Source organism: Nomascus leucogenys, chromosome 3, assembly GCF_006542625.1.
Source record: "Nomascus leucogenys isolate Asia chromosome 3, Asia_NLE_v1, whole genome shotgun sequence".
Lineage (NCBI taxonomy): Eukaryota > Metazoa > Chordata > Mammalia > Primates > Hylobatidae > Nomascus > Nomascus leucogenys.
In genome coordinates, this window is record NC_044383.1 from 70,072,633 (window position 1) to 70,216,811 (window position 144,179).

The following is a 144,179-nucleotide window of genomic DNA, read 5'->3' on the forward strand; positions in this document are numbered from 1 at the left end:
GTCTTCTGGGGTCAAAAACATTGGCATCACTAGTGACCTTGTTAGAATTTTAAAAACTCACTTTATTCCATATCTTCTGGGAAAAAAAAAAAGCTTCACGACAGGATCTCCAGTTTATTGTACATATTTAAATTTGAGAGGTACCGTCTAACTCAACATGTCTTTTTTTTTTTTTTTTTTTTTTTTTTTGGGACGGAGTTTTGCTCTTGTTGCCCAGGCTGGAGTGCAATGGTGCGATCTCGGCTCACCACAACCTCCGCCTCCCGGGTTCAAGCGATTCTCCTGCCTCAGCCCCGCAAGAAGCTGGGATTACAGGCACACACCACCACGCCCACCTAATTTTGTATTTTTAGTAGAGATGAGGTTTCTCCATGTTAGTCAGGCTGGTCTCGAACTCCCAACCTCAGGTGATCCGCCCACCTCGGTCTCCCAAAGTGCTGGGATTACAGGCGTGAGCCACTGCTCCCGGCCTTCAACATGTCTTTTTTTGTCTGAAAAATATACACAACTCATTATGATGTAAATATAGCACTCAAAAATGTATACGTTTGTGTCCTCAATTATATTCTTTATCATCCAGAAAGGTATTATATATGCACTGGTGTTGTGGATCTTATGCCATTCTCTGCCCTCAGAGTAAGAGAATACATTAGAGAATATTTCTGTGTTAAAAATTATTGGATAATTTCAGTTATTCTTATAAGTCAGAACCAATTCTCTTTACTCTCTCATTTCACCTTAAGTGAAATAATAAATTCTGCCCATGGCCACTTGGTAAATATATGTGTGTCTCTGTGCTTGTGTTTTTCAGGAGACATTGACATTTAGGGATGTGGCCATAGAATTCTCTCTGGAGGAGGGGGAATGCCTGAACCCTGCTCAGCGGAATTTATATATGAATGTGATGTTAGAGAACTACAAAAACCTGGTCTTCTTGGGTGAGAATAACTTTAATACATAATTCTTAATATGCCCTAAACGTTTTATGTCTCTTTTTTTGTAGAATTTTTTTTTTGGTAATTTATACTTTGTATAAATGAGTTTCTGATCCCAGTTTTCAAGAAAATCTTGATGATTTGTCTGTGTAGAAAAGAATTTCTTTAACGTGTTTCATCTTGACCTGAACTTTCCACATTCCTGAGCTGATCTGCATCCTTCACTCTAGATTAGTGGTAATTCCAGAAATTTGGTGGCATAAAATATTGCCCGTATCTTAAAATCTGTTTTCCACCATCAATTTTTGATTCGTGAGTACCAGGTAGTAAAATTAAGGACCTACAAATTTAAAATATTTTCTAAATAGTTAGAGATGTGTCTCATTAATTAGTATTTTAGGATTAATTTTCTAAAATATTCTATTACATCCTTTTTACTGAGCACAGTACTAGGTTGGTAACCAGAGAATATAAGCAAGGTTTATGCTATTTACTTTTAATAAAGCAGGGATTGCTGTCTCTAAGCAAGACCCAATCACCAGTCTGGAGCAAGAAAAAGAGCCCTGGAATATGAAGAGACGTGAGATGGTGGATGAATCCCCGGGTAGGTGAGAGTGAACACAACAGATGACACAGATGAGAGGTACAAAGGTTAAAAAAAAAAAAAAAAAAACCAGTCCTTACAATGTGATTTGGGAAGCTGTGTTGCAAAGCATATAGTTTCTGAGAAGACTGAATATTTTCTTAAAATTTTCTCTCACTAAAGGGCATCTTCTGTCTTATGCTTTTAAATTCTCTAAGAATTTTCCTTTTCCTTAGGTGAACACACAAATATTTGCATAATTTTGAAAAACACTTTTTTTTTTTGAGACAAGAGTTTTGCTTTGGTTGCCCAGGCTGGATTGCAGTGGCGTGGTCTCGACTCACTGCAACCTGTGCCTCTTGGGTTCGACGATTTTCCTGCCTCAGTCTCCTGGGTAGCTGAGATTACAGGCGCCTGCCACCACACCCGGCTAATTGTTTTGTGTTTTTAGTAGAGACGGGGTTTTACCATGTTGGCCAGGCTGGTCTGGTACTCCTGTCCTCAAGTGATATGCGCACCTTGGCCTCCCAAAGTGCTGGGATTACAAGTGTGAGTCACTGCGCCTGGCTGAAAAACTCTATGTTACATTATTTTTTAGTTCTCTTTTTGCATTCTGTCTGAAATATGTGAGAGTAGTGGTTTCTGTTCCATTAGGGGTTTCTTGTTAATTTTTCTGCATAGTCCATCCTGTTTTTATTACTATAGTCTTAAAATATAGTTTGAAATTATAAATTATGATGTCCTGTCCCTCTGCTTTGTTCTTTTTTTTCTCAAGAATGCTTTGGCTATTTGAAGTTTATTGTAGTTTCTTGTAAATTTTAGAATTGTATTTTCTATTGTGAAAAAAATGCCACTGGAATTTTATTAGGAAGTTTATTGAATGTGTAGATTACTTTAGATAATATAGCACTTTAACAATATTTATTCTTTCAATCCATAGACATGAAATTTTGTGTTGTTGCTGAGACAGAGTCTTGCTCTGTCACCCAGGCTGGAGTGCAATGGTGCAATCTCAGCTCACTGCAACCTCCACTTTCCTAGTTCAAGTGATTCTCCTGCCTCAGCCTCCCTAATAGCTGGCATCACAGGCATGTGCCACCACACCCAGCTAATTTTTTTATTTTTAGTAGAGATGGGGTTTCATCATGTTGTCTAGGCTGGTCTTGATCTCCTGACCTTGTGATCCACCTGCCTTGGTCTCCCAAAGTGCTGGGATTACAGGTGTGAGCCACCACGCCCAGTGACATAAAATATTTTTAAATTTATTTTTGTCTTCTCTAATTTCTTTCATTGATATCTTATATATTTCATTGTAAAGATTTTTTTACCTTGGCCAGCCGCAGTGGCTCACACCTGTAATCCCAGCACTTTGGGAGGCCAGGGAGGGTGGATCACCTGAGGTCAGGAGTTCGAGACCAGCCTGACCAACATGGAGAAACCCCGTCTCTACTAAAAATACAAAAGTGGCTGGCCATATTACAGGCATAGATTACATGCCTGTAATCCCAGCTACTCGGGAGGCTAAGGCAGGAGAATCGCTTCAACCCAGGAGGCAGAGGTTGTGGTGAGCCAGGTTGGCACCATTGCTCTCCAGCCTGGGCAACATGAGCAAAACTCCATCTCAATAAAACAAAAAGATTTTTTACCTTCTTGGTTAAATTGGTTTTCAGAAATTTATTATTTTAATACTATTATAAATAAGATTGTTTTCTTTATTGCATCAGTTTAAGTGTATGGAACCATAACTTGTATGTTAATTTTATATTTTGCTAATTTACTGACTGTATTTATTAGTTTAGACAATTTTTTTGTTGTCGTTCAAGACAGTCTCACTGTGTCACCCAGGCTGGAGTGCAATGGCGTGATCTTAGCTTACTGCAGCCTCCACCTACTGGGTTCAAATGATTCTCCTCCCTCAGCCTCTCAAGTAGCTGGGACTACAGGTGCCCACCACCACACCTGGCTAATTTTTTTTTTTGTAGTTTTAGTAGAGACAGGGTTTCACTATGTTGGCCAGGCTGTTCTTGAAGTCCTGACCTTGTGATTTGCCCCCCTCAGCCCCCAAAAGTGCTGGGATTACAGGTATGAGCCACCACACCTGGCTTTTTAGACAAATTTTAATGTACTGTTTATGGTTTTTTATATAATAAGATCATGCGATCCACAAAAAGCAACTTTTTACTTATTTCTCTTCAATTCCATTGGCTTTTTAAAAATGTTTTTGACTAATCCTTGTGCCATACACTTCCAGTGCTACATTAAAATAGAAGCATTGACAATGGGCACAATATAGTTTTATATTGATATCTGTGAATTTGAAGGAGCAAACAACTCCTTAAGCTTTTATAAACTGGTTTCAGGAGGTAAAAATCTTTTTCTGTTGTGTCCCTAGGGTGATGGGATGCCCTCTGGGTTTGTAGTGAAAAGGGGTTGTAGCTTGGTCATAAGACTGCTCAGTCTGTGCTAGCATCCACCCTTAGATGGTTTGTTACAAAGGGCTTGGGTAATTGTAATTTCCATTTTATTTTTGGACAGATTGAATATTCTTTAAGACTTTGATCTGTAGGGCAGACACGAGGGCAGTGTCTGCAGTTGGCTCCATATATAATGGCCCTTATATCAGGATGTGAATGGGTTTCCCTTTCACTGAGTACCAGAGAGGATTTCCTCAGGTCACTGTGTGGGTTTCTAGTTAAGCAAAACTGATCATGAACTGTGGCTCAGAGAGCTGGAACTGAGTCATTAAACTACTTCAGGGACTACAGTAAAAACCAAGGTCTATAGGCCTGTCTACATGGCTGCAAATGGGTGTCTTCCTCCAGGTCTCTGGAAGGGCAGGACCTCTCTTAGACTGTAATTGGGAGGAGTTTGGGATGGTTACAGAGTTAACTTCAGAATTCTCTGTTGGACCAAGTTGGGTGGGCCATTGCTTGGTCTCTAGCCAAAACCAGGGGTCCTGTAGTTTCCCACATGAATAAGTGCCTGTCCTCTGAAAAAAACACTCCTCAATCTTGGGCTTCAGCAGAGTTTCACAACTCCCTCCCTGGGTCTCAAAGCTCTTCTAAAGGCACTTACTTGGGAGATGGGATCTTGTTTATCATCCGGGCTGGTCTTGAAATCCTGGCCTGCAGCAATTCTCCAACCTCAATGTACCATGTAGCAGTCATTACAGATGTGAGCCATGTTGCCTGGCTGTCTCATAAAGGCATTTTTTTTTGTCAGGGATGACTGAAAAACTTTTTTGCTGTGGTGAGGATAATCAAATAGAGCACCTTTTATTTTTTCATGTCACTGATGTTAATGTTTCTATACATTTTTACTTTCTATTTTCCATTTCACACTTGTCTGTAATTTTAGATTCAGACATTTAGGACAATGTGCTAGAATTTACATGTTATGCCTGAAATAAATCAGATAATTGATAGGCACTCCATATTACTAGAATGGTTACTTAAATTTAAGTTTGCTGCAGGTAAAAAGGAATTATAGGATTTTCACCCACTTTCTTCAGCATATATCTAAATGATAATTTACTTGTAAATATTTGTTTTACATATCAGAGGCTCTAACCCTATTTTGAAAAACATAAGTTTTAATTTAGCAATGTAATGTTGTTCTTTGCTTCTGAAGTTGGATTACAGCAGTTTCATTTTGTGTAAGAATAGAATATATTTAAAACATAAAAATTATCACATTTCTTTTACATGCTTATTAAAAGTTCCTCATTAGTATATTCTATTTATAATTATGCTGCATATTCTGTGAAATTTTACTGCCACATAGTGCATGCCAATTATTCGAAATACCTGCCTTCCATGAGTACACAAATATTGTAGTTATCCAGACAATTCTTTTTTAAAGGTATATTAACGTTGCATATCAGATTTTATGAGTAAACATGTCTCTTACTGTTGTGCAGTTTTCATATTAGTGTTTTTTCAGTGTAGGTTTCTTCACATCAGCTTATTGTGTTTTTTAGTTTTTCTTATATATTATAATTTTAGCCAATTGGCAATTCTATTTGTATACTTTAAGTCAATGTGATGTTTAATTAAGAGATAAATCAGCCATACATCTATCACAATTGGATTATATATGTATGTGTGTTTATCTATAAATATGACCCCTATATTGGTTATGGCTTCTCTTGTATATATTCTTTCTTAGCTGATTTTCAGTGGGTATTTTACCTTGTCTAAGTGAGGAGTCATGGAAATATTTTCATTATGTCTTATTTTCTCCATGTGCCTAATGATGAATATATATTTCCTTTGTGTGAGAGAAACACTTTTTGTGATTTGAAGGTAATTTTTGAGAAGATTTGTAATTTAGTATTTTTTCCATTTTTCCTTTAGAAAAAGTAATTGTTGTAAAAACACATAACAGGCCTGGCTCAGTGGCTCACGCCTGTAATCCCAGCACTTTGGGAGGCTGAGACAGGCGGATCACTTGAGATCAGGAGCTCCAGACCAGCCTGGCCAACATGGTGAAACCCTGTCTCTACTAAAAATACAAAATTTAGCTGGACATGGTGGCCTACGCCTGTAATTCGGGCTACACAGGAGACTGAGGCAGGAGAGTCGCTTAAACCCAGGAGGCAGAGGTTGCAGTGAGCTGAGATCACGCCACTGCCCTCCAGCCTGGGTGACAGAGCGAGATTCTGTCTCAAAAAAACGAGAAGAAAAAACAGTAAAAACATATTAAAATTCAGCATCTTAAGTCTATTTAAGTGCACATTTCAGGGCCAGACATGGTGGTGGCTCACACCTGTAATCCCTGGATTTTGGGAGGCCAAGACAGGAGTATCATTTGAGCTGAAAAGTTTAAGACTAGCCTGGGCAACATTTGGAGATTCCCTCTCTACAAAAATTTTTAAAAATATCCAGGCATGGTAGTGTGCACCTGTGGTCCCAGCTATTTGGGAGATTGAGGGGAGGATTACTTGAGTCTGGGAGTTTGAGGCTGAAGTGAGGCATAATTGTGCCACTGCACTTCAGCTTGAGTGACAGAGTGAGACGCTGTCTCAAAAAGAAGCTGTACATTTCAGTCATGTTAAATATATTCACATTGTTATGCAAAAGACTTCTAGAAATTTTACATCTTGTGAAACTAAAACTCAGTACCCATTTAACTAACAAGAACCCATTTTGCCCTCTCCCCAGCCCTTGACAAACACCGTTCCACTTTGTTTTTATGAGTGTGACTACTTAAGATATCTCATATACATAGTGGAATCATATAGTTTTTATCATTTTGTTATGGGCTTATTTCACATGACTTAATATTTTCAAAGTTTATCTTAAAATGTGACAAGATTTCTTTGATTATATTTGATTTAATTACGATAATATTTGATAATCTGATTTCTGTGATATTTCATTGGATGTATATGTTACATTTTTGATGTGTTTGTAAATTAAGAGACACTTGGGTTGCTTCTGCCTTTTGGCTTTTGTGAATACTGGTACAATAAACATGGATGTTCAAATTTGTCTTCTAGGCCCTGTGCTGCATATTTTGGAAATATATTCATAAGTGGGATTGCTGTATTTGATGATAATTCCATTTTTCATTCAGAAGCATTTATAACATTTTAAAATAATGGTTGCATCTTGTTTTCTACCAACAGTCAACATAGTTTTATTTTCATTGCATCATCAACAGATTTGGTGTTTTAAAAAAAGGTATAGTGGCCATTGTAATGAGTGTGAGGCAATTTTGTTTTTTCATTTTATTTATTTATTTATTTATTTATTGTGATGAAGTCTTACTGTTATCACCCAGGCTGGAGTACAATGGCGCAATGGCTCACTGCAACCTCCGCCTCCTGGATTCCAGCAATTCTCCTGCCTCAGCCTCCCGAGTAGCTGAGATTACAGGCACCTGCCATCATGCCTGGATGGTTTTTGTATTTTTAGTAGAAACGGGGTTTTCACCATGTTGGTCAGGCTGGTCTTGAACTCCTGACTTCAGGTGATCCTACCTGACTCGGCCTCCCAAAGTGCTGGGATTACACTCGTGAGGCGAGCGCCTGGCCTCATTTTTATTTTTATGTGTTTCTCTGCAGATCATTAATTCTGCTTTTCTTTTCAAATGTTTTTTTCCCATTTGGGTATATTTTTTGATGAAAATTATTTTTTCATTTCTTTCTTTTTTTTTTTTTTTTTTTTTGAGTTGGAGTCTCACTCTGTTTCCCAGACTGGAGTGCAATTATGTGATCTTGGCTCACTGCAAACTCTGCCTACTGGGTTTAAGTGATTCTCCTGCCTCAGCCTCCTGAGTAGCTGGGATTATAGGTGCCTACCACCATGCCTGGCTGATTTTTGTATTTTTAGTAGAGAGAGGGTTTCACCATCTTGGTCAGGCTAGTCTTGAACTCCTGACCTCGTAATTCACCCACCTCGGCCTCTCAAAGTGCTGGGATTACCTGCGTGAGCCACCGCACCTGGCCTTACTTTTTCATTTCTAAATAAAGTTATTCAACTTTATTGTTCAGTTTTAACAGTTGTTCATATATTCTGAATATTAACTACTTTCACTTGCGATTTGCATATATTTTCACCCACTTCCTAGATGACATTTTCAGTCTATTGATTTTTTTTTTAATGTGCAGAAATTCTGAAGTATAGTGTAGTTAAATATTTCTGTTCTTTCCTTTGTTGCATATGCATTTAATGTCGTATCTTAGGAAATGGTGCCAAGACCCATGTCAAGTTTTTTTTTCTAAGAGATTCACTAGTTTTTTGTTTTTTGTTTGTTTGTTTGTTTTTTCTTTCTATGTCTAAGCATTTTATTTGAAATATTTTTTGGCCAGGCGCAGTGGCTCATGCCTATAATCTCAGCACTTTGGGAGACGGAGGCGGGTGAATCACTTGTGGTCAGGAGTTGAACACCAGCCTGGCCAACATGGTGAAACCCCGTCTCTACTAAAAATACAAAAATTAGCCGGGTGTGCTGGTGCACACCTGTAGTCCTAGCTACTCGGGAGGCTGAGGCAGGAGAATTGTTTGAACCTGGAAGGTGGAAGTTGGCAGTGAGCCGAGATCATGCCACTACACTCTAGCCTTGGTGACAGAATGAGACTCCATCTCAAAAAAAATAAATAGGCCGGGCGCGGTGGCATATACCTGTAATCCCAGCATGTTGGGAGGCCAAGGCGGGAGGGTCACGTGAGGGTCAGGAGGTCGAGACCAGCATGGCCAACATATAGTGAAACCCCATCTCTACTAAAAAATACAAAACTTAGCTGGACATTGTGGCATGTGCCCGTAGTCCCACCTACTTGGGAAGCTGAAGCAGAAGAATCACTTGAATCTGGGAGGCAGAGATTTCAGTGAGCTGAGGTCGCACCACTGCACTCCAGCCTGGGCAATAAAGCGAGACTCCGTCACTCCAAAAATAAATAAATAAATAAAATAAAATCAGGCCGGGCACGGTGGCTCACGCCTGTAATCCCAGCACTTTGGGAGGCCAAGGCGGGTGGATCACGAGGTCAGAAGTTCGAGACCAGCCCGACCAACATGGTGAGACCCCGTCTCTACTAAAAATACAAAGATTAGCTGGGTGTGGTGGCAGGCGCTTGTAATCCCAGCTACTCAGGAGGCTGAGTCATGAGAATCACTTGAACCTGGGAGGCAGATGTTGTAGTGAGCCAAGATCACACCACTGCACTCCAGCCTGGGGGATAGAGCAAGACTCTGTCTCAAAAATAAAATAAAATAAAATAAAATATTTTTTGTATATGGTTCAAGGAAATGATTCAACTTTATCAGTGTTGTTATCCAGTTTATGGCATTATTTTTTTGAAAAGATTCTCTCTTCTCTGTTGTGTGCTTATGGCAACTTTGTGGAAGATCATGTAATCATATACAGAAGGCTTCATTTCTGGGCTCTCCACTCTGTTCTTTTATCTGTTTATCTGCCTTTGTGTCACTACCATACTGTTTTTGTTATTTTAGCTTATTTATTTATTTATTATGTTTTGAGATGGAGTCTAGCTCTGTTGCCAGGCTGGAGTGCAGTGGTGCGATCTCAGCTCACTGCATCTCTGCCTCCCGGGTTCAAGCGATTATCCTGCCTCAGGCTACTAAGTGGCTGGGATTACAGGCAGGCGCTGCCACACCCAGCTAATTTTTGTATTCTTAGTAGAGACGGGATTTCACCATGTTGGCCAGGATAGTCTCGATCCCCTGACATCGTGATCCACCCACCTCAGCCTCCCAAAGTGCTGGGCTTACAGGCATGAGCCACCGTACCTGGCCTATTTTAGCTTTTAATGTGTTTTAAAATTTGGAAGTATAATGCCTCTTTGAAGGCTGGTTATAGTTCATAATCAAATTTTTAAATTTTAGACGAGTTTTTTTTTTTGTTTTTGTTTTGTTTTTTTTTTTGTTTTTTGAGACAGAATTTCACTCTTGTTGCCCAGGCTGGAGTGCAATGGTGCAATCTCAGCTCACTGCAACCTCCGCCTCCCGGGTTCAAGCAATTGTCCTGCCTCAGCCTCCCGAGTAGCTGGGATTACAGGCATGCGCCACCACACCCAGCTAATTTTGTGTGCTTAGTAGAGACGGGGTTTCTCCATGTTGGTCAGGCTGATCTTGAACTCCCGACCTCAGGTGATCTGCCTGCCTTGGCCTCCCAAAATGCTGGGATTGCAGGTGTAAGCCACCATGCCCAGCCACAGATAAGATTTCTATAATGAAACTGTACTATTGGGATTTTTAAAGAGCTTATATTGAATTTGTTTCTCACTGTAATTTGTATTGACATCTTAACAAAATTAATTTTATTGACCATTGAACAAAAATATGTTGAAGAGTGTCTTCTATTTTTATTTTATTTTTTTTAGAGACAGGGTTTTCCTATGTTGTCCATGCTAGTTTTGAACCTCTGAGCTCAAGCAATCTTCCTGCCCAGACTTCCTAAATGCTAGTATTGGAGGCATGAGCCACCACACTCAACCCATGTGTTTTATTTTTAGATATTCTTGGATTTGCCAGTTTTACTTTTTAATTTCTAGTTTTATTCAGTTTTGGTCAGAAAACAAAGTGTTTGATTTTGGTCTTCTTATTTATTGTCGTTTTGAGACAGGATCATATTTGTCACCCATGTTGGAGTACATTGACATAAATTTGACTCACTGCAACTTCAGCCTCCTTGACTCAAGTGATCTTTCCACCGCAGCCTCCTATGTAGCCAAGACTACAGACATGCACTACCATGCCTCACTAATTTTTTGGGTTATTTGTAGTAATGGGTCTCACTAGACAGGGTCTCACTGTGTTACTCAGGCTGGTGTCAATCTTCTGATCCCAAGTGATCCTCCCACCTTCATCTTCCAAATTATTGGGACTGTAGGTACCAACCACACATCCATCCAGTATTTAATAAGACTTGTTGACGTGTCCTAACAGAATACATCAGGTGCAAATAAGAACATTGTGTTGTTTCTTGCTTTTAACTGAAAAGTTTTGTACCTATCTGTTAAGGCTAGTTGGTCTGTGGTATGGTTTGGATGTCTATGTGCTGCAAACCTCATGCTGCAATGTAATCCTCAAGGTTAGATGTGAAACCTCGTGGGAGGTGTTTGGGTCATGGGGACAAATTCTTCATGAATGCCTTCATGCAATCCTGGTCATGAGAAAGTTTTCACTCCAATAATTCAAATGAGAGCTGGTTCATTTAAAGAAACTGACTCCTTCACCTCACGCTTGCCGTCTCTTACCATGTGATATGTCCAGTTACTCTTTGTCTTCCATCATGATTGTAAATTTCCTGAGACCCTCACCAGAAGCAGATGCTGTTACACCCTTTTTGTACAGTCTGCTGAGCTGTGAGCCAAATAAACCTTCTTTCTTTATAAGTTATGCACTCAGGTATTCCTCTTTATGCAAAATAGTTAATACAGTCTATAATGTCTGTTTTCTGTTTTCTTATTGATCTTTTATCTGAAATTTCTATTTATTATTGTAAATGATGTCTTGATCTCTAAAATTATGTTGCTATGTATTTCTTGCTTCACCTTTGCCAAAATTTGCTTTGTATATTTTGGAAACCTCATGTTATATATACAGACACATATACATATAAATAGGTATGATAGTTATAGATTCCTGGTAAATTGACCCATTTGACCATTATATAATACCGTGTTTGTCCTATGCTAGTACTTGACTTAAAACATATCCAATATAATTATTACCACCTCACCCAATTGTGGCTACTATTTGCATGGAATATAGACTTTTTTCCATTCTGTTACTTTCAACCTATTTGACTCAATGCTAAAATGAGTCTCTTATAGACAGCAAATTGTATGCTTTTTAACTTAAGTCACTAAGCCATCTTATTTTTTTCTTTTTGTAAATTTATTTATTTTTGAGATAAAGTCTCACTCTGTCAACCAGGCTGGTTTGCAGTGGCATGATCATGACTCACTGTAGCCTCAACCTCCCAAACTCGGATGATCTCATTTCAGCTTCTTGAGTAGCTGGGTTGCAAATATTTGCCATCCCAAGCCCAGATAGTTTTTTGTACCTTTTTCTGTAGATATAGTTTTTTGCCCTGTTGTCTAGGTTGGTCTCAAACTCCTGAGTTAAAGTGATCAGATTCCTCAGCGTCCAAAAGTTCTGAGATTACATTTTTTAAATAAGTAGTTTAATTAATTTATATTTTAAATGACTGCTTAAAGATACAAAATTACTATTACCAGTTTCATTTTTGTTGTTTTCTTAAATTTAATGTAATTTAATTTTATTTCAGGATACATGTGCAGGATGTGCAGGTTTGTTACATAAGTAAACGTGTGCCGTGGTGGTTTGCTGCATCTATTAACCCCTGACCTCGGTGATAAGCCCTGCATGCATTAGCTATTTATCCTGATCCTCTCCCTCCCCTGCAACAGGCCCCAGTGTGTGTTGTTTCCCTCCATGTGTCCATGTGTTCTTATTGTTTAGCTTCCACTTATAAGTGAGAACATGTAGTGTTTGGTTTTCTGTTCCTGTGTTAGTCTGCTGAAAATAATGGCTTCCAGCTCCATCTCTGTCTTTGCAAAGAACATAATCTTGTTCCTTTTTATGGCTGCATAGTAGTCTATGGTGCATATGTACCACATTTTCTTTATCCAGTCTGTCATAGATGGGCATTTGGGTTGATGCCATGTCTTTGCTATTGTGAATTGTGCTGCAATGAAGATACACATCCATGTATCTTTATAGTAGAATGATTTATATTCCTTTGGTATATACCCAGTATAATGGGATCGTTGGGTCCAACAGTATATCTGGTTCTAGGTCTTTGAGGAATCGCCATACTGGCTTTCATGATGGTTGAACTAATTTACATTCCCACCAAAAGTGTAAAAGCATTTCTGTTTCTCCATAGCCTCACCAACATCTGTTGTTTCTCGGCTTTTTACTAATCACCATTTTGACTGACATGCAATGGTACTTCATTGTAATTTTGATTTGCATTTCTTTAATGATCACTGATGTTGAGCTTTTTTTCATGTTTGTTGGCCACATAAATGTCTTCTTTTGAGACGTTGTTTCTTCTTGTTCTTTGCTCACTTTTTAATGAGATTGTTTGTTTTATTCTTGTAAATTTGTTTAAGTTCTTTGTAGACTCTGGATATTAACCTTTGTCAGATGGATAGATTGCAAAAATGTTCTCCCATTCAGTAGATTGTCTGTTCACTCTGATGATAATTTATTTTGCTGTGCAGAAGCTCTATAATTAGATACAATTTGTCAATGTTTGCTTTTGTTGCAATTGCTTTTGATGCTTCCATCGTGAAATCTTTGCCCATGCCTATGTCCTGAATGGTATTGCCTAAATTTTATTTTAGGGTTCTTGTAGTTTTGGGTTTCAAATTTAAGTCTTCAATTCATCTTGAGTTAATTTTTGTATAAGTATAAGAAAGGGGGTCCAGTTTCAATTTTCTGCCTATGGCTAGCTAGTTCTCCCAGCACCATTTTTTTTTTTTTTTTTTGAGACGGAGTCTCGCTCTGTGGCCCAGGCTGGAGTGCAGTGGCGCAATCTCGGCTCACTGCAAGCTCCGCCTCCCGGGTTCACACCATTCTCCCACCTCAGCCTCCCGAGTAGCTGGGACTACAGCCGCCCGCCACCACGCCTGGCTAATTTTTTGTATTTTTAGTAGAGACGGGGTTTCACCATTTTAGCCAGGATGGTCTCGATCTCCTGACCTCGTGATCCGCCTGCCTTGGCCTCCCAAAGTGCTGGGATTACAGGCGTGAGCCACCGCGCCCAGCCCCTCCCAGCACCATTTATTAAAAGGGAATCCTTTTCTCATTTCTTGTTTTTGTCAGGTTTTTCAAAGATCAGATGGTTGTAGATATGCAGTCTTAGATTTCTGAGTTCTCTATTCTGTTCCATTGGTCTGTGTGTCTGTTTTTATAACAGTACCAGGCAGCTTTGGTTACTATAGCCTTGTAGTATAGTTTGAAGTTGGATATCATGATGCCTCCAGTTTTGTTCTTTTTGCTTAGGATTCTCTTGGCTATATGGGGTCTTTTGGGGTTTCATATGAATTTTAAAATAGTTTTTTTTCTAATTCTGTGAAGAATATCAGTAGTAGTTTAGTCAGAATAGCATGGAATCTATAAATTACTTTGAGCAGTATGGCCATTTTTACAGTATTGATTCTTTCTGTCTTTTTCATTTGTTTGTGTCCTCTCTGATTTTCTTGTGCAGCAGTTTGTAGTTCTCCTTGAAGAGGTCTATCACTTCCCTTGTTAGCTGTATTCCTTGGTACTTTATTCTCTTTGTAGCAGTTGTGAATGGGAGTTTATTCATGATTTGGCTCTCTGCTTGTTTATGGTTGGTGTATTGGAATGCTTGTGATTTTTGCACATTGATTTTGTATCCTGAGACTTTGCTGAAGTTGCTTATTAGATGAAGAAGCTACGACAATGGGGCTTTCTAGATCTATTATCATGTTGTCTGCAAACATGTCGTCTGCAAGCTTCTGCAGACAGAAGTTTGACTTCCGAATTGAATACTGCTTATTTATTTCTCTTGCCTGATTTCCCTGGCTGGAACTTCCAATACTATATTAAATAGGAGTGATGAGAGGGCATCCTTGTCTAGTGCTAGTTTTCAAGGGGAATGCTTCCAGTTTTTGCCCTTTTAGTATGATATTGGCTGTGGATTTGTCATAGATCTTACTATTTTGATGTATGTTCCATGAATACCTAGTTTATTGAGAGTTTTTAACATGAAGCGATGTTGAATTTGATCGAAGGCCATTTCTGCATCTATTGAGATAATCATGTGGTTTTTGTCTTTAAATCTGTTTATGTGATGAATTATATTTATCGATTTTTGTATGTTGAACTAGTCTTGCATCCCAGGAATAAAGCTGACTTGATTGTGGTGGATAAGCTTTTTAATGTGTTGCTGGATTCAGTTTGCAAGTATTTTATTGAGAATTTTTATATTAATGTTTATCAGGGATATTGGCTTGAAGGTTTTTTTTTTATTGTTATATCTCTGCCAGGTCTTGATATCAGGATGATGCTGGCCTCATAGAATGAGTTAAGGAGAGGCCCCTCCTTTTCTATCATTTGGAATAGTTTCAGAAGAAATGCTACTCTTTGTACCTCTTGTAGAATTTAGCTATAAATTCATCTGGTCCTGGACTTTTTATGGTTGGTAGGCTATTTGTTACTGCCTCAATTTCAGAACTTGTTATTGGTCTATTCAGGGATTCAACTTCTTCCTGTTCAGACTTGAAAGGATGGATGTGTCCAGGAATTTATCCATTTCTTCTAGATTTTCCAGTTTTTGTGCACAGAGGTGTTTATAGTATTTTCTGAAAGTTGTTTTTATTTCTATGGGGTCAGTGGTGATATCCCCTTTATCATTTTTTATTGTCTATTTCATTCATCTCTATCGCTAGTGTCTATTTTATTAATTTTGTCAAAAAAAAACAGCTCCTGGATTCATTGATTTTTTTTTTTTTTGAAGGGTTTTTTGTGTCTCTGTGTCCTTCACTTCCAGTCTGAATCTGGTTATTTCTTGTCTTCTGCTAGCTTTAAGGTTTGTTTGCTCTTGGTTTTCTCGTTCTTTTAGTTGTGATGTTAGGGTGTCCATTTGAGATCTTTCTGGCTTTTTCATTTGGGTATTTAGTGCTATAAATTTCCCCATGAAATTGTTTGTTTGTTTGTTTGTTTGAGACAGAGTGTTACACTGTCACACTGGGGTGCAGTGGCATGTTATGATTTCAGTTCTTTTGAATTTGCTGAGAAGTGTTTTACTTCCACTTACGTTATCAATTTTTTTTCTTTTCTTTTTTTTTTTTTTGAGACCGAGTCTTGCTCTGTCATCCAGGCTGGAGTACAATGGCACAATCTCGGCTCACTGTAACCTCCACCTCCCAGGTTCAAGCGATTCTCCTGTCTAAGCCTCCTGAGTAGCTGGGATTACAGGCACACGCTGCCACGCCTGGCTAATTTTTTGTATTTTTAGTAGAGACGGGGTTTCTCTGTGTTCCCCAGGCTGGATTTGAACTCCTGAGCTCAGGGAATCCACCCACCTCGGCCTCCCAAAGTGCTAGGGTTAGAAGCGTGAGCCACCATGCCCGGCCATGTGATCAATTTTAGAGTAAGTGCCATGTGGAACATAGAAGAATGTGTATTGTGTTTGGCTGGAGAGTTCTGTAGATACCTGTCAGGTCCACTTGACCCACAGCTGAGTTCAAGCCTTGTTACTTTTCTGTCTCAATGATCTGTCTAATATTAACAGTGGGGCATTAAAGACTCTCACTATTATTATGTGGAAGTCTAAGTCTCTTTATAGTTCTCTAAGAATGTGTTTTATGAATCTGGGTGCTCCTTGAATTGATCTCTTTACCATTATGTAATGCACTTCTTTGTCTTTTTTGATCTTTGTTGGTTTAAAGTTTGTTTTGTCAGAAACTATGATTGCAGGCCGGGCTCGGGGGCTCATGCCTGTAATCCCAGCACTTTGGGAGGCCAAGGTGGACAGATCACGAGGTCAGGAGATCAAGACCATCCTAGCTAACACAGTGAAACCTTGTCTCTACTAAAAATAAAATTAGCTGGGTGTGGTGGCAGGCGCCTGTAGTCCCAGCTACTTGGGAGGCTGAGGCGGGAGAATGGCATGAACCCAGGAGGTGGAGCTTGCAGTGAGCTGAGATTGCGCCACTGCACTCCAACCTAGGTGACAGAGCGAGACTCCATCTCAAAAAAAAGATTACAACCCCTGCTTTTTTTTTCCTGCTTTTATTTGCTTTGTAATTTTCCTCCATTCCTTTACTTTGAGCCTACGTTTGTCTTTTCATGTGAAATGGGTCTCTTTAATACAGCACACAAATGGGTTGTGACTCTTTATCCAGCTTGCCCTTCTGTGTCTTTCAATTGAGGCATTCAGCCTATTACATTTAAGGCTAATATTGTTATGTTTGATTTTGATTCTATCCAAGTGGTGCTAGCTGCTTATTTTGCAGAGTCATTGATGTAGTTGTTTTATAGCATCATTCGTCTTTGTACTTCACTGTGTTTTTGCAGTGGCTGGTAATAGCTTTTTTCTTCCCATATTTAATGCTTCTTTAATAGCTGTATCTAGCAAGGCAGGCCTGGTGGTCATGTATTCCTTCAGCATTTGCTTCTCCAAAAAGAATTTTATTTTTCTCCAGTTACAAAGACTTAGTAATGTTATTTTATTGTTTTATTTGATTCTTGTATCTTTGTTCCTCATTTTCTCTTTTTCTGTCTTTGTGTCTTTTTTATACTTATCTTGATATGCTTTTACTTCTTATTTTGTTTTGTGTATCTATGCAGATATATTCTTGGTGGTATATTGGGAATTACATAACACCTCTAAAAGATAAAACAGTGTATTTTAATCTGGTAAAAAAGGAACTTCAGCTGGATTCATAAATTTTTTCTCATTATATCTGCCCTCAAATTTGTCATTGTGTTGCTAATCATATATTTTATGTTGTATATCATTAACAAATGTTTATAATGATTTCTGTTCTTTTACCTTTCAAATTTTAGAGAATAATTAAAAATGTTTTTTGTGCTGTTATTATAATGCTAAGAAATTCCATTTTTGTGTATGTGCATTTTTCCCTAGAAAATAATGTATTTTATATGATAAAATTATTATTTATAAAATTATTTTGTTTATATTATTTTCAGTAGAAGCAACTGCTTTCAGCATCTTTTATGTTTAGGGCATATGAAGTGCCAATATGTTTTTTCAGAATTTGGTTATTTTTGAAGGTTTTTTTCTTTTTATTTGGCAGGACTGGTATTATTCTCACTTGATAGCTATTTTTTTTTTAGGACTTTGACTATATCACAGTTTCCATCTGGCCTGCAAAGGTTTTGTTGATGGTTCACTGACTATCTTATAAGACTATGCTTGTAAATGACATGCCATTTTTATCTTGCAGCTCCATTCTCTTCTTGTCTGTGGTTTTTGAAATTGTGCTTATATATGTGTTTGTTATAAATATCTTTGTGTGTATCATAATTGTTCGTTGAGCTTCTTCATTTTGACAATATTTTCTCTTTCAGAATTTTTGAGTTATATTTTCTTTTGATATTTTTTAACTTTACAATGTCTGTTTTTTGGATATTTTAAATATTTTTTTCTTATCCTCAGTTTTTTCTGGTTTTCTATAGTTCTCCATGTTCCTATTTTACTCATTGAGTATTCAATTTATTTTTAATTTTTAAAATTAATATATACATCTTTTTTATGGTTTCTTTCTGAAAATTTTATAATATTTTTGATAGAACCATTTTGCCCTATTTTGTATTCATTGTAATCTTTGATTAAAATTTGGACATTAAATAAAGCTACCTGACACAGTTTTTATCATGTAGTTTTCTCCTGGCATAGTCTGAAAACAATTATCTTGGTTAGAGATCCTGGTAGACTCTCAAACATGTTCTTAGAATGTATCTTGTCTAAAATTTTGTGTTTACTTTTTAAAGGAGTTTATTTCTGCTTCATCTTAATCAGTAACCATTTGCTCTATCTGTTTTCTGTCTGCTGTACTGCAGTCTCTCTGCTGCTGTAACAATTACCTTTGGTCTCAAGACCCAAACTGTAACTCCAAAATATACCACCATTTTTTTCAGCACTTTATGTTATGGGAGACCAGTTTCCGGAAAGGCCCCTAAAAGCAAGTAATATAGATGTATGTGCCCTTATTTTACTTGTTTATTAAAAAAGAAACCCAAAGTTAGCAATTTGAAAGGCACTGTGTTATATTGTTGAGTAGGAAGAACTGTGTTGGGCAAAGGTAACGGACTTTTCTTTTTCTTCTGTTTCTTTGCATTCCTGTGTACTCATCTGTGTACTCACCTGGGGAACTTTACATGCTTATTTATAAGTTTTCCTCATGTATTTTGGTCAGTATGTTTTTATTACATTTATATGTCTATGAAGGATTTAGGGCCTGTGGTATTTTATTATGGCATCTTGCTTATGTAGTTTGTATAATATAGGTTAGATTTGTAAAGTATGTTTATCTAAGTCTAGTAAGTTGAATAATTTGTTGTTTTTATTTCTTTCAGCTATGTGTTCTTATTTTACGAGAGACCTTTGGCCAGAGCAAGACATAAAAGATTCTTTTCAACAAGTGATACTGAGAAGATACAGAAAATGTGAACATGAGAATTTACAGTTAAGAAAAGGCTCCACAAGTGTGGATGAGTGTAAGGTGCACAAAGAAGGTTATAATAAACTAAACCAGTGTTTGACAACTACCCAGAGCAAAATATTTCAATGTGATAAGTATATAAAAGTCTTTCATAAAATTTTAAATTCAAATAGACAGAAGACAAGACATACTGGAGAGAAACCTTTCAAATGTAAAAAATGTGATGAATCATTTTGCATGCTTTTACACCTAAGTCAACATAAAAGAATTCATATTAGAGAGAATTCTTACCAATGTGAAGAATGTGACAAAGTCTTTAAGCGGTTCTCAACCCTTACTAGACACAAGAGAATGCATACTGGAGAGAAACCCTTCAAATGTGAAGAATGTGGCAAAGCTTTTAAGCACTCCTCAACACTTACTACACATAAGATAATTCATACTAGAGAGAAGCCCTTCAAATGTGAAGAATGTGGTAAAGCTTTTAACCACCCTTCAGCCCTTACTACACATAAGTTTATTCATGCTAAAGAAAAACCCTACAAATGTGAAGAATGTGACAAAGCTTTTAATCGATTCTCATACCTTACTAAACATAAGATAATTCATTCTGGAGACAAATCTTACAAATGTGAAGAATGTGGCAAAGGCTTTAAGTGGTCCTCAACCCTTACAAAACATAAAAGAATTAATACTGGAGAGAAACCCTACAAATGTGAAGAATGTGGCAAAGCTTTAATGTGTCTTCACACCTTACTACACATAAGATAATTCATACTGGAGAGAAACCTTACAAATGTGAAGAATGTGGCAAAGCTTTTAACCAATCCTCAAACCTTACCAAACATAAGATAATTCATACTGGAGAGAAACTCTACAAATGTGAAGAATGTGGCAAAGCTTTTAACCGATCTTCAAACCTTACTACACATAAGAGAATTCACACTGGATAGAAACCCTACAAATGTGAAGAATGTGGCAAAGCTTTTAACCGATCCTCAAACCTTACTAAACATAACACAATTCATACTGGAGAGAAATCTTACAAATGTGAAGAATGTGGTAAAGTGTTTAACCAATCCTCAACTCTTACTAAACATAGGAAAATTCAGTAGGGCGTGGTGGCTCACGCCTGTAATCCCAACACTTTGAGAGGACTAGGTGAGCAGACTGTGAGGTCAGGGGTTCGAGACCAGCCTGGCCAACATGGTAAAACCCCGTCTCTACTAAAAATACAAAAATTTGCTGGGTGTGGTGGCAGGCGTCTGTAATCCCAGCTACTCGGGAGGCAGAGGCAGGAGAATTGTTTGAACCCAGGAGGCAGAGGTTGCAGTGAGCTGAGATCTTGCCATTCTACTCCAGCCTGGGCCACAAGGCGCAAGACTCCATCTCAAAAAAAAAAAAAAAAAGGAAAATTCATACTGGAAAGAAACCCTACAACTTTGAAGAATGTGCCAGTGCTTTCTACCACTCCTTGAACCTTATTAAAGAAAATAATTCATACCGGAGAGAAGTTCTACAAATGTGAAGAATATGGCAAAGCCTTTAACCAGTCTTCAACTCTAAGCATTAAAAAAATTCATACTGTACAGAAACCCTACGAGGGTGAAAAACATGGCAAAGCCTTTAACAAGCCCTCAATTCTTAACAGACATAAGATAATTTATACTGGAAAGAAACTACAAACCAGAAAGATGTGGCAATGCTTTTGACAACACCTCAAACTTTTCTAACCATAAAAGAAATTATACTGGTGAGAAATCTTAGAAATCTGAAGAATGAGACAAAGCCTTTAAATGGTTGTCACACTTGATTGTAGGTAAGATAATTCATACTGGAGAAAACACCTACATGTGTGAACAATGTGGCAAAACTTAACCAATGCTCACACCTTATTGCACAGGAAAGCATTTGTACTTGAGATAAATTATAGAAATAGAAAGACTGAAAAGGCCATTAATATATGTTCATATCTCAACACCAGAGAGTTCATACTTAATAAAAGCATTGTAAGTACAATTACTGTCAAAAGATCTTTCAGAAAATACAAGCTTTTGACCAGGTGTGGTGGCTCAGGCCTGTAATCCCAGCACTTTGGTAGGCCAAGGCAGCTGGATCATGAGGTCAGGAGTTTGAGACCAGCCTATCCAAGATGGTGAAACCCCATCTCTACTAAAAATACAACAATTGGTCGCGGTGGTGGTGCCTGTAATCCCAGCTACTCAAGAGGCTGAGGCAGGAGAATCACTTGAACTTGGGGAGGGAGAGGTTGCAGTGAGCTGAGATTGCACTCTAGCCTGGGCCACAGAGCAAGACTCCATCTAAAAAGTAAAAAAAAGAAAATACGAACTTTTACAGTGAAGAATATTTATTTTGAAGATGAACGTTACAAATATAAAGCGGGTGGTAGTGCCTTTACTTGTATCACAGATCTTATTGTAGCCAATTTTTGTAGAGGAAAAACTCTGAAGCACTTTCACACTTTGTTCAATAACAGGGAATTTATATTGAAGAAAAATCATGCAAATATAGTAAAATTGGAAAAACACTTTTTCAAAAACTACAGCTTAGAAAAAAGAGTTCATACTAGAATATATTTTTGCAGATGCAGTAAAAGTTAAAAAAATTTAATCCATAAGTAAGTCTGTGTAGATATCAGAATTTATGGTAGAAATACATAAGGCACTGACACATCAGATATACTAAATCAGAGGGCTGAGTATAGAAAATAAAACTAAAGTTGGTAGAAAAAATTATTTGTATATAACTTTAAGAGGATCAGAAGTTTTTTGCAGTTGTAATTACATTCAAAGTATACTTTATTTCTTGAAAAATATTACAGGTTTTTTGAAAAGCGAATAATGATGTCATTCAACTCTGAAATTCCTGCTGTTTCTTCATTCCTATTGGATTCACATGTGAAAGCACGGGATCAATTATTGCTGTATCAAAGATAGGAGAGATTCTTTCTTTGTTTTGTTCTGTTTTTTTGAGACGAAGTTTTGCTCTTTCGCCCAGGCTGGAGCGCAGTGGCGTGATCTCAGCTCACTGCAACCTTCAACTTCCAGTTTCAAGCGATTCTCCTGCCTCAGCCTCCTGATTAGCTGGGATTACAAGTGCATATCACCACTCCCAGCTAATTTTTATATTTCTAGTAGAGACAGGATTTCATCGTGTTGGCCAGGCTGGTCTCGAACTCCTGATCTTGTGATCCGCCCACCTTGGCCTCCCAAGATGCTGGGATTACACAGGCATGAGCCACTGCTCCTGGCAGGAGATTCTTTTTTTATTCAGTGGGCATTATTTGTGATCTTTTCTATTGAAAAGTAAAGACATTAGAATGTAAGATGCATAATGAAAATATAAGTGTAGAGGCTCTTTGGGGTTAACTTACAATATTGAGTGGTGCATGAGGTTGGTGTTCAGATTAATATTCTGTATTATGAAACGAAAACATTTAATTTCATTTAAAATTAAATTTAGTTGTATATTATCATACTAATTGTACTTTTATATAATAAGATGCAGTACATTTTTAAAATATTAGATTGTGTGAACTTAATAGTTTAACTTAACATTTTTAACATGTTAAATACTATTGTGCATTCAATGAAGCATTATTATACCACGAACTTTACCCTCTTCCACCTTACTCAAGGGTATAGGTAAAAGACGGTAACGATATACTATTTAGTAACATAGTGGATTAACATCTCTAGTAATTTTTTTTGCCAGTGGCTTTAAACTGCAAATAAGTTAAAGAATATTGTTTCTGTAGGTTAAATTTTTGTTTTTAATCATTTAAATTTATTTTAATTTTGGTGGGTACATAATATGTGTATATATTTATGCACTTATATGGCATGTTTTAGTACAGGAATACAATATATAATAATAGCATCAGGGTTAAGTGAGGCATCCTTCACCCATAGCATTTCTCCTTTGTTTTACAAACAATCCAATCCTACACTTTTTAAAAATTTTTTGTTGTTGTTGTTCTTGTTGTTGAGACGGAGTCTCGCTCTGTTGCCCAGGCTGGAGTGCGCAATCTCGGCTCACTGCAAGCTCCGCTTCCCGGGTTCACGCCATTCTCCTGCCTCAGCCTCCCAAGCAGCTAGGACTACAGGCGCCTGCCACCATACCCGGCTATTTTTTGTATTTTTAGTAGAGATGGGGTTTCACCATGTTAGCCAGGATGGTCTCAATCTCCTGACCTCATGATCTGCCTGCCTTGACCTCCTAAAGTGCTGGGATTAGAGGCGTGAGCCACCGCGCCCGGCCACTTTTTAAAAATTTTAAATGTACAATTAAATTGTTATTTACTATAGGGTTATTTTTATGGTCATAATACAAATTATGAGTATAAATAAAATTCATTTCTAAACTCTTAATATTTTTTCCAAATTGTTATATATTTTTCTTTGAACATGTGGCCTGTCTGCCAGCAAACACGCAGACTTTTTGACTCACAAGAGTTAAATATATATTAGTCTAAAGACAAACTTTAGGTGTAAGAAAATAATGGAATAAGTGTGCGTGTGTGTGAGTATGAGTTTGTACCTATTTTCAGAAGAAAAGAACAATATGGGAATAAAAATAATTTTAATAAGGTGGCTGCTATAAAACTAAAAACCTAAAAAATACTGAAAGCAAATGTATACTTTGTGCTTTGTATTGAATTTATTACTGTACAATCCATGACTTACAGTTCTGAACCTTTTCACGCAAATTCTCTGTATATACTTGCCTGGTACTCATGCTAGACCCATACTTTTTTTGTTTCTTACATATTTTTTTGTTTTATCGTTTAGGAAGTATTCATTATATGAGCTGGTCTGTGATTATAAGAATTTTTATGAAATTTAGTGCACACAAAATAATTTTTAGATGTAATTCCAAAAGTAGTGTATTAAGTTACATTTTATTTAGTGAGAGCACTCCATTTTGTTCTAAGGGGAGAACAATATATGTTTTCTTTTCTTTAGTGATTGTTCCTTTCACTTTTTATAATTGACATAAGTATATTTATTTATTGAGTCAATTTGTTCAGGTAAGTACTGGGAGGCTTCATAAGTCATGAGGATGTTTTTATATATAAATGTAGCAAACATACATTACAGTTCTTACTGTGTAATCGATGCTCCGTAATAATTCATAAATATTCCTGCTGGAGTTAGTTTGTAATTTCAAGTCAGAAATGAAAAATATCAATGGTGAAGAAATAAGATTGATTCTTCATATGGAGTGGACATTTTTTCCAGACTATAAAACTGAATCTTGCTGAATTTAAAGAGAAATTCTGGCTGAGGCAGATAGATCACCTGAGGTCAGGAGTTTCAGAACAGCCTGGTGAAACCTGGTCTCTACTAATAAACTACAAAAATTAGCTGAGTGTGGTGGCATCCACCTGTAGCCCAGCTACTCAGGAGGCTGAGGCAGGAAAATTGCTTGAACCCGGGAGGCGAAGGTTGTGGTGAGCCGAGATTGTGCCATTGCACTACAGCCTGGGTGACAGAGCGAGACTCTGTCTCAAAAAAAAAAAATTCTGCTGCTTTTATTTTCTACTTCCCTTCAGATTTGTTTCTCTTATGTATTTTCCAACTATGTATGCATCACAGCCCTTCTTCTGAGTTATAACTACAGTTTTCTCACTGTTCTCTTTACGCTATTTCATTTCACATGGTACTTTGTAGATTTTGATGAGAAAATTCTATTTTTAGTGCACTTAAAAATGGATTTTAACTGGTGAGTTTGCTTATCAATATACCATTCAGATTAGTTAATTAAGATAAAAGCCAGGTGTGGTGGCTCACGCCTCTAATCCCAGCACTTTGGGGGGCTGAGGCAAGTGGATCACTTGAGCTCAGGAGTTTGAGACCAGCCTGACCAACATGGTGAAACCCCATGTCTACTACAAATACAAAATTAGCCACATGTTGTGGCGCATGCCTGTAATCCCAGCTACTCGGGAGGCTGACGCAGGAGAATCGCTTGAACCCAGGAGGCAGAGGTTGCAGTGAGCCGAAATTGCGCCATTGCACTCTAGCCTGGACGAGCAAAACTCCGTCTCAAAAAAAAAAAAAAAAGATAAAAGGCGCACACTGTCCACAGATAAGAAGGTTAAATTAGCATTGCATTTCTTTGTTTTTAAAAGAAAAACCTTATTAGATTCTTATACAAAGTGTGGCAAATATAGAACTTGCTTGAAAATATGGAAATTAAATTTTTAAGAGAGTTAATAGTAAACGAATTTAATGTTCTTTTTTAATTTTTATTTTTTTATTTTTTTGAGACGGAGTCTCGCTCTGTCTCCCAGGCTGGAGTGCAGTGGTGTGATTTGGGCTCACTGCAAGCTCTGCCTCCCAAGTTCACGCCATTCTGCCACCTCAGCCTCCCGAGTAGCTGGTACTACAGGTGCCCACCACCGCACCCATCTAATTTTTTTGTGTTTTTAGTAGAGACGGGGTTTCACCATGTTAGCCAGGATGATCTCAATCGCCTGACCTCGTGATCCGCCCGCCTGGACTTCCCGAAGTGCTGGGATTACAGGCATGAGCCACCGTGCCTGGCCACGAATTTAATTTTCTATGATATAATTACAGCACAACTTACATTTCCGTGCACAATCTCTTATTTTTAAGTGTGGTGGTAAAGATTGCAAAATAATGAAATGATCTCTGAATTTAAAATTTAGAAAAATATGTCTTTTCTATATTATTTTACAATTTGGAGAAATTTCATTTTTTATAATTTTTCTTTTAGTGGGAGAAGTTTAGTCTACAGTTTTTATTTTTAGACCAAGCTGTAGCCAACTCCTGGGTCATTTTCTCTGAAAAACATTTGGAGATCATGACAACTTTTGGATTAAAACATTCTGTTATTTTGCATGCAAACTAGTTTACTGTGTTTACAGACTGGCCAGTCATGGGACCATAAGCAACACCTGCCCCTTTAGTGTCTTTCATACCATTACCATCAGCACCAGAAACTCCAGGTGCCCCAAGCTTAAAGTAAAAATCCTAAAGTACATTGGCTTCTCCCATGCAATGTGCTGGGTCCAGAACATGCTGTTAAATATCAGAGTTCCTATAGTTATGACTGACAAATGACAATAATAGCCCCAAAATACATATTTTTCATACTGTAGCCAAGATTATCACAAAGATACAGACAGTATTTGACACATTCTTATTCTTCTATAACGTTTTAAAAATATTTTGACAGATAAAATGTGTACTTTTTCTGTAGAACATATTTTGAACATGCTGTTAAATATCAGAGTTCCTATGATTATGACTAAAAAATTAAATGACAATAGTCCCCAAACTATGTATTTTCATACTATTTAGCCAAAATAATCACAGACACAGTATTTGACACATTGTTATTCTTTTATAATGTTTTAAAAATATTTTAACTTGACAAAATGTGTACTTTTTCTGTAGAACATATTTTGAAGTATATGTACGTTGTTAAGTTACTATTTTTAGGTAATTAATACCTCACATAGTTAACATTTTTTTGTGGTGAGACCACGTGACATTGTTTTATCATTTTTCAAAAATCCAAATACATTATTATGAACTATAGTCACCATGTTGTGCGATAAATCTCTTGAACTTTATTTGACTATAATTACGTATTATTTGACAGACTTTTTCCAACCTTCCATTTCTTCTAAATACCTTGGCATCTGATGGTCACCATTTTACTCTATATGTCAATGGGATTAAGTTTTTTGGAATCCATGTGTAGATGAAGTCATGAGATATTAATCTTTCTGTGCCTGGCCTATCCCAACTAATATAATGTCCTCCAACTTAATCCATGTGATTTAAAATAATATAATTTTATTCTTTTTTTTTTTTTTAAGGCCAGGTGTGGTGGCTCACACCTGTAATCCCAGCACTGTGGGAAGCCAGGGCAGGTGCATTGCTTGAGCCTAGGAGTTTGATACCAGCCTGGTCAACATGGAAAAACCCCATCTCTACCAAAAAAAAAAAAAAAAATCTCAGCTGGGCATGGGCATGGTAGTGTATGCCTGTAATCCCAGCTACTCCAGAGGCTGAGGCATGAGAATCCCTTGAGCCAGGGATGCAGAGGTTGCAGTGAACTGAGATCGTGCCACTGCACTCCAGCCTGGGTAACAGAGTGAGACTCGATCTCAAGAGAAAAGGAATTTTCTTATTTAAAAAATAATATTCCGTTGTGTGTATCTACCACATTGTCTTCATTTACTCATTAGATGTTAATCTGTTTAGTCTGTATTTTGGCTATGGTGAAAAGTGCTGCAAATAGAATTGCAAATGTTTCTTCATTCTGATTATATTTGTTTTGGATATATATCCAGTAGTGCAGTTGCCATTATGACATGGTAGTTAAAGTTTTTTGAGAAATCTTTATTTTGTTTTTCATAATGGCTGTCTTCATTTACATTCCAAACCAACAGTGCACAAGCCTTCCCTTTTCTTCACATCTTTACCAACACTTTTTAATAAGAGTCATTCTAAGTCTTTGCTATTGTGAATAGTGCTGCAATAAACATACGTGTGCAAGTGTCTTTATAGCAGCATGATTTATAGTCCTTTGGGTATATACCCAGTAATGGGATGGCTGGGTCAAATGGTATTTCTAGTTCTAGATCCCTGAGGAATTGCCACACTGACTTCCACAATGGTTGAACTAGTTTACAGTCCCACCAACAGTGTAGAAGTGTTCCTATTTCTCCACATCCTCTCCAGCACCTGTTGTTTCCTCATTTTTTTTAATGATGGCCATTCTTACTGGTGTGAGATGGTATCTCATTGTGGTTTTGATTTGCATTTCTCTGATGGCCAGTGATGATGAACATTTCTTCATGTGTGTTTTGGCTGCATAAATGTCTTCTTTTGGGAAGTGTCTGTTCATGTCCTTTGCCCACTTTTTGATGGGGTTGTTTTTTTCTTGTAAATTTGTTAAAGACTTGGAACCAACCCAAATGTCCAACAATGATAGACTGGATTAAGAAAATGTGGCACATATACACCATGGAATACTATGCAGCCATAAAAAATGATGAGTTCATGTCCTTTGTAGGGACATGGATGAAACTGGAAAACATCATTCTCAGTAAACTATTGCAAGGACAAAAATCCAAACACCGCATGTTCTCACTCATAGGTGGGAATTGAACAATGAGAACACGTGGACACAGGAAGGGGAACATCACACTCTGGGGATTGTTGTGGGGTGGGGGGAGGGGGGAGGGACAGCATTAGGAGATATACCTAATGCTAAATGATGAGTTAATGGGTGCAGCACACCAACATGGCACATGGATACATATGTAACAAACTTTCACATTGTGCACATGTACCCCAAAACTTAAAGTATAATAATAATTTTTTGAAAACCAAAAAAAATAAAAAAGAGTCATTCTAACAGGAATGAGTTGATATCTCCTAGTTTTGTTTTTTCTTTTTTGGCTTGCCTTTTTGTGATAATTGACATTGAGCATTTTTAAATCAGTTAGCCATTATGTATGTATTTTCTTGAAAAATACTTATTTCAGCTACTTATTTTTAATACTTATTTTTGTTGTATTGTCATTTGAGTTTTTTATATATTTTTGGTATTAACCCCTTGTCACATGTATAATTTGCAAATATTTTCTCTTTTTAATTGTCACATTCTGTTCATTGTATCAGATTCTGTGCAGCAGCTTTTTAATTTGAATTGATCTGACTGACTTGTTCTTCCTTTTGTGTCCTGGGATATTTAGGTTAAATCGAATAACTTGCTGCCCAGACCAATGTTATGGGGCTTTCACTCTATTTTTTGGTAGTAGTAGTTTAAGAGTTTTAGGCCTTACATTTAAGTGGCTAATTTATTTTGAGTTTATTTTTACATATGGTGTGAGATGAGGGTCTCACTTGTTTTTCTCTGCATGTGGATATAAAGTTTTCTGAACATCATTTATTGAAGATACTATTATTTCCCTTAAAAAAAAGTCACCTGTATTTAAAATCAGTTAGCTGTAAATACACAGATATATTTCTGCTCTTTTTTTCTTCTGCTCCATTGGCCTATATCTCTGTTTTTATTCAAGTGCCATACTGTTTTGGTTACCATAGTTTTGTAGTGTATTTCAAAGTCAAGGGTGATACCTTAACTTCTTCTGTCTTGATTGCTTTGGCTATTCAGGGTGTTTTGTGGTGCCATATGAATTTTAGATATCCTTTTTAAAAATTTCATTTTGAGATAGTTACTAATGTATAGAAATGCTATGACTTTTTGATGATGCTTTTGTATTTTGAAAGTTTAATAAATTTTGTTTGTTTTTTGTTGTTTTTGTTGTTTCAAATGGAGTCTCAGTCTATTGCCCAGGCTGGAGTGCAGTGGTGCATTTTACTTTGCAAGCTTTTACACCATCTCACTGGAGTCAGTTTGTTGTTTTTGTTGCTTGTCTTTGGGATACTGTAGCAGGATTGATGAGAAATCAGAGAGACCGATGGGGTTGAGGAGGATATTTATTATTTAAGTGCACTGGCCCTGTCAGATTAACATCCAAAGGACTGAGCTGTGAACAAAGAGTTAAGTTACCTTTAAAGCATTTTGTAGGGCAGCAGGGGGAGATCTGTGCAGGGGAAGCATATTACAGAAGCGAGAAACAAAGACAGTTATTCAATTAACTGAGACATGCATTACATAATTTTTTACTTTCCAAGGAAAAACATGTTTTACAACTTGAGTTTATCTATCTAGTGACCTTGCAGCTGCACAGCTAGAGAAACAGGGTCTTCAAAATGCCTGGGAAAGGAGGAGAGAGAAGGCTTGCTAGCCACAGAAAAACAGGCAATTAATTTTTAAAGGACTCCAGCTCTTTCTCTTTCTCAGGGGGAATTAGGTTTTCTTACATACAACTGAGTTTCTGCTTACATATTCTTTAATTTCATTTAGTTTCTGTTCCATTTCCCCCCTTTGGTGCTTTTTATAACAAAGTTGTTAATAGAATACATCACTATTTGCCACCTCTTCATGGAGCTGAGCTTTTTCTTCTACTGGCAGCAGCTGATATTTGGTTAATGCCATCTACTGCTTGGTAGTGTGTCGGGTTATTATTGCCTCCATAGTTGACTGAATATTGCTAATAAGCAGGGGATAATAGGCAAGGGAGGATGAGGAAGATGTCAAGAATAAGCAAGAACTCACCAATGAGGGTTTTGAATCTTCTGAAGTTTGAGAACCATCCTCCAAAAAAGGAATCCAGGGACCACCTGGACCATGTCTGAACTGGAACGTGGGCCAACTTGCACATTCTAGCTGTGATTTCCATGACAGCTCAGCCATTACTATCAATTTTTAGACAACAGTTGGTTAAATTAAATTTTCCACATACTCCCCCTTCTGAGGCTAAGAGGTAATCTAAAGCCAATCTATTTTGATATATAGCACTTCTTATTTGTGTTGCTTGTATTGCCAATAAATCTAGTGCCTTTGATGTTTCATTGATTATAATTTCAAGGACTGCCTGCAACCTTATGGTGCAGTTGAGCATATAGATTGGGGTGCAGTATCTCCATGACCTGTCCTGCCCCCAGGTAGCTGGCCTATAATATTTAATGATTCAGGAGGTCATTACCTTTTTAGTTTCCTATGTCTACATCCTTTTTGATATTTGTGTCTATTTTTATGATTATGCTTCTTCTAGTTCTTTTATTTTCGTCATAAACTGGATATCCTAAGAGTTCCCATTGCTTTAGAGGAATTAGAAAGAAGGATGGCTTGATTGTTCTTAACACACATGTCCCTGTCCATTTAGCTGACAGTTGCTGATATGACTGTGCTCCACAGATCCAATATAGGCCAGAGGGTGCCTTTCAAGCATTTGGAACCTCTAGCTGATGCCAAGTGTGGCTTAGAGTAGACAATCGAGGGAAAGGGTTTGGATCTGGTAAGTAGGAGTCGTTCTCATCGTTTCTCCATGGAGTTTTGTTTTTAGTCTCATCATAATACTGTTGCCCTAGGCAGGTTGTTTCTCCTACTGCCTCTGTGAAAGCCTTTCCCCATCAGGTGATACAGTACTTTCCAATTATGGAGGTTTTTAACAACCAAACACTGGCTGAGGCTGTTGGTTCACTGGCAGGGTTAAGCAAAATGAAGTTATCCTGTGGCATTAATTTCTTTGCCTTCCATGGCCACTGGTCCCTGATATTAGTTCCTCCACATACATAGAATGAGGAAATTCCTAAGCTGCCAGCTGTGTTTTTAGCTAGTTAAGCAAATAAGTTTTCAGTTGATGGGGGAAGCTCAGGCACTGTCTGATGAAAATGCTTATAGATTGACTTATGGACCCAGAATCGTAGGGTTGAACGCATTTGAGTCCTTCTAGTCTTTCTGACAATTAGTAATGGAACTCCAAGGCCTGCTCCTTGTCTATCAACTCGTAATAGTGCTGTCTGTCCTGTAGACCAAAAAGGTAGCTCTGGCTTTAAGATAGTAAAATTTAAAGGATTGGATGTCTTTGTCTTATAATCTGGTTTTTGGGATTATGAACATAAGTGGCATGGCAAGCATCAAAGTACGAGGAAATAGGACATTTATAGGAAGGAGTGGCTTTTTTGGTTCAAGCTATAAGCTCTCCTTTTTATTTTTTCTCTGATTTAGTATGTACTTTAAACCAGAATTCATAGGGTAAGAGCGTGAGGTCATAACACACATATAGCTGATTGTTTCTTGGGTCACAGACTAAATAGGTGGTCTGGTTGTAGGTGCAGGTTCCTAACTTGGTTTCTGTACATTTATAGTAGGTATCGTCCAGTAGAGTTGTAACTATGGTATTCCTTACCCAGGCAGTGTCTACACTGTGTGGACATTTATTTTAGAGATTTCTCCCCTTTTAGTATAGGCAGAAATGGTAAGAGCACCAGTGCATGTAATAGAAACATGCTTACACTACACATGGGCACAGCAAACCTTCCTCTGGGCATAGACATTTGAAGCATTTGCAGTAATAACAACAGAACAATCAGTATCGACAGAATTATAACTAGGCTTATTAATTGTATCTACGTTTAGTTATCTGAAGATGGTCCTCTTAGCTTCAGCTGTGCGTAGACTAGTCAACTTTTGGGATGTGACTACAGTAGAGTTTGCAGGATCGTCAAGCTTCAGCCATGCGTAGACTGACCAGCCTCCGGTGTGGTCAGGGCAGGGCAGTTGTCCTTCTTACTGGTGGGTGGGTTTTGCTGTAGGACTATTCAGGTGGAGTAATCTGGGTCTTGTTGGCTAATCCACTGGTCATCATCAGGAGTCACTGCTGCGGCTGGTTTCAGCTGACTATGGTGAATCCAAGGTGTGACACCTGCGACTTTAACAGCAGTGGGAGTAGACATGATTACAATATGGGGCCCGTCCTCTATGGGTCTCAGAGTGGTTAGATTCCATTTTTTTAACCTAAACAAAGTCCTGAGGTTTGAAAGGTTGTACTGGGTCCGTTAGATTTATAGGCATTTTTTTTTACACCTAGCCATGCATCTTTTGCATGGCCATATTTAAACCCTGCATTTGCCTTCTCAAAGTTAGTTTTCCTAGTTTATAGAGATTACCTTGAATCTGACTTATGATGGGGGGTGGCCAGCTGAACAAAATCTTATAGGGCTAGTACCCAGTTTGTTTGGTGGGGGTGCACCTGACTCAGGGGAACCATGGGCAAGACCTGATCCTACCTTTGATGAGTTTCTTGACAAAATTTCCTCGCTGTTTGAGTGTCTGGTTTATGCACTCCACTTTACCTGAGCTCTGCGTCCTGTAGGCTGTATGCAATTTCCATTTTATTTTTAATAGTCAAGTTAAGTCCTGAACTATTTCAGCCACAAGTGTTTGTCTATTGTCTGATCTTAGAGGCAGTCCAAATCTGGGAATAATGTCTTTTAACAACACTTTGGTCACCTCTAGTGCCTTCTCTGTCTGGGTGAGGAAGGACTTGACTTATCCTGAAAAGGTGCAAAGGAACACCAACATGTACTGATAGCCCTCCCTCTCAGGGCAGTTAGGTGAAGTCCATAAGCAGTTTTTCACAGGGCATGGCTCCTGTTTCCTGAACTCCTGGGGGCCGAGTAGGTCCTTGTTTTGGATTATTCCAGGCACAGGATAGACATTGTTCACAAACAGCATGGGTGATGGCAGAGAGCCATGGCACATAGAAATATCAACCTATCAAAGTCTCTAGGGCCATTCTTCTAATGTGTGTTCCTTGATGGATCTGCTTCACAAACCTTGGGCTACTGTTTCTGGGGTGGCTAGCCTCCCATCAGAGAATAGCCACCATGCATCTTTAATATATTTTCCTGTTTTCTGACCAAACCAAGCGTTTTCATTTGGAGCGTAGCTTGGGATCTCCGGGAGGGGAATCTCCGGGAGGAGAGGCATAGCTAAGGCTTCGTCTTTAGAAAATGGAGTTGTCATTGCAGCCTGCTTTGCCTCTTTGTCTGCCTTTGTATTTTTTTCTTTAGCCTTTAGTGTTCTTGCTTTTTGGTGCCCCTTGCAGTGCATCACTGCCACCTCTTTTGGGGCCCATACATTTAAGAGCTGTAGAATTTCTTCCTTGTATTTCATTTCTTTACTTCCAGCAGTTAAAAGTGTTTTTTCTTTGTAAATAGCATCATGAACATGCAAAGTGACAGAAGCATATTTGGAATCTGTGTAAATATTTGTCTTTTGGTCTTTTGCTAGCCAGAGAGCTCTTGTCAGAGCTATCAGCTCGGCTTTCTAAGCGGAGTTTTCTGTAGGCAAAGACTGCACCTCTATTACTGAGTCCAAGGTCACCACTGCATACCAAGCTCAGTGAACTCCTTTTAGTATGAAACTGCTTCCATCAGTAAAATATTCAATGTCTGGGTCCCCAAGAGGCCAATCTGTTAAATCTCTCTGGCTTGAGAACACTTTATCTACCATGTCCACACAGCAAAGAAGGGGGCCCCCCTGGCACTGACTCGATGAGGAGCAAGGTAGCCGGGTTTAGGATATTCACAGCCTCTAAAGTCAATTTATTAGTGTTTTTGCACCAATAGGGCAGTGGCAGCTAGTGCTTTAAAACAAGGAGGCCATCCATGTGCCATAGAATCTAATTGCCTGGGTAAGTATGTCATTGGGTGATGCCATGACCTTATGGCTTGAGTTAGAACGCCTATGGCCTCCCTTTCACTTGTGGACATATAAGAAGAAAAGCTTAGTTAGATCTGGCAGTCCTAAAGCTGGGGCCTGAGTTAAGGCTTCTTTGATTTCTTTAAAAGCCTTCTCTTGGTTGGCCCCCTAGAGGAGGGTCTTTTTCTTTCCTCCCCTTTGTGGCTTCATATAATGGCTTAGCGATGAGCAAGAAATTTAGGATCTAAATGCTGCAGAACCTTGCTGCCCTTAGGAACGCTATTATTTGATGCAGGGTGGTTGGAGTAGGAAGTGCACAAACAGCCTGCTTTTGTTCACTACTAAGGCATTTTTCCTCTTGGCTTACATAAAAGCTTAAATACTGGGCACTTTCAGAGGAGATTTGAGCTTTTTTTCGTGACACTTTATATTCTGCCTTCCACAGCAGGTGCAGGGGGTCTGGGTTTTTCCTGGGTGCAGTAGACCTTGGCCAGTGGTTTTTTATACCATGGCCTTGACCATTTTCTTTATTCTTTTGACCTTCATCCTTCCAGTGTCCTTTCCTTTTGCACTGTGAACATTAAGAGTGGTAGTTTCATTCACACACTTTCACACACCTCCCCTGCCCCAAGACCCCTCATTGGATGAAATGAGCCTCTCTCTTGTCCTGGGTGAGCTACTTAGGCTCCCACATTCACACACATACACCACTCATACCCCAGGACTCCTCATCAGATGAAACAAGCCTCCTCTCATGTCCCAGGTAGGTTCACACGCACCCACACATTCCCAATTCCTGTCTCCAGATCCAGCGAACCACTTTCACTTTGTTAGTGGGGACATGAGGTTCATCCAAATTGGCAGGCCACTCCTGCCACCCCCAGCCACTCTGGGTTGGATTAGTGGCCAGTCCCCAGGAGGTGATCAAGCTCCTCTTCATCTCTATGGGATGGGCATTCCTACCTTGGGCCCTTACTCCTTACCATGGTTCCTGTAGTGCTGGTATTGTCCTGCAGCCCATCCCCAGTTCTGTTGTGCTGCCAGGCAGGGTGCCGGCATGTGGGGAGAGCCGGTCTCTATCCAAGTGAAGCTCTCCCATGGCACGCCTTGGATGCCGGGTCTCCCCCAGCCCCAGGGCCCTAGTCCCACAGGCAAAGGAGACAGTAAATCTGTCATCTCCAATCCCAGACAAGCCCCCAGAAATGTAGTGGAATTGATAAGAAATCAGAGAGACCAATGCGGTTGAGGAGGATATTTATTATTTAGGTGCACTGGCCTAGTCGGATTAACATCCAAAGGACTGAGCCCTGAACAAAGAGTTAAGTTACTTTTTAAGCATTTTGTGGGGCAGCAGGGGGAGATCTGTGTAGGAAGAAGCATATTACAGAAGTGAGAAAGACAGTTATTCAATTAGTTGAGACATGCATTACATAATTTTTTACTTTCCAAGGAAAAACATGTTTTACAACTTGAGTTTATCTATCTAGTGACCTTGCACCTGCACAGCTAGAGAAACAGGGTCTTCAAAATGCCTGGGAAAGGAGGAGAGAGAGGGCTTGCTAGCCACAGGAAAACAGGCAGTTAATTTTTAAAGGACTCCAGCTCTTTCTCTTTCTCAGGAGGAATTGGGTTTTCTTACATACAACTGAGTTTCTGCTTACACATTCTTTAATTTCTTTTAATTTCTGTTCCAATACTATTTTTTTGGTCACAAATTTTTCACTTTTTTTTTTCTTTGAGATGGAGTCTCACTGTGTCACCCAGGCTGGAGTGCAGTAGTGCGATCTTGGCTCACTGCAAGCTCTGCCTCCCAGATTCGCACCATTCTCCTGCCACAGCCTCCTGAGTAGCTGGGACTGCAGGTGCCCGCCACCACACCTGGCTAATTTTTTGTATTTTTAGTAGAGACTGGGTTTCACTGTGCTAACCAGGATGGTCTCAATCTCCTGACCTCGTGCTCTGCCTGCCTTGGCCTCCCAAAGTGCTGGGATTACAGGCATGAGCCACCGCGTCTGGCTCAATTTTTTTTTACTCTTTTTCTTTTACTATATTTCACTATTCTTCTGCCCCCTTACAGAATCCAGGGGGCAGAAATTATGTCTGTGTTTTCCCCTCATTATCAGCATCTGATTGTCTGGCCAGCAATTTGTCTCCAAGAAATGAAAGCTGGGTTGGGTGAAGGCATTTTAACACCTTTTCAAAGTTAGAGTATACCAGAAGATTACTCTTAGCCCCAGGGTATCCACTTGCTCCCTTGAAATGATACACTCCATACTTTAGGTCATCCTAAGGGAGAAAATAAACCAGAAGCTGATATCCAGTGGACACTCAAGCTAACATAAGCATGGCAGATATCTTGGTTTATCCCCAGATAGTACTAAACCCAGGACCAGCAAAAAACTAAAGGGTGACTGAGGACACATCACCCCATAAGTTTTCCAAGGCAGAACTTTGACCCAAAAAGATTCCAATAAGATCTCTGTGCCTAGAGAAGATAAAACGAGACCCAGAGATTTCCTACAATACAGCATCAGGGGATTATTATTTGCTTTCTCCTCATGGGAAATATTTACAAACAGTTCATACAACTTATTAAAAGCACCATTTAATGCTTTGCCAAAAAATAATTAATTAAAATATGGTATAAAAAAGTACACTAAAAGACAAAGAAGTGATAATGTGAATTAGGGAGAAAAAGCTGGCATTTGGGAATGCCAGAAGAACCTGGAAATTTAGTATCTTACTGCAAGCCAGAGTGAGGCTGGAGATATGGGGCATGGGGGTTTAGACTGAAGACCCTGCTTGGGGCACAGGTGAAAAATGCAGCAGAAAATCAGCTCCCCGTGGAGTGTGAAAATAATTAAGTGGCAGGCAATTAGACTGAGGTGTCTCTAGTCCCTGTGTTCCTACTTAAAAAAAACTAACTCAGGTGCATTATTTTTAATTACTACATTCAGAGAAACAAAATTCAGGCTTCACCAAATATAAACTGCCAATTAAGCTCTGATTACATAACCAGGAAATTTTCACCTTTATTGAAGTAGGAACTTGAGAAAATAACAGAATAATAGCATAAGTAATAATAGTAAAGATTATAGTAATAGAAATAACAATAGCTCATAGAATGAATTGCTGTATTAACCAAGGCTAAAAAGAATTTAAGTAGCCCCCCTGAAGTTAAAGTGAGAAGAGAATATTAACTGTCTGTCCCAAGAAACATTAACCATATCTACCTTCCACATATTCTGTAGGCTCTGTAAACTCGTTTCTTTCTTCCTTGCACAGCTGCAAGGTCACAAGACAGATAAGCATAAGCTGCAAACCAAGTTTTCCCAGAGATGTAAGACACGTTGCAAAAGTGTCACGACAGCCTTTGTTCTCGTTTCTGTAAGCCTGCTTCCTGCTTCACACAGTGCCCACCTTAAAATGCTGAAAGGGGACTCGTTTTCTTTGTTCTGGGCTCAGAGTTTCAGGACACGTGTCCGCTGTGCCAGTGTACACCTTAAATAAACACTTTCCTGCACTCCATTTGGTCTCTCCAGTTCCTTACTTGCCCACAACAGTACAAATTAAGAAACCACGTAATTGTACCTAACCAATTACTAAATTTGGTTTTCTTCATTATGCATTTTACAAAATGTCAAGTGCATCCATGTGAAGAGACCACCAAACAGGATTTCTGTGAGCAACAAGGCTGTTTATTCACTTGGGTGCAAGTGGGCTGAATCCAAAAAGAGAGTCAGCAAAGGGAGATAGGAGAGGGGCAGCTTTATCAGGAACAAGTCATAATGGTAGAATGTCATAAGGTGGGTTAATTAGTTAAGGCAGGAACTGGCTGTTTCACTTCTTTGTGGTTTTTTGGCTGCTCCAGACTTCTTGGCTCCTGCAGGCCATCTGGACGTATATGTGCAGGTCACAGGGGTTATAATGGCTGAGCTTCAGCTGAGGCCTGACATTCCTGTCTTTTTATTTTTTAAATATAAAGTTATAAGAAAAGATAAAGAAAATATAACTTTTTAGTGAGGGTCATTGGGGTAGGGGTGATATTTCTCAGGACTGCTTCAAGCATGACCAGGGACTGCATGGACACCTTAAAGAAAATTTTATAATGAGTTAGTCCAGTAAGTTTCAGGTCTAGGGTGCATTTTTTATGTGGCTAGAAAGGTGCCAGTTAGCATATTTTTGAGCTTGGAACTGCCCTAATAAAATAAGTTATCTAAAAACAGTAATCAGGCATATTAGCTTTAATGTAGGTGGCGATGAGTTTTTAGACCAAGGAAGGAATAATGTTTTACGTACCAAAGCTTTTTGTCCCCATTTTCCATCATATGAATAGGATTCCCTGTTGTTAAGCCAATCACCTATTATATTACCCTTTTTCCATAGGTGTAGGTGGCGATGTGAATGGAGAAGTTCAATAGTTGTGATTGCAGATCCTATGCAGAAGAGATAATAAGTAAAATAATCTTTGTTTCCTGGATAAAGCTGAGGAAGAACAAATTTTTCATGATCTAAGAGCCACTTGCCCTGAGTTGGAGAAGACTGGTAGAGCAGGTTTTCAGAAGAGGAGTAGTGGGGGTGATAGAGGAGAAAGAAAAATATTGGCCTTTTGGAGTGAGGGCTGGAATATTTGTGGCTGTGGAGGCATTTGCTATTTCTTTTGCTGTCCTGTCAGCATAAGCATTTCCTTTAGCAATAAGATCAGTTGGTTTCTGGTGTCCTTTACAATGAATGACCCCAGCCTTGGCTGGCAGGAGAGCAGTCTTAAGAAGAGGCTTTATTAAAGAGGCATTGATAATGGAAGAGCCTTGTGTGGTGAGGAAACCTCTTTCAGCCCACATAACAGCATGGTGATGCAGGATATGGAAGGCATATTTAGAGCCAGTATAAATATTGACGTGCAGTACCTTTGCGAGAGTGAGGGCCCGAGTTAAGGCAATGAGTTCGGCTCGCTGAGAGGTAGTGGAGTGGGGCAGAGCAGTAGCCTCAACGAAAGATGTGGAAGAGACTACAGCATAGCTTGCCTTTACTGATGAGCAGCAATTAGGCCTGGTGGAACTGCCATCAATAAACCAAGTGTGATCAGGGTGAGGAATAGGAAAGATGGAAATATGGGGAAATGGAGTGAATGCCAGGTGGATCAGAGACATACAGTCTTGTGGGTCAGGTGTGGTATCAGGAATAATGTGGGAGGCTGGATTGAAGTCTGGGCCAGGAACAATGGTAATTATGGGAGACTCAAAAAAGAGCGAGTATAGCTGAAGGAGCCAGGGGGCAGAAAGTATATGCCTCAGGTGTGAGGAGAGGAAGAAAATAGATTTTGAACATTATGAGAATTGTAGAGAGTGAGTTGAGCATAGTTTGTGATTTTGAGCATGTCTTGAGCATAGTTTGTGATTTTGAGGACCTCTAAAATATTAGAGTGGTGGCAGTCACCGCACACAGACCTGAGGGCCAGGCTAAAACAGTAAGCTCAAATTGTTTGGACAAAAAGGCTACAGGGCATGGTCCCAGTCCTTGTGTAAGAATTCCGACCACACAGCCCTGCACTTTGGCTGTGTATAATGAAAAGGGTTGGCATGAGTCAGGGAGAGCTGGTGTGGGAGCAGTTTTTAGAGCTGTTTTTAAGGAATGGAAAGAGGAGTGGGGAGAGGATTTGGGATCTATGGGGTCAGCTGTGTTTTCCTTTGTGAGTTTATATAATGGTTTTGTTAGGATGGCAAACCCAGGTATCCAAAGGTGAAAGTATCTAACCATGCCTACAAAGGAAAGGAGTTGTTGCTTTGGTGGTGGGGATAGGGGTCTGTGAGATTAACTGAACACAGTCTGTAGGAAGAGTGCATGTATGTTGCCAGAGGACTATGCTGAGATATGTAACACTAGGGGAACAAATTTGAGCCTTAGAGGGGGATAGTTGGTACCCCTTTGAGTAGAGATGTTAAAGAAGTAGGATACTGTCCTGATGTGAAGATTGGTAAGAGGAGCTGCAAAGAAGGTCATCAACATATTGAATAAGGTGAGAAGCAGAGGGGTGGAAAGAAAGTAAATCATAAGAAAAGGTTTGGCTGAAGTAATGAGGGCTGTCCCTGAAGCCTTGTGGCAGTACAGCCCAGGTAAGGTGCCGGGACTGATGGGTGTCAGGGTCAGTCCAGGTAAAAGCAAAGGGAGGCTGGGATGAGGGGTACAAGGGAATAGTGAAAAGGGCATCTTTAAGATCAAGAATGGAATAGTGAGTTGTGGAGGAAGGTATTGAGGACAAAAGAGTGTACGGGTTGGGCACCACAGGGTGGACAGGCAAAACAATTTGGTTGCTAAGGTGCAGATCCTGAACTAACGTGTAAGACTTGTCCAGTTTTTGGACAGGTAAAATGGGGGAATTGTAAGGAGAGTTTGTAGGCTTTAGAAGCACATGCTGTAGCAGGCGAGTGATAAGAGGCTTCTGTCCCTTTAAAGCCTGCTGTGGGATGGGATACTGGCATTGAGTGGGGTAAGGGTGATTCAGTTTTAATGGAATGGCAAGGGGTGCATGGTCAGTTGCCAAAAAGGGAGTAGAGGTATCCCATACTTGCGGATTAAGGTAGAGAGATACAACGGGAGGATGCAAAACAGGCTTTGGGTTGGGAAGAAGGGTGGCAATGAGATGCGGCTGTAGTCCAGGAATAGTCAGGGTAGTGGATAATTTTGTTAAAATGTCTTGGCCTAATAAGGGAACTGGGCAGGTGGGAATAACTAAAAAAGAGTACATAAAAGAATGTTGTCCAAGTTGGCACCAGAGTAGGGCAGTTTAAAGAGGTTTAGAAGCTTGGCCGTCAATACCCACAACAGTTATGGAGGCAAGGGAAATGCGCCCTTGAAAAGAAGGTAATGTGGAGTGGGTAGCCTCCATATCGATTAAAAAGGGGATGGACTTATCCTCCACTGTAAGAATTACCTGAAGCTTGGTATCCATGATGGTCCAGGGGGCTTCCGAGGCGATCGAGCAGCATCAGTCTTGCCAAGGAGATCTGGGAAGGAGTCAGCCAGAGAGCTTTGAGCCAGAGCTCCAGGGGCCCTAGAAGTGGCTGCAATATTAGTTGGACAGTTTGTTTTCCAGTGGGGTCCTGCTCAGATGGGACACGGCTTAGGAGGAATCCTGGGCTGTGGGCAGTCCTTGGCCCAGCGGCCAGTTTTGTGGCACTTGAAGCATGGTCCATGAGGAGGGTTTAAAGGAGTGCCTGGAGGCTGCAGTTTGGTTGGTCTGCAGTTTGTGTGTGCCAAAGGAATGGCTGGAGTTTGTCTTACTGCGGAGGCAAGCAGCTGCAGCTCTGAAAGATGTTGCCACTTGGCTGCCTCTTGTCTATTGTTGAACACCTTGAAGGCGAGATTGATTAATTCTTGTTGTGGGGTTTGAGGGCCAGATTCCAATTTTTGAAGCTTTTCTTAATGTCAGGAGCTGACTGGGTGATAAAATACATATTGAGAATAAGATGGCCTTCTGGCCCTTCATGGTTTAGGGGCTGTAAAGTGTCTAAGGGTGGCCGCCAAATGGGCCATGAACTGGGCTGGATTTTTATATTTGATGAAAAAGAGCCTAAATGCTAACTGATTTGAGAGAGGTTGGATACAGAAAAAAAGGAGAATTAACCTTGACTATGCCTTCAGCTCCAGCCATCTCTCTATGAGGAAATTGTTGGGCAGGTTGGGGAGGGCTAGTCACAGAATGAAACTGTAAGCTGGACCAGGTGTGAGGGGGGGAGGTGATAGAAGGATTGTAGGGTGGGGGAGTGGAGGCTGAGGAAGAATTGCTTGGCATGGGGAGGAGCAGCCTGGGGAGGAGGGAAAAGTTCACATTGGTCCTTAGAAAAGGAGGATTTAAAAGACCCAGAGTTTGGGGTGGAGAATGAAGATACAGACAGGAGAGAAAGAAGAAAGATTTGAGATGAGTCACACTGGGAGCAGAGACTAGGGAGGGACCAATGTGTAAAGAATGCCTGGACGTCAGGCACTTCAGACCATTTGCCCATTTTTTGACAAAACTTATCTAGGTCTTGTAGGATGCAGAAATCAAAAGTGCCATTTTCTGGCCATTTAGAGCCATTATCGAGTTTGTATTGGGGCCAAGCTGTGTTGCAGAAGAAAATAAGATGCTTAGGTTTTAGGTCAGGTGAGAGTTGAAGAGGTTTTGAGTTTTTTTAGAACACAGGTTAAGAGGGAAGAAGGAGGAATGGAGGGTGGGCAGGCAGGAACTGGGTGTTTCACTTTCTTTGTGTTTTTTTGGCTGCTCCAGACTTCTTGGCTCCTGCAGGCCATTTGGACATATATATGCTGGTTACAGGGGTTATAATGGCTGAGCTTTGGCTCAGATGCCTGACACAAAACACTTTCCTTCAAGCCTCTCCCATAGACCACAAACTACAAACCATAGCTGGGTGCTCCACAATTCTAAAACCACTCTTTAATTAAATTCTTAAATATTTTGGAATGACTCCCATAAAGTTTTAATAGGCAAAAGTAGGAGCTGGGAACCCCACAGAACAAAGTGCTTCCCATTCCTGGCACTGTCGCCATTTCAAGGCTTCCGGGGGTCCCAGCGTCTTAGCTGTGGATCTACAGGGAAAGAAGATGAGACCTGGAACTCAAGCTGCAGTGAGAGACAAAGGCCCCACCAAACCTGGAAGCTGCCCTGTTGGCTCCAGCTGCATGCCTGATTGGACAGTTCCCAGCCCAGAGTCACTGATTGGATAACTTTTTTTTTTTTTTTTTGAGACGGAATCTCGCTCTGTCATTCAGGCTAGAGTGCAGTGGCATGATGGCTCACTGCAACCTCCGCCTCTAAGGTTCAAGCAATTCTTCTCCCTCGGCCTCCTGAGTAGCTGGGACTACAAGTATGAGCCATGGCGCCCAGCCTGTATAACGTTTAAAACCTCACCCTCTCAGGCCCTGAGTGACAGAAGATATGATTAAATGATGGGCTGCAGCCCTCTCAGGCAGGACTTCGTCCCTGAGGTGAGCTAGGCCTACCCCAGAGTATATTTGCATTCAACCTTGCGTATAAGGTCATACGCATTTGTAAATAATATATCATTTGGCGGCCAGGCACGGTGGCTCATGCCTGTAATCCCAGCACTTTGGGAGGTCGAGGTGGGTGGATCACGAGGTCAAGAGTTCAAGACCAGCCTGGCCAACATGGTGAAACCCCATCTCTACTAAAAATACAAAAATTAGCCTGGCATGGTGGGCGGCACCTGTGGCACAGGTGGCACATGTGGGTGGCAGGAGCCAATCTGCTACTCTGGAGGCTGAAGTAGAGAATTGCCTGAACCCGGGAGGCGGAGGTTGCAGTGAGCCGAAATCATGCCACTGCACTCCAGCCTGGGCGACAGAGTGAGACTCCATTTAAAAAAAATAAATATACACAAACGAAAATAATATAATAACACATGTTTTAAAATTTCAGCTTTTTTTGACCAAGCGTGGTGGCTCATGCTTGTAATCCAAACACTTTGGGAGGCTGAGGCAGGAGGATCGTGAGGTCAGGAGTTCAAGACCAGCCTGATCAACATGGTGAAACCCCACCTCTACTGAAAAATTAACTTTGGGAGGCCAAGGCAGGTGAATCACCTGAGGTCGGGAGTTTGAGACCAGTCTGACCAACATGGAGAAACCCCATCTCTATAAAAAATACGAAATTAGCTGGGTGTGGTGGCACATGCCTGTAATCCCAGCTAATCGAGAGGCTGAGGCAGGAGAATCGCTTGAGCCCCCGGGAGGTGGAGGTTGCAGTGAGTTGAGATTGTGCCATTGCACTACAGCCTGGGCAACAAGAGCAAAACTCCATCTCAAAAAAAAAATTAGCCAGGTGTGGTGACGTGCACCTGTAATCCTAGCCACTCAGGAGGCTGAGCCAGGAGAATCACTTATACCTGGGAGGCAGAGATTACAGTGAGCTGAGATCATGCCACTGCACTCCAGCCTGGGTGACAAAGTGAGACTCCATCTCCGTGAAAAAATTAAAAAAAAAAAATTCAGCTTTTTTACCTTCCTGGTTTAGAGTCCTTTGAGTAGGCAACCTGAGATTTTAAAAAGGAGGTAATCCTCTGAAATAGAATGTGAGACACATGTGAATTTTGAATTTTCTAGTAGCCAAACTTTAAAAAGAAACAAAGAACAGGTTGAATTGATTGTAAGAATGTAATTAACCCAATATATCCAAAATATCATTTTAATATTTGAGGAATATGTAATTATTAATGAAGTATATAAATATTTGCAACTAAATTTTTGAAAATAGCTCCATATTTTACCTTTCTAGCACATTGCAATTCAGACCAGGCACATTCCAGGCAGCCAGAAGCCACACATGGCAGCTCTGATGTCAGTGGTGTGAAGGGCCAGAGGTGAAGGAAGGGCCTCCCCCTACTAACATCTGTCTTCAGTTCCGGGGGTGGAACAGATAGTGCCCACAGAAAGAGCTGAGGGCAGCAGGAATAAAATAACCGCAGGTAAACCACTGCTGGCCACCTGTTGCCCACCTTTCTTTTAGAGATCAGGCAGTGAAAAAAGGATGATGGGGGGCCACAGGAGAAAAAAACTGTATGTCTTCAGTTCTGTCCACACTCTTGAACTCCAATGTTTAGATATGGAAAAAATAGATTAAAGGCATTTATTTTGCTATTTGGCCTTGGCCCTAATTGTCTGGCTGTGGTTATCGGTTTTCTCGAGGGGTGACTGCACTCCTGTGCACTCCTGGAGTGACTGCACAGAACTTCAGGCGATCTGCCTGCCTCGGCCTCCCGAAGTGCTGGGATTACAGATGTGAGCCACCACGCCCAGCCAAAATCTTCTACATATAAGTGTATGCCATGAGTGCACACAAGAGACCTTTTTTGATTTCTGTCATTTATAGAGCCATAAGAAAAAAACAGTGAACAAAGAGTGTATGATAGCAGAGATGTCTTGATTTTTGATCTCGTAAAAAAAAAAAAAAAAAAGTCTTTCTGGGCCAGGTGCAGTGGCTCATGCTTGTAATCCTAGCACTTTGGGAGGCCGAGGTGGATGGATCACAAGGTCAGGAGTTCGAGACCAGCCTGGCCAATATGGTGAAACCCCGACTCTACTAAAAATACAAAAACTAGCTGGGCATGGTGGTACATGCCTGTAGCCCCAGTTACTCGGGAGGCTGAGGCAGAAGAATCGCTTGAACCTGGGAGGGAGAGGTTGTAGTGAGCCACCACCACACCACTGCACTCCAGCCTGGATGAGAGAGCAAGGCTCTGTCTCAAAAAAAAAAAAAAAAAGCTATCTATATCAATGTTGCTATCCGCTTTTGAGAAGAAACTTTACTGGTTAGCTTTACCTTAAGATCTCCAATGGATATACAATTGCAAATGTTTGGAGGGGCCCTTCTGAGTCATGAGATTATCAACCCAAGGTTCAAGGTCCTGAAGTCTTGCTGCAGTGTGGATGGCAAGCAGACTCAATCTCTGGGTTATAAAGAGTTTTACTGTCCTCGGTCAGTAGACCATTAAAAGCATTCTTTACCTGGTGAAAATATGCTTTGCCATAATGCACTGAAGTTTTGCTGCATTTAATCATATTAGACAGTAGCAGAAGATACGTGAGCTTCTATTATCTGGTGCATAAGCCATCCAATGACTATTTTATAATAGTCAACACATTTTTTCACTCTCAGTGAATCTGATTGTCATCAGTCTCAATTACAAAAGCAATCCACTCCATTTAGTTAGCTTTGCTTAACACTATTTTATCAGGGCTGGGTGCAGTGGCTCACTCCTGTAATCTCAGAACTTTGGGAGGCTGAGGCAAGTGGATAACTTGAGGTCAGGAATTCAAGACCAGCCTGGTCAACATGGTGAAACCTCGTCTCTACTAAAAATACAAAAATTAGCCAGGCATGGTGGCAGGTGCCTGTAATCCCAGCTACTTGGGAGGCTGAGGCAGGATAATGGCTTGAATCTGACAGGCGGAGGTTGCAGTGAGTCGAGATGGCACCACTGTACTACAGCCGGGGTGACTGAGTGAGACTCAGTCTCAAAAAAAAAAAAAAAAAAAAAAACTACTGTATCTGTAATACTGTATTTAGCAGTTTTATAATTTGTCTAGTGAAATAAGTACCTTTAGTATTGGAGACTTTTTCAGAAATGTCCCATGAGCAAAAGATATTTCTTAATATCCTTTTAGCTACTGTTATAACATCAGACTTTTCGCTTGAGAAAGCTTTTTTTTTTTTTTTTTTTTGAGACGGAGTTTCACTCTTGTTGTCCAGGCTGGAGTGCAATGGCACGATCTCGGCTCACCACAACTTCTGCCTAGCCTCCTGAGTGAGCAGCTGGGATTACAGGCATGAGCCACCACATCCACCCTGTTGCTTTCTATTTCTGAGTAGTTTTCTGTTGTGTGGATGCTCTAGAATGTGTGAATTTATTTTCCTATTGATAGATATTTGGGCTGTTTCTTGCTTTCACCTATTTTGATTAAAACCTCCGTGAGAGGGGGTGGAGCCAAGATGGCCGAATAGGAACAGCTCAGGTCTATAGCTCCCAGCATGAGTGATGCAGAAGATGGGTGATTTCTGCATTTCCATCTGAGGTACCAGGTTCATTTCACTAGGGAGTGCCAGACAGTGGGTGCAGGACAGTGGGTGAAGCACACTGTGCACGAACCGAAGCAGGGCGAGGCATTGCCTCACTCGGGAAGCTCAAGGGGTCAGGGAGTTCCCTTTCCTAGTCAAAGAAAGGGGTGACAGACGGCACCTGGAAAATTGGGTCACTCTCACCCTAATATTGCACTTTTCCAATGGGCTTAAAAAGTGGCACACCAGGAGATTATATCCCACACCTGGCTCAGAGGGTCCTACACCCACGGAGTCTCACTGATTGCTAGCACAGCAGTCTGAGATCAAACTGCAAGGCGGCAGCGAGGCTTGGGGAGGGGCACCTGCCATTGCCCAGGCTTGCTTAGGTAAACAAAGCAGCCAGGAAGCTCGAACTGGGTGGAGCCCACCACAGCTCAAGGAGGCCTGCCTGCCTCTGTAGGCTCCACCTCTGGGGGCAGGGCACAGACAAACAAAAAGACAGCAGTAACCTCTGCAGACTTAAATGTCCCTGTCTGACAGCTTTGAAGAGAGTAGTGGTTCTCCCAGCACGCAGCTGGAGATCTGAGAATGGGCAGACTGCCTCCTCAAGTGGGTCCCTGACCCCTGAGCAGCCTAACTGGGAGGCACCCCCAAGTAGGGGCAGGCTGACACCTCACACGGCCGGGTACTTCTCTGAGACAAAACTTCCAGAGGAACACTCAGGCAGCAGCATTTGCGGTTCATGAAAATCTGCTGTTCTGCAGCCACCGCTGCTGATACCCAGGCAAACAGGGTCTGGAGTGGACCTCTAGCAAACTCCAACAGACCTGCAGCTGAGGGTCCTGTCTGGTAGAAGGAAAACTAACAAACAGAAAGGACATCCACACCAAAAACCCATCTGTACGTCACCATCATCAAAGACCAAAAGTAGATAAAACCACAAAGATGGGGAAAGAACAGAGCAGAAAAACTGGAAACTCTAAAAAGCAGAGCACCTCTCCTCCTCCAAAGGAATGCAGTTCCTCACCAGCAATGGAACAAAGCTGGATGGAGAATGACTTTGATAAGTTGAGAGAAGAAGGCTTCAGATGATCAAACTACTCCGAGTTACAGGAGGAAATTCAAACCAATGGCAAAGAAGTTAAAAACTTTGAAAAAAAATTAGACAAATGTATAACTAGAATAACCAATGCAGAGAAGTGCTTAAAGGAGCTGATGGAGCTGAAAGCCAAGGCTTGAGAACTACGGGAAAAATACAGAAGCCTCAGGAGCCAATGTGATCAACTGGAAGAAAGGGTATCAGTGATGGAAGATGAAATGAATGAAATGAAGCGAGAAGGGAAGTTTAGAGAAAAAAGAATAAAAAGAAATGAACAAAGCCTCCAAGAAATATGGGACTATGTGAAAAGACCAAATCTACATCTGATTGGTGTGCCTGAAAGTGACAGGGAGAATGGAACCAAGTTGGAAAACAATCTGCAGGATATTATCCAGGCAAGGCAGGCCAACATTCAGATTCAGGAAATACAGAGAACACCACAAAGATACTCCTTGAGAAGAGCAACTCCAAGACACATAATTGTCAGATTCACCAAAGTTGAAATGAAGGAAAAAATGTTAAGGGCGGCCAGAGAGAAAGGTCAGGTTACCCACAAAGGGAAGCCCATCAGACTAACAGTGGATCTCTCAGCAGAAACTCTACAAGCCAGAAGAGAGTGGGGGCCAATATTCAACATTCCTAAAGAAAAGAATTTTCAACCCAGTATTTCATATCCAGCCAAACTAAGCTTCATAAGTGAAGGAGAAATAAAATACTTTACAGACAAGCAAATGCTGAGAGATTTTGTCACCACCAGGCCTGCCCTAAAAGAGCTCCTGAAGGAAGCACTAAACATGGAAAGGAAAAACCGGTACCAGCCCCTGCAAAAACATGCCAAATTGTAAAGACCATCGAGGCTAGGAAGAAACTGCATCAACTAACCAGCAAAATAAACAGCTAACATCATAATGACAGGATCAAATTCACACATAACAATATTAACTTTAAATGTAAATGGCCTAATTTCTCCAATTAAAAGACACAGACTGGCAAATTGGATAAAGAGTCAAGACCCATCAGTATGCTGTATTCAGGAAACCCATCTCACATGCAGAGACACATATACACTCAAAATAAAGGGATGGAGGAAGATCTACCAAGCAAATGAAAAATAAAAAAAGGCAGGGGTTGCAATCCTAGTCTCTGATAAAACAAACTTTAAACCAACAAAGATCAAAAGAGACAAAGAAGGCCATTATATAATGGTAAAGGGATCAATTCAACAAGAAGAGCTAACTACCCTCAATATATATGCACCCAATACAGGAGCACCCAGATTCATAAAGCAAGTCCTGAGTGACCTACAAAGAGACTTAGACTCCCACACAATAATAATGGGAGACTTTAACACCCCACTGTCAACATTAGACAGATCAACGAGACAGAAAGTTAACAAGGATACCCAGGAATTGAACTCAGCTCTGCATCAAGCAGACCTAATAGACATCTACAGAACTCTCCACCCCAAATCAACAGAATATACATTTTTTCAGCACCACACCACACCTATTCCAAAATTGACCACATAGTTGGAAGTAAAGCTCTCCTCAGCAAATGTAAAAGAGCAGAAATTATAACAAACTGTCTCTCAGACCACAGTGCAATCAAACTAGAACTCAAGATTAAGAAACTCACTCAAAATCGCTCAACTACATGGAAACTGAACAACCTGCTCCTGAATGACTACTGGGTACATAACGAAATGAAGGCAGAAATAAAGATGTTCTTTGAAACCAATGAGAACAAAGACACAACATACCAGAATCTCTGGGACACATTCAAAGCAGTGTGTAGAGGGAAATTCATAGCACTAAATGCCCACAAGAGAAAGCAGGAAAGATCCAAAATTGACACCCTAATATCACAATTAAACGAACTAGAAAAGCAAGAGCAAACACATACAAAAGCTAGCAGAAGGCAAGAAATAACTAAAATCAGAGCAGAACTCAAGGAAATAGAGACACAAAAAACCCTTCAAAAAATTAATGAATCCAGGAGCTGGTTTTTTGAAAAGATCAACAAAATTGATAGACCGCTAGCAAGACTAATAAAGAAGAAAAGAGAGAAGAATCAAATAGATGCAATAAAAAATGATAAAGGGGATATCACCACTGATCCCACAGAAATACAAACTACCATCAGAGAATACTACAAACACCTCTAAGCAAATAAACTAGAAAATCTAGAAGAAATGGGTAAATTCTTTGACACATACACCCTCCCAAGACTAAACCAGGAAGAAGTTGAATCTCTGAATAGACCAATAACAGGCTCTGAAATTGTGGCAATAATCAATAGCTTACCAACCAAAAAGAGTCCGGGACCAGATGGATTCAAAGCCGAATTCTACCAGAGGTACAAGGAGAAACTGGTACCATTCCTTCTGAAACTATTCCAATCAATAGAAAAAGAGGGAATCCTCCCTAACACATTTTATGAGGCCAGCATCATCCTGATACCAAAGCCTGGCAGAGACACAACCAAAAAAGAGAATTTCAGACCAGTATCCTTGATGAACATTGATGCAAAAATCCTCAATAAAATACTGGCAAACCGAATCCAGCAGCACATCAAAAAGCTTATCCAGCATGATCAAGTGGGCTTCATCCCTGGGATGCAAGGCTGGTTCAACATACACAAATCAATAATTGTAATCCAGCATATAAACAGAACCAAAGACAAAAACCACATGATTATCTCAATAGATGCAGAAAAGGCCTTTGACAAAATTCAACAACCCTTCATGCTAAAAACTCTCAATGAATTAGGTATTGATGGGATGTATCCCAAAATAATAAGAGCTATCTATGACAAACCCACAGCCAATATCACACTGAATGGGCAAAAACTGGAAGCATTCCTTTGAAAACTGGCACAAGACAGGGATGCCCTCTCTCACCACTCCTATTCAACATAGTGTTGGAAGTTCTGGCCAGGGCAATCAGTCAGGAGAAAGAAATAAAGGGTATTCAATTAGGAAAAGAGGAAGTCAAATTGTCCCTGTTTGCAGATGACATGATTGTATATTTAGAAAACCCCATTGTCTCAGCTGAAAATCTCCTTAAGCTGATAAACAACTTCAGCAAAGTCTCAGGATACAAAATCAATGTACAAAAATCACAAGCATTCTTCTACACCAATAACAGACAAACAGAGAGCCAAATCATGAGTGAACTCCCATTCACAATTGCTTCAAAGAGAATAAAATACCTAGGAATCCAACTTACAAGGGACGTGAAGGACCTCTTCCAGGAGAACTACAAACCACTGCTCAATGAAATAAAAGAGGATACAAACAAATGGAAGGACATTCTATATTCATGGGTTGGAAGAATCAATATCGTGAAAATGGCCATACTTCCCAAGGTAATTTATAGATTCAGTGCCGTCCCCATCAAGCTACCAATGACTTTCTTCACAGAATTGGAAAAAACTACTTTAAATCTCATATGGAACCAAAAAAGAGCCCACATCGCCAAGTCAATCCTAAGCCAAAAGAACAAAGCTGGAGGCATCACACTACCTGACTTCAAACTATACTACAAGCCCAGCCGGGTGCGGTGGCTCACGCCTGTAATCCCAGCTCTGAGGGAGGCAAGAGGAGGGAGGATAGCTTGAGCCCAGGAGTTCGAGACCTGCCTGGGCAATATAGCAAGACCCCGTTCTCCCGAAAAAGAAAAAAAAAAAGACAAACTATACTACAAGCCTACAGTAACCAAAACAGCATGGTACTAGTACCAAAACAGAGACATAGATCAATGGAACAGAATAGAGCCCTCAGAAATAACGCCGCATATCTACAACTATCTGATCTTTGACAAACCTGACAAAAACAAGCAATGGAGAAAGGATTCCCTATTTAATAAATGGTGCTGGGAAAACTGGCTAGCCATATGTAGAAAGCTGAAAGTGGATCCCTTCCTTACACCTTATACAAACATTAATTCAAGATGGATTAAAGACTTGAATTAAAGACTTGAATTGTTAGACCTAAAACCATAAAAACCCTAGAAGAAAACCTAGGCAATACCATTCAGGACACAGGCATGGGCAAGGACTTCATGTCTAAAACACCAAAAGCAATGGCAACGAAAGCCAAAATTGACAAATGGAATCTAATTAAACTAAAGGGCTACTGCACAGCAAAAGAAACTACCATCAGAGTGAATAGGCAACCTACAAAATGGGAGAAAATTTTTGCAACCTACTCATCTGACAAAGGGCTAATATCCAGAATCTACAATGAACTCAAACAAATTTACAAGAAAAAAAAAAACAACCCCATCAAAAAATGGGTGAAGGACATGAACAGATGCTTCTCAAAAGAAGACATTTATGCAGCCAAAAAACACATGAAAAAATGCTCATCATCACTGGCCATCAGAGAAATGCAAATCAAAACCACAATGAGATACCATCTCACACCAGTTAGAATGGCGATCATTAAAAAGTCAGGAAACAACAGGTGCTGGAGAGGATGTGGAGAAATAGGAACACTTTTACACTGTTGGTGGGACTGTAAACTAGTTCAACCATTGTGGAAGTCAGTGTGGCGATTCCTCAAGTATCTAGAACTAGAAATACCATTTGACCCAGCCATCCCATTACTGGGTATATACCCAAAGGACTATAAATCATGCTGCTATAAAGACACATGCATACATATGTTTACTGCAGCACTATTCACAATAGCAAAGACCTGGAACCAACCCAAATGTCCAACAACGATAGACTGGATTAAGAAAATATGGCACATATACACCGTGGAATACTATGCAGCCATAAAAAATGATGAGTTCATGTCCTTTGTAAGGACGTGGATGAAACTGGAAATCATCATTCTCAGTAAACTATCACAAGGACAAAAAACCAAACACTGCATGTTCTCACTCATAGGTGGGAATTGAACAATCAGAACACATGGACACAGGAAGGGGAACATCAGACACCAGGGACTGTTGTGGGGTGGGGGGAGGGGGGAGGGATAGCATTAGGAGATACACCTAATGCTAAATGATGAGTTAATGGGTGTAGCACACCAACATGGCACATGTATACATACATAACAAACCTGCACATTGTGCACATGCACCCTAAAACTTGAAGCATAATAATAATAAAACAAAATTAAAAACCTCCATGAGTGCTTTTACATGTATATTTTTAAATATTTAACTTAATTTTTTATCAGCATGTAAGTGTCATATCTTTGCAATATTTTAGTTGTTACTCAAGAGATTACAATATGTGTCCTTTTTAAAATTTCAAATTTTTTAATAAATACAGAGGTTACATTTGAAGGTTTGTTACATGAGAATAGTGCACCCAGGTAGTGAGCATAGTACCTAGTACGTAGTTTTATAACCCTTGCCCCCTCCTTTCCATCCCCCTTTAGTAGTCCTTTTTAGAGGACAATGTACATCTTTAACATAACATATTATACAATATAACATAACACAGTACTGCATGGTTTTCATAAATGTAAAATATTAAAACCTTATGACAGAGCAATTCTATTTTCTTCTTTGATCTTTTGTGCTGCTGTTACAATTTTACATCTACATATTATAAATCCAATAATAGTCATAATTGTTGCTTTTAATAGTCATAGGTTGCTTTAAAAATGAAGGAAAAAATTTAGTCAGATACTTTGGTGCTATGTGAATACACTGCTTATTTTTTAAGTGTTCATTACAATTTTTACACTCCTCAGTTAACCTTTGATACAATAATAACTGTGGTGGTTTTGTGATGATTGCTTTAGCATTTTATCTATGTTGATTAGTATTTGGAATTCTGTAAAATGTATTTGCCCTATCCTTTTTTTTTTCATTTTTATTTATTTAAAGATTTTTATATCAGTGTGAATGCATGGGTATTTATTTGATTTGACTTGATTTATTTTATAGGTCAGTGTTTTAATTATTCATTTGGATGCTTTTCTTGTTCCAGGTTGAACCATTGGGAGTTCTTTCAGGCTGGCTCCCTTTGATATGTTCCCATCATTTTTTTTAAAGAGCTTAAAAAAACAAAACAAAACAAAACAAAACGAAACAGAAAACATTTTGAGGCTGAGCTCGGTGGCTCATGCCTGTAATCCTAGCACTTTGGGAGGCCAAGGCAGGTGGATCACCCAAGGTCAGGAGTTCAAGACAAGCCTGGCCAACATGGTGAAACCCCATCTCTACTAAAAATACAAAAAAATTAGCCAGCCATGGTGGCACCTGTAATCCCAGCTACTCAGGAGGCTGAGAGAGGAGAATCGCTTGAACCTGGGAGGTGGAGGCTGCAGTGAGCCAAGATCGCGCCACTGCACTCCAGCCTCCAGCCTGGGCAACAAGAGCAAAACTGCCTCTCAAAAAAAAAAAAAGCATTTTGGCTCTACAAGATACTCTACATAACCTCTGAATTATCTGATAAGAACAAAAACTGAAAACAATGAAAACTGGGAGATGTACTAAGTCCCTGAGTTTTGGTCACACTGTGACCTATGTGAGACGCTAACCAAAATGCGAGAATTTTTAAGACAAAATTGGAGGCCATCATTCTGGACTGATCTTGTGCACTAGGCCCAAACAGACTAAACGAAACCAAAATGGAGTCACTCATGCTAAATGTGACATAATCAAACTGAAAATTTAAGAAAATAGGTAAATCCTAAAGCAGCCCAATTTTTTAAAAGAGCAGATTCAACACAAGGAGGACTCCTCTACTGTAACCCTTAAAAAATAATAATAACCAGAAGTCCTTGTTTCCACTTTACAAAATCCATAGTTCTGCTATTTTACAGTGGGATTTGAGACTAAATAAGTACATTTTTGAGGGTGACAGCGTAATATCAATGTATAAAGTTTTGGTCTTTCAAAATTGAGAAGATGACCAAAAAGGGAAATTGTTAAATTAATTATAGCCTAAAGCTGTCCCCTTTCCTGTTCAATTTTGCTCAATAGGTTTTTTTTGTACATAGTAAACTGAAACCTAACTGGATACATAAATAGACTGTAACTTATTATTGTACCAACCACTGTGTTTTTACCAATAAAATCACATCAAGTGTTCAAGCCATGTTCAAATAAGGCAAATCTCAAGCTGTAGTCAATCTGGCTGTTTCTACCCCTCATGTCTATTTTCTGTATGTCCCTTTGCTTTTTGTGTCCATAAATCTATTTTCATCATGTGGCTGTGCTGGAGTCTCTCTGATCCTGTTCTGGATTCACAGGTTGCCCAATTTGCAAATTATTCTATGCTCAAATAAACTGTTAAATATAATTTCTCTAAAGTTTTTTTCTTTTAGGCTGGGCGTGGTGGCTCACACCTGTAATCCCAGCACTTTGGGAGGCCAAGGCGGGTAAATCACGAGATCAGGAGTTCAAGACCAGCCTGGCCAACATGGTGAAACCCCGTCTCTACCAAAAATACAAAAAAAATTAGCTGGGCATAGTGGCGTGCACCTGTAATCCCAGCTACTCCGGAGCCTGAAGCAGGAGAATCGCTGAACCCAGGGGGCAGAGATTGCAGTGAGCAGAGATCAGGCCACTGCACTCCAGGATGGGCAAAAGAGCCAGACTTGGTCTCAAAAAGAAAAAAAAAAAAAAGTTTTTTTCTTTTAAAAGTTTTCAAATTTTTTTATATGATGAAAAATAAATAATATGTTGTTGGGCCTCAATTTCCTAAACTCATCCCTCAGCTATTTCCTTAAATTATTCTATGTCTTTTCAAAATGCTTCTTCAATTTCTTTTCTTTTTTTAAGACAGGGTCTCACTCTATCAACCGGTCTTGATTGCAGTGGTGTAACCAATCATGGGTCACTTCAGCCTTCACCTTCCAGGCTCAAGCAATCCTCCTGCCTCTGCCACCTAAGTAGCTGGGACTACAGGTATGCACCACCATGGCTGGCTAAATTTTATTTTATTTTATTTTTCATGGAAACAGCATCTTATTATGTTGCCCAGGCTGCACTGGAACTCCTGAGCTCACCGAATTCTCCCATCTCAGGCTACCAAAGTGTTAACAATACAGATGTGAGCCAGCTAGTGCTTCTGCAATTTCTTGAGATGATTATTCCCAATGATAAACAGTACTGAGCACAAATCTGAAAGGAATCTGGCTTCTTCTGTAGAAGTGTCACTCTCCAGGATTTCAAGGGTCTAGGGCAGGGCAGCTACTTCAGTAGTGTGATCTATGGAGGTGCATGGGCTTTGGCGTCCGAGTTAATCCTGAGTCTCAGCCCAGCCACTTAGTATCTGTGGGTCTTTGGACAATTTTCTTGATGTGAAAGAGTTCTACGAACCACATATGGAAAAGAGGTAGATTGGTACTAATTGCAAAATGGTGGCAATTTTTTATCTCTTCTGTATCCATGCCCATTGCCAGGTGCTTTTACAACTGTTTCCATCAAGATCCAGAATCTGTTTTCCAAACCCTAGATCTGGCTGGCCTTATTGGCTAGAGCAGTAGAAACTTGTGAACATGACAGTGGGCTAGTTTAGGGCCCAGGCTCAAATGGTCTTGAATGCTTCTGTTTTTCTTTCAGAATGCTGCCATCTCCATGAATAAAGCCATGTTAGCCAGCTGGAAAATAAGATACCATGGGGAGGAGAAGCAAGGTGCCCTGTTGACAGCCCCAGAGCAAGACGCTCACCCCCAGAAGCACAGCTGGCTAGTCAACAAGCAGGTGATGATACATGTCTGAAGGAGCTCAGCTGAGACCGGAAGAACAGCCCCACTCAGCCCAGCCTAAATGGCTGACCATTTCAATTATGAACTAGTAAGTTTTGGATGATTTGTTGTGCTACAACAGCTAACTAATACATGCACCCAGTGCAGATAGGACACCAGGATTCAATGACAGGTTGATTACTAGTTACCTTCTAAAAGTGGGCACCATATAGGTACTGATTTTTTCCCCTGATTTAAAGTTGGGTGACTTGTAAGAGAATGTTGAGTAATGCAGAAATACAGGTAGACATGTATGCATGTGATTGGTGCTTATACCCACACAGTCCCACACACCACAGGAGAAAACAGGTAACTACAGCCTGACGATTAGGGCCAAGGCCAATAGCAAAATAAGTTTTGCTTTAATCTATTTTCTCCATATCTAAACATTTGAGGTCAAGAGTGTGGACAGATCTGAAGACACAGAGTTTTATTATCCTGTGGCCCCAACATTCTTTGTTCACTGTCTGATCTCTGGAAGAAAATGGGCAACAGGTGGCTATCAGTGGTCTCCTTGTGGTTATTTTGTTCTTGCTGCCATCTGCTCTTTCTATGGCCACTATCTGTTCCACCCTCAGAACTGAAAGGAGATGTTGGTAGGGAGAGGCTTTTCCTTCACCTCTGGCGGAAAAGGTTTGCTGGGGCCCTTCACCTCCCGACATCAGAGTTGTACTTCAGTGTGGAAGCTTTGGTCATGTGTGGCTCCTGGGTGCCTGGAATGTTCCTGGTCTGAACTGCGATGTGCTAGAAAGGTAAAATACAGAGTTAGTTTCAAAGATTTAGTTTCAAATATTTATATACTTTACTAATAATCACATATTTCTCACATATTAAAATGAAAATTTTTTGATAAATTGGGTTAATTAAATTGTTACAATCAATTCAACCTGTTCCTTTTTTTTTTTTTTTAAGTTTGGTTACTAGAAAATTTAAAATTTACATGTGGCTCACATTTTATTTCAGGAAATTACCTCCGTTCTAAAATTTCAGCCTGCCTGCTCAAAGACCAGAAGCCGGGAAGGTCATAAAATCCGAAATTTTAAAATAATTGTTATTATATTCTTTTCATTTGTGAATAGGCATACAGTATGTTATTTATAAATGCATGTGACTTGACACACAAGGTTAAATGCAAATACCCTCTGGGGTGGGCCTGGCTCAGCTCTCGGAGGAAGCCGTGCCTGAAAAGACTGCAGCCTAAGCTGTCACTCTTTCTTCACTCAGCCCAGCATCTGTTCGCATCTTCTGTCACTCAGGGCCTGAGAAGGTGGGGTTTTAAACGTTATCCAATCAGCGACGCTAGGCTGGGAACCGTCCAATCAGGCACGCAGCTGGAGCGGACAGGACGGCTTCCGGGATGTGGCGGGGCCTTTGTCTCTCGCTGCAGCCTGAGCTCCAGGTCTCCCCTTCACTGCTCTGTGTCCTCTGCTCCTAGAGGCCCAACCTCTGTGGCCCTGTGACCTGCAGGTATTGGGAGACCACAGCTAAGACACCGGGACCCCCTGAAAGCCTAGAAATGGTGAGAGTGCCGGGTCGGACATCCCGAGAGAGGGGAAGGGCTGGTTGTAACCGGTGGGAAGTGGCTGTGGCGGGACTCAGGCCTCCCCGCAGTCAGCTCCACAGTCTGCGCCCCGAGTTCTCCTTGCCCAGCTCGGCCTCAGTCCCCATCAGCCATAAGATGGCGGCTGCGCTGACAGTCGGGACCCCAGGCGTCCTGTCTCTTCACTGCGCAGTGACTGTGCCCTGGCCTGGAGCCCTCTCTGGGCAGCTCTGCACCCGCAGCGCCGCGTCTTTCCCAGATTGTGCAGGGACCACGGGAGGGTCTTAAGGGGACAGTTCCGACTCGGGGTGCGGGTTCATGAATGGGAAGAGCTTTTTTTCCGTGGGGTTCCCAGTTCCTCTTGTCTTCTGTTAAAAATATATGGGAGTCACTACAGAAACATTAAATAATTTAGTCAAAGAGTGGTTCAAAAATTGTGGAGCACCCAGCTGTGGTTTGTAATTTGTGCTTCATGGGCAGGGCTTGAAGAAAAGACCTTTATAAAAAGCATGATGAAGAAAACCAAATTCAGTAATTGGTTAGGTAGAGTTACATAGTTTCTTAATTTGTACAATAAAGGTGAAAATTTCCTGATTATGTAATCAGAGGTTAATTGGCAGTTTATAGTTGGTTAGGGCTGAGTTTTGTTTCTCTCGATGTAGTAATTTACTAAAAAATGCACTTCAGTTAGATTTTTTTTTTTTTTTTTTTTTTTGAGACGGTGTCTCGCTCTGTCGCCCAGGCTGGAGTGCAGTGGCGCGATCTCGGCTCACTGCAAGCTGCGCCTCCCGGGTTCACGCCATTCTCCTGCCTCAGCCTCTCCGAGTAGCTGGGACTACAGGCGCCCGCCACCGCGCCCAGCTAATTTTTTGTATTTTTAGTAGAAACGGTGTTTCACCGTGGTCTCGATCTCCTGACGTGATCCGCCTGCCTCGGCCTCCCAAAGTGCTGGGATTACAGGCGTGAGCCACCGCGCCCGGCCTAGATTTTTTTAAAGTAGGAACCCAGGGACTAGAGACACCTCCGTCTAATTGCCTGCCTTTTAATTATTTTCACAGTCCATGGGGAACTGATTTTCTGCTGCATTTTTCACCTGTGTCCCAAGCAGGGTCTTAAGTCTAAGCCCCATTCCTCATTTCTCCAGCCTCCCTCTGGCTTGCTGTAAGATACTAAATTTCCAGTTCCTTCTGGTGTTTCCAAATGCCAGCTTTTCCTCCCTAATTCACGTTATCGCCTATTTGTCTTTTAGTATACTTTTCTATACCGTATTTTAGTTATTTTTTGACAAAGCATTAAATGACGCTTTTTAAAAAGTTTGTTATCTGTAAATATTTCCCATGAGAAGAAAGCAAAGAATAATCCCCTGACACTGTATTGTTAAAATTCTCTGTGCCTCTTCTCCTTGTATCTTCTCTAGGCACAGAGATCTTGTCAGAATGTTTTTCGGTCAAGGTTTTCCTTTGGAAACTTTATGGGATGATGTGTCCTCAGCCACCCTTTTAGTTTTTATCTGGTCGTGGGTTTCAGTACTGTCTGGGGATAAACCAAGATATCCACCGTGGTTATGTCAGCTAAAGTGCCTAGTGAATATCAGCTTCTGGTTTGTTTTCTTCCATAGAACGACCTGAAATATGGAGTGTATCCTCTCAAGGAAGCAAGTGGATGCCCTGGGGCTGAGAGGAATCTTCTAGTGTACTCTTATTTTGAAAAGGTAACCTCTTGAGACATTAAAATTGTCTACACCCAACCCAGCTTTCATTTCTTGGGGACACATCGCTGGTCAGCCAGTCAGATGCTGGCACTGAGGGGAAAACACAGAAATAATGTATGCCCCCTGGATTGTCTTAGGGGGCAGAAAGATAATGAAATACATATAGTGGAAGAAAAATAGTGTTAAAAAGTGCAAAATTTGTGACAGATAAAATAGTACCCCAAAAGACCAGAAAAAAAAAAAACAAAAACAAAAAACCTGACTCTAGTGAGATGGTGTAAGGACTTGCAAAGTAAAATGCACCTGGAGCAGTCACCGAGAAATACTGCAGTGTCTCCTGTATGGGTGGTTCATGAGCACATAAGTGAGCAGGAGTGGGTGGAAGAATCTCCCAAGTGACGGAATGGCCTGACTTGAAACATGAGTCAGACACATTTGTTTTTTAATCAGCACTGCCACTCCCTGGGTTTGTTACCTTGAAAATATTTGTTTACTTATTTTGACCTCACTTTTTTAGCTGTAAATTGCATTATATTAGTAGGGCTTGAAAGGTAGGAAATTTTTTTTTTTTTGAAACAAGTTTCACTCTTGCTGCCCAGGCTGCAGAGGGCTTGATCTCGGCTCACTACAACCTCCATCTCCCAGGTTCAAGCAATTCTCCTACCTCAGCCTCCTAAGTAGCTGAGATTACAGGCACACACCACCACACCTAGCTAATTTTTTGCATTTTTTTAGTAGAGATGGGGTTTCACCATGTTGGCCAGGCTGGTCTCGAACTCCTGACCTCAGATGATCTGCCTGCCTCAGCCTCCTAAAGTGCTGGGATTGCAGGCATGAGCCACTGTGCCTGGCAGGTAGGAAAATATTTACAAAGGGCATAAAAGAGGTGGGTTTTAGAAAAAAAATTAATATCTAATTATATATCCCATTTGTTAAAAATTCTCATTTACCTTTTTCTTTCCCAGAGTGAGTTTACAAGTTTTCTCAGATGTGTTTTTTTTATGGCTGGGTGCATTCAAACAGAATTCCAAGGCTTAGCTTTTAGAATGCTAGCTACCAAGGAAAAGAATAGGGAAAAATCTCTATTCTATTTTGGCTGTAGGGAATGAATACATTTCCATGAGATAATGTGGTAGATAATTGGTGAGTTACATAGATTCGTGAAAACATCAGTTGCTCTTTTCGCAGGGTAAATTTTTGACTAAATATCTCTGTTCAAATCCTGTTATCTTGATTTCTGAGTTTCATGCTACATTTTATGAGATGAAACTTGGTATCACCTAGAAGTGTTCCCGTATAACTAATTGTTTACTACATGGTTTTTAATGAAAACAATAAAATAATAGATATGTTGTCTGAAAGGAATGGGTACTTTTGCTTTTCTTATTTAGGTACAAAATGTAAGTACCTTAAAATTTCCTTCCCTTATATGAACACTGTGTTTGAGTAATTTTGCTGGATTTTTCAAACACATAGTTTCGAAAACCAAGTGAGTAACTCTAACATGGAAATTAAAGCTTGAGCCCAGTGACTAAGAGCTAAGGCTAATACTGAGCCTACAAAAGGAGGTTATTAAAGGCCCACCTATGCCGTGGCTCACGCCTGTAATCCCAGCACTTTAGGAGGCCAAGGCTGGTGGATCACGAGGTCAGGAGTCGAGACCATCCTGGCTAACACAGTGAAAGCCCGTCTCTACTAAAAATACAAAAAAATTAGCCAGGCGTAGTGGTGGGCGCCTGTAGTCCCAGCTACTTGGGAGGCTGAGGCAGGAGAATGGCATGAACCCAGGAAGCGGAGCTTACAGTGAGCCAAGATCGTGCCACTGCACTCCAGCCTGGGCGACAGAGCGAGACTCCATCTCAAAAAGAAACAAAGAAATAAAAGCCCAGCTAGTTTTTTTCTGGGGATCCTCCCCTGCAGATATTCCAGTCTGCTCAACCCAGCCATGGAAGAAGCCTTTCTGCTGACACAGCCCTGGAAAGCTGGGGACCCACAGGCAAATGCAGTTAGGATTAAAATGAAAGGGGACTGAGAGGATCTTACTGATGATGTTATTGTTTTGAGGCAGTTTCTATGTGTAGCAGTGAGGGCAATCAGAGGTCACTCTCGTCACATCTTGGTTTTGGTGGGTTTTATTTGACTTCTTTATTGTAACCTGTTTTATCCACAAGGTCTTTATGACTTGTATCTTGTGCTGACCTTCTATCCTACCCTGTTACTTATAATGCCTAACCATCCAGGAATGTAGCCCAGTCAGTCTCAGTCCTATTTTACCCAGCCCCTATTCAAAATAGATTTGCTCTGGTTCCTCTGACATCTCCCCCATCTTTTTCACAAGGGCACACTTAATCCTGAGGGTTGTAGAGGGATGAAGATCCATTTTCTATAACTACTTCATGCTGAATAGGGGTGATGATATTTTCGCCTAACTATTCAGAGTTTTCTTGACCCTGAAACAAAGAATCAGTGACATTTTATGCGAAGTCAAAAAATATTACTTTCATCCTCCATTAGTTCAGTCCCTTCAGTTAATTCCTGTTCTGTTTGATAGTCATGAACATTCCAGTTCTCGATGAATACTGAAAGTTTTCTCTCTATTCTAATGTCACAATTTCTAAAGTTATCACAAACTTGCATTTAAGAACATCTGTCGCTGGGCGCAGTGGCTCCTGCCTGTAATCTCAGCACTTTGGGAGGCCGAGGTGGGTGGATTATCTGAGGTCAGGAGTTCAAGACCGGCCTGGCCAACATGGTGAAATCCTGTCTCTACTAAAAATACAAAAAAAAAATAGCTGGACATGGTGGTGGACACCTGTAATCCCAGCCTAGTTGGGAGGCTGAGGCAAGAGAATTACTCGAACCTGGGAGGCAGAGGTTGCAGTGAGCTGAGATTGCATCATTACACTCCAGCCTGGGCAACAGAGTAAGACTCCATCTCAAAAGAAGAAAAAAATAGAACATCTGTCAAAGTTAACTATAAATCATCTTTTGAAGAGTACCAACACAAGATGATTGTCTGGATGGCAAAGTCTTAGGGCAGTCACAGTGAAAAAAACAAACAAACAAAAAAACCATGATTGACAAGGAAATTTGGTTAGCTCTGTGTCATATAATAATTTTATGTAACAGTTGTGATTATTAATGATGTTTTACCATGAAGTCAGCATGTTCTTAGACATAAAATAAAGTTGCATGGTGACTCAGACTGAGGATAGTTATCATATTAGTTATATTAGTCATATTAGAATTACAGGAGTTTCCCTTAATTTTGGAACACATACCAATAACATATTTACACATAGTCCAAAAATAGTCGAACATGATCTCACATTTGACAGTCTTTTCTGTGTGATTTTTGTACTAAATGAGCCAAATTTTTACTATTTTATATTTGTGTATTATTTATGTCAAATCTAATTCTTAATGAATTTAAAAAAATTTTTTTTTGGGGATGGAGTGTCGCCCTATTGCTTAGGCTGAAGTGCTGTGGCAGGATCTCGGCTCACTGGAACCCCTGCCTCCTGGGTTCAAGTGATTCTCCTTCTTCAGCCTCTTGAGAAGCTGGATTACAGGCACACACCACCATGCCTGGCTAATTTTTTTTGTATCTTTAGTAGAGACTGGGTTTCACCATGTTGGCCAGGCTGGTCTTAAACTCCTGACCTTGTGTTCGGCCTGCCTTGGCCTCCCAGAGTGCTGAGATTATAGGCAGGAGCCACCATGCCTGGCCTCTTAATGAATCTTCATAGACAAATCTATCCAATTTTAATGTTTGGCTGTAAGGTAATATTCTCATAAACCTTTTATAACTCTTCACAAAGTCCTTGTTGTTAAAGAGTAGATCAGTGCTTTAAGAGAAATCTGTCATTTTTATCTCAATGTTCAATTTCTAGAAAAAATAATATCCATTTAACTTTAGTCAGTATGTTCACACACAGAATCTCTTTTGCAATTAAATTTTAGCAAATCTTCCACAATTTGTTTAAACCTTCAGTTTTATTCTAATTTAAAACATTCCTTTAACCTTTTAATCTAGGCAAAAAAAATCCACATTTCCATGTCTTCTTATAACCTTTTATCAAAAACATATTTCACTTTATCTGAATTCCTTGCATGTAAAATTTTTTTTTAGTAGTCAGAAATAGATATTACAATGTTAACTCTTAGCAACTTTTACTTTTGATGAAAACCTTGGTAAGTAAGGAATTTTAATTACATACTAGGCGTGAAGTCTAGGACACAGACACAAGTGTATATAAGGTCTGACTTCAGTGTATTAATAGTTAAGGGGTGTGGCTAACTTGATGTGTCCCAGGCCTTACTTAGCTGTAAAGCAGGCAAGTTGTACGGTGAACAGTCATAGTGGCATTTTGAGAAATCTTAATTTAAGAGGCCTAATGAGCTTTAAATTGTACATTTCTTGCATAAATTTCCTGTAGTGAATTATTTCATGACTTATACAGACCATCTACAACATGTTTGGGCTTTCTGATTTGTCCTAAACATCCCTCTTTTTAAATAACCAGTCATTTTACTTTAGGATAAGAATTTGCTGTACAACATCTTTTCTTATATAAAATCTCTTTTCTTTATAACCTTTGTATATTTAGGGGACATGGCTAATTCCATATGTCTCAAGGCCTTATTTAGAATCTGCTGGCTTCAAGATAGGTAAATTGAACAATTTTTAAAAGTCAGACAGCCAATTTATGACCTTAAAGTATTTGGTAATCTTAATATGTGACCTATATAATTTAGATCAAATGTTTATATTTTGAAGACTTTTTATTTTCCCAATGATCTTTAAAACTTTTTATTTCCAAAAGATTACTTGTCACATGAACTGAAAGGCGTTACACTTTTAACTTTTCTGACAAAACATTTGATTTAAGCTCTTACTATTTTTAAACCAATTAATCAGAGTTCTTTCATATCACATGCACAACACATATAAATACAAAGACAGAAGATTCAGTAGTCGTAAGGTTTTTCTTTGTCAATTTATTTTTTTTTTGAAGGAAAGTTTGTATTATTTTAATTATTTTTATGTATAGAAAACTCAACAGTGTACATTTAACCCAGTTTAGTGGCAAGTTCTTTAGTCTTTGCCTTTTTGAGCTTGGCGATCTGAGCCACAGACTTGAGACCCAGGGCCTTCCCTCCCCAGTGATGGCGGATCTCATCCTATCTGTCATTGTAGTTGGTCCTGATAGCTTCCCCCAGCTTAGCCAAAGCACCTTTGTCTTCTGAGTTAACCTGTGTGAAGACAACAGTGGTGCAGGTCTTCCTGTGGACTAGACATCTCAGTCTTACCTTCCCCTTGATAATGCAGTAAGGGACTCCCATTTTATGACACAGGGCAGGCAAGAAGACAACCAGCTTGATGGGATCCACATCATGTGCAATCACCACCAGCTGAGCTTTCTTTTTCTCCACCAAGGTGGTGACAGTGTTAACTCCTGCTTGAAGGACACATGGTCTCTTAATGGGGATGTCTCCTTTGCCAGCAGCTTTCTTCTTGGCCTGGGCCAACAGCCTCTGCTTCTCCTCTTGCTTTGTCTTTGGTCTGTACTTGGTAGGCCAGCTTAAGCAGCTGAGTAGCTGTTTGGTGGTCCAGGCCCTGGGTGAACTGGTTAATCACAGAAAAACACTTCAGCCGCTTATAGAGGATGGCTCTTTGCTGCTGCAACCTGGTAGAGTGGGGCCATTTCGGGTGAGGTCCCTTTTGGGCTGGATGTCCTGCCCGGTGCCACAATTCTTAGGCCTTTTCTCAAACAGGAAATTCACCACTTTCTTGGCCTCCTGCTGCTTCACAACAGCAGGGGCTGCAGCCACCTTCTTCCCCTAGGCCTTCTTGACTTTTGGCATCTTGGGTTGGGGGAGGAGAGCTTCTTTGTCAGTTTCTTAATTGGATTACTAGTTTCAGGGTGGAGCCCAGGGCCAGGAAAGCATGTTGTTTTTATGGCCTAATAAGTAAACAGAGCTGGAAAACAAAACAGATCCCCCTAAATTAAGGGTACCATTTTTACATCAGATCTTGGATCTAAAAAGGAGAGAATTAGTTAATCCCAAGGGAAATCTTATTTCTCAGTAGGGGTTGAGGATACCTCCATATTTTCTAGGTGGTCAACAGTGTGTTTCTCTGATCCAAATGTGAAGAACTGAGTATTTCCCCATAATTGCCATTAGCCATTCCAAAAGTATATTTCTCACCTAGTTATTACCTGCCAAGGTTCTTTTATAATGTGAAGTAATTTCTGATACCCCCCAAAGTCAAAAACATCAGATAATGCAATGCAAAACGAACAGAACCTTAGATTTTGAGAAGGCTCTATCCACCTTCAATTTTTGGAGTTTCATGAGGAAAAAGGGGTGTTTCTCAAAACAGGGCCTGTGGCACCTCTTCTGTTTTTCCCAAGGTGTCACAGGCTGTTAGAGCTTGAATATCTGCTTTACTTAAGCTGACTTTTAACCACAGTGGTTTTTTTTTCTTTTGGAATGGAGTCTTGCTCTGTCGCCCAGGCTGGAATGCAGTGGCACGATCTTGGCTCACTGTAATCTCTGCCTCCCGGGCTCAAGTGATTCTCCTGCCTCAGCCTCCTGAGTAGCTGGGACTACAGGTGAGTACCACCACACCAGGCTAATTTTTTGTATTTTTAGTAGAGATGGGGTTTCACCATGTTAACCAGAATGGTTCGATCTCCTGACCTCATGATCAGCCCACGCTGGACTCCCAAAGTGCTGGTATTACAGATGTGATCCAATGACCACAGCGTTCAGTGCTCTTTTAAAAAGTCCTTTTAGGCTGGGCGTGGTGGCTCATGCCTCTAATCCCAGCACTTTGGGAGGCTGAGGTGGGCGGATTACAAGGTCAGGAGATGGAGACCATCCTGGGTAACATGGTGAAACCCTGTCTCTACTAAAAATACAAAAAATTAGCCGGACGTGATGGCGGGCACCTGTAGTCCCAGCTACTCAGGAGGCTGAGGCGGGAGAATGGTGTGAACCCGGGAGGCGGAGCTTGCAGTGAGCCGAGATTCCGCCACTGCACTCCAGCCTGGGTGACAGAGCCAGACTCCGTCTCGACAACAAAAATAAATAAATAAATAAATAAATAAATAAATAAATAAAAAGTCCTTTTAAATTTCTTTTTACCACACTTTAGTCAGGTCAAACAGCCAATATCTCTGGCTTTTGAATTTTACCAAAAGTAACTTCACAGGTGTTCTGAAAAGAAAATTCAAGATGGTTCCTGGAGGGGAAGAGAATCAACAAATGGTAAAGCTCACCCAAATATCAAACAAGAAAGTACTCATTCCCTAAGCTGGGAGTTGAATCCTGAACCTGGGCCACCATTGTGATGGCAGAGACCAGGAGGAAATACTGTCATGTGGTCACAAGGTCAAGCTTCCCAGGACATGACTGAGCACTTTTCTGGGCCATCTTGAACAGCAGCCTTAAGGGGTCCTAGGCCTGCATTCTATCCTAAGGTATCCCTGTTAATGACAGAAGAATACAGAAAGACAAATTTATAGCACAAAGTACAACAAATTTGTTACAGCTTAAGACTAACCTCACAAATGCATTTCCATATTAATTAGAACTTTACATAGAAGATAAACAGTATTTTTTTTCACCATTCATTCAATCAGTTTGCATAGAGAGGCTGGAAGTCTGGTCAGAAATTTGTACCCTTTTGCCAGCATGCCAGGCTTCTGGGTTCCATTTCCCTGAGTGGCCCTAGTGACGTGGCTGGCTGCACCACAGCCCTGTGGGCCAAGCCACAACAAAAAGAAAAATTATCTTTTTCTGGCCAGATCAAAATATATGTGACAACACAGACATTAGCCACTCTTCTTAGCAACCAATGTGAAACTGGCAAGACTTATACTTGGCCCCAGTTGGGCCATGTCATTGTTAATTCAACTTAATAATCAGGAGTTTTATCTTGTGGTCTCTAGGCAAGATGGTTACTCTGAGTAATAGAAAATAAGAAAGAGAAAAAGCATTGTCTGTGGCAGGGTGGGAAGGCAAAGAGCTGAGGGGGGCCAGAGAAAGACCTACCCATTACAGCGATAATAAAAAGTTCAGGTGGCTGCTTCTTGGTAGGAAAGAGATTTTTTTCCAACAGTCCCATTAGCACTTAAGTTTTCCCTTTTGGACAAGAAAAAGATCCCCATGTCCCATGGTCCTGTAGATGCCTAATTCTGTCACCCATAGCCATCAGCAAAGAGTGCAAGACAGATTAATTCAAAGAGAATAGCAATGAATATCCCATAGTGTCAAACTAGTTCTTAGCTGAGACGGATTTTACTGAGAGGGATCTCTGACTTTCTAAATCTTAGGAAGGAATATAACCTTTCTAAGCTCGGCCTCAAATCCAAGTTCAGTCAAGCATCCTTGTCTTTTATTAAGAGGAGACTTTAACCCACTGTATCTTAGGAGAGACTCTTAATTCTCCTGGGTTGTGCCTCTAACCCACTCCCATCCTTTACTCATGTATATGCACACTACTCACCCAAAGTCAGCCAATTGGTGCACGCAGATGATTTTCCTTTGAGTCAGAGGTCTCTTAAGTATAGTCCCTTTGTGGTTGCCAGAAAGATGTTAGGAAAGAAGTTCTGATCCAGACCCCAAGAGAGGGTTCTTAGATCTCGCTCAAGAAAGAATTGAGGGCGAGTCCATAGAGTAAAGTGATAGCAAGTTAATGAAGAAAGTAAATAAATAAAAGAATGGCTTTCTCCATAGTTGCACATTTTTATGGTTATTTCTTGATTATATTCTAAACAAGGGGTGGAATATTTATGCCTCTCTTTTTTAAACTATTTTGAGATAACTTCCTGATGTTGCCATGGCATTTATAAGCTATCATAGCACTGGTGGGAGTGTAGCAGAGAAGGCAACCACAGGTCACTCTCATCACCATGTTAATTTTGGTGGGTTTTATCCAGCTTCTATACTGCAACCTGTGTTATCAGCCAGGTCTTTGTGACCTGTATCTTGTGCTGACCACCTATCTCATCTTGTGAGTTAGAATGCCTAACCATCTGGGAATGCAGCCCAGTGGGTCTCAGCCTTATTTTACTCAGCCTCTATTCCAAATGGAGTTGCTCTGGTTCAATACGCCTCTGACAGTCTGTATCTGGCTATGTGATAAATAAGAAAAGAGAGCACCATCTAAGTCATAATGGGAAGGGTGTTTCTTTCCATAAACTATTTCTAGAAAACACAAAGGATGAGGATTTTATTAATCACAGCTATTTACCCAGATTATGTTTGTGATTCATCATTCCCCACCTCTTTTCTTTGTCATATACATTTCTTCCATTTGACTTTTCCTGGGTTGTACTTTTTGTAATAAACCAGTAAGGATAACTACAGTGTTTTGCTGAGTTCTGTGAGTAGCTTGATCTAATTATTGAACTTGAGGAAGGCTGTGGGAGTGAGTCCCCAATTTTTTTCTTTTTTGAGATGAAGTTTCGCTCTTGTTGTCCAGGTTGGAGTGCGGTGCCGCGATCTTGGCTCACCACAACCTCTGCCTTCCAGGTTTAAGCGATTCTCCTGCCTCAGCCTCCGTAGTAGCTGGGATTGCAGGCACCTACCACCATGCCCATCTAATTTTTGTATTTTTAGTAGAGATGGGGTTTCTTCATCTTGGTCAGGCTGGTCTCAAACTCCCAAACTCTGTTGAGCCACCTGCCTCAGCCTCCCAAAGTACTGGGATTACAGGCCGTGCCCGTTGGGAGTCCCCAGTTTTTTTTTTTTATTATTATACTTTAAGTTTTAGGGTACATGTGCACAACATGCAGGTTAGTTACGTATGTATACATGTGCCATGTTGGTGTGCTGCACCCATTAACTCGTCATTTAACATTAGGTATATCTCCTAATGCTATCCTGTCCTCCCCCCACCCCACAACAGGCCCCGGTGTGTGATATTCTCCTTCCTGTGTCCGTGTGTTCTCATTGTTCAATTCCCACCTATGAGTGAGAACATGCAGTGTTTGGTTTTTTGTCCTTGTGATAGTTTGCTGAGAATGATGGTTTCCAGCTTCATCCATGTCCCCACAAAGGACACAAACTCATCATTTTTTATGGCTGCATAGTATTCCATGGTGCATATGTGCCACATTTTCTTAATCCAGTCTATCAGTGTTGGACATTTGGCTTGGTTCCAAGTCTTCGCTATTGTGAATAGTGCCGCAATAAACGTGTGCACGTGTCTTTATAGCAGCATGATTTATAATCCTTTGGGTATATACCCAGTAATGGGATTGCTGGGTCAAATGGTATCTCTAGTTCTAGATCCCTGAGGAATCGCCACACTGACTTCCACAATGGTTGAACTAGTTTACAGTCCCACCAACAGTGTAAAAGTGTTCCTATTTCTCCGCATCCTCTCCAGCAACTGTTGTTTCCTGACTTTTTAATGATGGCCATTCTAACTGGTGTGAGATGGTATCTCATTGTGGTTTTGATTTGCATTTCTCTGATGGCCAGTGATGATGAGCATTTTTTTCATGTGTCTTTTGGCTGCATAAATGTCTTCTTTTGAGAAGTGTCTGTTCATATCCTTTGCCCACTTTTTGATGGAGTTTTTTTCTTGTAAATTTGTTTGAGTTCATTGTAGATTCTGGATATTAGCCCTTTGTCAGATGAGTAGATTGCAAACATTTTCTCCCATTCTGTAGGTTGCCTGTTCACTCTGATGGTAGTTTCTTTTGCTGTGCAGAAGCCCTTTAGTTTAATTAGATCCCATTTTTCAATTTTGGCTTTTGTTGCCATTGCTTTTGGTGTTTTAGATATGAAGTCCTTGCCCATGCCTATGTCCTGAATGGTATTGCCTAGGTTTTCTTCTAGGGTTTTTATGGTTTTAGGTCTAACATTTAAGTCTTTAATCCATCTTGAATTAATTTTTGTATAAGGTGTAAGGAAGGGATCCACTTTCAGCTTTCTATACATGGCTAGCCAGTTTTCCCAGCACCATTTATTAATATAAATAGAGAATCGTTTCCCCATTTCTTGTTTTTGTCAGGTTTGTCAAAGATCAGGTAGTTGTAGATATGTGGCATTATTTCTGAGTGCTCTGTTCTGTTCCATTGGTCTGTATCTCTGTTTTGGTACCAGTACCATGCTGTTTGGGTTACTGTAGCCTTGTAGTATAGTTTGAAGTCAGGTAGCGTGATGCCTCCAGCTTTGTTCTTTTGGCTTAGGATTGACTTGGCAATGTGGGCTCTTTTTTGGTTCCATATGAACTTTAAAGTAATTTTTTTCCAGTTCTGTGAAGAAAGTCATTGGTAGCTTGATGGGGATGGCATTGAATCTATAAATTACCTTGGGGAGTCCCCAATTTTTAAACAGTAGCTCAGAATCATAGATGAGCCTATGGGGTTTGTCACTGGCATCTGGAATGAGGACAGTGTTGTGGGACTGAGATCTGAATCAGGGTCTATGCTGACTCTGGGTGGGTGTCAGAATTCAAATGTTAGACACTGAGTTGCTGTTGGAGAATTGCTTGGTGTTCAGCAAACTCTACAGATTTGGTGGCAGAAGAAAGATACCACAGAGCCCTGTCCTGGTATAAAACTCTGAGTGTCTGCAAATGGGAGGCTCTGCTCTCCTGCACACAGGCTTTCACACTGCCCACTGTCTTGGGATCCCAGGGCTCATGGCAGGAATGAAGAGGATGAAAACTTCAAGGAAAGGAGCTCTGATGACAGACCCCCTTTTTGCAAAGCTGCCACCACAGGATTCCCACCCGCTCCCAAACATGCCCACTAGACATTGATGTATCCACACCCCTCCCAGCACTAGGCCCTACCCTCAGGAATTTCACTACAGCATTGTTGATTTTAGTGTTTCTTGACAAAAACCCCCAAAAGTGTCTACAAGTCTCCTGGCATATCCTCACACCCAGACACTGAATCTGCAGCAACAACCTGTTTTCCCCACCAACCTAGGGTTCTGGGCCACTTGTTCATAATCTCATCTGCCTGCATGCACACAAAAATAAATCAGAGTCCAGCCCCACCTGGGCCACCAACTGTAGAACAAACAACTCCTTGCACCTACATTGCATTCTTCCCCATGCATGGGTTTTTTTTTCTTTTAACTTTTCTTTTTGGTTAAGGGGTCCATGTGCAGCTTTGTTGTATGGGTAAAATTGTGTCATGGGGGTTTGGTGTAGATTGTTTTGTCACTGAGGTACTAAGCGTAACACCGAACAGGTATTTTTTTCTGATCCTTTTTGTCCTTTCATTCTGCATTCTCAACTAGGCCTCAATGTCTGTCGTTCCCTTCTTTGTGTCCATGTGTTATTATTATTTAGTTCTCATAAGTGATAGCATGCATTTGGTTTTGTTTCACTTTAGCTTTCTAAGGATAATGGTCTCCAGCATCATCTATGTTGCTGCAAATAACTTAATCTTGTTTTTTTTTTTTAATGGCCACATAATCTTCCATGATGTTTATGTACCATACTTTGTTTTTATTAAATCTTCTATTTTATTTAATTAATTTATTTGGAGACAGTGTTTCACTTTGTCACACAGGGTGAAGTGCAGTGGTGCAATCTTGACTCACTTCAGCTTCAACCTTCCAGGCTCAAGGCACCTTCTTACTTCAGCCCCCAAAGTAGCTGGGACTACAACCATGCACCATCATGCCCAGCTAACTTCTTTTTCTATCTTTTGTAGAGATGAGTTTTGCCGTGTTGCCCAGACTGGTCTTGAATGCTTGAGCTAAGGCAATCCACCTGCCTCGGCCTCCCAAAGTGCTGAGATTACAAGTGTGAACCACCTCACCCAACCATACCATATTATTTTAATCTAGTCTACCATTAATAGGCAATTAGGTTTGTTTTATGTCTTTGTTTGCTTGAGATGGAGTCTTACTCTGTCACCCAGGCTGGAGTGCAGTGGCGTGATCTTGGCTCACTGCAACCTCTGCCTCCTGGGTTCAAGCAATTCTCCTGCCTCAGCCTCCCATGTAGCTGGGACTACAGGCATGTGCCATCACGCCTGGCTAATTTTTGTATTTTTAGTAGAGACAGAGTTTTGCCATGGGATTACTGTACAAAGCCTATTACTGACTTTCTAACAGCCATTCTGATTGGTGTGAGGTGGTATCTCATTGTGGTCTTTTTTTGCTTGTTTGTTTTTTGCATTTCTCTAGTGATAAGTGGTGAGCATTTGTTGCACATGCTTGTTGGCCACGTTTGTCTTCTTTTGAAAAGCATCTGTTCATGTTTTTTTGCCTACTTTTTTTTTTTAGACAGAGTCTTGCTCTGTCCCAGGCTGGACTGTAGTGGTGGGACCTTGGCTCACTGCAACCTCCGCCTCCTAGGTTCAAGCTATTCTCCTGCCTCAGCCTCCTGAGTAGCTGGGATTACAGGTGCACGCCACCACGCCTGGCTAATTTTTTTGTATTTTTTTAGTAGAGACGGGGTTTCACCATGTTGGCCAGGCTGGTTTCGAACCCCTGACCCCATTGACCCCATGATCCACCCTCTTCGGCCTCCCAAAGTGCTGGGATTACAGGCGTGAGCCACCACACCCAGCCATTTGTCTACTTTTTAATGAAGTTTTTTTTTTTTTTTGCTCTGTGTTCTGTTGCCTTGTTCTGTGAGTCTATTTTTGTACCAATACCGTGCTGCTTTCGTTACCGTAGCCCTCTAGTGAGTGTGGTTTGAAGTGGGGTAATGTAATGCCTCTAGCTTTGTTCTTTTTGCTTAAAATAGCCTTGGCAATTCAGGCTCATTTTGGTTCCATATAAATTTTAAAATAGTTATTTTTTAGTTAACAATGTTTTGGTAGTTTGATACAAATAGCATTGAATTCGTAAATGTCTTTGGGCAGTTTGGCCATTTTAATAATATTGATCTTTTCTATCTGTGAGCATAACATGTTTTTTTAATTTGTTTGTGTCATCTCTGACTTCTTTTGTTGTTGTTGAGACGGAATCTTGCTCTGTCACCCAGGCTGGAATGCAGTGGTGCGATCTCAGCTCACTGCAACCTCTGCCTCCCTGGTTCAAGCTATTCTCCTGCCTCAGCTTCCCAAGTAGCTGGGATTACAGTCATGTGCCACCATGTCTGGCTAATTTTTTTTTGTATTTTTAGTAGAGACAGGGTTTCACCATGTTGGTCAGGCTGGTCTCAAACTCCTGACCTCATGATCCACCCACCTCAGCCTCCCAAAGTGCTGGGATTACAGGCGTGAGCTACTGGGCCTGGCCATCTCTGACTTCTTTAAGCAGTATTTTGTCATTCTTGTTATAGAGATCTTTCACCTCCCTGGTTAGCTGTATTCCTAGATATTCCATTCTTTTTGTGGCAGTTGTGAATGGGATTATGTTTTTGATTTGGCTTTCAGCTTGGATGTTGTTGATGTAAAGGGATGCTATTGATTTAGCACCCTGAAACTTTGCTGGAGTTGTTTATCAGTTTAAACAGCTTTTTGCTAAGACTGTAGAGTTTTGAAGATATAGAATCTTGTCATCTGAACATAAGGATAGTTTGACTTCCTCTCTTCTTTTTTGGATGTCTTTTATTTTAATCTTTTTCCTGATTGCTGTGGCCAGGACTTCCAATTCTGTGTTGAATAGGAGTTTTGAGGGAAGGCATTCTTGTCTTATGCCAGTTTTCAAGGAGGAATGCGTCCGGCTTGTGTCCATTCAGTATGTTGGCTGTAAGTTTGTCATAGATGACTCATTATTTTGAAGTATGTGCCTTCAATGCCTAGTTTGTTGAGGGTTTTAAACATGAAGGGTGTTAAATTATATTGAAAGTGTTTTTAACATCTATTGAGATAATCTTGTGGGTTTTGTCTTCAGTTCTGTTTATGTGATGAATAATATTCATTAATTGTTGTATGTTGAAAAAACCTTGCATACCAGAGATACAGCCTACTTGATCACACTGGATTAACTTGATGTTCTCCTGGATTTGGTTTGCCAGTATTTTGTTGAGAATGTTTTCTTCAGTGTTCATCAAGGATATTGGCCTGAAGTTTTCTAGTTTTTGTTTTATCTCTGCCAGGTTTTGGTATCAGAATGATGCTATTCTTTTTTTTGTTGTTGTTGTTGGAGGCGGAGTGTCACCCTGTTGCCAGGCTGGAGTGCAGTGGCACGATCTCGGCTTACCGCAACCTCCACCTCCCGAGCTCAAGTGATTCTCCTGCCTTAGCCTCACAAGTAGCTGGGACTACAGGCCTGGGCCACCACACCCAGGTAATTTTTGTATTTTTCATAAAGACAGGGTTTCACCATGTTGGCCAGGATTGTCTCGATCCCTTGACCTCATGATCTGCCCGCCTCGGCCTTTCAAAGTGCTGGGATTACAGGCATGAGCCACCGCACCTGGCTGATGCTATTCTTATATAATGAGTTGAAAAGGAGTCCCTTTTGCTCAGTATTTTAAAATAATTTTGGTAGAATTGATACCAGCTCTTCATACATTGGGTAGAATTCAGCTACAAATTTGTCTGGTCCCGTTCTTTTTTTGGTTATTAGGCTATTTATTACTAATTCAGTTTTGGAACTTGTTGGCCTATTCAGGGATTCTGTTTTGTTGCTGTTGTTATTGTTCAGTCTTTGGAGGATGTGTCTTTGCTCCAAGGTTACAGTCCTAAACTTGGCCCAAATGAACTCTCTACTCATGTTGCCTCAGCCTTTTTTTTTTTTAATAGGTGGACATATTACTTAGAGTATGCTGGAACAGCCTCTATGAGGAGATTTTTCCTTTGATTGTACTCTACTTGATGTAACACCCAAGGATGCAAGCCAGGTTGATCCCACCTAGAATCTGCACATAACATCTTGCTTCTGCCTGGGATTCACAAGACAGGGCCAGACTTTGGATAGACAATATACAGAAAACCAATAGGAGGCATTTTCTGCATTGTGAGATGTCAACATAGACGTCTGAAACCCCCCTTTGAGAGTGTGGCTTTTTAGATCTTGTTCAATGCCCTGTTACAGTTATGTAAGAGGCTCCAGGTGTAAATAGAGTCTGATGACAGAATCTTTAAGTTTAAACAAGTATCTTAAGAGTGAGAGATCAAGGCCACAAAATATCCAGAGCCATGACAACCACAACTGTACCTACCTGTAAAATGTCATGCTGGAGCAGAGTATTCTTGTCCTTCCTCTTACCCAAAAGTGAATGAATCAGGACAGGTGGTCCAGGTTCTGGAGCTCCACCAGAGCAGTTCCATTTTCTATTTAGAATCAGCCTGAGTCTCTCCATCCTGGCTTATCAGTGGGCCCTCAGCCTTGGATCACTAAGAACCCTCTCACAATCACCTAGGCATGTTTGAGACATTTGAGGATGTCCAGGGCAGAACTGTGTTAGGCTAACAAGAGTGATTAATTCTGCTTCTCTCAGTATAAGAGAAAGAAGTAATCCTGTGTTTTTTACTCCCCTCATACAAGAGGTCACTTTAGTTGGTACCAAGATGAGAGTTTCTCCAGTTTCCTGGTACTTAGGTGAAAGACAAAGAGGAGGTCTGGTGACTCAAACAAATAAACTAATTGCTTCCATTTCATATGGTCATTCAAAACATAGATGAACCAGGTGCGGTGGATCATGCCTGTAATCCCAGCAGTTTGGGAGGCCAAGGTGGGTGGATCACGAGGTCAAAATATCAAGACCATCCTGGCCAACGTGGTGAAACTCCATCTCTGCTAAAAATACAAAAATTAGCTGGGCTTGGTGGCACGTGCCTCAGGAGGCTGAGGCAGGAGAATCTCTTGAACCTGGGAGGTGGAGGTTGCAGTGAGCTGAGATCATGCCACTGAACTCCAGCCTGGTGACAGAGCAAAGTTCCATCTCGAAAGAAAGAGAGAAAGAGAGAAATAGAGAGAGAGAGGGAGAGAGAGAGAGAAAGAGAGAGAGAGAAAGAGAGAGAAAGAAAGAAAAGAAAAAGAAAGAAAAGAAAGAAAGTAAGCAAGCAAGCAAGCAAGCAAGCATGCATCATGATCCCTACCATCCAGGAACTTTTAGTGTAGACTAGCAACTGGGTACATGGTTGAATTAAGCATCGTATGGTTAGTACAATGAATAGATGTGTACAAAAAAACCTTGAGCTTTATTTGGGCCACTTTTTTTATATTGTTGTGACTTCTGATATCATCTGAAGGGATATTTATGGACAGGAGAATTGTTATTATTATTTGTGTTTCTTTTACCTTGCTAAGAATACATATATATCATCTGATAAAATTATCCTAGAAAACCTTGAGAGATTTGTTTAAGTTGCTTATTATTATATGTATAACATTGAAAGGGCAGATTAAAGTTACATAAACTCTGGGATTTTAGTTTCTCTTAGGTAAGCTTAGGAAAAACTGAACTGGAAATACCCCAATGGCATAGAGAACAGAATTCTACAGGGGGTCCACTGCCTAACCGAGGTCTGTTTTTTTTGTTTGTTTAAGATGGAGTTTTGCTCTTGTTGCCCAGGCTGGAGTGCAATGGCACAATCTAGGCTCACTGCAACCTTCACCTCCCTGGTTCAAGTGATTCTCCCACCTCATCCTCCCGAGTAGCTGGGATTACAGGCTTGCGCCACCATGCCCGGCTAATTTTTGTATTTTTAGTAGAGATAAGTTTTCTCCACGTTGGTAAGACTGACTTGAACCCCCAACCTCAGGTGATTTTCCTGCCTAGGCCTCCCAAAGTGTTGGGATTACAGGCGTGAGCTACCGCACCAAACCTTCACCCCTTGTTTTTTTTTTTTGTTTGTTTGTTTCTTTTTTTGTTTTCAGTTGGAGTCTTGCTCTTGTTTCCCAGGCTGGAGTGTAGTGGTGCATCCTCTGCCTCCCAGGTTCAAGCAATTCTTTTGCCTCAGCCTCCCAAGTAACTGGGATTACAGGTGCCCGCCACCACATCCAGCTAATTGTGTGTGTGTGTGTGTGTGTGTGTGTGTGTGTTTTCTTGAGATGGAGTCTTGCTCTGTCGCTCAGGCTGGAATGCAGTGGCATGATCTTGGCACACTGCAACCTCCACCTACAGGGTCCAAGCGATTCTCCTGCCGCAGCCTCCTGAGTAGCTGGGATTACAGGCGCCTGCCACCATGCCCATCTAATTTTTGTATATTTAGTAGAGATGGGGTTTCACCATGTTGGACAGGCTGGTTTTGAACTCCTGACCTCAGGTGATCCACCTGCCTCACCCTCCCAAAGTGCTGGGATTACAGGCATGAGCCACTGTACCCGACAATTTTTGTATTTTTAGTGGAGACAGGGTTTCACCATTTTGGCCAGGCTAGTCTTGAACTCCTGACCTCAGGCGACCCACCCACCTCAGCCTCCCAAAATGCTGGGATTATAGGTATGACCACCACACCCGACCAGATTCATCCTTTTTGGAGCCCTTATTTAGGTCTGGCCCCACCCTGGAGTCTTGTCTCACAAAACTGATTTAAAAAGATGAGAGTTTTTGCTGGTGAATCCTGCTACCTTTCTAGAGCTGGTGCTCAAAATTTCAGAAACCCAAAAGCAGGTAAATGAGAAAAATAAACTGTATATTTTGGGATCCTAATTTTTAAATTTTGTGTTAAAACCAGTGCTTACAGAAATATTCCATTTAGCAACTTGTTTTCTATTCCTGCAGATCCAGTAGTTGCTCCACAAGTAATAAAAAAGTGAATATAAACACAATAAAAATTTCTCTAAACTACATTAAATTCTCTCATTCTGTATCCCTCCTATCTGTCTACATTTAGCTTTTATTCTATACATTTTATTTTTTAAAATGACAGAGAAACAGATGAAGAAATAAAAATGCTGAACCCTTTATCTAAATCCTGGGAATTATTGAACACTTAGAGTCAACTTCCAGGGTGTTATGTGGATTAAGTCACATAATGTGTTATTCCCCACACAGTGCTTTGTAACATACTCTTGAGCAGATAGTACCTGCTTAATAAACATTGCATTATTACATGTTTACATGTTGTTTTTCAAATGCAGAATTATTCTGAAATTGCTGCTTTCTGTTTCCTCTGTAAACTTTAAAGAGCCAGCAAAGAATATGAAACGTTTGGATGGAGATTGGTTGTCTCCATTTGTATCAGAAATATTTGTGTTGTGAAAACAGAGCTGACTGTAAGGGACTCTGTGCTGTGCCTGCTTTCTCTAACTACTGCTAATAATGAACCCGGGGTAGCAACATCAGCATTGGCAGGGGACTTGTTTGAAACACCCATTCATGGACTTTTTCCAAACCTGCAGATTCACATTACATAGATTGGGACCAAAATTCCCAAGTAATTTTGTTTTTTTTTGAGACGGAGTCTCGCTCTGTCACCCAGGCTGAAGTGCAATGGCATGATCTCGTCTCACTGCAACCTCTGCCCCCTGGGTTTAAGCGATTCTCCTGCCTCAGCCTCCTGAGTAGCTGGGATTACAGGCATGCACCACCACGCCAGCTAATTTTTTATTTTTAGTAGAGATGAGGTTTCTCCCTGTTTGTCAGGCTGGTCTTGAACTCCAGACCTCAGGTGATCCGCCCCCCTCTGCGTCCCAAAGTGCTGGGATTACAGGCGTGAGTCACTGCTCCTGATCCTATTACCAAGTAATTTTTTTTTTCATCAGACTATTTTATTTTATTTATTTATTTATTTATTTTTTTATTATTATACTTTAGGTTTTAGGGTACATGTGCACAATGTGCAGGTTTGTTACATATGTATCCATGTGCCATGTTGTTTTGCTGCACCCATTAACTCGTAGGTGGGAATTGAACAATGAGAACTCATGGACACAGGAAGGGGAACATCACACTCCGGGGACTGTTGTGGGGTGAGGGGAGGGCGGAGGGACAGCATTAGGAGATATACCTAATGCTAAATGACCAAGTAATTTTTAAGCTCATTAAAGCCTCAGAGGCAGTGCTTATCAGCCCACTCGTTTCATTAGGATTACATGGTGAAATCCTGACTCTACTAAAAATACAAAAATTAGCTGGGTGTGGTGGTGTGTGTCTGTAATCCCAGCTACTTGGGAGGCTGAGGCAGAATCACTTGAACCTGGGAGGTGGATGTTGCAGTGAGCTGAGGTTGCACCATTACACTCGAGCCTGGTAAGGGAGTGAAACTCTGTCTCAAAAAAAAAAAAAAAAATTTGCAGAAATCTCTTTACTTGTGCCCTTTCCACAGTTTCTATTTATTGTTCTGGGTGGAACCATCCATGTTGTTTTAATGAAGGGCCTCATGTGACTCTAAGCTGAGGCCAGAATCAAGTATGAAGGCTTCAAAATACATTTATGAGAGTGAAGTGCCACCTTTGCACTAAAGGGTGGTCACAGGGCCTGTTCAGTTTGGGTTTGGTAGGGACAGGACTGTGTGGTGCATATTTCCATTACTGTAGCAGAATTTGCTGGTGTCTGTGGCAGGGGAGGGCACCTGTGGACAGGAAAAGAGGAACATATATTTTTATTTCCATGGAGCGGCTCATTTTTTCCTGAATCTCTTCTGTTATAAAGGAGAGAAATGCATGGACTTTTTGGTCTTGGTCCTTCTGTCTGTGGGTGTGACACTAGTAGGTAAGCAGGTGGTGCTGATGCCTTTAAGGGAATTTTCTCAAGATGCAGGTGTTACTTGTCCAGAGAATTTTATCTGAAAAGGATTTCCAGAGGAGGAGGAGAAAGAGGAATAATGGCTTCTTTTCAGCTAAACATGTCTCAGATCAAGAGCTGTGTCCACTCTGCTTCCTGGAGTGCCATGCGTTTAGTACTTGCAGACCTTCTCTGCTTGTGTTTTTCCTCCCCAGTGAGTTTGTTTCAGGTACTTTAAAAAATTCTTGGGATAGTCAAGGGTCTCTAAAAAATATTTGTTTCCAGCCAGGCGCGGTGGCTCATGCCTTTAATCCCAGGATTTTGGGAGGCCGAGGCAGGTGGATCACTTGAGGTTGGGCGTTCAAGACCAGCCTGACCAAGATGGATAAACCCCGTCTCTACTAAAAATACAAAATTAGACAGGCATGGTAGCACATGCCTGTCATCCTAGCTACTAGGAGGCTGAGGCAGGAGAATCACTTGAACCTGAGAGACGGAGGTTGTGGTGAGCGGAGATCACACCATTGCACTTCAGCCTGGGCAACAAGAGTGAAACTGTCTCAAAACAAAAACAAAAACAAAAACATTGTTTCATATGTACCAGACCCTTCTCTACATCATGACTTCTTATATGCAATGCAGAATTCCTACCATGAATTTATGATCTGCCATACTAAAAGTGTTCCTTTTGTGGCTGTTGAACATGGGAAGATGTGGATACTCAAGATTCCTACTGGGGGAAAGCTGGGGTCCTTAGTAAAGATGGAGAACATATAATGTTGTGGTTTCATCTAAACCCAGGAAGTTGTGAAGAAATTATTAAGAGATACCTGCTCTCTAGAGTGCTAAAGAAAGACTACTTAAAATCATTATTAAAATTATGGAATGCGGGAGATATCTTGACCTTTGCATAAAACTAATTTTTTTAATGGTTAAATTCAGTCTATAATTGACTTTTTGAGGGGCAATATCTCAGCAGTGATGCTATGTTCTTCTGGGTGCATCAGCACATCATAAAAATTTGTTCTAGTGTAGTTGATGTTAATAATTTACTTGGTTAAAGAGCTCTCTGACTTTTTTCCACTATAGAGTTAATTATTTTTATCTTTATTATTAAATATCTTTATACAGCTAATGTGCATAAACCATCATAATTAATCTGGTGCCTGCCCTTTTTTCTTAGGTTTTTTTGTTTTTATTTTTTTTTGCATGTATCTGTCTTTGGAAAATGAAGACACAACTTTGTTTACAAGCCAGAAACATTGGGAAGAACAGTCTCTTTCGCTTGCCTAATGTTTGACAAAATAGTCTTCCTGGGATAAAAACATTGGCATTACTAGTGACCTTGTTAGAATTTTAAAAACTCAGACTTTATTCCAGATCTTCTGAAAAATATAAAAAAATCTTCACGACAAGATCTCCAGTTTATTGTGCACATTTAAATTTGAGAGGTACCTTCTGACTCAACATGTCTTTCTTTGTCTGAAAAATATACACAACTCATTATGATGTAAGTATAGCACTCAATAATGTATACGTTTGTGTGTGTCCTTAATTATATACTTTATCATCCAGAGAAGTATCATATATGCACTGGTGTTGTGGATCTTAGGCCATTCTCTGCCCTCAGAGTAAGAGAATACATTAGAAAATATTTCTGTGTTAAAAATTATTGGATAATTTCAGTTATTCTTATAAGTCAGAATCATTTCTCTTTACTCTCTCATTTCACCTTAACTCAAATAATAAATTCTGCCTATGGCCACTTGGTAAATATACGTGTGTCTGTGTGTATGTGTTTTTCAGGAGACATTGACATTTAGGGATGTGGCCATAGAATTCTCTCTGGAGGAGTGGCAATGCCTGAGCCCTGCTCAGCAGAATTTATATATGAATGTGATGTTAGAGAACTACAAAAACCTGGTCTTCTTGGGTGAGAATAATTTTAATACACAATTCTTAATATGCCCTAAACGTTTTATGTCCCTTTTTTTGTAGAATTTTTTTGGTAATTTATGCTTTGTATAAATGAGTTTCTGATCCCAGTTTTCAAGAAAATCTTGATGATTTGTCCGGGTAGAAAAGAATTCCTTCAACGTGTTTCATCCTGACCTGAACTTTCCACATTCCTGAGCTGATGTGTATCCTTCACTCTAGATTAGTGATAATTCCAGAAATTTAGTGGCATAAAATATCATTGCCCATATCTTAAAATCTATTTGCCATCACCAATTTTTGATTCAGGTAGTAAAATTAAAAACCTACAAATTTAAAATATTTTCTAAATAGTTAGAGATGTCTCTCTTTAATTAGTATTTTTGGATTTATTTTATTTTATTTATTTATTTTTTTGAGATGGAATCTCACCTTGTCACCCAGGCTGGAGTGCAATGGTGCGATCTTGGCTCACTGCAACCTCCACCCCAGGTTCAAGCGATTCTCCTGCCTCAGCCTCCTAAGTAGCTGGGATTACAGGTGCAGACCTCCACGCTCAGCAAATTTTTGTATTTTTAGTAGATACGGTGTTTCACCATGTTGGCCAGGCTGGTCTCAAACTCCTGACCTCAGGAGATCCGCCCACCTCGCCCTTCCAAACTGCTGGGATTACAGGCGTGAGCCACTGCGCCTGGCTAAAACACCTTTTTAGTTTTGAGATGGAAGTTTGCTTTTGTTGCCTAGGCTGGAGTGCAATGGCACTATCTTGGCTCACTGCCACCTCCACCTCCCCGGTCCAAGCAATCTCCTCCTCAGCCTCTGGAGTAGCTGGGACTACAGGCACCTGCCATCATGCCCAGCTAATTTTGTATTTTTAGTAGAGATGGGGTTTCACCATGTTGGACAGGTTGGTCTCAAACTCCTGACCTCAGGTGATCTGTCCACCTCGGCCTCCCAAAGTGCTGAGATTACAGGCGTGAGCAACTGCGCCCAGCCTTTTGATTAATTTTCTAGAATATTCTGTCACATCCTTTTTACTGAGCACAGTACTAGGTTAGTAATTAGAGAATATAGGCAAGATTCATGTTATTTATTTTTAATAAAGCAGATATTGCTGTCTCTAAGCAAGACCCAGTCACCTGTCTGGAGCAAGAAAAAGAGCCCTGGAATATGAAGAGACATGAGATGGTGGATGAACCCCCAGGTAGGTGAGAGTGAAAAAAAAACAGATGACACAGATGAGAGGTCCAAAGGTTAAAAAAAAAAAAAAAAAGAAAATGTGCCAGTCCTTACAACGTGACTTGGGAAGCTGTGTTATAAAGCATGTAGTTTCTAGGAGGCCTGAATATTTTCTTAAAATTTTTTCTTACATAGGGACATCTTCTATCTTATGCTTTTAAATTCTCTAAAAATTCTACTTTTCCTTGGGGGATCTTCCTTCAAGTCTACAATGAGAGCCAAAGTTCTTGTCATAGCATATAAAAGACTATCATAGCATATAATCTGACTGCTTTTTTATTGTTTTGGGGGACACACAAATATCTGTATAATTTTGAAAAATTTTTTGTTAAATTATTTTTTAGTTCTCTTTTTGAATCCTCTTTGAAATATGTGAGAGTAATGATTTCCGTTCCATTAGGGGTTTCTTGTTATTTTTTTTGCATATTCCATCCTGTTTGTATTACTATAGTCTTAAAATATAGTTTGAAATTATAAATTATGATATCCCTCTGCTTTGTTCTTTTTTCTCAAGAATGCTTTGGCTATTTGAAATTTATTACAATTTCTTGTAAATTTTAGAATTGTATTTTCTATTGTGAAAAAAATACCACTGGAATTATCATGGGGAGTTTATTAAATGTATAGATTACTTTAGATAATATGGCATTTTAACAATATTCTTTCAATCCAAGACATGAATTTTTTTTTTTTTTTGAGACAGAATCTCACTCTGTCATCAGGCTGGAGTGCAGTGGCACAATCTTGGCTCACTGCAACCTCCACCTCCTGTGTTCAAGCGATTCTCCTGCTTCAGCCTCCTGAGTAGCTGGGACTACAGGCATGTGCCACCACACGTAGCTAATTTTTTGTATTTTTAATAGAGATGGGGTTTCGCCATGCTGTTCAGACTGGTCTCAAACTCCTGACCTTGTGATCTGCCCACCTCGGCCTCCCAAAGTGCTGGGATTACAGGTGTGAGCCACTGTGCCCGGCCAACATGAAATATTTTAAAATTTATTTTTGTCTTCTCTAATTTTTTTCATTGATATATATTTCATTGTAAAGATTTTTTACCTTCTTCGTTATATTTGCTCTCAGAAATTTATTTTAATGCTATTATTAATAAGATTGTTTTCTTCCTCTATTATATCAGATAGTTTTAAGTGTATGGAACCATAACTTTATGTTAATTTTATATTTTGTTAAGTTACTGACTGTATTTATTAGTTTAGACAAATTTTTCTTTTTTTTCTTTTTTTGAGACACAGTCTCACTGTGTTGCCTAGGCTGGAGTGCAATGGCATAATCTCAGCTCACTGCAACCTCTGCATTCTAGGTTCAAGCGATTCTCCTGCCTCAGCCTCCTAAGTAGTTGGGACTACAGGCACCCGGCACCATGCCCAGCTAAATTTTTTTTTTCATTTTTAGTAAGATGGAATTTCACTCTGTTGGCCAGGCTGGTCTTGAACTCCTGACCTTGTGATTTGCCCCCCTCAGCCTCCCAAAATGCTGGGATTACAGGTGTGAACCTCTGCGCCTGGCTGTTTAGACAAATTTTAATGTACTGTTTATGTTTTTTTTATATATAAGATCATATGATCCACAAACAGCACCTTTTTACTTATTTCTCTTTAATTCCAATGGCTTTTAAAAAATGTTCTCGACTAATTCTTGTGCCACGCACTTTCAGTGCTACATTAAAATAGAAGCATTGACAATGGGCACAATATAGTTTTATATTGGTATCTGTGAATTTGAAGGAGCAAACAACTCCTTAGCTTTTATAAACAGGTTTCAGGAGGTAAAGATCTTTTTCTGTTGTGTCCCTAGGGTGATGGAATGCCCTCTGGGTTTGTAGTGAAGAGGGGTTGTAGCTTTGTCACAAGTCTGCTGGGTCTGCACTAGATTCCCCCTTTAGATAGCTTGTCACAAGGGCTTGGGTAATTGTAATTCCCATTTTATTTTTGGACAGATTGTGTATCTTCTTTAAGACTTTGCTCTGTAGGGCAGATCCTAGGACAGATGTCTGCAGTTGGCTCCATATATAATGGCCCTATCAGGATGTGAATGGGTACAGCTTTCACTGAGTACCAGAGAGGGTTTCCTCAGGTCACTGTGTGGGTTTCTATTTAGGAAAACCTGATCATGATCTGTGGCTCAGAGAGCTGAAACTGAGTCATTAAACTGCTTCAGAGACCACAGTAAAAACCAAGGTCTGTAGGCCTGTCTGCATGGCTGCAAATGGGTGTCTTCCTCCAGGTCTCTGGAAGGGCAGGACCTTTCCTAGCCTGTAACTGGGAGGAGTTTGGGGTGGTTACAGAGTTAACTTCAGAATTCTCTGTTGGACCAACTTGGGTGGGCCATTTCTTGATCTGCAGCCAAAACCAAGGGTCCTGTAATTTCCCACATGAATAAGTGCTTGTCCTCTGAAAAAAACACTTCTTAATCTTGGGCTTTAGCAGAGTTTCACAACTCCCTCCCTGCATCTCAAAGCTCTCAAAGGCACTTTGGAGATGGGATCTTGTTTATCATCCGGGCTGGTCTTGAAATCCAGGCCTGCAGCAATTCTCCAACCTCAGTGTACCATGTAGCTGCCATTAAAGATGTGAGCCATGATGCCTGGCTCTCTCATGAAGGCATTTTTTGTCGGGGATGACTGAATAATTTTTTTGTTGTGGCGAGGATAATCAAATAGAGCACCTTCTATTTTTTTATGTCACTGATGTTACTCTTTCTATACATTTTTACTTTTCTATTTTCCATTTCAACCTTCTCTGTCATTTTAGATTCAGACATTTAGGACAATATGCTAGAGTTTACATGTTATGCCTGAAGTAAATTAGATAATTGGTAGGCACTCCATATTACTAAAATGGTTACTTATAAATTTCGGTTTGCTGCCAGTAAAAAGGAATTACAGGATTTTCACCCACTTTCTTCAGCATATATCTAAATGATAACATAATTTCTTTCTTTTCTTTTCTTTTTTTTTCTTTTCCTTCTTTATGAGATGGAGTCTCAATCTGTCACCCAGGCTGGAGTGCAGTGGCATGATCTCAGCTCACTGCAACCTCCACCTCCCAGGTTATAGCTATTCTCGTGCCTCAGCCTCCTGAATAGCTGGGACTACAGGTGTGTGCCACCACACCTAGCTAATTTTTTGTATTTTTAGTAGAGATAGGGTTTCACCATATTGGCCAGGCTGGTCTCAAACTCCTGACCTTGTGATCCACCTGCCTCAGCCTCCCAAAGTGCTGGGATTACAGGCATGAGCCATTGTGCCCGGCCCAACATAATTTATTTCTAAATATTTGTTTTACATATCAGAGGCTGTAACCCTATTTTGCAAAATATACGTTTAAATTTAGCAATGTAATGCTATTCTTTGCTTCTAAAGTTGAATTACAGTGGTTTCAATTTTGTGTAAGAATAGCATATATTTAAAACATAAAATTTATCATATTTTTTACATGCCTATTTAAAAAGTTTCTTATTAAACTATTCTATTTATGATTATACTGCATATTCTGTGAAATTTTACTGCCACACAGTGCATGCCAATGATTCAAAATACCTGCCTTCCCTGAGTACACAGTCAACTATTGTAGTTATCTAGACAATTCTTTTTTAATGGTACATTAATGTTGCATACCAGATTTTATGAGTAAACATGTCTCTTATTATGCAGTTTCTTATTAGCGTTTTTTCAGTGTAGGTTTCTTAACATCAGCTTGTTGTGTTTGTTAGTTTTTCTTATATAATTTTAGCCAATTTGCAGTTCTGTTTGTATACTTTAAGTCAGTGTGAGGTGTAATTAAGAGATAAGTCAGCCATACATCTATCACAATCAGATTATATATGTGTGTGTTTGTCTATAAATATGACCCCAATATTGGTTATGACTTATCTCATATATATTCTTTCTTAGCTGATTTTCAGTGGCTGTTTTATCTTGTGTAAGTGAGTAGTCATGAAAATATTTTCATTATGTCTTATTTTCACCATGTTTCTATATATATATATATATATATATTTTTTTTTTATACGGAGTCTCACCCTTTCGCCCAGGCTGGTATGCAGTGGCACAATCTTGGCTCACAGCAACCTCCACCTCCCGGGTTCAAGTGATTCTCCTGCCTCAGCCTCCTGAGTTGCTGGGACTACAGGCATCTGCCACCATGCCTGGGTAATTTTTTGTATTTTTAGTAGAGATGGGATTTCACCATGTTAGCCAGGGTGGTCTCAATCTCCTGACTTTGTGATCCACCTGCCTTGGCCTCCCAAAGTTCTGGGATTACAGGCATGAGCCACCGCACCTGGCCTGAGTATATATTTTTCTTTGTGTGAGAAAAACATTTTTGTGATTTGAAGGATATTTTGAGAAGATTTATAATTCTGTATTTTTTTCTGTTTTTCCTTTAGAAAAATTAATTGTTGTAAAAACACATAACAGGCCAGTCGCGGTGGCTCACGCCTGTAATCCCAGCACATGGGGAGGCAGATCACTTAAGGTCAGGAGCTCCAGACCAGCCTGGCTAACATGGTGAAACTCTGTCTCTACTAAAAACACAAAATTAGCCAGACATGGTGGCTTATGCCTGTAATTTGAGCTACACAGGAGACTGAGGCAGGAGAGTCACTTAAACCCGGGAGACAGAGGTTGCAGTGAGCCGAGATCATGCCACTGCACTCCAGCCTGGGTGAGAGAGTGAGACTCCATCTCAAAAAAAAAAAAAAGAAGAAGAAAAACAATAAAAACACATAACATAAAATTTAGCGTCTTAAATCTGTTTAAGTGCACATTTCAGGGCCAGACATGGTGGTGGCTCACGTTTGTAATCCCTGGATTTTGGGAAGCCAACACAGGAGTATCATTTGAGCCCCAAAGTTGGAGACTAGCCTGGGCAACATATGGAGATTTCCTCTCTACAAAAATTTTTAAAAATATCTAGGCATAGTGTTGTGCACCTGTGGACCCCGCTATATGGGAGATTTAGGGAGGATTACTTGAGCCTAGGAGTTTGAGGCTGAAGTGAGGCATAATTGTGCCACTGCACTTTAGCTTGGGTGACAAAGTGGACCCTGTCTTAAAAAGAAGCTGTACATTTCAGGGATGTTAAATATATTCACATTGTTATGCAAAAGACTTCTGGAAATTTTACATGTTGTGAAACTAAAACCCAATATCCGTTTAAGTAACAAGATCCCATTTTACCCTCTCCCCAGCGCTTGACAAACACCCTTCCACTTTCTGTTTTTATGAGTGTGACTACTTAAGCTATCTCATAAATAGAATCATATAGTATTCATCATTTTGTTTCTGGCTTATTTCAAATGACATATTTTCAAAGTTTATCTTAAAATGTGACAAGATTTCTTTGATAATATTTGATTTAATTATGAAAACATTTGATCTTTGAGTTCTGTGATATTTCATTGAATGTATATGTTACATTTTTGATGTGTTTATAAATTAAGAGACACCTGGGTTGCTTCTGCCTTTTGGCTTTTGTGAGTATGGGTACAATAAACATGGATGTTCAAATATGTCTTCTAGGTCCTGTGTTGGATATAGCTTCGTAAGAGTGGGATTGCTGTATTTGATAATTCCGTTGTTAATTATTTAACAAGCATTTATAACATTTTTAAATAATGGCTGCTTCCTTCTTTTCTACAACAATCAACATAGACTTTATTTTCATTGTATCATCAACAGATTTTGTGTTTTAAAAAACATGTAGTATATTTTTAAACATACAGTATAGTGGCCATTGTAATGAGATTTTATTTATTTATTATTTTTTATTTTTTGAGATGGAGTCTTGCTGTTGTCATCCAGGCCTGCTGTTGTCACCCAGGCAATGACACGATGGCTCACTGCAACCTCAGCCTCCTGGGTTCCGTAAATTCTCCTGCCTCAGCCTCCTGAGTAGCTGAGGTTACAGGTGCCCACCACCATGCCAGGCTAATTTTTATATTTTCAGTAGAGATGGGGCTTTCACAATGTTGGCCAGGCTGGTCTTGAACTCCTGACCTCAGGTGATCCATCCACTTCGACCTGCCAAGGTGCTGGGATTACATGCATGAGCCACCACGCCTGGCCTCATTTTTATTTTTATGAGTTTCTCTACAAATCATTAATTTTGCTTTTGTTTTCAAATGGTTTTTCCCATTTGAGTATCTTTTTTGATGAAAATTTAGTTCAATTATTTTTTCTTTCTTTGTTTTCTTTTTTTTTTGGGGCGGGGGGGAGTCTCACTCTCTCACCCAGGCTGGAGTGCAATGGCGCAATCTCGGCTCACTGCAACCTCTGCCTCCTGGGTTCAAGCGATTCTCCTGCCTCAGCCTCCTGAGTAGCTGGGATTACAGGTGCCAAAGTTACTCTTTGTCTTCCACCATGATTGTAAGTTTCCTGAGACCCTCACCTGAAGCAGATGTTGTTACATCCTTCTTGTACAGTCTGCTGAACTGTGAGCCGAATAAACTTCCTTTCTTTATAAGTTACACACTCAGGTATTCCTCTATATGCAAACTAGTTAATACAGTCTATAATGCCTGTTTTCTGTTTTCTTATTGATAGTTTATCTGAATTTTCTATTTATTATCGCAAATGATGTCTTGATCTCCACAATTATGTTGCTATGTATTTCTTCCTTCACCTTTGTCAAAGTTTGCTTTATATATTTTGGAGCCCTTATGTCATATATACATATACATATAAATAGATACGATAGTTACAGATTCCTGGTAAATTGACTCATTTGACCATTATATAATATCGTGTTTGTCCTATGCTGTTATATACAAGCATATGTCCTATGCTATTATATACAAGCATATTATATACAATATAATTATTACCACCTCACCCAATTGTGGTTACTATTTGCACGGAATATAGATTTTTTTCAATTCTGTTACTTTCAACCTATTTGACTCAATGCTAAAATGCCTCTCTTATAGACAGCAAATTGTATGCTTTTTAACTTAAGCTACTAAGGCATCTTATTTCTCTTTCTTTTTATAAATGTATGTATGTGTGTATTTATGTATGTATTTTTATTTTTATTTGTATTTTTTTGAGATGGCATCTCGCTCTGTCAACCAGGCTGGAGAGCAATGGCATCTATCTCTGCTCACTGCAACCTGCACCTCCTGGATTCAAGTGATATTCCTTCCTCAGCCTCCCAAGTAGCTTGGAGTACAGGCGTGGTGGCTAATTTTTGTATTTTTAGTAGAGACGGGGTTTCACCATGTTGGTCAGGCTGGTCCCAATCTGACCTCGTGATCTGCCCGCCTCGGCCTCCCAAAGTGCTGGGATTACAGGCATGAGCCACCGCGCCTGGCCAATGTATTTATTTTTGAGATAAAGTCTCACTCTGTCATCCAGGCTGGTTTGCAGTGGCATCATCACGACTCACTGCAACCTCAACCTCCCAAACTCAGATGATCTCATTTCAGTTTCTTGAGTAACTGGGTTGCAAATGTTTGCCATCCCAAACTGAGATAGTTTTTTGTACCTTTTTCTGTAGAGACAGTTTTTTGCCCTGTTGTCTAGGTTGGTCTCAAACTCCTGAGTTAAAGTGATCAGCTCCCTCGGCCTCCCAAAGTTCTGAGATTACATTATTTTTATTAAGTAATTTAACTTATTTTTAAAATGACTGCTTAAAGATATAACGTTACTATTACCAGTTTTATTGTTGTTCTTTAAGTTTAATTAAATTTAATTTTATGTTCCAGGATACATGTGCAGGATGTGCAGGTTTGTTACATAAGTAAATGTGTGCCGTGGTGGTTTGCTGCATCTATTAACCCCTGACCTCGGTGTTAAGCCCTGCATGCATTAGCTATTTATCCTGATCCTCTCCCTCCCCTGCAACAGACCCCAGTGTGTGTTGTTTCCCTCCATATGTCCATGTGTTCTTATTGTTCAACTCCCACTTATAAGTGAGAACATGTGGTGTTTGGTTTTCTGTTCTTGCGTTAGTTTGCTGAAAATAATGGCTTCCAGCTTCATCTCTGTCTTTGCAAAGTACATAATCTTGTTCCTTTTTATGGCTGCATAGTAGTCTATGGTGCATATGTACCACATTTTATTTATCCAGTCTGTCATAGATGGGCATTTGGGTTGATGCCATGTCTTTGCTATTGTGAATTGTGCTGCAGTGAAGATACACATCCATGTATCTTCATAATAGAATGATTTATATTCCTTTGGGTATACACCCAGCAATGGGATTGTTGGGTCTAATAGTATATGTGGTTCTAGGTCTTTGAAGAATCACCATACTGGCTTTCACAATGGTTGAACTAATTTACATTCCCACCAAAACAGTATTTCTGTTTCTCCATAGCCTCCCCACCATCTGTTGTTTCTTGATTTTTTAATAATCACCTTTTTGACTGGTGTGAGATGGTACCTCATTGTGGTTTTGATTTCCATTTCTTTAATGATCACTGATGTTGAGCTCCACATAAATGTCTTCTTTTGAGAAGTGTTTCGTCTTGTTCTTTGCTCACTTTTCTTTTTTTGAGACTGAGTTTTGCTCCTGTTGCCCAGGCTGGAATTCAATGGCACAAACTCAGCTCACTGCCACCTCCGCCTCCCAGGATCAAGCAATTCTTCTGCCTCAGCCTCCTGAGTAGCTGGCATTACAGGCATGTGCCACCATGCCTGGCTAATTTTTTGTATTTTAGTAGAGGTGGGGTTTCTCCATGTTGGTCAGGGCTGGTCTCAAACTCCGAATCTCAGGTGATCCTCCTGCCTTGGCCTCCCAAAGTGCTGGGATTATAGCTGCGAGCCACTGTGCCCGGCCTTTGTTCACTTTTTAATGGGGTTGTTTAATTCTTGTAAATTTGTTTTAAGTTCTTTGTAGACTCTGGATATTAACCTTAGTCAGATGGACAGATTACAAAAATGTTCTCCCGTTCTGTAGATTCTCTGTTCACTCTGATGATAATTTATTTTATTTTATTTTATTTTATTTTATTTTATTTTATTTTATTTTAATTTTATTTTTTTCTTTTTCAGACAGAGTCCTGCTCTGTCACCCAGGCTGGAGTGCAGTGGCACGGTCTTGGCTCACTGCAACCTCCACCTCCCGGGTTCAAGCAAGTCTCTGCCTCAGCTTCCAGAGTAGCTGGGATGACAGGTGCCTGCCACCATGCCCGGCTAATTTTTGTATTTTTAGTAGACATGGGGCTTCACCATCTTGGCCAGGCTTGTCTTGAACTCCTGACCCCATCCTCATCTACCCCCCTCGGCCTCCCAAAGCGCTGTGATTACAGGCGTGAGCCACCACACCTTGTGATAATTTCTTTTGCTATGCAGTAGCTCTTTAGTTTAATTATATCCCATTTGTCAATGTTTGCTTTTGTTGCAATTGCTTTTGACGTTTTCATCATGAAATCTTTGCCCATGCCTATGTCCTGAATGGTACTGCCTAGATTTTCTTCAGGGGTTCTTGTAGTTTTGGGTTTCACATTTAAGTCTTTAATTCATCTTGAGTTAATTTTTGTATAGGCATAAGAAAGGGGTCCAATTTCTTTTTTTTTTTTTTTTTTTTTTTTTATTGTTTAAACCACCGGTTCGTGGTATTTTCTTTTTTTTTTTTTTTTTTTTTATTATACTTTAGGGTTTTAGGGTACATGTGCACAATGTGCAGGTTTGTTACATATGTATCCATGTGCCATGTTGATTTCCTGCACCCATTAACTCGTCATTTAGCATTAGGTGTATCTCCTAATGCTGTCCCTCCCCCTCCCCCACCCCACAACAGTCCCCGGAGTGTGATGTTCCCCTTCCTGTGTCCATGAGTTCTCATTGTTCAATTCCCACCTATGAGAGAGAACATGCGGTGTTTGGTTTTTTGTCCTTGCGATAGTTTACTGAGAATGATGTTTTCCAGTTTCATCCATGTCCCTACAAAGGACACGAACTCATCATTTTTTATGGCTGCATAGTATTCCATGGTGTATATGTGCCACATTTTCTTAATCCAGTCTATCGTTGTTGGACATTTGGGTTGGTTCCAACTCTTTGCTATTGTGAATAGTGCCGCAATAAACATACGTGTGCATGTGTCTTTATAGCAGCATGATTTATAGTCCTTTGGGTATATACCCAGTAATGGGATGGCTGGGTCAAATGGTATTTCTAGTTCGAGATCCCTGAGGAATCGCCACACTGACTTCCACAATGGTTGAACTAGTTTACAGTCCCACCAACAGTGTAAAAGTGTTCCTATTTCTCCACATCCTCTCCAGCACCTGTTGTTTCCTGATTTTTTAATGATGGCCATTCTAACTGGTGTGAGATGGTATCTCACTGTGGTTTTGATTTGCATTTCTCTGATGGCCAGTGATGATGAGCATTTCTTCATGTGTTTTCTGGCTGCATAAATGTCTTCTTTTGAGAAGTGTCTGTTCATGTCCTCTGCCCACTTTTTGATGGGGTTGTTTGTTTTTTTCTTGTAAATTTGTTTGAGTTCATTGTAGATTCTGGATATTAGCCCTTTGTCAGATGAGTAGGTTGTAAAAATTTTCTCCCATTCTGTAGGTTGCCTGTTCATTCTGATGATAGTTTCTTTTGCTGTGCAGAAGCTCTTTAGTTTAATGAGATCCCATTTGTCGATTTTGGCTTTCGTTGCCATTGCTTTTGGTGTTTTAGACATGAAGTCCTTGCCCACGCCTATGTCCTGAATGGTATTGCCTAGGTTTTCTTGTAGGATTTTAATGGTTTTAGGTCTAACATATAAGTCTTTAATCCATCTTGAATTAATTTTTGTATAAGGTGTAAGGAAGGGATCCAGTTTCAGCTTTCTATATATGGCTAGCCAGTTTTCCCAGCACCATTTATTAAATAGGGAATCCTTTCCCCATTTCTTGTTTTTGTCAGGTTTGTCAAAGATCAGATAGTTGTAGCTATGCGGCATCATTTCTGAGGGCTCTGTTCTGTTCCATTGATCTATGTCTCTGTTGTGGTACCAGTACCATGCTGTTTTGGTTACTGTAGCTTTGTAGTATAGTTTAAAGTCAGGTAGTGTGATGCCTTCAGCTTTGTTCTTTTGGCTTAGGATTGACTTGGCGATGCGGGCTCTTTTTTGGTTCCATATGAACTTTAAAGTAGTTTTTTCCAATTCTGTGAAGAAAGTCATTGGTAGCTTGATGGGGATGGCATTGAATCTATAAATTACCTTGGGCAGTATGGCCATTTTCACGATATTGATTCTTCCAACCCATGAGCATGGAATGTTCTTCCATTTGTTTGTATCCTCTTTTATTTCATTGAGCAGTGGTTTGTAGTTCTCCTTGAAGAGGTCCTTCACATCCCTTGTAAGTTGGATTCCTAGGTATTTTATTCTCTTTGAAGCAATTGTGAATGGGAGTTCACTCATGATTTGGCTCTCTGTTTGTCTGTTATTGGTGTACAAGAATGCTTGTGATTTTTGTACATTAATTTTGTATCCTGAGGCTTCGCTGAAGTTGCTAATCAGCTTAAGGAGATTTTGGGCTGAGACAATGGGGTTTTCTAGATATACAATCATGTCATCTGCAAACAGGGACAATTTGACTTCCTCTTTTCCTAATTGAATACCTTTTATTTCCTTCTCCTGCCTGATTGCTCTGGCCAGAACTTCCAGCACTATGTTGAATAGGAGCGGTGAGAGAGGGCATCCCTGTCTTGTGCCAGTTTTCAGAGGGAATGCTTCCAGTTTTTGCCCATTCAGTATGATATTGGCTGTGGGTTTGTCGTAGATAGCTCTTATTATTTTGAGATACGTCCCATCAATACCTAATTTATTGAGAGTTTTTAGCATGAAGGGTTGTTGAATTTTGTCAAAGGCCTTTTCTGCATCTATTGAGATAATCATGTGGTTTTTGTCTTTGGTTCTGTTTATATGCTGGATTACATTTATTGATTTGCGTATGTTGAACCAGCCTTGCATCCCAGGGATGAAGCCCACTTGATCATGGTGGATAAGCTTTTTGATGTGCTGCTGGATTCGGTTTGCCAGTATTTTATTGAGGATTTTTGCATCAATGTTCATCAAGGATATTGGTCTGAAATTCTCTTTTTTGGTTATGTCTCTGCCAGGTTTTGGTATCAGGACGATGCTGGCTTCATAAAATGTGTTAGGGAGGATTCCCTCTTTTTCTATCGATTGGAATAGTTTCAGAAGGAATGGTACCAGTTCCTCCTTGTACCTCTGGTAGAATTCAGCTGTGAATCCATCAGGTCCCGGACTCTTTTTGGTTGGTAAGCTATTGATTATTGCCACAATTTCAGAACCTGTTATTGGTCTATTCAGAGATTCAACTTCTTCCTGGTTTAGTCTTGGGAGGGTGTATTTGTCGAGGAATTTATCCATTTCTTCTAGATTTTCTAGTTTATTTGCATAGAGGTGTTTGTAGTATTCTCTGATGGTAGATTGTATTTCTGTGGGATCGGTGGTGATATCCCCTTTTTCGTTTTTTATTGCATCTATTTGATTCTTCTCTCTTTTCTTCTTTATTAGTCTTGCTAGCGGTCCATCAATTTTGTTGATCTTTTCAAAAAACCAGCTCCTGGATTCATTAATTTTTTGAAGGGTTTTTCGTGTCTCTATTTCCTTCAGTTCTGCTCTGATTTTAGTTATTTCTAGCCTTCTGCTAGCTTTTGAATGTGTTTGCTCTTGCTTTTCTAGTTCTTTTAATTGTGATGTTAGGGAGTCAATTTTGGATCTTTCCTGCTTTCTCTTGTGGGCATTTAGTGCTATAAATTTCCCTCTACACACTGCTTTGAATGTGTCCCAGAGATTCTGGTATGTTGTGTCTTTGTTCTCGTTGGTTTCAAAGAACATCTTTATTTCTGCCTTCATTTCATTATGTACCCAATAGTCATTCAGGAGCAGGTTGTTCAGTTTCCATGTAGTAGAGCGGTTTTGAGTGAGTTTCTTAATCCTGAGTTCTAGTTTGATTGCACTGTGGTCTGAAAGACAGTTTGTTATAATTTCTGTTCTTTTACATTTGCTGAGGAGAGCTTTACTTCCAACTATGTGGTCAATTTTGGAATAGGTGTGGTGTGGTGCTGAAAAAAATGTATATTCTGTTGACTTGGGGTGGAGAGTTCTGTAGATGTCTATTAGGTCCACTTTATGTAGAGCTGAGTTCAATTCCTGGATATCCTTGTTAACTTTCTGTCTCGTTGATCTGTCTAATGCTGACAGTGGGGTGTTAAAATCTCCCATTATTATTGTGTGGGAGTTTAAGTCCCTTTGTAGGTCACTCAGGACTTGCTTTATGAATCTGGGTGCTCCTGTGTTGGGTGCATATATATTTAGGATAGTTAGCTCTTCTTGTTGAATTGATCCCTTTACCATTATGTAATGGCCTTCTTTGTCTCTTTTGATCTTTGTTGGTTTAAAGTCTATTTTATCAGAGACTAGGATTGCAACCCCTGCCTTTTTTTGTTTTCCAGTTGCTTGATAGATCTTCCTCCATCCCTTTATTTTGAGTCTATGTGTGTCTCTGCACGTGAGATGGGTTTCCTGAATACGGCACACTGATGGGTCCTGACTCCTTATCCAGTTTGCCAGTCTGTGTCTTTTGATTGGAGCATTTAGCCCATTTACATTTAACGTTAATATTGTTATGTGTGAATCTGATCCTGTCATTATGATGTTAGTTGGTTATTTTGCTCGTTAGTTGCTATAGTTTCTTCCTAGTCTCGATGGTCTTTACAATTTGGCATGTTTTTGCAGTGGCTGGTACCGATTGTTCCTTTCCATGTTTAGTGCTTCCTTCAGGAGCTCTTTTAGGGCAGGCCTGGTGGTGACAAAATCACTCAGCGTTTGCTTGTCTGTAAAGTGTTTTATTTCTCCTTCACTTGAAAATTCTTTAAGAATGTTGAATATCGGCCCCCACTCTCTTCTGGCTTGTAGAGTTTCTGCAGAGAGATCAGCTGTTAGTCTGATGGGCTTCCCTTTGTGGGTAACCCGACCTTTCTCTCTGGCTGCCCTTAACATTTTTTCTTTCATTTCAACTTTGGTGAATCTGACAATAATGTGTCTTGGAGTTGCCCTTCTCGAGGAGTATCTTTGTGGCGTTCTCTGTATTTCCTGAATCTGAATGCTGGCCTGCCTTGCTAGATTGGGGAAGTTCTCCTGGATAATATCTTGCAGAGTGTTTTCCAACTTGGTTCCATTCTCCCCATCATTTTCAGGTACACCAATCAGACGTAGGTTTGGTCTTTTCACATAGTCCCAAATTTCTTGGAGGCTTTGTTCATTTCTTTTTATCCTTTTTTCTCTAAACTTCCCTTCTCTCTTCATTTCATTCATTTCATCTTCCGTCAGCGATACCCTTTCTTCCAGTTGATCGCATCTGCTACTGAGGCTTCTGCAATCTTCGCGTAGTTCTCGAAACTTGGCTTTCAGCTCCATCAGCTCCTTGAAGCCCTTCTCTCCATTGGTTATTCTAGTTATCCATTCTTCTAATTTTTTTTCAAAGTTTTTAACTTCTTTGCTGTTGTTTTGAATTTCCTCTCGTAGCTCAGAGTAGTTTGATCGTCTAAAGCCTTCTTCTCTCAACTCATCAAAGTCATCCTCCATCCAGCTTTGTTCCGTTGCTGGTGAGGAACTGCGTTCCTTTGGAGGAGGAGAGGTGCTCTGTTTTTTAGAGTTTCCAGTTTTTTTGGTCTGTTTTTTCCCCATCTTTGTGGTTTTATCTACTTTTGGTCTTTGATGATGGTGATGTACAGATGGGTTTTTGGTGTGGATGTCCTTTCTGTTTGTTAGTTTTCCTTCTACCAGACAGGACCCTCAGCTGCAGGTCTGTTGGAGTTTACTAGAGGTGCACTCCAGACCCTGTTTGGCTGGGTGTCAGCAGCGGTGGCTGCAGAACAGCGGATTTTCGTGAGACCACAAATTCAGCTGTCTGATAGTTCCTCTGAAAGTTTTGTCTCAGAGAAGTACCGGGTTGAATGAGGTGTCAGTCTGTCCCTACTGGGGGGGTGCCTCCCAGTTAGGCTGCTCAGGGGTGAGGGACCCACTTTAGGAGGCAGTCTGACCGTTCTCAGATCTCCAGCTGCGTGCTGGGAGAACCACTACTCTCTTCAAAGCTGTCAGCCAGACAGGGACATTTAAGTCTGTGGAAGTTCTTGCAGAGTTTTTGTTTGTCTGTGCCCTGCCCCCAGAGGTGGAGCCTACAGAGGCAGGCAGGCCTCCTTGAGCTGTGGTGGGCTCCACCCAGTTCGAGCTTCCTGGCTGCTTTGTTTACCTAAGCAAGCCTGGGCAATGGCGGGCGCCCCTCCCCCAGCCTCGCTGCCGCCTGGCAGCTTGATCTCAGACTGCTGTGCTAGCAATCAGCGAGACTCCGTGGGCATAGGACCCTCCGAGCCAGGTGCGGGACACAATCTCCTAGTGTGCCGTTTTCCAGGCCCGTTGGAAAAGCGCAGTATTAGGATGGGACTGACCCGATATTCCAGGTGCCGTCTGCTTCCCCTTTCTTTGACTAGGAAAGGGAACTCCCTGACCCCTTGCGCTTCCCGAGTGAGGCAATGCCTCGCCCTGCTTCCGCTCGCGCACAGTGCGCTTCACCGACTGCCCTGCACCCACTGTTAGGCACTCCCTAGTGAGATGAAACCGGTACCTCAAGCAGAAATGCAGAAATCACCCGTCTTCTGTGTCGCTCAGGCTGGGAGCTGGAGACCGGAGCTGTTCCTATTCGGCCATCTTGGCTCCACCGGTCGAAAGGGGTCCAATTTCAATTTTCTGCATATGGCTAGCCAGTTCTCCCAGCACCATTTATTAAAAGGGAATCCTTTTCCATTGCTTGTTTTTGTCAGGGTTTTCAAAGATCAGATGGTTGTAGATATGCAGTCTTATTTCTGAGTTCTCTATTCTATTCCATTGGTCTATATGTATGTTTTTATAACAGTACCAGGCAGCTTTGGTTACTACAGCTTTGTAGTATAGTTTGAAGTTGGATATCATGATGCCTCCAGCTTTGTTCTTTTTGCTTAGAATTCTCTTGATTAAGCCAGGTGCAGTGGCTCACGCCTGTAATCTCAGCATTTTGGGAGGCCGAGGCGGGTGGATCACTTGAGGTCAGGAGTTCGACAAAAGCCTGGCCAACATAGGGAAACCCTCTCTCTACTAAAAATACAAAATTAGCTGGATGTGGTGTCACATTCCTGTAATCCCAGCTACTTGGGAGGCTGAGGCAGGAGAATCGCTTGAACCCAGGAGGTGGAGGTTGCAGTGAGCTGAGATCATGCCATTGCACTCCTGCCTGGGTGACAGAGTGAGACTCTGTCTCAAAAAAACAAAAAGAATTATCTTGGCTAGATGGGGTCTTTTGGGTTTTCATATGAGTTTTAATTTTTTTTTTTCTAATTCTGTGAAGAATGTTAGTGGTAGTTTAGTCAGAATAGCATGGAATCTATAAATTACTTTGAGCAATATGGCCATTTTTACAATATTCTTTCTATCTTTTTTATTTGTTTGTGTCCTCTCTGATTTTCTTGTGCAGCAGTTTGTAGTTCTCCTTGAAGAGGTCCTTCACTTCCCTTGTTAGCTGTATTCCTTGGTACTTTATTCTCTTTGTAGCAGTTATGAATGGGAGTTTATTCATGATTTGGCTCTCTGTTTGTTTATTATTGGTGTATTGAAATGCTTGTGATTTTGGCACATTGATTTCGTATCCTGAGACTTTGCTGAAGTTGCTTATTAGATGAAGAAGCTTTTGGGCTGAGAAAATGGGGCTTTCTAGATCTAGGATCATGTCATCTACAAACAGAGACAGTTTGACTTCCTATTTGAATATCACTTATTTATTTCTCTTGCCTGGTTTCCCTGGCCAGAACTTCCAATAGTATGTTAAATAGGAGTGGTGGGAGAGGGCATCCTTGTCTAGTGCCAGTTTTCAAGGGGAATGCTTCCAGCTTTTGCCCCTTTATATTGGCTATGGGTTTGTCATAGATCTTATTATTTTGATGTATGTTTCATGAATACCTTGTTTATTGAGAATTTTTAACATGAAGATATGTTGAATTTGATTGAAGGCCTTTTCTGCATTTTTGAGATAATCATGTAGTTTTTGTCTTTAGATCTGTTTATGTGATGAATTACATTGATTTTTGTATGTTGAACCAGCCTTCCATCCCGGGAATAAAGCTGACTTGAATTACATCAATTTTTGTATGTTGAACCAGCCTTGCATCCCGGGAATAAAGCTTTTTGACGTGCTCTGGATTCAGTTTGCCAGCATTTTATCGAGAATTTTTGCATTGATGTTTATCAGGAATATTGGCTTGAAGGTCTGTGTGTGTGTGTTGTTGTTTTATTTTGTTATATCTCTGCCAGGTCTTGATATCAGGATGATGCTGGCCTCATAGAATGAGTTAAGGGGAGGCCCCTTCTTTTCCATCATTTGGAATAGTTTCAGAAGAAATGGTACCAGATCCTCTTTGTGCCTCTGGCAGAATTCAGCTATAAATTTCTCTGATCTTGGACTTTTTTTGTTGGTAGGCTATTTGTTACCACCTCAATTTCAGAACTTGTTATTGGTCTATGCAGGGATGCAACTTCTTCCTGGTTCAGTCTTGAAAGGATGGATGTGTCCAGGAATTTATCCATCTCTTCTGGATTTTCCAGTTTATGTGCACAGAGGTGTTTATAGTATTTTCCGAACATTGTTTTTATTTCTGTGGAGTCAGTGATGATAGCCCCTTTATCATTTTTTATTGTTTATTGCATTTTTCTCTCTTTTTTTGTTAGTCTAGCTAGCAGTCTATTTTATTAATTTTGTCAAAAGCAGTTCCTGGATTCACTGAGTTTTTTGAAGGGTTTTTTGGGTCTTTATGTCGTTCACTTCCACTCTGAATCTGGTTATTTCTTGTCTTCTGCTAGCTTGAAGTTTCGTTTGCTCCTGGTTTTCTTGTTCTTTTAGTTATGATGTTAGGGTGTCCATTTAAGATCTTTCTAGCTTTTTGATGTGTGTACTTAGTGCTATAATTTCCCTCTTAACACTGCTTTAGCTGTGTTCCAGAGATTCTGGTACATTGTCTCTCTCTCTCTCTTTTTTTTTGAGATGGAGTCTCGCTGTGACTCCCAGGCTGGAGTGTAGTGGTGTGATCTCGGCTCACTGCAACCTCCGCCTCCCGGGTTCAAGCAATTCTTCTGCCTCGGCCTTCCGTGTAGCTGGGACTACAGGTGCCGGCCACCAAGCAAGGCTAATTTTTGTATTTTTAGTAGAGACGAGGTTTCACCATATTGATCAGGCTTGTCTCCAACTCCCGACCTCAGGTGATCAGTCCGCCTCAGCCTCCCAAAGTGCTGGGATTACAGGTGTGAGCGACCATGCCCGGCTACATTATCTCTTCATTCTCATTGGTTTCCAATAATTTTTTGATTTCTGATTTAGTTGTATTATTTACCCAGAAATAAAGAGGAGCAAGTTGTTCATTCAGGAAATTCATTCCGAAGTAGGTTGTTCAGTTTCATTGTAGTTGTGGGATTTTGAGTAGCTGGGATTACAGGTGCCCGCCACCACACCCAGCTAATTTTTTGTATTTTTAGTAGAGATGGGGTTTCACTATGTTGGTCAGGCTGGTCCCAAACTGTATCATGACTCTGTATCCAGCTTGCCCTTCTGTGTCTTTCAATTGAGGTATTCAGCCTATTACATTTAAGGTTAATATTTTTATGTGTGGTTTTGATTCTGTCCAAGTGGTGCTAGCTGCTTATTTTGCAGAGTTGTCGATGTAGTTGTTTTATAGCATAATTGATCTTTGTACTTCAATGTGTTTTTGCAATGGCTGATAATGTTTTTTTTCTTCTTAACCTTAGTGCTTCTTTCAGGAGCTCTAGCAAGGCAGGCCTGGTGGTGATGTGTTCCCTCAGCATTTGCTTGTCTGAAAAGAATTTTATTTTTCTCCACTTATGCAGACTTACTATTGTTATTTTATTAATTGTTTTATTTGCTTCTTGTATCTTTGTTCCTCATTTTCTCTTTTTCTGTCTTTGTGTCTTTGTTATACTTATCTTGATATGCTTTTATTTCTTTCTCATTTGTTTTGTGTACATATGCAAATATATTCTTGGGGTTACCTTGGGGGTTATATAAAATTTCTAAAAGATACAACAACGTATTTTAATCTGGTAAAAAATGAACTTCAGGCCGAGTGTGGTGGCTCACACCTATATTCCCAGCACTTTGGGAGGCCGAGGCGGGCGGATCACAAGGTCAAGAGATCGAGCCCATCCTGGCCAATATGGTGAAACCCTATCTCTACTAAAAATACAAAAATTAGCTGGGCATGGTGGTGCACACCTGTAATCCCAGCTACTCAGGAGGCTGAGGCAAGAGAATCATTTGAACCCAGGAGGCGGAGGTTGCTGTGAGCTAAGATTGCACCATCCAGCCTGGTAACAGAGTGAGACTCCATATCAAAAGAAAAAAAAAAAAAAAGAACTTCAGTTGCATTCAAAAATTTTTTCTCATTATATCTGCCTTCAAATTTGTCATTGATGTCGCTAATTGTATATTTTATGTTGTATATTCACTAACAAATGTTTATAATGATTTCTATTCTTGTACCTGTCAAATTTTAGAGAATAATTAATATTTTTTGCACTATTATTATAATGCTAAGAAATTCCATTTTTGTGTATGTGCATTTTTTTCCCAGAGAATAATGTATTTTATATGATGTATTGTTTTGTTGAATCATGTTATTTTCAGTAGCAGCAATGGTTTTCAGCACCTTTTATATGTAAGGCATATGAAAAGCCAATGTGCTTTTTCAGTATTTGGTTATTTTTGAAGGTTTTTTTTCTTTTTACTTGGCAGGACAGATATGCTGATGGTATTATTCTCACTTGATAGCTATTTTTTTCAGGACTTTGACTATATCACACAGTTTCCTTCTGGCCTGCAAGGTTTTTGTTGACAGTTTACTGGCTATCTCATAAGACTATGCTTGTAAATGACATGTTATTTTTATCTTACAGCTCCATTCTCTTCTTGTCTGTGACTTTCGAAATTGTGCTTATATATGTGTTTGTTATAAATATCTTTGTGTGTATCCTAGTGTGTTTGTTGAGCTTCTTCATTTTGACATTTTTTCTTTCAGAAATTTTTAGTTATATTTTCCTTTATAATTTCTGTTTTTTGGATATTTTAAATATTTTTGTTCTCATTTTTTCTGATTTTCTATAGTTCTCTGTGTCCTTATTTTACTCATTGAGTATTCAATTTATTTTCAATTTTTAAAATGAATGTATACATCTTTTTTATGGTTTCTTTCTGAAAATCTTATAATTTTGGTGGAACGATTTTGCCCTATTTTGTATTCATTGTAATCTTTGATTAATATTTGGACATTAAATATAGCTACCTGTCACATTGTTTATAATGTAGCTTTGTCCTGGCATAGTCTGAAAACAATTATCTTGATTTGAGATCCTATGAGACTCTCAAACTTGTTCTTTGAATGTGTCTTGTCTAAAATTTTGTGTTTATTTTTTAGTTAAAGGAGTTTCTGTTTCATCTTAATCAGCAATCATTTGCTATATCTGTTCCCTGTCTGTGGTACTGTAGTCTCTCTGTTGCTGTAACATTTACCTTTGGTCTCAGCAGAACTAAACCGTAATTCCAAAATATACCACCATTTCTTTTAGCACTTTATGTTATGGGAGACCAGTTTCTGGAAAGGCCCCTAGAAGCAAGTAATATAGATGTATGTGCCAGTGTTTTATTTGTTTATTAAAAAAGAAACCAAAAGTTAGCAATTTACTTTGAAAGGCACCATGCTATATTGTTGAGTAGGAAGAACTGTGTTGGGCAAAGGTAACAGACTTTTCTTTTTCTTCAGTGTCTTTGCATTCCTGTGTACTCACCTGGGGAACTTTACACACTTATTTATAAGTTGTCCTCAAATGTATTTTGGTCAGTATATTTTTATTACATTTATATGTCTATGAAGGATTTAGGGCCTGTGGTATTTTATTATGGCATCTTGCTTATGTAGTTTGTATAATATAGGTTAGATTTGTAAAGTATGTTTATCAGAGTCTAGTAAGTTGAATAATTTGTTGTTTTTATTTCTTTCAGCTATGTGCTCTTATTTTACCAAAGACCTTTGGCCAGAGCAAGACATAAAAGATTCTTTTCAACAAGTAATACTGAGAAGATATGGAAAATGTGAACATGAGAATTTACAGTTAAGAAAAGGCTCCGCAAGTGTAGATGAGTATAAGGTGCACAAAGAAGGTTATAATGAACTAAACCAGTGTTTGACAACTACCCAGAGCAAAATATTTACATGTGATAAATATGCGAAAGTCTTTCATAAATTTTTAAATTCAAATAGACATAAGACAAGACATACTGGAAAGAAACCTTTCAAATGTAAAAAATGTGGAAAATCATTTTGCATGCTTTTACACCTAAGTCAACATAAAAGAATTCATATTAGAGAGAATTCTTACCAATGTGAAGAATGTGGCAAAGCTTTTAAATGGTTCTCAACCCTTTCTAGACACAAGAGAATTCATACTGGAGAGAAACCCTTCAAATGTGAAGAATGTGGCAAAGCTTTTAAGCAGTCCTCAACCCTTACTACACATAAGATAATTCATACTGGGGAGAAACCATACAGATGTGAAGAATGTGGCAAAGCCTTCAACCGGTCCTCACACCTTACTACACATAAGATAATTCATACTGGAGAGAAACCCTACAAATGTGAAGAATGTGGCAAAGCTTTTAACCAGTCTTCAACCCTTACTACACATAAGTTCATTCATGCTGGAGAGAAACCCTACAAATGTGAGGAATGTGACAAAGCTTTTAACCGATTCTCATACCTTACTAAACATAAGATAATTCATACTGGAGAAAAATCTTACAAATGTGAAGAATGTGGCAAAGGCTTTAATTGGTCCTCAACCCTTACTAAACATAAAAGAATTCATACTGGAGAGAAACCCTACAAATGTGAAGTGTGTGGCAAAGCTTTTAATGAGTCCTCAAACCTTACTACACATAAGATGATTCATACTGGAGAGAAACCCTACAAATGTGAAGAATGTGGCAAAGCTTTTAACCGGTCCCCACAACTTACTGCACATAAGATAATTCATACTGGAGAGAAACCTTACAAATGTGAAGAATGTGGCAAAGCTTTTAGCCAATCATCAATCCTTACTACACATAAGAGAATTCACACTGGAGAGAAACCCTACAAATGTGAAGAATGTGGCAAAGCTTTTAACCGATCTTCAAATCTTACTAAACATAAGATAATTCATACAGGAGAGAAATCTTACAAATGTGAAGAATGTGGTAAAGCCTTTAACCAATCCTCAACTCTTACTAAACATAGGAAAATTCATACTAGACAGAAACCCTACAACTGTGACGAATGTGACAATACATTTAACCAGTCCTCAAACCTTATTAAACAAAATAATTCATACTGGAGAGAAACTCTACAAATGTCAACAATGTGGGAAAGCCTTTAAGCAGTCCTTAACTCTTACTAAGCATTAAATATTGGCCAAGTGCAGTGGTTTATGCTGTAATCCCAGCATTTTGGGAGGCCGAGGCGGGCGGATCACAAGGTCAAGAGATGGAGACCATCCTGGCCAACATGATGAAATTCTGTCTCTACTAAAAATACAAAAATTATCTGGGTGTGGTGGCACGTGCCTGTATTCCCATCTACTTGGGAGGCTTAGGCAGGATAATCACTTGAACCTGGGAGGTGGAGGTTGCAGTGAGCCAAGATTGCACCACTGTACTCTCATTTGGCAACAGAGTGAGACTCTGTCTCAAAAAAAATTTATACTGTACAAAAACCCTACAAGTGTGAAAAACATGGCAAAGCCTTTAACCAGCCCTCAATTCTTAACAGACATAAGATAATTTATACTGGAGAGAAACTCTACAAATCAGAAAGATGTGACTACTTTTGACAACGCCTCAAACTTTTCTAACCATAAAAGTAATTATTCTGGTGAGAAATCCTAGAAATCTGAAGAATGAGATAAAGCCTTTTAAATGATTGTCACACTTGATTGTAGGTAAGATAATTCATACTGGAGCAAACGCCTACATGTGTGAACAATATGGCAAAACTTTTAATGCTCACACTTTATTGCTAGGAAAGCATTTATACTTGAGATAAATTATACAAATATAAAGACTGTGAAAAAGCCCTTATTATCTGCTCACATTTTACTCAACACTGGAGAGTTCATGCTTAATAAAAGCATTATAAGTGCAATTACTGTCAAAAGATCTTTCAGAAAATATAAGCTTTTTTAGTGAAGTGTATTTATTTTGAAGTTGAACATTACAAATATAAAGAGGATTGTAGTGCCTTTATCTGGGAAAACTGAAGCAGTTGATCAAACTTTGTTCAACATCAGGGAATTTATATTGAAAAATTGTGCAAATATAATTTGGAAAAACAATTTTTCAAAAACTACAGCTTAGAAATCAACAGAGTTATACTAGAATATATTTTTTCCAGATGCAGTAAAAGTAAAATATTTAATACATAATTAAGTCTATGCAAATATCAGAGAATTTGTGGTAGAAATATATAAGGTACTGACACTTCAGGTATACTAAATCAGAGTGCTGAGTGTAGAAAATCTAAAACTAAAGTTGGTAGAAAAGTTATTTGTATAGAACTTCAAGAGGATCAGAAGGTTTTTTGCAGAGTTATAATTACATTCAAAGTATACTTTATTTCTTGAAAAATATTACAGATTTTTTGAAAATTGAGTAATGTCATCATTCAACTCTGAAATTATTTCCTGTTGTTTCTTCATTCTTATTGGATTCACATGTGAAAGCATGGGATTAATTGTTGCTGCATCAAAGATAAGAGAGAGTCTTTTATTTGTTTTTTGAGACTGAGTTTCACTCTTTCGCCCACGCTGGAGTGCGTTGGCACGATCTCGGCTCACTACAACCTCTGCCTTTTGGTTTCAAGCACTCTCCTGCCTCAGCATCCCAAGTAGCTGGGATAACAGGTGCCCGCCACCATGCCCAGCTAATTTTTGTATTTTTGGTAGAGATGGGGTTTCACCGTGTTGGCCAAGCTGGTCTTGAACTCCTGACCTCATGTGATCCACCCGCCTCGGCCTCCCAAAGTGCTGGGATTACAGGCTTGAGCCACCATGCCCAGCCTATAGCATATTTTAATAGAGGAATACAATATATAATAATAACAGGGTTAAGTGAGGCATCCATCGTCTGTAGCATTTCTCCTTTGTTTTACAAACAATCCAATTCTACACTTTTTTTAAAAATTTTTAAATGTACAATTAAATTTGTATTTACCACAGTGTTATTTTTATGGTCATAATAAAAATTATATGTGAGTATAAATGAAATTCATTTCTAAATTCTTAATATTTTCTCATGCCAGGTGCGGTGGCTCATGGCTGTAATCCCAGCACTTTGACAGGCTGAGCGAGGGAGTGGATCTTGAGGTCAGGAGTTCGAGACCAGCATGGCCAATATGGAGAAATCCTGTCTCTACTGAAAATACAAAAATTAGCCAGGTGTGGTGGCATGTCCCTGTAATCCCAGCTACTCAGGAGGCTGAGGCAGGAGAATCGCTTGAACCTGGGAGGTGGAGGTTGCAATGAGCCAAGATCACCCCACTGCACTCCAGCCTGGGCAACAGAGCGAGACTCCATCCCAAAAAGTAAAATATTTTTTTCAAATTTTCTATATATTTTTCTTTGAACATGTGGCCTGTCTGCCTGCAAACGTACAGACTTTTATTTTGATTCACATAGAGTTAAATACATGTTAGTCTAAAGACAAATCTTAGGTGTAAGAAAATTATGGAGTTAAGTATGTGTGTGTATGAGTTTGTACATATTTTCAGAAGGAAAGAAAAATATGGGAACACAAATCATTTTAATACGGTGACTAGTATAAAACTAAAAACCTAAAAAATGCTGAAAGCAAATGTATGCTTTTTAGTTTGTATTGAATTTATTACTGTACAGCCTATGACTTAGAGTTCTGAATCTTCCCAAGCAAATGCTCTGTATATACTTGCCTGGTACTCATGCTAGACCCATACTTTTTTTGTTTCTTACATATTTTTTTGTTTTATCGTTTAGGAAGTATTCATTATGTGAGCTGGTCTGCGATTTTAAGAATTTTTATGAAATTTAGTGCACACAAAATAATTTTTAGAAGTAATTCCAAAAGTAGTGTATTAAGTTACATTTTATTTAGTTGGAGCACTCCATTTTGTTCTTTTAAGAGGAGAACAATATATGTTTTCTTTAGTGATTGTTCCTTTCACTTTTTATAATTGACATAAGTATACTTATTGAGTCAATTTGTTCAGCTAAGTAGTAGGGACGCTTCGTAAGTCATGAGGATGTTTTTATATATAAATGTAGCAAACATATATTGCAGTTCTCACTGTGTAATAGATTATCCATAATAATTCATACATATTCCTGCTGAAGTTAGTTTGTAACTTCAAGTCAAAGATGAAAAATATCAATGGTGAAGATTGATTCTTCATATGGAGAGGACATTTTTTTTCCAGACTGTAAAACTGAATCTTGCTGAATTTAAAGAGAAATTCTGGCCGAGGCAGATGAATCACCTGAGGTCAGGAGTTTGAGACCAGCTTGATGAATATGGTGAAACCCAGTCTCTACTAAAACTACAAAAATAGCCAGGCGTGGTGGTGGTTGCCTGTAATCCCACTCGGGAGGCTGAGGCAGGAGAATTGCTTGAACCCAGGAGGTGAAGATTGGAGTAAGCTGAGATCGTGCCATTGCACTACAGCCTGGGTGACAGAGCGAGACTCCACATCAAAAAAAAAAAAATACCAGGCATGGTGGCTCACGCCTGTAATCCCAGCACTTTGGGAGACCAAGGTGGGCGAATCACTTGAGGTCAGGAGTTTGAGACCAGGTGACCAACATGGAGAAACTCCATCTCTACTAAAAAATATAAAATTAGCCAGGCATGGTGGCGCATGCCTGTAATCCCAGCTACTCGGGAGACAGGCAGGAGAATCGCTTGAACATGAGAGGTGAAGGTTACAGTGTGGCGAGATTGCGCCATTGCACTCCAGTCTGGGCGACAAGAGGGAAACTCCATCTGGAAAAAAAAAAAGAAATTATTTTATTTTCTACTTCTCTTCAGATTTGTTTTCTTATGCATTTTCCAACTATGTATGCATCAAAGCCCTTCTTTTTCTGAGTTATAGCTACAGTTTTCTTACTGTTGTCTTCATGCCATTTCATTTCACATGGTACTTTGTAGATTTTGATGAGGAAGTTGGTACTTTTAATGCACACAAAAATTGGTTTTAACTGGAGAGTTTGCTTATCAGTATAACTTTCAGAACAGTTAAGATAAAAGGCAGCCAGGTGTGGCTCATGCCTGTAATCCCAGCACTTAGGTAGGCGGAGACGGGTGGATCACTTGAGGTCAGGAGTTCAAGACCAGCCTGACCAACATGGTAAAACCCTGTGTCTACTAAAAATACAAATTTAGCCATGCGTGGTGATGCACGCCTGTAATCCCAGCTACTCGGAAGGCTGAGGGAGCAGAATTGCTTGAACCTGGGAGGTAGAGGTTGTGGTGAGCCGAGATTGGGCCACTGCACTTCAGCCTGGGCCACAAGAGCGAAACTCTGTATGAAAAAAAAAAAAAAAAAAGATAAAAGGTGCAATACTGTCCACAGGTAAGATAATTAAATTAGTCGGCTTTGTTTTTAAAAGAAAAATCTTACTAGATTCTTATACAAAGTATGGCAAATATAAAACTTGCTTGAAAACATAGAAATTAAATTTTTAAGAGAGTTAATGGTAAGTAAACAATTTTAAATTTAATTTTCTATGATATACTTACAGCACAACTTACATTTCCATGCAGAATCTTTTATTTTTAAGTGTGAGTGTTAAAGTTTACAAAATAATGAAATGACTTCAGTGGATTTAAAATTTAGAAAAATATCTTTTCTATATTGATTTTACAATTTGGAGAAATTTTTCACTCATTTTTTATATTTTTTTTAGTGGGAGAAGTTTAGTCTACAGTTTTTATTTTTAGTCACCAAACTGTAGCAGAGAAAAACATTTGGAGATCATGACAGCTTTTGGATTAAAACATTTCTGTTATTTTGCATGCAAACTAGTTTACTGTGTTCACAGAGTGGCCAGTCATGGGACCATAAGCAACACCTGCTCTTTGAGTGTCTTTCATACCATTGCCATCAGCACCAGAAACTCCAGGTGCCCCAAGCTTAAAGTAAAAATCCTAAAGTACGTTGGCTCCTCCCATGCAATGTGCTGAGTCCAAACCATGCTGTTAAATATCAGAAGTTTCTATGGTTATGACTAAAAAATTAAATGACAATAATAGCCCCCAAACTATATATTTTTGATACTATTTAACCAAGATTATCACAAAGACACAGACAGTATTTGACACATTGTTATTCTTCTATAATGTTTTATATTTTAATGTGACAGATAAAAATCTGTACTTTTTCCGTAGAACATAATATTTTGAAGTATATAGTTAAATTATTATTTCTAGGTAATTAATAATTTATCTCACATTGTTCGGACGTGGTGGCTCATGCTTGTAATCCCAGCAATTTGGGAGGCTGAGGCAGGCAGATCACATGAGATCGGGAGTTTGGGACCAGCCTTGCCGACCATGGGGAAACCCTGTCTACTAAAAATACAAAGTAAGCAGCGTGTGGTGATACATGCCTGTAATCCAGCTACCCGGGAGGCTGAGGCAGGAAAATGGCTCAAATCTGGGAGGTGGTTGTTGCAGTGAGCCGAGATTGCACCACTGCACTCCAGACTGGGGGACAGAGTGAGACTATCAAAAAAAAAAACAAAAAATCTTTACCTCATGTAGTGAACATTTTTGTTTTGAGACCACATGACACTGTCATTTTTCAAAAATCCAAATACATTATTATGAACTATAGTCACCATGTTGTACAATAAATCTCTTGAACTTATTTCTTCCATTCGACTATAATTATGTATTATTTCACAAACATGTTTCCAGCCCTTCATTTCTTATAAATAACTTGCATCTGATGGTCACCATTTTACTCTCTACATCAATGGGATTAAGTTTTTTGGAATCCATGTGTAAGTGAAATTATGAGATATTAATCTTTCTGTGCCTTGCTTATCCCAACTAATATAATGTCCTCCAGCTTCATCCATGTGATTTAGAATAATGGTTTTTTTTTTAAGGCCAGGAGTGGTGGCTCACACCTGTAATCCCAGCTCTGGGAGGCCAAGGACAGTGGATTGCTTGAGCCCAGGAGTTTGAGACCAGCCTGGGCAACATGGAAAAACCCCATCTCTACTAAAAATACAAAAACAACACCTCAGCTGGGTGTGGTGGGGCACGCCTGTAATCTCAGCTACTCCGGAGGCTGAGGCATGAGAATCCCTTGAACCACGGATGCAGAGGTTACAGTGAACTGAGATCGTGCCACTGCACTCCATCCTGGGCAACAGAGTGAGACTCCATCTCAAGAGGAAAAATAAGGCATTTTTCTCATTTAAATAATAAATAGTATTCCATTATATATATCAACCACATTGTCTTCATTTACTCATTAGATGTTGAACTGTTTATTCTGTATTTTGGCTATTGTGAAACAAGTGCTGCAAACAACAGAAGTACAAATGTTTCTTCATTCTTATTTTTGAATATATACCCAGTAGTGCAATTGCTGTATTACATGGTAGTTTTTTTGATAAATCTGTATTTTGTTTTTCGTAATGGCTATCCTCGTTTACGTTCACACCAACAGTGTGCAAGGATTCCCTTTTCTTCACATCTTTACCAACACTTTTAATAAGAGTCATTCTAACAGGAATGAGTTGATATAGGGATTTTTTTTGGCTTGTCTTTTTGTGATAATAGTTAACATTGAGCATTTTAAAATATATCCATTGGCCATATGTATGACTTTTCTTGAAAAATATTTATTTCAGCTATTTCCTTTTTTTTTTTTTTTTTCCTTTTTGAGATGGAGTTTTGTTCTCGTTGCCCAGGCTGGAATGCAATGGCACAATCTCGGCTCACTGCAACCCTTGTCTCCCGGATTAAGTGATTCTCCTGCCTCAGCCTACCAAGTAGCTGGGATTACAGGCAAACGCCACTGAGCCCAGCTAATTTTGTATTTTTAGTAGAGACGGGGTTTTTCTATGTTGGTCAGGCTGGTCTCGAACTTCTGACCTGTGGTGCCCACCTCAGCCTCCCAAAGTGCTGAGATTACAGGCATGAACCACCACGCCCGGCCTATTTCCTTATTTTTAATAATTATTTTTTGTTGTCATTTTAAAATATATTTTTGATATTAACCTCTTGTCACATGTATAATTTGCCAATTGTTTCTCCCATGTTTTAGTTGTCACATTCTGTTGATTGTATCAGATTTTGTCCAGGAGCTTTTTAATTTGAAGTGATCTGACTTATTCTTCCTTTTGTGTCCTGGGATATTTAGGTTAAATCAAAAAACTTGCGGCCAGGTGCAGTGGCTCACACCTATAATCCCAGCACTTTGGGAGGCCGAGGCAGGTGGATCACGAGGTCAGAAGTTCGAGACCAGCCTGACCAACATGGTGAAATCCCGTCTTTACTAAAAATACAAATATTAGCCGGGCGTGGTTGCGCGTGTCTATAATCTCAGCTACTCAGGAGGCTGAGGCAGGAGGATGGCTTGAACCCAGAGGCAGAGGTTGTAGTGAGCCAAGGTCATGCCACTGCACTCCAGCCTTGGCAACAGAATGAAACTCTGTCTCAAAAAAAAAAAAATTTTTTTTGCTGCCCAGAACAATGTTATAGGGCTTTTGCTCTATTTTTTGGCAGTAGTAGTTTCAGAGTGTCAGGCCTTACATTTAAGTACTAATTTATTTTGAGTTTATTTTTACATATGGTGTGAGATGAGGGTCTCAATTTTTATCTCTGCATGTGGATATAAAGTTTTCCTAACATCATTTATTGAAGATTCTGTTCTTTCTCTTTAAAGTCACCTGTATTTAAAATCAACTGTAAATACATGGATATATTTCTGCTCTTTTTTTCTTCTGCTCCATTGACCTATGTCTCTGTTTTTATTCAAGTACCATACTGTTGGTTACCATAGCTATGTAGTGTATTTCAAAGTTAGTCACTTCTTTTGTCTTGATTGCTTTGGCTATTCAGGGTCTTTTGTGATACCATATGAATTTTAGATATACTTTCAAAACTTTTCTATGAAATATATCACTGGTATTTTGATAGAGGTTGCATTATACCTGTAGATCATTTTGTGTAATACAAATATTTATTAATGTCAGTTCATGAGTAATAGTCCATTTATGTATTAAATGTAAGGCGTTTCAACTTTTTGGTTAAATTTATTGCAAACTATAGTTATTGTAGATGTAATTGTTTTTGAATTTCATTTTGGAATAGTTATTAATGTAGAGAAATGCTATGACTTTTTGATGGTGCTTTTGTATTTTGAAAGTTTAATAAATTTTGTTTATTTATTTATTTATTTATTTTGAGATGGAGTCTCGGTCTGTCACCCAGGCTCAAGTGCAGTGACACGATCTCGGCTCACTGCAACCTCTGCCTCCCTGGCTGAAGCAATTCCCCTGCCTCAGCCTCCTAAGTAACTGAAACTACAGACGCCTCCCACTACACCCGGATAATTTTTTTATTTTTATAGAGATGGGGTTTCCCTACGTTGGCCAGGCTGGTCTTGAACTCCTGACCTTGTGATCCACCCACCTCGGCCTCCCAAAGTGCTGGAATTACAGTCAGGAGTCACTGCACTTTGCCTGTTTATAATTTTTAAGATTTACTAAAGTCTTAGGCTTTTTTATATTTCAGATTATGTATAGGGATAAAAGAAAATTATACAGGATTGATTTAACTTCCTTTTCTTCAATCTGGATGCCTTTGATTTTATTCTCTAATTTCTTTGTCTTGGACATTTAGTACAACGTTTAGTAAGACTGACTAGAGTGGGCATCCTTGTCTTGTTCTAGCTCTTAGTGTAAAAGCTTGCAACATATCCCTGTTTAGTATGTTGTTAGCAGTTTTTTGGTTATATGTGGCATTTATTGGCTGAAGTGCATTTGTTCTATACCTAATTTTTTCAGAGATTTATCATAAGGGAATGTCAAATTCTGTCAAACTTCTATTGTGCATCCATTTTTTTCTCTTTGCACTCTGCATATATTTAAGTTTTAGAGATGTGAAATCACAACCAATTCTACAGACATACAAAAAAGTCAGAGACTACTATGAACATCTCTATGCCTGCAAAATAGAAAATTTGGAGAAAATAAATAAACTCCTGGAAACATACAACTTTCCAGGATTAAACCAGGAAGGAACAGAACTCTTGAACAGGGCAAAAATGTATAAAATATATAACGAAATTGAATTAATTAAAAAAACCTACCAACCATAAGGAGCCCTGGATTATATAAAATCACAGCCAAATTTTAACACACATACAGAGATGAGCTGGTATTACTTCTACTGAATGTATTACTGAATGTATTCTAAAAAATCCAGGTGGAATTCCACCCTAACTCATTATATAAAATCTGTATCACTGCACGAGGTGGCTCACGCCTGTAATCCCAGCACTTTGGAAGGCCGAGGTGGGCGGGTCACCTGAGGTCAGGAGTTCGAGACCAGCCCGCCCAACGTGGTGAAACCCCATCTCTACTAAAAATACAAAGTTAGCCAGGCGTGGTGGCACATGTCTGTAATCCCAGCTACTCGGGAGGCTGAGGCAGGAAAATCGCTTGAACCCGGGAGGTGGAGGTTGCAGTGAGCCGAGATCGCGCCATTGCACTCCAGCCTAGGCAATGAGTGAAACTCCATCTCAAAATAAATTAATAAAATAAAAATCTGTATCATCTTGATACCGAAGTCTAGTGAAGACAACAACAACAAAACTACAGGCCAATATTTTGGGTGAACATTGAGACAAAAATCCTCCGTGAAATAATAGCAAGCTGAGTTCACAGGCAAATCAAAAAGTTATTTTGCCACACTCGTGAACTTTATATCACATGTACCAGGATGTTTCATCATATACAAGTCAATAAGTGTGTTTCACCATACAATTAAAAGCAGAAATTTATATGATTAACACAATAGATGCAGAAAAAGCATTCAAGGAAATCCAATATTCATTTATGAAAATATTCTCAAACTAAGCAATGATGAAACATACCTCACAATAATAAGAGCCATCTATGGCAAATCCTCAGCTAACATCATACTGAACAGTCAAAACGGGCATGCATTTCTCATTAGAAAAAAGACTATCCACTCTAAACCATCCTATTTAACATAGTTCTGGAAGTGCTAGATAAATCTAACAAAATGAAAAAATAAATGGCATCCAAATAGGAAAAGAGGAAGTGAAATTACCTTCACTCATGATATAATTCTCTATGTAGAAAACTTTAAGGATTTTACTGAAAGACTTCTAAGGTTAGAAATGACTTCAGCAAAGTCTCAGGATACAAAATTGATATACACAAATGAATAGCATTGCCTTATACCAATAACATTCAAGCTGAGAACAAAATCAAGAACAGTTTTCTTTACAATAGCCATAAACAAAAAATAATATACTTAGAAATACATTAAACCAGGGAGGTAAAATATCTCTACAAGAACTACAAAACATTACTGAAAGTAATCAGAGACAATTAAAATAAAAAAGCATTCTATGCTCATGGATTTGAAGAATGAATATAAAATGTCTATGCCGCCTAGAGCAGCCTACAAAATAAGTTTTTTTTTTTTTTATCAAAACGTCGATTACTTTTTTTTTTTTTGAGACAGTGTTGCTCTGTGGCCTAGGCTGGAGTGCAGTGGTGTGATCTTGGCTCACTGTAACCTCCACCTCCTGGGTTCAAGTTAGTCTCTCCTACCTCAGCCTCCCAAGGAGCTGGGATTACAGGCACCCACCACCACACCTGGCTAATTTTTTATTTTTAGTAGAGATAGAGTTTTGCTGTGTTGGCCAGGCTGGTCTCAAACTCGTGGCCTCCCAAAGTGCTGGGATTACAGGTGCGACCCACCGTGCCTGGCCCAACCCCATGTTATTTCTGGTAACAAAGCACAGCAACATGATTTCTCGAATTTTGCCAGGATTTTAATTCACAAAAGAAAGGTGAATGCCATTAAAAGGTGTTTAATACACTCCCACCAGAAACAAGAGGTAAGGCAGGCCCTGGGGGGCATCACAAAGGCGGTCTTATGCAAGGGTGAGAAAGCAGAGTTATCAGGGAAGTGGGACTATTCTTTATGAACGTGGTGATTGGAAGCAAAAACGTGGGGCTTTTTCCTATTGAATATAAAGTAAAATAATGAATGTTGGTGTCAGTAGTTGGAAATAACATTTGTAGGCTCATAAGAGCTGCCTGACAAAAAGCATGTAAACAACAGTGATTGCTCCTGTGGCCCTGTGATTCAGCAGGTTTATGGAGCAGTTAAGAATGGCAGATGTCAAATGGCCAACACAGAATCTAACGACATGCTTAATACAAATTATTATTAGTAGAAATGCTGAATTGCTTCATTTCTGAAATTTCTGCTGCTTCTTAAGATGCTTTTAATGAATAAAATGTGCCTTAAAATTTGATACCTGGTAACTTCTGTGAGTTTCGAATTGGCTGATGTAACCAAAATGCCAGCTCTTGCCATCTAACTACCATTAAAAGGAACTTCTAAGGCTCCAAAGTGGTCAACAGTTTCACTTCCAACTTTTTTAAAAGATACATAATTTTCTAAAAAATTTTTCTTTATGGCCGATTGAATAGTTGGGCTTTGGCTAATTACTTATTAGCAATAGAATTATGTATATTTTGCAAACTCTAATACAGAACACTTAATGTATCAGACAACCATGATTATGATGCATATACCTGGTATAAACAATCTTTTTTGCATATTGATTTCTGCATTTTTTTCTTCCTTGATATGTATGAGATTCACCAGTACCAGTTTTTCTCTTGTGGTGGCATAGAGTCGATTGTCATTTGCATTATCTGTTAAAAACCTGTGGCAGCTCATGGTATTATTGACCATATGTTCTAGTGTCTTCTTGCAGATTTAAATATTTTATTGCAGTGTAAAATTTAATATTTAGATGTGTGATACATCTTTGGATCATCTGTAATTAAATTGATCTTTTTTAATGGTGATGGTGATTAGCACACACTGAAAATCCAGCAAAGCAATTATTTTTTTCTTTTTAACTGGAAATCATATTTGTAAGTTGTGGTAGATATTATCATCAGTGTATTCATGATTCGATTTATATTTTGTGTATCTGGTTATAAATTTTATATAGCATTCAATTTGACAAACTATAAATCTATTTGACTTGAATTTAATGTGTGTGTGTGTGAGTGTGTGTGTGTGTGTGTACTTCCTTGAACTTTAGGAAATTAATTCTACAAATCTTATACAGATATAAATGTGTCAGGCTTATATTTTTTGCAAGGCTATATATACGTTTCTTCGGTTTATTAAAAAACTGGAATTGGCGTTATGTAGATATAGTTGTAGATATCAGAATAAAAATGGAATGTTGTGAAAATTACAACTTAATAAATATTTATGGCAAATAAATACAAGATAAAAATTGTACATCTTTACAAGGTAGTTATTTACAATTGCTTAGAGCTTAACTGGCCAGCCGAGGCCTTCTTCGAGACTGTGCTGAGGCCTGGCACGGTGGCTAATGCCTGTAATCCCGGCACTTTGGGAGACCAAGGCAGGTGGATCACCTGAGGTCGGGAGTTCCAGATCAGCCTGGCCAACATGGCGAAACCCAGTCTCTACTAAAAATACACACACACACACACACACAAAGCCAGGTATGGTGGTTTGTGCCTGTAATCCTCGCTACCCAGAAGGCTGAGGCAGGAGAATCACTGGAACCCAGAGGACAGAGGCTGCAGTGAGCCAAGATTGCGCCACTGCACTTTAGCCTGGGTGACAGAGCAAGACTGTGTCTCAAAAACAACAACAGAAAGGTGCTGAAATTGCACCTGCTTTGTTACGGTCTCTACTGGGGAGAAATAACCCTGACTGAGAATGATCAAAAAAAGAATAAATTTTTGGCAGAAAAATTATCTGTGTAAAAAAACAGAGTTGTGTAAAAGAAAATTATATTCAGAGAAAAGTTGACCAATTTTACCACAGTTATTTTTAAGAAATGCTTCAAAGTCAAACTAAATTTATTTATTTATTTTAAAATTGCAAATATAGTGGTGAATGAAATTAAAGGTCTTGGTCTTCACAGAGTTTACATTGTAAGGTTTGAAAAAAGACAATCTGAGAATAAATAATTCTTCATATAATGCTGGTGGCATAGGTAAGTTGGTACTATATCCTGGAAGAGGGCTCCCCAGTGCCTATACAAACTGAAGATACAAATACGCTTTAGTTATATTTGTGGTTAAATATCTACATAGTTACACAAATTTTTCTTTTAAAAATGCACAAGACTGTTTATAGAAGCACTGACCAATCTGGAAAATCACCAAAATGTTCATAAAAAGTGGAATAAAGAAATTGTAGTGTATTTATATAATGGAACATTGTAGATCAATGAATATAGAAAGCACAACTTTCAATATTCACAACTTTCAAAGCAAAGCACAACTACAGGCAGCAACAGAGATCTATCTCACAAACAATGTTGAGCAGAATACGCTAGCCAAAAATGAGAATTTACTGTATTAATCCATTTATTTAAAGTTCAAAAACAGGCAAACCTCATTTATTGTATAAATAGCTAGAATATAAGTTACTCTTAGAGGAACAGTTATTTAAAAGGAGAATAAAGTGTAGCGGGATTTGTAAGGATTCAGAGAGACTGATGGGGTACAGGAGGATATTTATTAATTATTTAGGTGCACTGGCCCAGTCAGATTAACATCTGATGGACTGAGCCCTAAACAAAGAGTTAAGTTACCTTTTAAGCATTTTGTGGGGCGGGGGGAGATCTGTGCATGGAGAAGCATACTACAGAAGCAACAAAAAAAGACAGTTATTCAATTGAGACATGCATTACATCATTTCTTACTTTTCAAGGAGAAACATGTTTTGCAACTTGAGTTTATCTGTTTAGTGACCTTGTAGCTGCACAGCTAGGGAAACAGGGTCTTCACAATGCTTGGGAAAGGAGGAGAGATAAGGCTCACTAGCCACAGAAAAACAGGCAGTTAATTCTTAAAGGACTCCAGCTCTTTCTCTTTCTCTGAGGGAAATGGGTTTTGTTACATACAACTGAGTTTCTGCTTATACACTCTAATTTCTTTTAATTCCTGTTCCATTCCCCACTTTGATGCTTTTTATAACAGAGGCGTTAATAGAAAGCACCACTATTTGCCACCTTCTTGCAGAGCTGAGCCGCTCCTTCTGGTAGTGGCTGATATTTTGTTAATAGCATCAACTGCATGGTAGTGTGTCGGGTTACTATTGCCTCTATAGTTGACGGAATACTCATAATAAAAAGGGGTAAAAGGCAAAGGAGGATGAGGCAGATGCCAAGAATAAGCGAGAACCCACCAATGAGGATTTTGAATCCTCCAAAGGTTGAGAACCATCCTCCAAACAAGGAATCTGGGAACCATCCAGACCAAGTCTGAACTGGAACATGGGCCAACCTGCGCATTCTAGCTGTGATTTCCATAACAGCTTGGTCATTAACATCAATTTTTAGGCAACAGTTGGTTCAATTAAATTTTCCACATACTCCTCCTTCCAAGGCTAAGAGGTAATCTAAAGCCAATCTATTTTGATATATAGCATTTCTCATTTGTTTTGCTTGTATTGCCAATAAATCTAGTGCCCTTGATGTTTCATTGGTTATAATTTCTAGGACTGCCTGCAACCTTATGATGAGGTTGAGCATATGGATTGGGGTGTGGTACCCCTATGACATGTCTTGCACCCAGGTAGCTGGCCCATAATATTTCATGATTCAGGCCATTCGTTATCTTTCCAGTTTCCTATGTCCACATCGTTTTTGATATTTGTGTCTATTTTTGTGGTTATGCTTCTTCTAGTTCTTTTATTTTCGTCATAAACTGGATATCCTAAGAGTTCCCATTGCTTTAGAGGAATTAGAAAGAAGGATGGCTTGATTGTTCTTAACACACATGTCCCTGTCCATTTAGCTGACAGTTGCTGATATGACTGTGCTCCACAGATCCAATATAGGCCAGAGGGTGCCTTTCAAACATTTGGAGCCTCTAGCTGATGCCAAGAGTGGCTTAGAGTAGACAATCGAGGGAAAGGGTTTGGATCTGGTAAGTAGGAGTCATTCTGGGTGTTTCTCCATAGTTTTGTTTTTATTCTCATCATAACACTGTTGCTCTAGGCAGGTTGTTTCTCCTACTGCCTCTGTGAAAGCCTTTCCCCATTGAGCGATACAATACCTTCCAATTATGGAGGTTTTTAACAGCCAGACACTGGCTAAGGCTGTTGGTTCACTGGCAGGGTTAAGCGAAGTGAAGTTATCTTATGGTATTAATTATTTTGCCTCCTATGGCCACTAGTCCCCCATATTAGTTCCTCCACATACATAGCATGAGGAAATTCCTAAGCTGCCAGCTATGTTTTCAGCTAGTTGAGCAAATAAGTTTTTTGTTGATGGGGGAAGCTCAGGCACTGTCTGATCAAAATGCTTACAGAATGACTTATGGACCTGGAATTGCGGGGTTGGGTACATTTGAGTCCTTCTAGTCTTTTTGACAATTAGTAGTGGAATTCCAAGGCCTGCTCCTTTTCTATGAACTCAAACTAGTGCTGTCTGTCCTGTAGAATAAAAAGGTAGCTCTGGCTTTAAGCCAGTAAAATGTAAAGGATCGCATGTTCTTGTCTTACAATCTGGTTTGGTTGACATACCACTTAGCAGAGCGGTCCTTCCTGAATAAAGGTGTTGGAGCTGTATTTGTGTAGACCGAGGAATGTTACAGTCTGAGCATCTGATTTTTAGTTCTCTGTACAGATATTTAGGACTGCTGCTAAGCCTCTCTTGTGTCAAACCATTGCAGACTGCTTCTGTTTTTTTAGGATATGAACATATGCAGCATGGCAGGCATCAAAGTACAAGGAAATAGGCCCGTTATAGGAGGGAGGGGCTTCTTTGGTTTAAGCTATAAGCTCTCCTTCTTTTTCTCCCTCTGATTTAATATGTACCTCAAACCAGAATTCATAGGGTAAGAGCTTAGGGTCATAACATACATATAGCTGATTTTTCCTGGGTCACAGACTGAATAGGTGGTCTGGTTGTATGTGCAGGTTTCTAACTTGGTTCCTGTACATTCATAGTCGGTATGGTACAGTAGAGTTGTAACTGTGCTATTCCTTACCCAGGTAGTATGTACATAGTGTGGGCATCCTTCTAGAGATTTCTCCCTTTTTAATATAGGCAGAAATGGTAACACCATCAGTGTGTGCAACAGAAATATGCTTATACTACACATGTGCATGGCAAACCTTCCTCTGGGCATAGACATTTGCAGTAATAACATAACAACAGAACAATCAGTATTGACAGGATTATAACTAGGCTTATAAATTGTATCCACATTTACTTAGCCGGAGATGGTCCTCTTAGCTTCAGCTATGCGTAGACTAGTCAGCTTCCAGGATGTGACTAGAGTAGAGCTTGCAGGATTCTCAAGCTTCAGCCACGCGTAGACTGACCAGCTTCCAGTGTGATCAGAGCAGGGCAGTTGTCCTTACGGGTGGTTGCATTTTGCCGTAGGACTATTCAGGTGGGGCAATCTGTGTCTTGTTGGCTAATTCACTGGTCATTGTCGGGAGTCACTGCTGCGGCTGGTTTCAGCTGACTATGGTGAATCCAAGGTGTGACACCTGCGACTTTAACAGCAGTGGGAGTAGACATGATTACAATATGGGGCCCGTCCCATAAAGGCCCCAGGGTTGTTGGATTCCACCTTTTAACCCAGACAGAGTCCCCTGGCTTATGTGGATGTGCTGCATCTCTTAGACTTATAAGTATCCTTTCCATTACCCAGTCTTGTACCTCCTGCGTTGCCACTCCTCAAGCCTGCATCTGTGTTCTAAGGGTTAGCTCTCCTAACTCCTTTAAATGCCCTCTGATTTGATTAATGATTGGGAGTGGCCTTCCGAACAATATTCCACAGGGCAAATACCCAGTTTGTTTTGTAGGTGGACACCTTTCCTGGAGGAGGACCATGGGCAAGACCTGATCCCATCATAACTGAGTTTCCTGGCAAAATTTTTTAGTAGCTGTTTGAGTGTCTGATTCATCCATTCCACCTTCTCTGAACTCTTTGGTCAGTAGGCTGTGTGCAATTTCCATTTGATCTTTAAAAGTTGAGTCAACTATTGTACTACTTCTGTCACAAATGCAGGACCATTGTCTGATCCTAGGGTTAAAGGCAACCCAAACCTTGATATGATGTCTTTTAGCAGCACCTTTGTCACCTCTCATGCCTTTTCAGTTCTGGTGGGGAAGGCCTTAACTCACCCCGAGAAGGTGAAACAAACACTAGCATATACCAGTAACCTCCTGCTCAAGGCAACTCGGTAAGGTCTACAAGCAGGTTCTCACAAGGCACAGCTCCCATTTCCTGAATTCCTGGGGTTTGAGTAGGTCCTTGTTTTGGATATTGTTCTCATGATAGACATTGTTCGCAAACAGCACGGGTGATGGCAGAGAGCCGTGGCACATAGAAGTGTTGACCTATCAAAGTCTCTAGGGCCATGCTTCCAATGTGTGTTCCTTGATGGATCTGCTTCACAAACCTTGGGGCTATTGTCTCTGGGACAGCTAGCCTCCCGTCAGAGAACAGCCACAATCCACCTTTAATATATTTTCCTGTTTCCTGGCCAAATCAAGCTTTTTCAATTGAAGAGTAATTGGGTACCTCCGGCAAAGGGGGCTGTATAAAGAAAGGCATTGCTAGAGTTATTTCTTCAGATAAAACCTTGCTCATTGATGCCCACCTAACTTCTTGGTCTGCACTCCTGTTGCCCTGTGCCTCATAGCTTTTCCTAATTTGGTGTCCTTTGCAATGAATGACAGCCACCTTCTCTGGAGCCCATATGGCTTCTAATAATTGTGAAATTTCCTCTTTGTTTTGTATTTCTTTTCCTTCAGTAGTCAAAAGTCCTATCTATTGTATATTGCCCCATGGGTGTGCAGGGTTGCAAAAGCACAGTTTGAGTCAGTATATATGTTTACTTTCTTCCCCTTGGCCAATAACAGTGCTCTGGTTAATGTTATTAATTCAGCCTTCCTAGTAGAAGTCCCAGAAGGTAAGGCTTGAGCCTCGACCACCGAGTGTTGGGTCACTACTGTATCCCCTGCATATCACACCCCATGTGTTATGAAACTGCTACCATCAGTGAAGTATTCAACATCTGGGCTCTCCAAGGGGGTATCCCCTGGATCTTCCTAGCTCGAGAACACTTTGTCCACTGTATTTATGCAACAGTGGGGAAGGTCCTGCCAGCAGTGAGGCAACCCACCGTCCTTCAAAGCGGGCTCCTCCACAGGCAGCAGGGTAGCTGGGTTCAAGAAACTTACAGTCTGTAGTGTTATCTGGAAATTTTACACAGAAGAGTTTGACACTTTAGCATTCTAGAGTTGGACAGGCAGCGATGTCCTCTTTGGTCCATTAAGGTGACTACGGCATGTGGCACCCCAATTTTTAACTTCTGACTTAGGGCTGGCCTGTTGGCATCTTCTATGAGGATTGCAGTAGCTGCCAATGCCCTGAGGCAGTGGGGCCAACCTAAGGCCACCAAGTCCAGTCTTTTGGATAAGTATGCTACCGGCCGATGCGAAGAGCCCAACAACTGAGTTAAGACCCCGACTGCCATTCCCTTTCATTCATCCACATACAAAAAGAAGGGCTTTTTACATCTGGCAACCCACATACTGGGGCCTGGCTGAGAGCTTCCTTTATATCCTTGAAGGTCTTTTCCTTTTCCCATAGGAGGGGCTCTCTTTCCCTACCTTTGGTAGCCTCATGTAAGGGCCTTGCTAGAAGGGAGAAGTTTGAAATCCAGATTTGGCAAAATCTCACCACCCCTAGAAATTCCCTGACCTGCCGCCTTGTAACTGGGGTTGATAATGCACATACAGCCTCCTTGCCTGCGCTTCCAAGCCTGCATTGGCCTTGGGATACTATGAATCCTAGATATGCAAGCGCCCAAAAACAGACTTCTGCCTTGTCCTTGAACACTTTATAAGCAGCTTCACACAGCAGGTGAAGAAGCCTCTCTGTTCCTTGGAGGCATTCCTCCCTCTTAGGGGCAGCTAATAGCAAATCCTCAATGTATTGTAATAGCCCAGAATTGTCACTAGATGGCGCAGTAGCCTCAAGGTCGGTAGCCAAAGCCTCCTTGAAGATAGTGGGAGGATTCTTAAACCCTTGTGGCAGCCTTCTCCGGGTATACTGCGATTGCCCCCACTGGAAGGCAAATATAGGCTGACTTTGGGGAGCAAGCCTCAAGCAAAAGAAGGCGTCCTTTAAGTCCAGACATGTGAACCCCGTGGCCTCAGCAGGAATATGTCATAATATTGTGTATGGGTTGGGTATTATGGCATGGATAGTGGCAGTGGTCTTGTTTACCGCCTGGAGGTCCTGCACTGGCCTGTATTCACCATTTGGCTTGAGCACGGGCAGCAGAGGAGTATTCCAAGAGGACTTGCATTTCACTATAATCTCATGTTCATAGAGCTGATTTACATGTTTTGTGATGCCTTCAATTGCCTCTCTGGGTAATGGGTATTAACGGACTCATACCAGGGCAGCATGAGTGTTAAGCTCTACTACCACCGGGGGTCTGTTTACAACAAGTCCAGGGGTGTTGTCGTCAGCCCATACACCTGGTACCTTGAAAAGCATTCCCCACGTATTGTGTAAGTCCAGCTCCTGCAGCCTCCTGGTACACAGTTAATAGAGCCGCCATTCCTCAGCTATTAGGAGAGCTAGAGTCAACACCATTGCCTTTGGCTTCCCTATCTCCAGGGTCATATTCCCATTAGGTGTAAAGGACATTTGTGCCTGCATAGTTTCTGGAGTAAGTCTCTCCCCAACAAGGGCCCATATATAGAAACTCATGCTGCACTGCTTGTCCTCCAATAACACATCTCCTGGATTTGCAGAAGGTCCTTTTTCTTTGGACCCAGTAGCCCTTACAATAGTAGCACACTTCTTTGTTGGGGGGGGCTAATTGGGTGAGTTACCACAGAGAAATCAGCTCTAGTGTCGACCAAAAAAATCCATTGATCAGTCTCCTATTTCCATAGAAACCATAGGCCCCCCCCGGCCCCGGGGCCTAAAAAGATGGAACCCAGTCTCTCTCAGTCCTCAAAATTCTTGGCCCCTGCTAAGCCAATCAGATCAGGATCTGCCTTTGAGGCGCCATGACTAGCAACAGAACGCTGCACTCGGGTGTTAGACCATTGACCATCATCTCCATCCTTTGCCTTTTTGGGACACTCATCTTTCCAGTGGCCCATTTGCCTGCACTTTGCACATTGGTTCCTGTCCAAAGGGGACAGGCTTTCCTCTCCCAGTCATGTCTCCCCTCTTCCTCAGCCTCTGCCTTGGCCACGCCCTCTAGCAAATCCAGGGTTACTTTCTGCTAGTGAAGCAGCTATAAATTGAACTGCATCTTTATTTCTGTTTCTGGTTTTTCTTTCTTCCTTTCTCTCTGCCTCTTCTTCCCAGTTTATGTATACTTTGTTTGCTATTTCCAGGAGTTCACTAATATTTTTCCCTGCAAAGCCTTCCAGCTTCTGAAGCTTTTGTCTTATGTCTCCCTGTGCTTGCCTGACAAAGGTCATATTTATCATATGTTGGTTTTCAGGAGCCTTTGAAATAATTGGAGTGTACAGCCTATATGCCTCACAAAGCCTTTCAAAGAATGCACTTGGGCTTTCATCAGGCTTTTGGTGCACTTCTGACGTTTTACTCATATTCATTGCCTGCCTTCCTCCTGCTTTTATCCCATTCAGCAGTGCCTTTCTATACAGCTGCAGCCATTCCATGTCCCTTGCCTCATTTGGGTCCCAGTTAGGGTCCTCATTTAGGTATCGCTCTAATGCAAACTGGCATGGGTTAGGGGTGGCCTCTGGGGCTTCCCCTCCTAACCAGCTGAGAGCTGCCTGATTAACTCTCCTACACTTCTCTGTATTAAATAAAGTTAGCAAAAGCTGTTGACAATCTGGCCAGGTCAGGTTATGGGTTACAATAATAGCATTCACCAAATCAATGAGAGCCTGAGGCTTTTCTGTATAGGAAGGGGTGTGCTGTTTCCAATTTAAGAGATCAGTAGTGGAGAAAGGCTGATAAACATAAAGCCTAGGGCTACCTTGTATCTGCCCCTGGTCATCATAAACTTGTGTCCTGGTCTCTTGAATTGGCATCTGCAAAGCCTGTGGTAGGCCTCAGTGGAGGCACCCAGCTGCCTCGCACTGTCCATCTTCCCTGTTTTTTTCTAATGGGGGCTTTTCTCTGGGTAGGAGAGACTGAGCCTCCCTTTCCTCTGAATTCGACTCTCCAGATGCTCCTGACTCTGCCTCCTGCCTTATTCTGGCCAAAGATGGGTAGACTGGCACATATGGGGGTGGACATTCCCTTTCTTCAGGTGGGACCTGAAGAACTGGTTTCAGCTGAGGCTTTGGGGATTCCTTTTCCTAGGAGACACTAGGAGCTTTAGGTTTCTCTGTTTACTTTGGTTGTGCTGCCTGAGCCACTGATGCCTTGCAATATCCCTCTAGGCAGGGCTGTACCCACTTGGGGTGAGTTTGCACCACATTGAGCCAAGAGTCTATATAGGGAAACTGGTCTGGGTATCCTGGTTGTCCTGCAACTCCAGTGACCACCTTAAACACACGGCCAATTAATTCCCTGACTATTGTACCTTTAGAGGGCCACCCCACATTGAAAGCAGGCCCATCTATCTCACAGTATGTCCTTAACTTTTGAGCAACCAGTTTCATCCCATAATCCCCTCTAAATCCTTTTTTAAAATTCTTTATCATGCACTCCAAAGGAGTTGGTTTCAATGCTTTCCCTCTCATTTCCTCTCTTGCAGTGCACTTTCACTCTCACTTTCACTCTCAGGTCCACCAGACTGGGTCCTATTACGAGAGTTTTGGATGCTGCTTAGTCAGGAACATGCCTTCCCCTGTCACAGCCTGCTGCAGCTGCAAAGCTGGTCCTTTCAGCCATATGCAGCATCCTAGGTCTGATGTCCCCTGCACTCATGTCAGAGCACACAGCCCATGCTAAGGGATCTCTGCCTCCCCATGTCACTCCCCACATTGGCCTCTCCCAAGACCATCTCTTTCACACACTTTCACACACCTCCCCTGCCCCAAGATTCCTCACTGGATGAAACTAGCCTCTCTCATGTCCCGGGTGAGCCTCTCTCATGTCCTGGGTATGTTCACATGCACTCTCACCACTCCCAGCTGGGGTGGGAAGCCACACTTGCCACCCTGCCAGCAAGCTCTACCTTGCTGCACTTGCTGCTCTATTGGCCCATTTCCTCATTTTTTCCAGTTCCAGTGTTAGTGGGGACTTGAGGTGCATCCAAATTGGCAAGCCACTCCCGATGCCCCCAGCCACTCTGGGTTGGATTGGTGTTCATTCTCCGGGAGGTGATCAAGCTCCCCTTCATCCTTATGGGATGGGCTTTGCTGCCTTGGGCCCTTGCTCTTTACTGCAGTTCCTGAAGTGCTGGTATCATCCTGCAGCCCCATTCCCAGTTCCATTGCACTGCCAGGCAGGGTGCCAGGATGTGGGGAGAGCTGGGTTCCATCCAGTTGAAGCTCCCCTGTGGTGTGCCTTGGATGCTGGGTCTCCCCTAGCCCCAGAGCTCTAGTCTCGCAGGCAAAGGAGACAGTAAATCTGTCATCTCCAATCCCAGGCAAGCCCCCCCACCCCAAGAAATGTAGGGAGATTTTTAAGGAATCAGAGAGACCAATGGAGTTCAGGAGGATATTCATTAATTATTTAGGTGCACCAGCCCAGTTGGATTAACATCCAAAGGACTGAGCCCTGAACAAAGAGTTAAGTTACCTTTTAAGCATTTAATGGGGTGGGGGGAGATTTGTGCAGAGGGAAGCATACTACAGAAGTGAGAAACAAAGCCAGTTATTGAATCGAGATATGCATTACATCATTTCTTACTTTTCAAGGAGAAACATGTTTTGTGACTTGAGTTTGTCTGTCTAGTGACCTTGTAGCTGCACAGCAAGGGAATCAGGGTCTTCACAATGCCTGGGAAAGGAGGAGAGATAAGGGTCACTAACCACTGAAAAACAGGCATTTAATTTTTAAAGGGCTCCAGCTCTTTCTCTTTCTCAGGAGGAATTGGGTTTTCTTACATACAACTGAGTTTCTGCTTACACACTCTCTAATTTCTTTTAATTCCTGTTCCAAAAAGAGAGGGAGTGCCCAGGTGGTTCACACTCTTCCATCACTGCATGCTGGGTTCCTGGTATATGCATCGTGTAAACATTCATCAAGCTGTTCTTTTATAATATATGTATATTTTATTTGTGTGAAATTAAGAACATACATTTTTGATTTTTTATTTATCCTTTTTTATTTCTTCTTCAGTCACTTTTTGACACATACTTTTCTGGAAAAATGATAATTTTATCTAAATTTTTAAATTTAATAAAAAAATTCTTTAAAACAATATCATGTTTGAATCTTTTTATTATTACTTTTTGAGATGGAGTCTTGCTCTGTAACCCAGGCTGGAGTGCAATGGCACAACCTCAGCTCACTGCTACCTCTGCCTTCTGAGTTCAAGCAATTCTCCTGCCTCAGCCTCCGAAGTAGCTGGGATTACAGGTGCACGCCACCACGCCCCACTAATTTTTGTATTTTTAGTAGAGATGGGGTTTTGCCACGTTGGCTAGGATGTTCTCAATCTCTTGACCTCGTGATCCACCTGCCTCGTCCTCCCAAAGTGCTGGGATAGCAGGCATGAGCCACTGTGCCTTAATATAGAAAGTATCTAAAATAAACTACAGCAAATGTACATGATAAGCTATTGAAAAATTGTCTTTTGATATCATAAACATTATAAGGATGCTACTGTCAAGATTTTTATTAAACATTGGATTTATGTTTCCAGCCAATGCATTAAAATGAGATCAGTTTTACAACTATACTTTAAAGTATAGCAAGTCAATAAGCTAGTACCTAAACAATTGGTTCTACCTGGGTAGATTGGATTCCTACACAGCAACTGACACAAGAATTTTTCACATAGATTGAGAATTTAAAACTTTTAGGAGAAAATACAAGACAATATTGTTATAACTGTGGGTGTAAAACAATTTCTTAAACATGGCACAATATAAAAACTTGCATAAACATATTTATAAATTAGATGAAATTTTAAAAACTTTTGATTATCAAGAACTTAGAAAAACATGTTTGAATAAAGATGGTGGAAGGGCAAATCATAACTAAGAAAAAATATGTAAAAAACACATATTACAAAAATTAGTATTTAGAAAATATGCATTACAGAATATGTATTAATATACAAAGGAATGAAATACATTAAAAATGAACAGATGGCACATCTTAAAACACAAATGACCAATTAACCTCTGAAAAATGGTAATTTATTTAGTGACTATGGAAATGCTAATTAAAACTCTAAATGATATACTTTTCTGATTCTCCATTTTGTCAAAAAATATGTCTAGTAATTCCAAGAGATGATAAAAATAAAGTAATTGGAATTCACAAATAACCACTGGCTGTAGAATTAGTTTATAAATTGATGTATATTCACACTGCAGCAGTGAAAATGGACAACTATAGCTATGCAAAGCAACATGGAAAAATAGAAACAATTGTAAATAAAAAAGCAAGTCACAGATGAAAACTTGCAGAATTGATCTAAAGTCAAAAAACAAGCAATGCTGAAACGTATATTGTTTATAGATAAAATTGCATAAAGTAGGCCAGGCACCATAGCTCACGCCTGTAATCCCAGCACTTTGGGAGGCCACGGTGGGTGAATCACAAGGTCAAGAGATCAACACCATCTGGCCAACATGGTGCAACCCCGTCTCTGCTAAAATTACAAAAATTAGCTGGGTATGGTGTTGCATGCCTGTAGTCCCAGCTACTTGGGAGGCTGAGGCAGGAGAATTGCTTGAACCCAGGAGGTGGAGGTTGCAGTGAGCCGAGATCACACCACTGCACTCCAGCCTGGCAATTGAGCAAGACTGTGTCAAAAAAAAATTGCATAAAATAAATGACAATAAGAAATTCAGATACTGGTTACTTTTGGGTTAGGAGCTTGTTTTTTGTTTGTTTGTTTGTTTGTTTGTTTGTTCGTTTGAGATGGAGTTTCACTCTTGTTGCCCAGGCTCAAGCACAATGGCACAATCTCAGCTCACCGCAACCTATGCCTCCTGGGTTCAAGCGATTCTCCTGCCTCAGCCTCCCAAGTAGCTGGTATTACAGGCATATGCCACCACGCCTGGCTAATTTTGTATTTTTAGTAGAGATGGGGTTTCTCCATGATCATCAGGCTGGTCTTGAACTCCTGACCTCAGATGATCTGCCTGCCTCGGCCTCCCAAAGTGCTGGGATTACAAGCATGAGCCACTGTGCCCAGCCAGGTTAGGAGGTTTATAGGAAAATTCAGAGGTATCCACTTCTCAGGAATGCGTGATGATTTTATGAAGTTACACTGAAAGTTTCACAAGAGTAGAGACCAACACTTTCTTTTCTATTTTATTTTCTAAGGCTGCCAAAAGGATAGCATATTGTGTGTTGTCAACACACATTTATCAGTTAAAAGAATGAATATATATTCTTTGTAAAATGTGAAACTATGCAAATCAAGATTTTATTATTTTTATTTCCTATAGTTAACAGAATCAAATAGAAAATAATAAAGTATAAAATTCAGAAAGCACTATTGAAAGTTTAATGTTAACCCAGCACTTGCAGGTGAAAATATAGCAAAATTTTTAGTTTCCATATTTGTGACCATTATAATAGCATCAAAATTGCCCTATGAGGAAGGAACATGAAATCTGACTTCAGTAGAGCACAATTTAAGAGGAAAAGGCTGAAATAAAAAGAAAATGAAAAGAAAAGTATAAAAATTGGATTGGGTTAAATCTCTAAGTTATTCTCCATACTTTTTTTTTTTTTTTTTAGAAAATAATTTTTACCTCTGCTGGTGCAGAGTGAGGCTGGCTGGTGGATCCTAGGCCCCTCTGTCCCCCTCAGGTGGCAGTGGCTGATCTCTGGTCAGGCATGAGGGGCGCCTCCATGTATGAGTTCAGTCAGGGTGTGGAAAAAATTATAGAGAAAGATACAAACCTTCTTGGAAGGCCAGGTTTTTGCAAAGCTTCAGGAAGGAACGAGCCAAAGGCAGCTGTTCTTTCCCAGAGGTAATTAGGCAGATGTAGATACAAAGGAATGTAGGGGAGCTTATCTAAAGACCTTGTTTACTCATGTTGTCCTAAGACCAACCTTTGATCATTTGTGGGCAGAACTGCTCTCTACTGGGGGGTTGGCAATGTTAATTACCCACTAATGGTGTTTACTTGAGACTTTTGTCATTTAATCTGTAATAAATAAATGCAAACTTTGCCAGCTTATGGAGGTGGGTGCTGCTCATTCTGTTAGCACAACCCCTTAGCTGCAGTGACAGGCAAAATATCTGTGTCAGTGTACGTCTTTCATCCATCACTGTGTCAGTGTCTGTGGGTCAGACCTGGCACTGCCATGCACTGGGCCTGAGGCTGCCCAGCCCAGTAGCTCCTCACTCCCCTGGACTCTTCCATGGTATCTCCAAGCCCCTGCATCATCCTGTCTGTCTCTCTGATGAAAGGGGAGGTGGCAGCATAAAGATGATGGGGAAACTGCCCCACATGCCGAGGAAAGCTTGCCCAGCTGCACGAAATGCTCTGGTTGATGAGTTTCTGCGCACCAAGCTGGACCATGACCAAGGGTTAGAGTGGAGGCGTACCAGGGTGTGGGTGCTTTGGCTGCTGCAGGAGCTGCCCTGTTGGCAGGAGGCGGCAATAGCCATGGTCACTGAAAATAAGGCTCTGCTGATAAATCTCAGACACCAGGATCAGAAGAAACTGGAGAAACTGCCGGAGAGCTTGAGCCAAATGGACGGACTGTTGGAGCAGCTGAGGGTGAAGCTGCATGAACATCCCCAAGGATAGAAATGGAAATGATGAAGAAGTCTGGGAAATAGATGACAGAAGATAAAATACAGCCATGAACATGGTAAGGTGATGATGATTCTGGTCCATTGGATCCCACCATCTCCAAGACAGTAAATCTCATCACAGTCACCACCCAGCAAGTTGCCACCACAGCATTTCCTGTTTGTCCCTAAATAAATAAAGGTGATTCTCATCACAAGGGCAAATACAAATAGTAGTCTATTATGTTTTTAACTAAACTGTAGGGGTTTCATTTACTTTTTCTAAGTTCTCATAATTTTGAAAATGCAGTTGACACATATATGGCTTAAGAAGTTTTTGATAGTCTAACGTTACTTGAATTGTTCAAAAACCACTATATTTTATATTAAGAAGAATAAACAATGTATTTGTTTCATATATTTAAAGCTTAGAGTCACAAATAATGCTCCTGTTTATGATTTGAAAACTGTAAAGTTTGGTTTTCCATCTGCACGTACAGAAAACATTGTATCACACCAAAACATTTGTTTTTTAAAGTGGCAGTCATAATTCCTGTCTGTCTGGATATATTTTGGACTTTTCTATGTTAAGCATAACATAAGAAAGAAATTTCATTAGCCAGGCATGGAGGCTCATGCCTGTAATCTCAGCACTTTGGGAGGCTGTGGCAAGTGCATTGCCTGAGGTCAGGAGTTTGAGACCAGCCTGGCCATCAAAATGAAACCCCGTCTCTACTAAAAATACAAAAAATTAGCTGGACATGGTGGCAGCGCTTGTAATCCCAGCTACTCAGGAGGGTGAGTCAGGGGAATCACTTGAACCCGGGAGGCGTAAGTTGCAGTGAGCCGAGATCGTGTCATTGCACTCGAGCCTGGGCAGCAAGAACAAAACTCCATCTCAAAAAAGAAAAAGAAAAAAGAAAAGAAAAGAAAAAAGAATTTCATTTTGTTTTAGGTAATCTAAGATTGTTGTACACAAATAACTTTATATATTACGGTAGGGTTCAGGAAACTATATATATAACCTAACATTAATATCACTATTTTCTGATGTCTAAATTTTTTTTAGAATTTTTTTATTTTTATAAATGTCTCCACAAATTCTGGGATATTTTACAAAATAGCAGAATACTAAAGAAATCGGTGGTTTGCCATACTATATGAATACTGGTATTCAATTAAAATAACAATATTTTCATCAAAATTTAGACAGTAGATTTAAATTTCTTGATTTTTCACTACGGTGATAGACATTCACAAATATTTCAGAAATCAAAGCTGTATTAGGTTTTACTGAGTAGTAATATGTATAAAAGATCAAGGATCTGTTCAAAATAGATATTTCTCATCAATAATTTGATGCTTTCAAATACCCAGAAGTTTTGTTTTAATCAGATGAAGTCTGAGGATAGTTTACTAGTTTTATTTTTTGTATGATGTGTTCACAATTTTCTAATTTAACCTAATATTGATGATGGTACACAAATCAACTTTTTTTTCAAATCTCATAAGTCTATTATGTTGTTGAAGATATTTTTAGTTAACATTCCATCTTTCAGTATTTTTTACAGGAATTTACGTCTAGTCAAATTTGCTCAACCTGTTAATCAGTGTCAGCTGCCAGATTCCAATTCATTTTTAGTGTGCCTGTACTTTTCTTTCTGTAACCTCTGAACTAAATTTATATTACTTAATTAAATGTTATATAATACAACTCATGTATTTAAAACAAAACCACCAGGTAAAATGAATTCTGGCTTAGTATAAAGAAGCTGTTACCAAATTAGTGTCACATATACAGATGGCTGTGGCTCAACAAAATTTTACACAAAAATATTTGGATTGAATTACACATGTTGCCATGACTTAGCCTCTAATGACCTTATAAATAAAGACAAATTTATACACATCTATTCATTTTCTCTCATTATGTCTAAAGGTAGCATGTCAAGAAATCTCATGCTACTGTCTGAAAAAACACATTCTACTGTTACCTAAGAAACCAACTGGATGGCACTTTTATAACCTTGCACCACATAAGGAAAAACTGCAATGTAGTCTGATAAATGCAGACTCCATCACATGCAAAAGGATAATCCAGAATGCCACTTTCAATATTTAAGTACTTAACCTTTTGGTTGAAAAATGTAGTAAAATAGAGCTCTTGGTAAGTTTTGTGTAGCTTAACATCAGCATAAATTAGGAAAAAATATCTTTTAAAATGTAAACAAACAATAACCTACACCAAAAACAAAAACATTCACCAATGCATACGTATTGACTGATGCTCCAGGGACGTAAAATAATTTTTCCTGGGCACACAGCTAGTGACCCAAATCAAGCTCAAATGTGTGATTTTAAAAATTTCATTTTCCCACTTTTGACAATATTGACATAACAGCTAAATCTTACTCTCAGAGTTGATGGTTGAAAATAAACTAAGACAAGTACTATTGAGGAAGGCTAGGTCGCCAAGAAAGTCACCATGTCCTCGGGACATGCAGCAGGCATGGCGATTGCATGGTGACAGCATATTGGCAACACAATAAGCCCCAACATTTGCACTGTATTTCAGCTCACTGAAGCACAGCTCTCTTCAGTAGGGAAACTCCCCTGTAAAGAACATGCACATTTTGATTTTACTTGTCCTCTGACCTTTTACTCATTATAATAGTAAAAAACACACACATGAGTGGAGATTTAAGATGCTAATGAGATATGTGACACATAAGCATGTACAGCCACTGCTCAGAACATGCCTACTAATAACACCACTTTCCACCTCTTTGTAAATAATTGTCTAAGACTCCCATAAATGGAGTCTCTCTAGTTCCAGTATTTCCTGTCTCATTCTTATAAGCAGCCCACCCTGAATCCCTTCTCTCTTGGGGCTATTTTGCACCTAATTTTTAAAATAGTGTTTCTACTTTGCAATAAATCCCTCTATGTTGCATCTTCATTGTTTTGTGTCTCTTGTTTAAATTTTTGAAACTAAGAACTGAGGTCTCACAACAGCCATCGACACTATCGTGCTTTGTTTTGTATTCTTCATTAACATTATTTTTTGTGATATGTCAACATCTACATTTTAAACACAGCCCAAACTGCTAAATTAAAAATTTAAAGGATTGTAAAAGCCTGTATATTTTTCAAGTTTCAGCTTTATTACACTTTATGTATTCAAATTTTTAAAAAATTCTGCCAGGCACAGTGGCTCACGCCTGTAATCCCAGCACTTTGGGAGGCAGAGGCAGGCATATCACCTGAGGTGAGGAGTTCAAGATCAGCTTGGGCAACACGGTGAAACCCCATCTGTACTAAAAATACAAAATTATCTGGGCGTGGTGGCACATGCCTGTAATCCCAGCTACTCGGGAGGCTGAGGCAGGAGAATCGCTTGAACCTGAGAGGCGGGGGATGCGGTGAGCCAAGATCGTGCCATTGCACTCCAGCCTGGGCGACAAGAGTAAATCCCCATCTCACCAAAAAAAAAAATAAAAACTATTGTGACACAAATATATCTGTCAAATTTAATATCCTACATAGTAGTTTGAATTAACTTCCAAAATGATTTATATTCATTTATTGTTATATTTACTTTTGACCAAGTTTAGCTTTCCAAACTAAATAAAAACTAAAGCATGTTTTCAAAGTTTCAAGGAACTAAAGTTTACTGGCATCAAATTCTCTGTAGTAAAATGAACAAATAAAACCATCTTTTTATCAATAATATTTTATATCTGAGCACTTAAGCATCAAGGACAGGACTTTGGATGATGTTGACTGAATATTTAAACTAATGAAGTAGAAAATAATTATCAGAATAGAATAAGTGATGGATACAGAAACAGAATACTTGACAAAACCATTCAGGGTATGTTTGACGAACAAGAAGATTGCACAGGACCTGCACTGCACTGCACTACTCATGTAAAGCGTTCTCTGTAACTTCAGTCTTTATTCTCAACCTTACAACCACCATATACCCACATACACAGAATAAATAAGATTAACTCCTTTTCCTGGAAGGCAGTGATTCCTCTTTTATTCTATTACATCTGTTCCATATTGCTGTGATAATGCTGTGGAAGTGCACCTTCTTACACCAGAAGATCACCTGTGTGAATGTGAATAAACTGACACTGGAGAGGACCAGCTCAGCAAACTCACTTGAACTGCCCCTTTGCATTTCAGGCAGTTAAAAATGCCTTTGAAGAGTGAAAATAAAGTTACTGCTGATTAAGCAGAGAGTGTAACATGGAAAAAGGTTTTTCAATTGTTTAAAAATTACATTGCATGGACTACAACTTTTAAAATGTAAAATTCATAATACTGCAAAAAAATAGAATAGAAATGATAGGTTTGGCCACAAAGGACAGCGAAAGCTCTATTATAGCAATATAGAAAAATACATATCTACTGCCAGAGGAAGGTAACTTGAAGTATTTGAGAAATGTACTCTAAAAATCTAAAATTGTTTTTAGTATTAGTTTCTACAAAAAATGTTCCTTAAGCATTTTTAATTTTTGAAAAATTACATCCATGCTTTGGCAGTTTAGCTTTTCTGAATAATTTAAATAGAATAGAATAAAATAATACATATCAAAAGATCAACTTTTCTGGTAATGGATAACTTTCAGACTAAAAGAGTCAAATTTTACAAAATTGTATGCTGATCATTTTGATCAGAAGCCTCTTTCTTGGAACTGGAAGAGATGACACAAAGATGGTGCTTTCATGTTGGGTGGTAGAGAAATGGTTACCAGGGGCTACATCATAGCTGTTTCACTCATCAACGTTGATTTTCATTGCTATTTTGTCTAAATTATGGTAACAATTAATGGCCTTGATCCAAAAAATTTTCTTAAAACTTAACTTGTCAATCAGCCATAATATTAACCAAAAAATGCACTAAAATGAAGGTAAGTTATAATTTATATTTTAAAATTAAAATACTTCTGGAAATCTTTAAGGTTTTCTAGGTAGAGCATTGTATTATCAGTGAAGATAATTTAATTTCCTTTTTTTCTATTTAGATGCTTTTAACTTCTTTATTTTCTCAGATTGTTCTAACTAGGACTTCTAAAATTATGTTGAATAGGAGTGTTAGAGTGGATATTTTTGTCTTATTTTTATTCTAATGGAGAATGCATGCAGCTATTGCCTTTTCAGTATAATGTTGGCTGAGGATTTTTAATACATGGCTCTTGCTATTTTGAGGTATGTTTTGTCAATGGTTTCTCTGTTGAGAATATTTTCATGAATGAATATTGGATTTCCTTGAGTGCATTTTCTGTGTCTATTGTGTTAATTGTATAATTTTTAAATTATCTGTACATGGTGAATTGCACTTATTGACTTGCATATGACGAAATATCTTTGCATAGGTGGAATTAAGCTCATGTGATTGTGGCAAAACGTTTTGATTTGCTTATGAACTCAGTTTGCTAGTATTTTATGGAGGATATTTGTTTCAATGTTTACCAAAAATATTGGCCTGTAGTTTCCTTTTTTTGTTGTGCCTTCACTAGATTTTGGTATCAAGATAATATTGATTTCATAAAATGAGTTGGGGTGGAATCCCATCTTGATTTTTTGGAGTACATTCAGTAGTAGTACGAGCTCATCTTTGTATATGAAGTAAAATTTTGTTGTGATTTTATATAATCCAGGGCTTTTATGGTTGGTAGGTTTTTTATTACTAATTCAATTTCATCTTATATATTTTATACATTTTTGCCCTGTTCAAGACTTCTGTTTCTTCCTGGTTCAATCTTGGAAAGTTGTGTGTATCCAGGAGTTTATTTATTTTCTTAAAATTTTCTAGTTTGACTACTATGAACATCTCTATGCCTGCAAACTAGAAAATTAAGAAAAACAAATTTAAATGATTAAAATAAGAATAAAAATTTAACCTACAGGAACAATATTCTTTAAATTTGCAATTTAAAGCCACTGACAAAAGAGATGACTAAAGATGTTAGTCCATTATGTTACCAAATAGTATATTGTTAACATCTTTTACCTATACTTTTGGGCAAAGTGGAAAAGGTTAATCTTTGTGGCACAATAATTCTTCATTGAATGCACAATAGTATTTAACATGTTAAAAATGGTGAAACTATTAACTTCACACATAATCTAAAATTTTTAAAACGTACTGCATTTTATTATATAAAAGTACAATTAGTACAATATATGAATAATTTACTACTAGTTTTCTCATAATGCAAAAGGATATTACTCTTAACACCTACCTCGTGCATCACTCAATAGTATAAGTTAACCACAAAGAACCTCTCCACTTAGATTTTCTTCATGCATCTTACATTCTAATGTCCTTACTTGTCCATAGAAAAGATCATAAATAATGCCCACCTAATGGAAAAGAATCTCTCATACCTTTGATGCAGCAACAAATGATCACAAGCTTTCACAAGTGAATAAGAATGAAAACAGCAGAAAATAATGAGAGTTGAATTACATCATTTGCTTTCAAAAATTCTGTACTTTTTTCAAGAAATAAAGTATACTTTGAATGTAGTTATTACTCTGCAAAAAACTTTTACTCCTCTTAGAGTTATATACAAATAATTCTTATACCAACTTTAGTTTTAGATTATTTTCTATACTTGGAAGTCTGATTTAGTGAAATATCCAGTGTCAGTTCCTTACATATTTCTACTATAAATTCTCTTATATTTATGTAGACTTAAATTTGGATTAATTTTTTTTTTCATTTTTACTGCATTTTCAAGGATATATTGTAATATAAACTCTGGTGTTTTCTAAGCTGTAGTTTTTGAAAATTTGTTTTCCTAAATTTATTACATTTGCAAGACAATTCTTCAATATAAATTCCCTGATGTTGAACAAAGTTTGAGCAACTCCTTCAGAGTTTTCCTCTAGTACAAAATGTGGACAATAAGATCTGATACAAGTAAAGGTACTTCAACCCTCTTTACATGTGTAATGTTCATCTTCAATATAAATCCTCTTATTCACTTTAAAGAATAAGATTTTCTGAAAGGTCTTTTGACGGAAATTGCACTTATCATGCCTTTATTAAGCATGAACTCTCTGGTGTTGAGTAAGATGTGAGCAGATATTAATGTCTTTTTCACAGTCTATATTTGTAGAATTTTTCTCAAATATGAATGCATTTCTGTGCAATAAGGTGTGAGTATTAGTTAAAAATTTTACCACACTGTTCTCACTTGTAGGAATTTTTTCCACTATGAATTATATTACCTATAATCAGGTACGACAATCATTTAAAGACTTCATCACATTCTTCACATTTCTGGGATTTCTCACCAATATGATTTCTTTTATGGTTGTAGAAAAGTTTGAGGTGTTGTCAAAAGCATTATCGCATCTTTCTGGTTCATAGAGTTTCTCTCCAGTATGAATTATCTTATGAATTATCCTATCTTATGAATTATCTTAAGTGTTAAGAACTGAGGACTAGCTAAAGCCTTTGCCATATTTTTCACACTCATAGGGTTTCTCTCCAGTATGAATTTTCTTATGTTTATTAAGAACTGAGGACTGGTTAAAGGCTTTGTCACATTCTTCACATTTGTAGGGTTTCTCTCCTGAATGAATTATTTTGTTCAATAAGGTTTGAGCACTGGTGAAAAGCTTTGCCACATTCTTTAGTAAGGGAATAGGACCAGTAAAGGCCTTTGCCACATTCTTCACATTTGTAGAATCTCTCTTCAGTATGAATTACCTTATGTCTAGCAAGGTGTGAGGACCACTTAAAAGCTTTGCCACATTTGGCTGGGTGCCGTGGCTCATGCCTGTAACCCCAGGATTTTGGGAGGCCAAGGCAGGCAGATCACGAGGTCAGAAGATTGAGACCATCCTGGCTAACATGGTGAAACCCCGTCTTTACTAATAATACAAAAAATTAGCTGGGCGTGGTGGTGGCGGCCTGTAGTCCCAGCTACTCAGGAGGCTGAGGCAGGAGAATGGCATGAACCCAGAAGGCAGAGCTGGCAGTGAGCCAAGATTGCACCACTGCACTCCAGTCTGGGTGACAGCGAGACTCCATCTCAAAAAAAAAAAAAAAAAAAAACAGCTTTGCCACATTCTTCACATTTGTAGGATTTTTCTCCAGTATAAATTATCTTATATATAGTAAGGGTTGGAAGATTGGTTAAAAGCTTTGCCACATTCTTCACATTTGTAAGGTTTCTCTTCAGTATGAATTATCTTATGTTTAGTAAGGATTGAAAATATACTAAAGGCTTTGTAACATTCTTCACATTTGTAGGGTTTCTGTACAGTATGAATTCTCTTATGTGTGGTAGGGCATGGGGACCGCTTAAAAGCTTTGCCACATTCTTCTCATTTGTAGAGTTTTTCTCCACTATGAATTATCTTATGTATTGTAAGTGTTGAAGACTTGTTAAAGGCTTTGCCACATCCTTCACATTTGTAGGGTTTCTCTCCAGTATGAATTATTTTATGTTTAGTAAGTGTTGAGAATACACTAAAGGCTTTGCCACATTCTTCACATTTGTAGAGTTTTTCTCCAGTATGAATTAGCTTATGCCTAGTAAGGTATGAGAATTGGTAGAAAGCTTTGCCACATTCTTCACAGTTGTAGGGTTTTTGTCCAGTATGAATTCTCTTATGTGTAGTAAGGTTTGAGTCCTGATTAAAAGCTTTGCCATATTCTTCATATTTGTAGGGTTTCTCTCCAGTGTGAACTCTCCTGTGTCTAGTAAGGGTTGAGAACCATTTAAAGGCTTTGCCACATTCTTCACATTGGTAAGAATTCTCTCTAGTATGAATTCTTTTATGCTGACTTAGGTGTAAAAGCATGCAAAATGATTTGCCACATTTTTTACATTTGAAAGGTCTCTTTCCAGTATACCTGATCATATTTCTGTTTGAATTTAAAAATTTATGAGACTTTCATATATTTATCACATTGAAATATTTTGCTCTGGGTAGTTTTCAAATACTGGCTTAGTTCATTATAACCTTCTTTGGGCACATTACACTCATTCACACTTTCACAGCCTTTTCTTAAGTGTCAATCCTTATGACCACATTTTCCACATTCTCTCAGTATCACTTTTTGAAAAGAATCTTTAGTGCTCAGCCCTGGCCAAAGGTCTTGGGCAAAATGAGAACATACAACTGAAAGAAATAAAAATAACAAATTACCCCACTTACTAGACTCAGATAAATATAGATTACAAATCTAACCTATAATATTATGCAGACTACATAAGATAGCATAGCAAAATACCAAACGCCCTAATTTTTTTACAGTCATATATATGTAACAAAAACATACTAACCAAAATACATCTGAGAAAAAGTTATAAATGAGTTAAGTGTTTGAAGTGCCCCAGGTGAGCACAAAGCTACATAGAAGGGAAAAACAAAAGTTTGTTACATTTACCCAATATGGCTATTCCTACACCCCAATATAACATAATGCCTTTAGAAGTAAATTCCCAGCTGGGCATGGTGGCTCAACCTGTAATCTCAGCTACTCGGGAGGCTGAGGTAGCAGTGAGCCAAGATCGTGCCATTGCAGTCCAGCCTGGGGAACAGAGCAAGACTACATCTCAAAAAAAAAAAAAAAAGTAAATTGCCAACTTTAATTTTTTTTAAAAAAGACAGGTAAAATACTGGCTCATAAATCTTTATTACTTTCTTGTAGGAGCCTTTCTAGACACTGGTTTCTGTCTCTCATGACATATAGTGCTGAAAGAAATGGCAGTATACTTTGGAATGACAGTTTGAGTCTGCTGAGACCAAAGGTAAATGTTAACGCAGTAAAGAGACTGCAGTACCACTGAAAGAAAACAGGGGTAGCAAGTGATTACTGAGTATTAAGAAAAAAGATGAATACGGGTCAGGCACGGTGGCTCACGCATGTAATCCCAGCACCTTGGGAAGCCGAGGCGGGTGGATCACGAGTCAAGAGATCGAGATTATCCTGGCCAACACAGTGAAACCCCATCTCTACTAAAAATACAAAAATTAGCTGGACATGGTGGCACACACCTGTAGTCCCAGCTACTTGGGAGGCTGAGGTAGGAGAATTGTTTGAACCCGGGAGGCAGAGGTTGCAGTGAGGCGAGCAACTCCAGCCTGCACTCCAGCCTGGAGAGAGACAGAGCAAGACTCCCGTCTCAAAAAAAAAAGAAAAAAAAAGAAAGAAAAAAGAAAACAAATGGGAATTACAACTACCCAAGCCCCTTGTAACAAGCCATCTAAATGTGGACCCTAGAGCAGACCCAGCAGCCTGGTGACCAAGTTACAACCCAACTCCACTACAAACCCAGAGGGCATCCCAGAACCCTGGGGACCCAACAAAAGAAGATCTTTACTCCTGAAATCAGTTTATGAAAACGTAAGGAGTTGTTTGCTTTTTCAAATTCATGGACACCAATATAAAAAACGATTGTGCCCATTATCAATGCTTCTATTTTAACACAGCACTGGAAGTGTGTGGCAGAATAATGAATAAAAAACATTTTTAAAAGCCATTGAAATTGAAGACAAATAGTTGCTGTTTGAGGAATATATAATCTTATACATAAAAAACCATAGACAGTACATTGAAATTTGTCTAATAAATACACTCAGTAAATTAACAAAATATAAAATTAACATAAAAGTATAAGTTATTGTTCTATACACTTAAAACAAGCTATTGGATACAGTAGAAATAAAAATATTTTACTAATTTTTTTTTTTTTTGAGACAGAGTCTTGCTCTGTGGCCCAGGCTGGAGTGTAATAATGTGATCTCGGCTCACTGCAACCTCCGCTTCTTGGATTCAAGTGATTCTGCTTGTTCAGCCTCCTGAGTAGCTGGGATTACAGGTGCCCACTGCCACACCAGACTAATTTTTTATACTTTCAGTAGAGATGGGGTTTCATAATATTGGACAGACAGGTCTCAAACTCTTGAACTCAAGTGATCCACCCGCCTCAGCCTCCCAAAGTGCTGGAATTACAGGTCTCAGACACGGTACTGGCCAAGAAAACAATCTTTTTAAAAATATAATTAAAATACTAAATTTCTGAGAACAAATATAACCCAAGAGGCAAAAAATCCTAACAATGAAAGCTATAAATCAATAAATGAAATTAGAGAAGACACAAATAAATTTTAAAATATTTCATATTTATGGAAAGAATATTCTTAAAGTATCATATTCTCTAATCTATAGATTCAGCACAATTCCCAT

The 144,179-nt window shown here is 39.7% G+C and overlaps 4 protein-coding genes across 4 annotated transcripts in view; 2 read left to right on the plus strand and 2 right to left on the minus strand.

Moving 5' to 3' along the window:
• Positions 1–895: 895 nt before the first annotated feature.
• LOC100585225 (zinc finger protein 714-like) lies at positions 896–20,448 on the plus strand. Its single transcript, XM_030809434.1, is given in 4 exon segments — positions 896–938; positions 1,441–1,539; positions 19,092–19,907; positions 19,910–20,448. Coding segments are annotated over 4 exon segments (1,497 nt in total).
• A 37,632-nt stretch (positions 20,449–58,080) lies between these two features.
• LOC105740306 (zinc finger protein 431) lies at positions 58,081–109,504 on the plus strand. The gene is given in 8 exon segments (XM_030809428.1): positions 58,081–58,211; positions 59,851–59,943; positions 82,307–82,433; positions 83,544–83,639; positions 91,397–91,418; positions 104,514–104,587; positions 104,753–106,103; positions 106,105–109,504. Coding segments are annotated over 8 exon segments (1,854 nt in total). The 5' UTR covers positions 58,081–58,208; the 3' UTR covers positions 106,193–109,504.
• Positions 109,505–140,419: 30,915 nt separating this feature from the next.
• LOC100582685 (zinc finger protein 708) overlaps positions 140,420–144,179 on the minus strand; it is a 76,832-nt gene continuing 73,072 nt past the window's right edge. Inside the window, 4 exon segments of the mRNA XM_030809420.1 lie at positions 140,420–140,585; positions 140,629–140,737; positions 141,048–141,117; positions 141,119–141,845. Of these exon segments, the coding sequence (XP_030665280.1) occupies positions 140,420–140,585; positions 140,629–140,737; positions 141,048–141,117; positions 141,119–141,845 (1,072 nt within the window).
• Positions 142,067–144,179, minus strand: part of LOC115832147 (zinc finger protein 430-like) — a 3,538-nt gene continuing 1,425 nt past the window's right edge. Inside the window, exons 3-4 of the mRNA XM_030801968.1 lie at positions 142,615–142,764; positions 142,067–142,103 (exon numbers count right to left, since the gene is read on the minus strand). Of these exons, the coding sequence (XP_030657828.1) occupies positions 142,067–142,103; positions 142,615–142,764 (187 nt within the window). The remainder of the gene's footprint in view (positions 142,104–142,614; positions 142,765–144,179) is intronic.